This window comes from Miniopterus schreibersii (genome assembly GCF_964146895.1).
Source record: "Miniopterus schreibersii genome assembly, chromosome: 10".
Lineage (NCBI taxonomy): Eukaryota > Metazoa > Chordata > Mammalia > Chiroptera > Miniopteridae > Miniopterus > Miniopterus schreibersii.
The window spans coordinates 9,367,899-9,480,343 of record NC_138110.1 but is presented as its reverse complement, the minus strand read 5'-3'; the positions used below and the strand labels follow the sequence as shown (position 1 = coordinate 9,480,343).

General features: G+C 44.3%; 2 protein-coding genes across 4 annotated transcripts; one reads left to right on the top strand and one right to left on the bottom strand.

The window, feature by feature from the left end:
• The first annotated feature begins 18,767 nt into the window (after nt 1-18,767).
• On the top strand, nt 18,768-79,780 carry SLC9A8 (solute carrier family 9 member A8). 2 transcript variants are annotated; one of them, XM_081150213.1, is made up of 16 exons: nt 18,768-18,851; nt 20,714-20,892; nt 27,081-27,161; nt 37,414-37,472; nt 42,292-42,375; nt 46,292-46,393; nt 47,493-47,527; nt 52,399-52,542; nt 57,998-58,136; nt 59,828-59,933; nt 66,928-67,044; nt 70,008-70,090; nt 72,944-73,055; nt 73,727-73,947; nt 76,506-76,652; nt 77,617-79,780. In XM_081150213.1, exons 1-16 carry the CDS (start codon nt 18,838-18,840, stop codon nt 77,722-77,724), a joined length of 1,731 nt encoding a protein of 576 aa, XP_081006339.1. In that variant the 5' UTR covers nt 18,768-18,837; the 3' UTR covers nt 77,725-79,780. The 2 variants fall into 2 exon arrangements, with proteins under 2 accessions (XP_081006339.1, XP_081006340.1); XM_081150214.1 differs by lacking the exons at nt 18,768-18,851; nt 37,414-37,472 and having other exon boundaries at nt 77,617-79,778.
• Nucleotides 79,781-92,998: 13,218 nt separating this feature from the next.
• SPATA2 (spermatogenesis associated 2) lies at nt 92,999-101,803 on the bottom strand. Of its 2 annotated transcripts, none has more exons than XM_081150186.1 (3): nt 101,635-101,803; nt 96,046-96,488; nt 92,999-94,986 (listed from the first exon to the last, which is right to left on the bottom strand). In XM_081150186.1, the coding sequence occupies exons 2-3, from the start codon at nt 96,379-96,381 to the stop codon at nt 93,766-93,768; spliced, it is 1,557 nt and encodes a 518-aa protein (XP_081006312.1). In that variant the 5' UTR covers nt 96,382-96,488; nt 101,635-101,803; the 3' UTR covers nt 92,999-93,765. The 2 variants fall into 2 exon arrangements, with proteins under 2 accessions (XP_081006312.1, XP_081006311.1); XM_081150185.1 differs by having other exon boundaries at nt 96,046-96,548; nt 101,635-101,756.
• Between the last annotated feature and the right edge of the window lie 10,642 nt (nt 101,804-112,445).

Genomic DNA, 112,445 nt, shown 5'->3' with positions numbered 1-112,445 from the left:
CCAGGACAATTTGTGGCTCTGATGGGCTAGGAATGGGTGATATGGCTCACCTTGGAGCCAGGGAGTATGATCAGCTCTACCCAGATCACATGGTCTGTAGGAGGGCAAGTGGGTCCCCAAAAGAAAATTTGGATTCTGGCAGGTGTGAGCCACCTGCACTGTGGACCCACTGCCCAGATTTGACTTGCTTCCTCCACATGCCAGTTCTGTGATCTTGGCAAAGTACTTAACCCTTCCATGCCTCAGTGTCTTCATCTGTAAAATGGAGATAGTAATAGTATGTCCTTCAAAGGGTTGCTCTAAGGCTTAAATGAGATACCTCCAGTAAAGGACTTAGAGGGGTGCCCAGCACATAAGAAGCACTCATTTTATTACCTAGTATTATCACACATGTGCTAGAGAGCCATTGGCAGTTACCCAGCCACTTTTGGGACAGACAGCAGGAAAGCAGGCAATAAAAATATCAATTGCTGGTTAGAAAGGCATTTTAGAGGCAACTCAGTGTAAAAGGTGAAAGAAGCCCTGGGACTTCTTGAGTGACTAGATCAGGGTTGTCCCCAGCGGAGCGTCCTTACTGTGTTGTAACTGCTCAGTCCCGTCGGACTTGGAGCTCCCTCTTTGACTCTTGGTGGTTATGGGTTCTGAAGTTCATGCAATTTTATTTATTTTATTTATTTTTTAAAATATATCTTTATTGATTTCAGAGAAAGGAAGGGAGAGGGAGAGAGAGAGAGAAACATCAATGAGAGAGTCGTTGATCGGCCGCCTCCTGCACGCCCCCGACTGGGGATCGAGCCCACAACCCGGGCATGTGCCCTGACTGGGATCTGACCAGTGATCTCCTAGATCGAGGTCGATGCTCAACCGCTGAGCCACGCCAGCCGGGCGAGAAAAAGAATGCAAAATTATAAATGTGAAATAGAAACAAAGAGGGTATTTATTGACAAGGCAAATCGTAACTCACCTCAATTACTGGACACTTGGAAAGTGGGGACCATTTCTTCTGAGGTCTCTTTATGTAATTTACACAGAAATGCTTCCTGGTTGTACCCTGGCTGCCCCTCGGTCACCCCGGAACACTCTAGAACTCCCAACACCTCCCAGGACTGATTAATCTGCCTTTGGGTCCAATAAAGATTTTTAACAGACATCTGTTGGATGACTAATTGGTCAAATAGCTACACCCAGATTAATGTTCACAGTGGACAACCCACACCTACACAGTCAAGAGCCTAGTGTTTAGTTTATCCTTTAAATAATGAAGACAGTTTTGAGAAATCTCTCCTTAAAGGCAAAGATCCTGCCCAATTTATTCTGAGGCCTCTGAAATGAGACTGACCTGGGTTAGTTCTTGGTTCTGGGCTCTGCCTCGGGCAAATCACCTTCCTTTTCCGAGCCTCAGTTTCCTCCTCTGTGCAATGAAATACTTGAGAGAAATAAATGAGAATCACCTCAAACATGTAAGTGGCTTCACGCAGTGCCTAGAGTGTGTGTCTAATTTATGAACTTATGTTATTTTTCACTTTTTACTTATTTATTTGACTAGGTGGTGCTTCCAAAAAGGATGAAAGGTGAGTCTCTCTTCCTTTCTTTCCTCACCCACTTCCCCAATCCAGAGGCAACCACAATTACAGGTTGCAAAATAGTTTTAAATTTATAAAACGTTGCAAGAATAATTCCAAGAATTCCAGTATACCCTTTACCCAGATTCACCGATTTTTATTATTTTACCATGTTTATCATCTTCTCTTTGCTCATGTGAATATATTTATTCATCATTATTAATATTTATTTTTCTGAATCATTTGAGAATAGATTGCACACATCATGCCCCTTGATATTTCAGCATATATTTCCTAAGAACAGGATATTATATTATGTAGCTACTCCAGTTACCAAATGCAGGAAGCTTACAATGCGTTAATCTACGATCCATATTCTTATTTTGCCAGCTGTTGCAACAATGTCCTTTACACACTTTTCCCTCTAGTACAGGATCCAGTTCAAGGTCATGTCTTGCATTCAGTTACTACGTCTCTTTAGTTTTCTTTAACCTGGAATGATTCCTCGCCTTTCTTTGTTTTTATGACATTAACATTGCAGGGATCTGGTTCCCTGCAACTTCTCCGACCTCAGCGCCCCACTCTCTTCTTCTGGCTGGAATGTTCTTTCCTCCTGTCCTCACACGGTCCTCTCCCCCCTCTTCTTCAAGTCTTTGCTTAAATGTCACCTTCTCAGGGAGGCGTTCCCTGAACACCGCTAAAAAGTGCAAACTCCTGACATGTCTTACACTCCATATCCCTGTCTCGGCTTAATCTTTCCCCATGGCACACGTCGCCATCTAATATACTGTATATTTACTTATTTATTTGTTTTCCATCACCCTCCAGTAACAAGTCAGCTCCAGGAGAGCAGGGGCCATGTCTGTTTCCTGCATAGAGGCATCCCCAGTACCATGCCTGCTAGGTGCTCAATTAATACTGAATGAATGAATGAATGAATAAATGAATGAAGCATCTTTGTACCGACCACGACCCTGCCCTGGAGCTACCTACACAGTGGGTGCCAAAAAGTGTTTGAATTAATGAAATAAGGAATGAACCGCACCAACCCCACTTGTGAGATCAAGAATATGAAGCTGCTGTTCATGGGGACTTAGTGACATTTCCTGTCCGGGAACTGATTAGCCAGACTGGACCCAGATGTGGCCATCAGACCGTATCACCGGGGAAGGGGAGCCGGGCAGCACCAGAGTAAAGCCGGATGTGGTCATTAGTCTGCATCACAAGGGGAAGGGGAATTTTGTGGGTGCCAACCGGAGCATTTGGAGGGGGAGCTGAAACCCGTACCTTGAGCTGAAACAGAAACTGTGGTGGCTGGCAAGGAAAGAGGCCCCATCTGTGTGTCCCCCAACCTTCAGCCACTGCTGGCTTCTAAGAGACCACAGATGCTTTTGGAAGGAAACTTTCTATTGAAGTGTAACGTGCACACAAAAAAGTGCGCACATAAATGACGGGGAGATAAATTTTCACAAAGGCGGCGCACCAGGGTGACCAGACCCCAGACCAGACGCCCAGCAGCCCCAGTCTCTACCACCACCCTCGGTGGGAACCATTATGCTGAATCCCAGCACCAATGACTATTTTCCTGCTTGCAGACTTCGTGTAATGGCATCACACAGCACTAATTCTTTCATGTATGACTTCTTTACACAACATTATGTTTGTAGCAACAGCCTTTTTTCCCTGCTTCTTCCTCCACAAACTCAAAGTGGGAATGGGAGCCTAATAATAACTCACTTTGCTTGGCTGGTTTCAATGTGCCAGCCGTTCCTTAGAGCCTCAAAATCACTTAGTAAGCTGGGCCTGTTATTGCTCCCATTTCACAGATGAGGGGACTGAGGTGCAGAGAGGTGAAATAATTTGCCCTGCTAAGAAGTAGAAGATTCTATATTTGACCCCAGGTCTGTCTGATTTCTGAGTTCATGTTCTTACCCACCATACACATTTCTTATCAATAAAATTACCATTTATTGAGCATCCCTTTGGGCTGGACATTGTGCTTGAGCTTTATGTTCATTGTCTTATTTGATTTTCCCAGTCCTTGCATGAGTAATGTACCTTTATCCCTGCTTGACAGATGACTCAGAGAGGTTAAGTAATTTGTCCAAGGTCACACAACCTAGGAAGGCATGAAAATAAAGATTTAAATCCTACTACATTGATTCCAAAGTCCAATGTAGGGTGATATGAGTACCCAGCATTTACGTTCATCTTTCAAATATATCTACAGAGATTTTCAAAGAAGAGGTAACAACAATAGCAGTTATCTTTTGTAGAGCTATTTTGAGTCACATGCTTTGGTCAAAGATTACAAATGATTCCCCACAATATCTGTTCCTGCCTTTTCTCTCCTAGTAAGAGAACACCTGATTTTTCACAGGACACACGGCTTCCCATAGCTTTACCACATATCCCAGGCTTCTTTGCAGCCATCTGGAGCCACATGACTAAGTTATAGGCAATGGAAAGCTCTCCTCCTACGTATCCACAGGTCCCACTTCTGGGTCCTGCCTTTCACAGGAATGGGCAATGCTCTTCCTTTCACTGTTCCCTTCCTGTTGGCTGAAATAACAGGCATGGTGTTGGGGAGCCATCTTAGACCATGTGGACAAGGATGTCTCTGTAGTGATGGAAGAGCCAAGATGGCATGGCTCCACAAGGTGGGGGCCCAGGCTCCTTCCACACTGTTACTCCTCCATCCCTAGAGAATACTAAGGAGGGAGGATTCACCCTCCTGTAGGAATAGCCCTTAACCAATGACTAACAGAAATCAGTGGATAAATAACCCTACTTCCTTGCCCTTTGGGTGGACAATTCTGAGGTGTGTTTTACTCTATGTCCTGCAGTTCCATGGTGGGGTTGAACCTCAGTTGCCCAGAGTGATAACCTGCTTGGCTTCTTTCCCTTCCTTGTCTCACTTCCAGACCCCCCCACCAGTGCTTCCTGGCAAGCATTCTTTGAAAATATTTGCTTCATAATTATATTTACCCCAACCTACTATTCAGGTGGTAAGGAGTGCAAGCACTGACCTACTAGTGTGCACAGCAGAAAGGGTCCCAATGAGAGAAACCCCCTGATTGGCCCTGGGACTGCTCAGGGATCCACCTCCTTGCTTCCTCTTTCTCATACATCAATTTTCCCCCAAACCCATTTATTCTAAGGCTCCAGTCAGCTCCCCTGCCCACCCCAGGAGTTAGCCCTGGTTCCTTCCTCAGCGTCTGTTTCATCTGTAAGGCTTCCGTGTTCTGTCCTACCAGTGATAAGACATTCCAAATCATCTTTCTGTCCTTGAACTTTAAAAGAATAGTACCCATCTGGGGCCTCTTATCTTGGGGATAAGAGCAGTGGAAACAGAAAAATAGAGAAATGGAGGCATGGAAAGGTGAAGTAACTAGCTTCAGATCACCCAGGAATGGCAGAGCATGGTACGAACTCAGAGAGGCTGTTTCCAGAGCCTGAGCTCTGAACCACTCTTCTATACTTTTGTATTTTCTGATTTTCAAATTGTTGTCAGTCCATGGCTGTGAAACATCTCTAAGTGTACGAACTTAAATTGTCTGCTTTGGAGAGACCTTGAGGATCTTTCCATCCATTTGTTGGCGAGGCAGGTGTCCTTTGGAAAAAAATGCCTTTTTATAGCCTTGGTTGCCCCTGAATTTCTGATCTTCAAAGCAAATGCTCTGGAGGCCAGAACTCCGGGCAGGGCCTGGCACAGAGTGGGTGTTTAGTGAAAATATACCAGACTGAATTGGCAGTGTCTCTCACTCTGTCTTCCTCCCAGAAGCCTGATGCTGATTAATAAACTTGCTTATATAACTGGCCCATCACCTGTGTGCTGGGCCCATGAGCAGTTCCCTGGCTTCGAACCATTTCCTACTCTGTGATCTGACTCGAATCTATCTCCCTGACCTTAACTCCTTCGACTCCCCACTCCCTTGTTTCTCATGAACCCACTGGCCATTCTCCTGTCCCTTCACTCAGTCAATTTCACTCCCAGCTCAGGGTCTTTGCATGTGCTGTTTCCTCTGCCTGTAACTCTTTTCTGATGATAGCTCCATCTCATCCTTCAGGCCTCAACTCGAACGTCACCTCCTCAGAGAGGCTTTCCTGACTACCTTGTTTAGAGGAAACAGAGGCACAAAAACATTGAGCTTAATTGTCAATAATTATACAGCTGAAGTATTGGTAAGATTTCTGAATTGTGTTGTCTTATTACATGCCTATATTTCCAACTTTTTTCTAAAATGGTAATGTATTTCCTACATGAATTTTTTCTTAGTCAAATTTAAAATTAATTAAGAGCAAATCCTTAGAGAGGAAAAATAAGTTTCTGGGGCTCTATTTGCCAATCTTCCTGGCTCAACACTTCAGCAGGATTGAAAGAAGATCCTGGCCTTTCGTAACCTCCAAGAATTCCTTACTCCCCTCGACCCCCCCCTTGTCTGCCCTTGGCTATGTATGAATCATAAACCTGTCAGCAATCCTCAGATCCAAAAGCCTCTCTGCTGAACAGTCTCCCCTCCACCATGGATGTTTGTGACCTACAAAGTGGGGATAGTAAAAGCACTTACTTTGCAGTGTAGTTAGAAGGATTCAACTTTACTTGCTTAAAAAGCACCTAGCAGAAGGAAGGTTACTACTGTGTGAGAACCATACTGTGTGATGAGTTTGGAATCAGACAAACCCTGGATCAAAGTTCTGCTCACTGTGTGACCTTAGGCAACTCGCTTGATCTCCTTGAGCCTCAGTTTCCCCTTCTGTGAAATGAAGATTTAAAAAATCCATACTAAGTCCATTAGAATTTGCCTTTTACTAGAAAGAAGCTAATAAAACCCAAACTGGCTTAACTGGAATAGACTATCCTGCCTCCCCTTGGGGCAGTGGTAGATATAGCAGCCTTATGACATCATCAAGGCCCCATGTCCTTTCCATCTCTGTTCTGCCGCCCACAGTGTTGGTTTCATCCTGACGCTGGTTGTCCTCGTGATCATAGGATGACTGCCAAGAGCTATCAGGACTACAGGCATCCTCTTTCATGTCCAGTAGGCAAATAGGGTCACTTCCCGACCCCCTCCTGGAAGAGTGAGGAACGATCCTGGCAACCATCTCCTCACTTCTCATTGGCTAGATGTGGGTCACATGCCCATTCCTGAACAAATCTCTAGCAAGGGGATGCAATTCCTATGATTGGCTTAGACTAATTGGGTCCCAGGCCTGTGGCTGGGCTGGAATGGATGTCTAGGAGTCAACTGTACTGTCCACTGTACCTGCCTCAAAGGCTGCAGGGGAAATGAAATGAGATCATGCTTACAAAGCTTAGCACACAGTAGGTGCTCAATAGATAGTCGTTCTTATTACTGTAATTATCAACATTATCATCATCATTTGGGAGCTTTGACATCAGACAGACTTCAATGAACAGTTTCTCTACTTCATAGCTTTCTGGCCTTCCAAAAGTTGCTGACCTTCAATTCTACTCTGTAAAATGGAAGTAAGTGTTCCTATCCCATGTCATTAATGTGTGGCAAATAGTTAATGTTCAATCTGTGCTGATCATGCCTTTTTCTTTTTTTAGCCTTCTGGTGGGATTTGATGGTCTCTCTCCCTCTTCAGTAGATGTGGTTCAAGTGGGGAGGCTCCCTTCTGGCTCCAGGAGTGGATACATTATCCTCACCTGAATTTCTGCATCCCTCAGGCCAATGTGATTGGTTCAGTTCAGGAAAAGCATGTGATCCAAACTTTGCTGGTCTTCCCAGGAAAAGGGGTGCTCTTTTCTCTCTAAGATTGCTGAGCTGGAAGGACAGAAGCTAGGAGCTGCTGGGACCATCATGGTCATCACATGGGAAGAGCCTGCCTAAGAGTGAGGCCAACAAGAAGGGAAAGCAGAAATGGGAGAGGCAGAGGAGCAGAGGCCTGTTGACACTGTTGAGCTCCTAGATCCAGCCATGCCTGAACCAGTTATACCACTAGGCTTTTCCTTACATGACCAGATTTTCCTTCAGATTACTTTGAGTTTCTGTTACTTGCAATGGAGAGTTCAGAGTCCAGCCTAGCCTGACTCGGTGTAGAATCAGAGCAGGAGATAGTCCTCTGAGGGCAGGACCATGCCTACCCAAATCAGCTTGGTGTCCCAAGAATTTTGCCCAGGCCAATGCATAGAAGAGAACTCCAGAAGTATCTTGAGTTAAAAGAGCAAACAGTCTAGTGAGGATTCCTTTTTCTCTAGTTTATAATAAAGAAACACACACACACAGAAATATTTTTACAAAACCGGAATCATACTGTACATCTTCAAATGCCACTTCCTCGAGAGGCTTTTTATGACCACCCCATCTATATAGCTCTGCCTCCATCCCATCTCTTGCACCATAGCATTTTTTGGTCACAGTTCAATGCCTACTTTTTGAATAAATATTGTTCTATATATAGTTTTTTTGTTTGTTTTAACTGAGTGTTGTGACCACAAACATTTTTCCAGGGTAATAGATGCGAATCTGCCTCTAACTTTGAGATGAATGCATGGATTTCTACTGTTTGGATAGGCCATGTTTGTTTCCCACACCTTGTTGAATGACTGTGTGTGAAATAAACAGCCAAATGAACCAGGGGATGGGTGGGTCAGTACCTCCTTTCCTGCAACACAGAGTAGGGCAGGGGGAAGGAGAACCCACCCAGCCTTTAACAGGCTCATCCCGATTCACAGGGAGAGGTCTTAGTGCTCTAGCAAGAATTTCCCAGGCAAAAACAGTCCTTAAACACAAAGATGAGGACAGGCAAAAAATTCACTGAGGACAGAGTTGCTTATTAAGCTCCCACCCCCAAATGGAATTAACTTAAATTTTTTTTCTAATTACAAAAGTAGTATTGGCTTATTATTATCAAAAAAAATTTCAGACAATACAGAAGAACATGAAGAAGAGTGTGAAAAAGTCATAGTTTTAGAGCATTTTGTAAGTTATCTTATAGATTTTTTTCATTGCACAGACATATATTTAAACCCTAAAGCATATTTGTGCTTATTTTTTTAATTCAACAGTAATAGCTACCGTTTATTAGGTACTTATAATCATATGCTAGTTGCTCTCTGTTTATTAATTTTATCCTAGCAATAGTTCTGTGTGATAAGTTATATCATTAAAGCCGTTTTACAGATAGGGAAACTGAGACACAGAGAGATTAAGTGATTTAGCCAAGGTCACACAGTTATAGGTGGCTAAGCTGGGATTCAGACATAGATAGTCTGGCTTCAAGGTCCATGACCTTAACCACTACACTACATTGCCAAGGCAGAGCACAGGCTCTTTCCTAAGACAACATCCCTAGAGAAGAATTATCATTTTTAGTGTCTATTACTCTTCTATTAATGGATAATTGGGATTTTTGTAATTGTCCCCTATTTGTAAACAGAGGGGAGTTTCCCTTTTGGTCTTTAAATGAGGTAAGAACACTGGTTAGAGGCTACCACAGCCAGTATTTCTAACCCAGGAGAATCACTAAAGGGGCTCAGCACCACTTGGGAATGGTCGCTCCATTACGCACACATATATAGTCGGGGGGAGTTACTTTTAATTTGAGAAACATCCATAAAGTACTTATTATGTGCTTATCATGCTTCTAAGACTTCGTGAATATTAGTTCAATCCAAAAATAATACTCCGAAATACTTACTGGGAGAACTGAGGCACAGGGAGGGTAACTTGCCCAAGATGACAGAGGTAGTAAGTGGCAGTGCTGGGATTCAAACCCTGAACATTTGGCTACAGTGTCTGATTTCTTAACTCCTATTCTGTCTGTCCCGTGGTCGAATTAAGCTGAACAGCCCTCCAGGCCTCAAAGCAAGCCTCCTTTCAGCTGGGGACTGGAAGCAGCAAAGTGAGTATCTTTTTTTCTCTCCTTTTAAACTACTTCCAGCTCAGGGTTCTTAGGTCCTATGTCCATACAGGCTCTGCTGTGTTCTGTGCTCAGGGTCTTACAGGCTGTAGTCAAGATGGGAGCCTGTCTGTGTCATCTGGAGGCACTGGGAAGAATCCACTTCCAGGCTCATTCAGGCTGTTGGCAGAATTCAGTTCATTGCAGCCGTAGGACTGAGGCCCCTAGCTCCTTGCTTGTTGGCGGTAGAGGTTATTCTCTCTCCCACTAGAGGCCTCCCGCATTCCTTGTCCCATGGCCCCTTCCACTTTTTATTTAAGATAATTATCTGAACTGTCCCACAGGTTTGTCTTGAATGAGAACCAAAGGAACCGGGAAATCCCTTAGAAACAGATGCTCCCCAGGATTTTTCTTTTGTTTCAGTTTGTTTGGGGCCCATGTGCTGGTGTGTGGTGTCCCTTTCTTTTTAAAAAAAATTTTTTTACTCCTCACTCGAGGATATTTTTTCCATTGCTTTTCAGAGAGCGTGGAAGGGAGAAAGAGAGAGACAAACATTGACATGAGAGAGATACATCGATTGGTTGCCTCCAGCAGGGGCTCCGACCCAGGGCTGGGGATCTAGCCTGCAACCGAGGTACATGCCCTTGGCTGCAATCAAAACCAGGCCCCTTCAGTCTGCGAGCCTATAATCTAACCACTGAGTAAAACCGGCCAGGGCTGTGAGGTGTCCCTTTCTAGAGAGTTGGAGCATGTCTGCTGGGCCAGAAAAAGGGAGACTTCCCCAAACCAGCCCTTAGCCCATCACCACCTTGGGGGTGTACAAGGGGAGCCTTGGAGATCACTGAGGAGAAAATGAAGATCAGAGAGAGTTTCTTTGGGGAGGGTTTTTGTGTTACTGTACATGTAGCACATAATAGGTGCTTAATCCATATTTCATGACTTATGCTGGACACTATTATAGGTATTAAAATCTCCTGTGAGTCTAAAGGGGATGACAGATAATAAAGAGGTAAATTTTTAAAAGAAACAGAATATTTTGCTATGTGAAAGAAGCCAGACACAAAGTGCCACATACATGATTCCATTCATATGAAATATTCAGAATAGGCAAATCCACAGAGACATAAAGTAGATTAGGGTTGACAGGAGATGGGAGAGGAGAGATTGATTGACTGCTAACAGATACAGCGGGTTTCTTGTTGGGGTGATGGAGATGTTTAGAACTCAGATAGTGGTGATGGTTGTACAACGTAATAAAAGCCATTGAATTGGACACTTTTAAATGGTAAGGTTTATGTTATATGAATTACATCTCAATAATAATTTTTAAAACATTTTAAAAAGAGACCGGATAATTTCACATGATGATATGCACAGTGAGGACAAGAAAGTAAAGTGTTGGAAGAGGTAGTAGCTAGTTGGGGCAAGCGAATAGGGTGGTTCCCGAAGGCCCCACTGAAGAAGTGACATTTATAATGAGAGCTGAATTATGACTAGGAGGCAGCTATGTAAATATCTAGAAGAAGGCAGATGAAAGATCAGTATGTGCACGGGTCCTGAGGTGGGGCCTTTTTCAGAGCGCTTCTATGTCGGGGAACCAGAATGCTTCTAAGTGCCCACCATGCCGCGCCCCAAGCTCCACAAGGACAGAGCTCCTTTGTTTGGGGCCTCGCCCTTACGTATCTCTTCACTGGGCTGTTGATCCGCAAGAGGGAGAATGCTAGCCCTGTAATTCAGATATGCCAAAGAGAAGCCATAAAATGCTTCCTTTAAATGAAAAGAACATTTAAAACGACATCCGGGGCTTACTTTGTATTTTTATAGGACAGCCCTGCTAGGGCCTCTCCAGGGTTAAGCGTCCAGGAAGAATTTATTTATGGAAAACAAAAGACACACCCAGATACTGATGTCAGTGTGCTTAGCCTGTTCCTGGTACAGCCTGGTGCACGGTGCCTCCCTGGACGCCAGACAGACGTGATGTCTATTTACTGTCCAAGGGAGGTGCTGGCAGAACAAGGGTGTCACGCTCATACCTATGACTTTTAAGCATTCACAGATCCACGTAAGGACTGGTTCAATGAAATTATTGACTAAAATGTGAAAAAACAAAAAAAACAAAGGTTCTGAGCTGGAGACAAGCTTGGCACGTTCAAGAAGCAGATAACGTAGCGAAGCCTGGACCTCACTGAATTGGGGTGCAGGGGAAAAGGTACAAGAGAAGGTCAGAGACCCCTGGAGAGCAGGAAGCGGACCGAAGAGAGCCCGCAGAGTACTCAGAGGAGTTTGGTTTTTGTTCACAATAAGATGGGGAGCCACGGGATGCTTTGGAGCAAGAGAATAACATGATGTGACGAATGCTTAAAAAGCAAGTAAGAGTAGAAGTGGCAGAGAATGTAAGTAAAGCCCTTTGACACTCTGCCTGTCATGAGGAGCACTCAGTAGCTGCCAGTCACCTGTCACAAACTAGAAATATGCCAGCTTGTCATACAGGAGGTCAAGGCCACGGTCATTTAATATTTTCATCTTCGACCGGGCCTCACCTTCGTATTCTATGAGTCACCAAGCTCTGTCAAGTCCTTCCCCCCCCCCCCCCCCCCCCCCGCCCCATGTCCCCACCCTTCACCTTTGTATCCTTCCCACTGTCCCCGTCTTGAGACCTGCTGACAGATGCAAACACTAGTTTCCAGGCTGGCTCTGGGCATACCTTTTTTCTTTCTCCCTTTAAAAATATCCTATTTATTTTTCATTTCTTGTTGTATATCATTTTCAGGAAAAAAAATTTAAAAACAAACATATCTTTATTGGTTTCAGAGAGAGGAAAGGAGAGGGAGAGAGAGAGATAGAAACAGCAATGATGAGAGTCATTGATCGGCTGCCTGCTGCACACTCCCGAATGGGGATCGAGCCTGCAACCTGGGCATGTGCCCTGACCAGGAATCGAACCCTGATCATCTGGATCCTAGGCTGCCGCTCAACCGCTGAGCCACGCCCAGCCAAGCAGGGGAAAAATTTAAATAACAATAAAAAGAAAAAAAATACCCATGATCCACAATTCAGAGACAACCATTATCAAAATAACATATTCCTGTCCTCTTTTATTTATTTTTTTGGGTTTTAGATTTTATTTGTATCAAGATAATGATACACATAAATTGAAGAGTCATTTTTTTCTAAAAACAGAAATATCTACTTCACTCCCTCCTCCCCCCTCCCAAAGAAAACCACTTTGACCTCTTTTAACTGATTTTTGATATTTAATTCCATGTTTCTAAAAAAACATGTTCCTATTTCTATCTCTAAATTTTTCAGTTTTCAGTATAATCTTCTTTCCTACTATAGGATATGAGGATTCTGCTTTCTTTCCTTCCCTACGTGTGACCCCAGCACATATGCACACCCTTCCCTGGCCCCCCAACCTCTCAAGATAGTTACAATTCTGGTGAGAACAGTATTTACTATTTACATAATTGTGACTGTGTAAATGCCATTCACAGCTGAGCTCCATGGTAAACTATGGTGTCCTCTGCTCTCCTGCACAGCTTTACAGTTTTCCTTGAGTTAATAATTACCTTGTGCCCTTCCCCCACCCCAAGCAGACCTAATTTTCTCAGTATTTGTTTTCAGTTCAACTTCAAACTTTTTGCCAGTGGTCCAAGTGGCCTCCCAACATCTTCCAAAGCATCAGAAATGGTATTCATTTACCTTTTTGAAGGGATCTCCCTGGGGCATTCAGGCCTGCTGGAAGCTTGACTGGTTACCCCCTCTGGTGCACAGCTGTGAGCCTGGGATCTCCCTTCACCATCACCTGGGAATTCCATTTGCTTCTATCCTGTGCTGGGTTCCTGTTTCCTATATGCGGTGTCAAGTGGGTCACCACTGTGGGCAACTGGAACTCTGGGACACTGTTTAGAACATGCACCTCAGGGTTGTCCCAACCAAGGGGCAAGGGAGTGGAGGTAGTAATCCTCCAACACCTGTCAGTCATTGTTTGAAGGCTGTTTTGGGAGCATCAACACGTCCAGCATGGCTGGCTGGTCCTGTGCTGAGAGGAAGCACTTAGGCATCGGTAAGACTCTCCTAGGGGTTATGAACAGTCACCAACAGAGTCGGCTTTGGGAGTGGAGAACCCGAAGGAAATTCAGATTCTCAGGCCCCACACTGGAGATCCAGTAGGTCTGTGATAGGACTGGAATCTGCATTTTTTCCCAATCTCTCTCAGATATCTTTTGCACCTGGCCCCACTGAACTCTACAAGCCCAGATTTTTCATTTCTGCCCAGTAATTTTAGTGCCTGTTATCTGCCAAGTGGCCAGGACCAGATTAAAACATTAAAGTCTACAGGCATTACAAAAATTATGCCCAACTCTTCCCCATATGTAAATCCATGTGAAACAATATTAAATGGTAAAAATAAATGAAGAGGAGCCAACACAGAATTTATTTTCCCCCAGTGTGGTAGGCAGAGAAATGGTCCCCCAAAGATGTACACGTGCTAATCCCTGAACCTTGTGAATATGTTCTTTTACATGACAAGGGGGAATTAAGGTTGCTTATCAGTTCACCTTTAGATGGGGAAATCATTCTAGAACCTCAGGATGGGCTCAATGTAATCACAAAGCCAGTCAGAGAAGATGTGATAATGAAAGCAAAGGTTGAAGTAATGCCTTTATTGGCTTTGGAGAGAGGAGATGGGGCTACAAGCCATGGGATGTGTGTGCCTCTGGAAACTGGAAAAGGCAAGAAAACAGATTCTTCCCTAGAGCTTCCAGGAGGAACACATGCAGCCCTACTGACACCTTGATTTTAACTCCACGACATTGCTAACCTATAAAACTGTAAGATAATAATTCACACTGTTTTAGGCCAGTTCCTTGCAATAAATCTCTCTATCTTTTTTTAAACCTCACCTAAGAATATTTTTTCCATTTCTTTTCAGAGAGAATAGAAGGGAGAGGAGGGGGAGAGAGAAAGAGAAACATCGATGTGAGAGAGACACATTGATTGGTTGCCTCCCACAAGTATCCTGACCAGGATTGGGGAGCAAACCCGCAACCAAGGTACATGCCCTTGACCGGAAATTGAACTTGAGACCCTTTGGTGAGCAGGCCAATGCTCTAACCACTGAGCACACTGGCCAGGGTGCAATAAATCTCTTAATATATTTCTCCTCCTGGCTCTGCTTCTCTGATTGAACCTTGACTGGTACACATGGTAACCACTTTGATTCCCTTTAAAAACATATTTAAAATATCAAATCCATTAAAATGTTTTTGTTGGTGCCCCTCTTTTGCTGAAAGCCTCAGCATTTTCCAAGCTCTGGGGAAAAGAGTAATGAACAAGCATTGAGTTTCCACATCTGTAAAACTGGGCTAATCAGAGTGCTTCACAGGGTTTCTACAAAACTTAAATAAATTACTGAGCATAATGTGCTTCAAATAATGTCTGGTACTGAGTAAGTGTTCAAGAAACATTAAAAGAGATAAAGAACTGCCCAGCCGGGCGTGGCTCAGCGGTTGAGTGTCGACCTAGGATCCAGGCGATCGGGGTTTGATTCCCAGTCAGGGCACATGCCTGGGTTGAGGCTCAACCAATGACTCTCTTCGTTGATGTTTCTGTCTCTCTCTCTCTCTTCTTCTCCTTTCCTCTCTCTGAAATCAATAAAGATACATTTTTAAAAAATAAAAAATAAAAAACAGAATAAAAACAAGAGTATGACAAGCTCTCTGCTTTCAGGGACTTGTATCCTAGAGGGAAACATGGATGATAAACATAGGAAAGAAGGCAAGGAGGGAGGGATGCAAGGAAGAAAAGAAAAAATGTCTGATAATGGTAAGTACCTCAGAAACACTTATTTTAGGACTAGACTAAGGGTCGGCTGCCATGATGGGCCAATCCAGCCTGCCACCTGCTTTCATATGCCCCTAGCTAAGAATGGTTTCCATATTTTTAAATAGTTGAAAAAAATCAAAAGACTATTTTGTGACATGTAAAAATGATAAGAGATTCAAATTTCAATATCCATAAAGTTTTACTGGCACACAGTCACGCCTATTTAAATCATCTGTCCTTCCCACTGTAAGAGCAGAGTGGAGTTGAGACAGAGACCAGACTAAAATATTTACTGTCTGGATTTTTACAGAAAAAGTTTGCCAACCCCTGCTTTAGACTGAGTGGTCAGGGGAGACCTCCCTGAGGAGGTGACATTTAAGCTGAGATCTGAATGGCAAGATTGGAGGTAAGAAGGCAGAGAGAACAGAGAACAAAGGTAGAGCTTTCTCTAATCCTGTAGCGTCTTCCAAAGGCTTCTGTCACAATAATGATGGGGCCTTGAGGTTCTGCAGGTGCTGTAGGGTCCCAGGGTTACAAAGTCCATAGGTACCAAGTTGGGGTAGGGATCCAGGACTGTCTGGCACCAAAGCCTGCCATGCCCTGTGCCAGTCCCCTTTCAGCCTGACCGGGCACAGGAGCTCGGGAACTGCAGGTCAAATGGCTTTATTTGCCTTCCTCGGGGCAATGACTGGGGATTTTAGATTTGTTCCCAGGAATGGGTGAGAAGGGACTGGGATTTGCCCTTAGGCCTGAGAACAGGTGTTCTTCTGCCTCCTGGCTGGCAGCAGATCCATGACTGCCGCAAAGCCCGGATCTGGACCTTATTACAGGATCTGTGGCAAGAGCAGTGGGTGGAATGGCAGATAAAATGGGGCATCCGGCAGTGAATTCAGGGCCCTGCTTTCATCCTGACTGACCCACAGCCTGCAGTCTGATGTAAGGGGCCTACCCCTGGCCCATGGGGGCTCGACTTCAGCTAGTCCAGGCTGGAAGGAAAGTGACAGCCTCAAGCCCTCAGTCACTAAGTACGGCTAGGAGAGAACCCAGCTCTCAATCCCTAAGGGCCAGTTCATTTTCACCAGGCTCTGTCTGTGATAAGGGAGGAAAAGACGCTGTTAGCCCCATTTTAGAGCCAGAGAAATTGAAGGCAGTGGAGAGCAACAGGGGTTACTGATCAAAAGCACAGACTTCGCCAGAATCACAGCCTCAGCATTTGCCAGCTGCGTGACTTCAGGCAAGTGGTTGACTTCTCTGGGCTTCAGTTTACAGATTATGTTAGTATCTGCCTCAAAGAAATGTAAGGAATTAAGGAAACAATAGCCCAGCACCACACCCACAGGAAGGACTCAATAAACCTTGGCTGATGCTAAACACATTCTCTCAGTTAGCTTTGACAACAGTCCTAAAAAAACCTTGGAGGGGCTGCGGTCTCTGGGTTTGAGCACACAAATCTCTTCTCTGCCCCACCCAGGGCCAAAAGCTTGAAGTCATCCTTGACTTCTCTTTCTTTCTTTTTTTATTTTTTGTTTAATCCCCATCCAAGGATATTTTTCCCATTGCTTTTCAGAGAGAGTGGAAGGGAGAGAAAGAGAGAAAAGCGTCGATGTGAGAGAGACACATCGATTGGTTGCCTCCCGCATGGCCCCAGCTGGGGATTGAGCCTGCAACCGAGGCATATGCCCTTGACCCAAATCAAACCCAAGGCGCTTCAGTCCTCAGGCCGACACTCTAACCACTGAGCAAACGGGCTAGGGCCTCTCTTTTACGTGCCACAGTCTATCAGCAAATCTTGCTCTCAGTATGCACCCAGAGTCCAACCATTCCTAACATCTCCATGGTATCACCTCAATTCAAACTATAATCAGCTTAGATTATTGCAAAGGCCTCCCAGCAGGTCTGAGGGCTTCCATCCTTGCCCCCGTGCACCCCTGCCCCACCCAACTCTCTATAATCAAAGGGGTCCTAATAAAAGTCAGGTCATAACACTCCTCTTTCCGAAACCCTTCTGTTTCCTAACACATCTAGAATTAACTAATGTCTTTATTTATTCAGTGATCATTTATTATTGAGTACCTACTATGTGCCAGGTACTGTTCTAGGCATTGGACATAAAACAGAGAACAAAACAGACAAAAACCTCTGCATTCGGGAAGTTGACATGCTTATGGAGGGAGGACAACAAATATATAAGTAAAAATAATATGTTCGGGGTTGTGGAGAAAAATAACTCAGGGAAAGGAAGGGGCCTTGGGTTTTAAACAGGATGGTCAGGGAAGGTAGAATGGACAAGGTAAGAATTAAACAAAAAGCCCAAGAGTGGGAAAGATGGAAGCCAATGGGCAATGGAGTACAGCCATGTGCTGCTTAACAACAGGGATTGGTTCTGAGAAATGCATCATTAGGCGATGTCATCCTTGTAAAAACATCATAGAGTGCACTTACACAAACCTAGATGGTATAGCCTACCGCATACCTAACCTACCACGGTCGTATATGAGGTCCATTGTTGACTGAAAGGCCATTATGCAGGGCATGACTGTATTCTAGACAAAAAGATCTGCCGGTGCAGAGGTGGCAGTTTTCTCGGTGTGTTTCAGGCACACTGAGAAAGCCACTGCGGCCACAGTGGATAGTGTGCAGAAAGGGGAGAAGGGATCCACCTTAGAGGGGAAAGGGATAGGGTTGAGTCCTGTAAGTATTCCAAGTTTTCTTCTCTGATCAAGATTGGAAGCCAGTGGAGGTTTTGAGTAGAGGAGTGACCAGAGTTTTAAAAGATCACTGGGGCCGCTATGTGGAAGACCACAGGAACAAAGGCAGGGTCAGAGAGGCGGTTTAGGCAGCTTTGCAGATGTTATGAGATACGATGGCTTGGACCAGGAAGGAGGTAGCAGCAGAGGTGGTGCCAAATCCACAAGCTTTATAATATAGTCCAGCCCTCCAGCTGGGGTCCCTCTTTATTCCTCCAACCTCACCTTGTTCCTCCCAGTATCCCCAACCCCACGGACCACTGCTGGGCACATCCAGGCATCAATGAATCAAATTAATCAATGATCCATCCCTAGATCATCACCACCTATTTTTATGATAGGCATACAGTCAGAACTCAATAAACGTTTTCAGAGAGAATACTGCACACTTCTGCAAAACCCAGGTTGCTAGTCCCCTTTATAGCTGAGAAAATCTGAGGCTCAGACTGGGGAAGTTTATCCCTGGGGTCCCTCTGCCCAGCCCAGGCTAGAAGCTTCCTTCCCAAAATTCAGCTAGGGTGACTCACAGTGACTTCACAGGAGTTTCCCTTAAAAGGTCCCTCCCTATAGCGAGGAAAAGTTGAAACCACGTGGGGCCAGAAGGTCACGAAGTGTTGGAAGTGACCGTGAAAGTCCTCCCATAGGCCCCCTCCCACCCTCGGGCTATAGAGACAATAGGATAGATGGGCTGCCCTGGCGCTGCCGAAGCCCCGCCCCCGACCCGTCGGCCGGCAGGCGCCTTCAGCGGAAGCCGGAAGCAAAAGCGGGCCCTGCTAGCCCCGCGGCTCCGAACTTGGTGGTCTTGGAGGCTCCGCAGGATTGGGGAGAAGATGGCGGAAGAAGAGTGAGTGGGCTTTTCCGGGGCGGCGGAGGCGACAGGGCTGGGCCCCAGCGGGTGACAGCAAGCGCCTCAGGCCGCCCCCGTTCCCGGAAGGCGGAGCACCTTGTGCTGGTTGGCCAGAACTGACCTTACCGACCCACGCGAGGAGGGCGGGAGGGACGGGCCTGGGCCCAGCCCGGCCTTGCAGCGTCCTCGAGGTCGGACTCTCGGGTTGGGGATCGTTCGCCCAACGCAGGCTTCGAAAGCCCTCTTGCAGCTACGCAACCCAAACTTCCCTTTCTCAGTTTTCGGTCATCTGATGATTACGGAGCGCTCAGCCTCCTCCAGGAAGTCCCTCACCCCCATCCCCTAGTTAGCCTCTTTCACTGTAACGATCATTTTTCGCATCTATCTCCATTGAGTTTCATTCATTCATTAACTTTTGTCCATCTACTGTGTTTCAGGCCCTGGGCACATAGTAGCGAAGGAGGCAGCCTAGGAGCCGCCCTCTGGGAACTTCCTTTCTTGTAAGAAAAGACCATAAACAGACAAGATTTCAGTGCTCTGAAGGAAGTGGAACAGTGCTAGGTTGGAGGAGTCCACTCAGGAAGGAGTGACAGTGCCAGCTGAAACTTGAATGAGCAGAAGGAGGGATAGGAGAGGGTACAGCAAGTGCAAGAGACCAGAAGCAAGAAAAGCTTTAGTGCCTTTGAGGGACAGAAAGGCAGACAGGGTGGCTGGAGTGTAGAGAGCATGGAGGAGAAGCCATAAATGATGAGATGGGGCCACCCCTGTGCCTGTCCTCCAGGTACTTCTGGGGAAGGACCACTCTTAGTCCATCTCCATGCCTGCTGAGCACAGTGTATTGCATATTATAGATGCCCTATCTATGTTTGTGGAATGGATATGTAAAAATTCACGGGGCATCCCATGGTTGAAATATGACTACCTCACCTGACAACTTCTCAGATATGTTTCTTGGCTGGGTGGTCATTTCATTTAGTCACGTTATTTATTAAGCATCTGCTTTGTCCCAGACACTAAGCTGTTCCTCAGCAGCACAAAGCAAAAGAGGTGTATGGACCAGTGATTTCAAGTTTAGTCTCAAAGCTCAGTCTGCTACTGACTAACTGAGACATTGGCCAAGTTATGCAACCTCTCTGAGTCTCTGTTGTTCATGGGTATAAAAGGGAAAGTAAGAGTATCCACCTCAGGCATGTTATGCTTATTAAATGAGAGGTTGTATGCTACCTAGTCCCTGGAATGAAGCAGGCCTCAATAAACATGAGCTGTTATCACAATTACAATGACTATTTTATCAATATTGCACTAGTGTACAACCCCAACACATGTAAGAGCTGTGGGGAACATACGCGGTGGAGTGGAGTGGGGTCTTACAGGGGAGGTTGCACTGAACCTTTTGAAATCTGAGAAAGATTTTGTAAAGTAGGGTAGGGCATTCCAACCAGATCACCAATTGCGCAAAGTCAGGTGGCTTTGGGTATAATCCGAGGAAAAGAATGTAAACTGGAGAGTTAAAGGTGCCAAGTAAATAATGTTGGATTTTGTAAGTGATGAGACTCCAGTTTGCCTCTGTTTAAATCCCCTGTTACAGCCAAAGAGCAGGCGGCATGTGGTTTCTACACTGGCTCTGATTGCCCCTTGTTCCTGTCCTCTATGTGGCTGCATTCAGAAGCTCCTGAGGGCATGTACCATCCTGTGGCAACAGGCAGGACTTTTCTTAATCAGTTTCTCTCCAAGGCTTGCCTGTTGGTTGCAAGACTTATTCCTGTCGAGCTCTGTGCCAAGTTCTCTCTGGCTTTGTGTGTTGATACTTTGGGGCCCTTTTTCCTTTATCTAATTCTGCTTTTTGTGTCCTCCAACAGGTTCCCCAACACAACTCACGAAAGTTTCAATGTCACCCTCCACACTGCCCTGGTTGTCACTACAAAATTGGTGCTCCCGACCCCTGCCAAACCCATCCTCCCGGTGCAGACAGGGGAGCAGGCTCAGCAGGAGGAACAGTCAAGTGGCATGACTATTTTCTTCAGTCTCCTCGTCCTAGGTGAATGCACTCACCATTGTCTGCCATCTTGGTGTCTGTATGTGCTGTGTGGTTAGCCCTATTTAAACCGCTGTTTACTTTGTCAAGTCCTCCATTTGGTTTTCACTTTAGACATTGAGGGACAGTGATCAGTGTATAACATTATAACAGGGTACCTCTTTTTCTTTGTAAAATCATAGAGCTTAGCAATTCTGAAAAGCCCTATATGAAATATCTTAGATGCCCTTTGGAAGAGAGAATTAAAGAATTTTTGACCTAGAGAGAGCCTTGAACATCTAGTATAGTGGATTTCAAACTCTGCTCATGGGAGTGTCTGTGTGTTTTTGTGTGTATGTATGTTTTTGTGTGGGGGTAGCTGGTGGTGGTGGTGGCAGGTGTAGGGGGAGTCAAATGGTAGGGCATCTGGCTGACCAGAGCAGAATTTTGTCTCATATCTATTAAGCGTTCATGTAAAATTTTATTTAAAGGTTTTGCTGTTGAGGAAAAGATCAGATGCCTTTGCCCTAGCACACTGTTGTCCTTAACCTCTGTCATTCCATTAACCATGGTTATTACTTTCACCATATCTGTATACCACCTGTGTTGTTATTTACTTAATGTAATATTTTTCTTTAAACAGGTTCACTCTCTCAAACTTAAAATCTCATTTTATTCAACCTCCTCCTTTAACGGGTGAGGAAATTTAGGCCCAGAGAGGTTAATCACTTGACATACCTGGGATTTGGGAGACTAGAGACTAATATCCAGGTTACCAGATATCAGTCAAGAAGTTTAGATAAAAGGCATTAATTAAGTTCAGAGCCTCTCAGAGTGTAGACAGTAGACAACTGTGTTTAACAAACATGGAAAATCCCATTGAAACTGCACAACCAGTTTGTTTTTTTGGTTTTCTAAAAATACATTTTATTGATTTCAGAGAGAGGAGGGGAGAGATAGAAACAGCTGTGATGAGAGAGTCATTGATCGGCTGCCTCCAGCATGCCCCCTGCTGGGGATCAAGCCCACAACCTGGGCCTGTGCCCTGACTGGGAATTGAACCTTGATTTCTTAGATCCTAGGTCAACACTCCACTGCTGAGCCATGCCGGCCGGGCATAACCACTTTGGATTAGCTGACTACAGAAGAAATAGTTAGAATTTGACCCAAGTCCAAACTCTCATCTGAAAAGTGAAGTTGGCACATTTACATTTTCCTCTCTTCTTTAATGATAGTCATATTTCCAATTAGATATTTTCAGAAAAGTGAAAGGATTTAGCTGTAAAGTGAACTGGATTTAAAGGTGCAGAGTATTTCTCTGATGTCTATTAAGAGTGTTTTTTGAGAGGAAGTGTCACTTTCACACTTATATTCAGACTCTTTTATAGTCCATTTTATTAATACAGTAATTTTATTTAAGGTTCTAGGGCTTATCCTTATCTCTCATAGATTAAAAAAAAAAAATACAACAAAACTGTTACACCTGGCCTCTTAGCGTCATGTCTTCAAGGTTCACTCATGTTGTAGCATGTGTTAGAATTGTATTTCTTTGTATGGCTGAATAATATTCCATTGTAAGGATACCCAATTGTGTTTATCCATTCATCAGTTGATGCGCATTTGTGTTGTTTCTACCTTTTGACTATTGTAAATAGGACTGCCATGAACATTTGTGTACACATTTTTGTGTGGACATAAGTTTTTATTTCTCTTGTATAAACAGTGATATATACCCAGGAGTGGTTACTCTCTGTGTAACTTTCTCAGGTACTGCCAGACTTTTCCACAGAGGCTGCACCATTTTACATTCCCACCAGCAGTGCTCAAGTGTACAATGTCCCATATAGATTTAATATGCCCAGGTAATTTTTACCCTGTAAATGTAGTTAAATTCTCTTTCTAGGGGTTTATTTTTCTTTTTCTTTTGTTATAGTAGCCAAATACAAAGAAGAAAAGCAGTTCTTTTCTTGATGAAGAACTCTTTGGTTCCTTAAATCCTGAAGTATTATTAATCTATTTACATTGTTGTCAGCTTGATAAATTAGAGAATATAAAAGGCTGGCCTGGAAAAAAAACTTGTGTTTTGTAATCACTTTTTTCACAGGAGGGTGAAAAGCATAAGTAAAACTTTCAAAGTAATTTTCAGGGTGTGTAGCATTTAAGGTTATTTTGTGCCAAAGACCACAAAACAGGTTTTTATAATGTGTTTTTTCATCTAGGCAAAATTCTACCCAGTGTTAATACATGTTTGGGGCCAGCAGGGACTGAACTGTATTTAATAGTGCTGCATATTTCTCTTGGATTGTCTTCTCTTCAAACAGATCATAAACCTGGACTCTGAAGTCCCACTAATGTCGTACTAATGTCACGTGGGTCCCATTTTCACCTAATCAGATTCTTGGCAGTTTATGAGTTGGTATCTTCACTTTTTATGTGTAGGTCAACATGCGTTAGCAGAACAGAATGCTTCTTTGTAAGTAAATTTGAAGGCATTTTTCCTCTAATCTTATATATTATGAAGATAATACATATCTTATATATTCCTGATTAGATTTGTCTGATAAAGTTTAAAAAAATACTGTTAATAGGTAACTTGTTAACTCACTGAATGCATGAACTCTGTTGAATTGAGGCAAGTCATCAGTCCATAGTTCATTCTAGACTTCAGGAACTACTAACCTGGAACACATTTGCCACTTTTGTTTACTATGTTAGTCAAATCAAATGAAATTGTAATGTTTGAGCCCCATAAGGATGTGAAAGGATTACATTGTGTTCCCCTGTATTGAGAATAGGCGCCAAAACTCTTGACTTTTAGAAGTTTGGAATCAGTTGACTTATATATGCTTAACCCTTGCTGACCTTTGACTCTGCAGAAACAGGGGTACGTCACTGCTACTGACTTGCACTAGAGTTAGCAATTAGCGTCATTTGACACATACATTTTATAGCCATTAAATTTATTGGAGTTATTAAAATTGGCATGTCTATGTTTTAATATAGTTACATAATTATTGCTTCAGGCATGAAACGTTGGAAGCGCATTAACTTGTGGTATGCATACCCTCCATGCCACATAGAAGTTTTTGGACCTTCTTGCTTCCCCTCCCCCAAGTGTACTTGGAAACATGTACTTACATTTGTGTATATACTTTTGTACATTCATGAGTACATTCACACGTACAAGCACATATAGCTTGGAGTGTAGTTTATTTCAGTGTAAATGGGGTCCTATAGCTTGCTTTTTCATCTCACAGGATGTCTTGGAGGTCTATGTTAGTGTTTTTTATATACCTCATCCTTTTTTTTCTTTTTAAAGGATATGTATGTGCTAAAAATAAACATAACATAAAATTTACCACTTTAAAGTGTACAATTCAGTGGCATTTACTACATTCACGATATTGTGCAACCATCACCACTATTTAGTTACAGAACATTTTTATCACCCCAAAAGGAAACCCAATACCCATTAAAAGCATTCACTCCCCATTTGCCCCACCCCCCAAGTCTCTGGTAAACATAATTCTGCCTTCCGTCTCTAAGAATTTACCTACTCAAACTATTTTATATGATCTTTTATGTCTGTCTTTTTTCACTTAGCATCATGTCTTCAAGGCTCACCCATGTTGTAGCATGTGTTAGAATTGTATTTATTTGTATGGCTGAATAAAATTCCATTGTTAGGATACCCAACTGTGTTTACCCATTCAGTTGATGGGCATTTGTGTTGTTTCTACCTTTTGACTATTGTAAATAGTCCTGCTATGAACATTTGTGTACACATTTTTGTGTGGACATAAGTTTTTATTTCTCTTGTATAAATAGTGATATATACCCAGAAGTGGTTACTCTCTGTGTAACTTTCACAGGTACTACCAGACTTTTCCACAGAGGCTGCACCGTTTTACATTCCCACCAGCAAGGCCCAAGGCTTCCAATTTCTTTACATTCCTATCAACACTTTTATTTTTCACTTTGTTTTGTTTTCTAATTATAGCCATCCTAGCAGATGGGAAGTAGTATCTCATTGTAGCTTTGGTTTGCATTTTGCTAATGACTAATGATGTTAAGCATTTTTTCATGTGCTTATTAGTCACTTATAACTCTTTGAAGGAAAGTCTGTTCAGGTCCTGTGTTCGTTTTTACTGTTATTTGTTAATCCTCACCCGAGGATATTTTTCCATTGATTTTTTTAGAGAGAGTGGAAGGGAGGGAGGGGGAGAGAGGGAAAGAGACACATCAATTGGTTGCCTCCTGCATGTGCTCCAACCAAGGCTGGGGAACGAACCTGCAACCCAGGTACGTGCCCTTGACCGGGAATCAAACCTGAGACCCTTGGTTTGTGGGTCAACCCTCTACCACTGAGCTACACCAGCCAGGGCCCTTTGCTTATTTTAAAATTGTGTTGTTTTTCTTCTTGTTGAGTTGTAAGAGCTCTTTTTTAAAAATGTAATAATAGCAATTATTGAGTACTTAAAAGTTTGTTTTCCATCTCCTTTATCCACCCTATACCCACCCTATACCCTCCCCACCTCTACCCACCCCCTCCCAAGAGTTCTTTATATATTCTGGATGCCAGACCTTTATCAGATATCTGATTGGCAGATATTTTCTCTCATTCTGTGGTATCGTTTTTTCAGACCTCATTCTTTTTAATGGCTGAAGACCTTCCTTGAGTCCTATATTTAGCTCTCTGTTGATAGTTTCCCCCTTTGCTCTGAAAGGTGCAAGTGGTTGTTTGATTTATGAGAATAAATGTTTTAAATTAATTTTTTCATCTAGCTTGGTACAAAGAAAGAGCAGAAACTGATTCAACTCCCTAATTTATTATCATCTACGTAGGTGCCTGCCTTTTTAGATAGTAGCATGCTTCTGTCACATGTTATAATTATGCATTAGGACTTTTTTCTTGCTCTTAGTATTTAATGTAGGATTTTTCTAACTAGGTTAAATATTTATAATAACACCACAGATTGATAGTTGAGAGCATAGAATGAAAGGGAGACAGAATTTCTGTATTTATAACTGTTTCTCTGGCCACCTGGTGCTTTTTTGGTGGAACTAAAGATAACTAATTTGTCAATGTGGGTTCTGAGAGTGGCCACTTAACAGCCATGCAGATTATTTAAACATTTATTTTTACATAAAAACAACAAAATTATTTTTAGTATTAAGATGATACTGTGATTGATGACATGGTATCACCTATATGCCTAACAGAAACATGCATATTAACGTTTGGGCCATGAAATTACATTTAGGAATTGTTTATGTAAAAGTATGCTTTTTGGGGGGGAGGGGGGGAGTCCAGAAATACTTAGTCCTGTCAAATACTTTTATATTTTGTTTCCTTTTCTGTCATGATAACCCCTCTGTGAAGAAAGTCAGACGTTTTTCGAGTTTTAGCTACTGAGGAATGAAGGCAGCCAGGAGGGAGGTGGGGGGTGCCTAAGGGTAAGGGCACAGGATTGGAATCTAGCTCCACCCTGCAGCACCCACCAGTGAACTGATCTCTGAACCTCAGTTTTCTCATCTAGAATCAAATAGATAATGGTAATAATAGCTAGTTAAAAGGGGCATTGGGGGGGGGGGTGTCAAGTGAGACAGCATTTGGAAGTGCTCAGTACAGTGCCTGGTTCATGGGGAGCCCTCAGCCAGTGGGAGCTCCAGTACCCAGCTGGAGAGCAGGTGCCCCATCTCTAGGTCTCTGATGTTCTTATTACCAAACAAAGTATTTACTTTGTTCTGTTTATAAAATACCCTCACTTCTATGTTAAGAGAGAACCAGTCACGGGATGGCAAAATACTTTTGTGTCAGCATATTCTGCTGTAGTTACGTAAAAGTGATTGATTTTGTTGACATGCTCCTCAGTATTTAGAGTTTTCTAGTTGATGACTACTTAAAAAAAGTTGAGGCCCATTTCTTAGAATCAGGGAAGTTTGAATAATTTTAAATGGTTGTATAAGGTTTAACAGCTTAGGAAAAAAGTAGGAGTCTGATGCTCTTAGATGTAAGGAAGTATAGAGAAAATGTTATAAACACTGCGAATCCAGTTTAAGAAAAGAGATTAAAAAAAAACGCTGAAGTTTAAGGTGTCATTGACAGTTGTCCATTTCCCTGGCAGCCCTCTAAAAGTAACTATTGCCTTGAACTTGGTGTTTATCATTTTAAAATGGGCTCTTTTAACCATGTCTTGTTTTTCCCACAGCTATCTGCATCATATTGGTGCATTTACTGATTCGATACCGATTACATTTCTTGCCAGAGAGTGTTGCTGTTGTTTCTTTAGGTAAGTGCTTATTGGTGGGTCTATAATAAAAGCAGTAGCAATAACTGTCATTTTTTTAGTGCCTCCCACTCCTGGGAACCACAAAAGATGTGGTACATACCTGATCTCATTTAATCTTCACTGCAACCTACCATGAGGTGTTAGGATCCCATTTTACAGGTGAGGACACTGGCTCAGAGAGGGTTGATGACCTCATGAAGGTCACATAGAAACTCCTCTGTACAGCTTGAATGCCTTTTCTACTTCTAGAACACATTTGGGCACATTGACCTCTGCTGCTAGGCTATGCTGACATCCAGCTGAACCTAAGGCAAGTAATTGACACTTTAACTCATAGTGTCACTGAATTTTACAGCCAAAAGGGGCTTTCACTTTATAGTTTAGGAAAGAGAAATGGCTCACTTTAATGTCAGAGTCAGATCTAAAGTCTTCAGAGAGCATTTCATTCTACCTCGAATTTCTCTCTTTTGTTTCCTGTGGCAATTAACTCTTAAGATAATTAGCTTCTATTTAGAGTGAGTGAATTGGCCTAATAATAGGTGTGAGCTCACATGCATGTTCATTGAAGTGGTTAGTGGGGGAAGAGGGAGAGACCTTATTTTCAGTAAGTATTAAGATCAAGAGGAAAATGCGGTTGGGATGCTTAAGGCATAGTAAATAAGGTCTCACTAAGTTCAGCTAAAGCTCTCATCAGATTATATTGTAGCCTACTGATGATATTTAATTTTTTCATATTACCACTGATGCTGTAAATTAATTTTCTTTGCCTTGTAGATCTTGTTTAATATATTTAGTAATTCTTTCACAATATAGCTGTGGTTTAGGTTAGCTTTGGAAATGAACTCTCAGACTCTGTTCATTCTCCTTCCCCCTGTCACCACCTTTGTTCCTATTGCCCTGGTTCAGCCCCTTTTATATTTTCTCTGGACTTCACAGTACTACTAAGTGCCAAGTTCTGACCTAGGAACTTTCACATTGCCATCTCCTTTAAGTCTCATGACTCCCAGTGATGCCATATTTGAAGGAAGAAGCACCACTGTATAGAGATGATCTTCAGTAAAGAGTTGGAAACCAATTTTGCTCAAAAGAGTTTCTGTTCTCCATTTAGTAGGCTCTTTAGCTGTACTTCCTGGCAGATTCTGACAACCTTAGCTAAGAAGATAGCCTTAGAGCTCTAAGAATGGGAGGATCGCTCGTTAACATTCCTTTCGCAATATTAGGCATGTTGAAAATAACCTTCATAGCTGATACCTGTTATTCTGGGGGTATTTCAGTAAAGACTTAAAAAAAAACATTCCAAGGAATTTACAGTTTTGCAGTCAGTTTTCATAGTTTCTTAAGAGTAATATCATTGGTGTGTACTTAGCTGTGTGCACATGGAAACTAAAATGGTTCTTATCACTTGGTTTGGAATGTCAGATTCTCCACTGTCTCTTGAATGTTTGGGTAACTGCAGGTCAGTCACCAGCAGTGCTTGTATTAGGACTTACAGCATATGTTGTTGGTTGCCTACCCAAGAGCCATTTCTGACTTCTTGAAAATAGAGCCCTTATTTTGATCAGGTGTCTTTCCACACTGTGCTCAAGTCGAGATTGGTCTTTGCTATCACAGTAATTTCATTCTATGCCAAAGAGGGTGGAGGCAGCAGGGTGGTGTGAAATCCAATTCTAGCCAGTGAGCCCAATGGGAAAGATGCTCAGTAGTGGGTTGGAAAAATCTTTTCTTCTCTGATAAAAAATGTAATTCTCCCTTTCTTCAGTGCTCTTGTGTGAGGATGTGATGTCTGGAGCACTGGCAGCCACCTTGCTGTCCCTGTGGCTCAAAGACAAAAGCCAGAATGCTAAGGATTGCCAGGGGGACAGATGGGAAGTCTAGTCTTGACTGCATTTTTGTTTTGTTGAATTGATAGCTACCTATCTCAGAGCTGCCTGTTATATGAGATGATAAACACCTATTGTTTAAACCATTTTTAATCAGGTGTTCTTTTACTTGCAGCCAAAAACAACTGATATGGGATAGGACTCTTTCCATTCAAAGGGCAAAATCAATTCAATTTGATTCAAAGAAAATAAATTGGTGGGGGTGGAGTTACACACCCATTGGCTCATAGAACCAAAAAAACCACAGGTGGTGCTAGCTTCAGACTTAGCTGGATCAAGTCTCCTGCACTCAGTTTTTCTCCATTTTTCAACAGTGCTTCCCTTCGTTTTGGCTTCACTCTTGGGCAGGCTCTCTCCATGTGAGCCATCATAGCTTCAGGCTTACTATCTTTACAGTAGCAAGCAGAGTGGGAAAGGTGGCCTTCTCTTCTCCCTGGTTCCACCAGAAGTTGTAGATGAACTCTGACCACATGGCCACCCCAGAACTGGGCATGCAGGGGGATGGTGTTGGGGGTCAGCCAAGGCTCTCCATCCACAAGATTCATTTCTTTACTGATAATGCAGAAATAACTGTAGCCTGTACAGCCAGGTCTTGGGAGGGATGGTGGAAAGTAAGTCTTGCTTTCAATAATTATTTGCTAACTCAGGTGATTGGAACACTAGGAGCACTTCCAGGGAGAGTGCTGGGGTCAGAAAGTAGTTTTTATTATATTAGAGGACATTTGGTTAGAAGTTAGAAAAGCTGACAAAGCTATCAAAATCATTCTGCATTTCATAAAGCTATGTAAAGTGAAGGAGAGCTTTTGTACTGCTGGAGCAAAATGTAACAAAATATTGAAATAGCCACCATTTCAAGAATTTCCAACTTTTCTGCCAAGAAAGAATCCAGATGAAGCTGCCAGAGAAAATGGGGTTTTTATTCTTTCAGGGATAAATTTCCCAGCTTACCTCTTCTAGCCAGAAGTTGCAGAAGCCCACAGCCATTTAGAGACATCATTGGCCTTTTGTGAGATAGCTGAGCTTTCAGAGTGCCTAAGACATTGTTGGTACAGAAGAGGATCTATCTGCACTGTAAAAGCACGTCTTCTCCCTTTTATTGTATTTTTAAAGGAATCTCGAGACTTTTTCATTCTTTATAAAACAAAAAATAGTATCAATGTGAAGTTCTAAAGATACTTCCTTGGCCCTTTTTTAGAGCTCTCAGATACTTTCTATACTTCATGAAATTCTGTAGTTTGGGCCTCTTTTTAAAAAATAAATGTTTTGCACAGTTAAACAGCTGTATAGAAAAAGAGAAATCCTTGTCATAAACAATTTCAACTGTTTTTTATCATGCTTCCAAACCATTTGTAGACATATATCGATTAGATAACTTGACTTGGTTTTAGTTTATGTCATTTTTTGTGTTCTTTCTTTTTACTAGTCTTTCCACATATTACTTAAGTTCACATATTTATTTCCATTGGCTATGTAGTGCTGATTCACTGTTTATAGATTTGGGGCTGAAGTTTATAAGGAAAGAAAATGAAATAATTGTATTGCCCACTATCCTCTGTTGTATACAGCAAAAACAGGAGTAGATTTTTTTCACAATCATACTTTATTTTAGAACACGGAAAGGGGTTAAGTAAGGGCTGGAAATTTGATGGGGTTAAGTAAGGACTGGAAATTTGACTTTCCAATGCCAAGGTTTAGCCTGAATACCGCTGATAGTTAGAAAACCAAACCAGTTTCACCTTATAACTAGATTTGATTGGATCACTGAGTGGATAGGATACACAGAAGTGCTCCGGTCATGACCTTCTTAACTCTGTTTGTGCTTTTATAGTAATTCCTCCTTCTTTTGACTAAAGGATTGTAATTTTTTTTTTTTTTTAATATATATATCTTTATTGATTTCAGAGAGAGGAAAGCAGAGGGAGAGAGAGAGATAGAAATATCAATGATGAGAGAGTCATTGATCGAGCCCACAACCCGGGCATGTGCCCTGACCAGGAATCGAACCTCGATCGCCTGGATCCTAGGTCAACGCTCAACCGCTGAGCCATGCCTGGCCAGGCTGTAATTTTTTTTAAGATTAGTGCTCTTTTTGTCAATGTGGTTTTGAGTGGAAGATAATGAAAAATCACTCAGTTCCTGAGTTATTAACTAAAGGCAATTCTGGAAAAAAGCAAATACAGTAATTCTATTCACGTTGTACTTAAGTTATTTTTTTTTTAATGTTTTTAAATGAAACTTAGAGGGAGGCTAACTGTAACAGCTTTCATTACTTTTTAGACTCTTAGAGCCTGACACTGATGCAGCTTAAGATGTCCCACGGGTAACTCTCCCTGAATCTTACTTAGGTGCTTTGATTTATTAGAAAAGAAACAGACAGTCATGTGTTGGTATTAGAGTAACTGTCTTACAGGTCAAAACTGGTTGTCAGATTGACAAAATGATCGCTTTAGACAGGATTCTCCAGGCTGTCAAATTCTACGGAAGAGTTCTAGCACAGACTTTTCGCCTCCATGTTTCTGGAAGCACTGATCAGAGGTGATAATTTATTCTTGGAAGGTCGTATTGCTGTTTTGCTGCCATTAGCTAAATGTGTGCTCCTCCCTGCTTTTGCCTGGAACCTTGCTTTGACTTTCCTAGTTTTATGGTCATTTTCTCTTGTCTCAGCATTTTATCATCTTTAAGCTGTATTTTATACTTAAATCTTCCAGATATGCCAGAATAGTGAGGTAAATTTTAAAAGAAAAAAGGTTGTTGAAGAATTGCATTCTGAAACTGGCTGTATTAGGGCTGATTTCTATAAATTCCCTCTTTCACCATATGAGTGTTCTCTGTGGATTAGTAAGGTATACCATTCCTTTGAAGAAGTAAGCTACTTTAAAAACAAAACATTCAAACAGCCTTTCCTCCAGAAAACAGACAGACAATCCAGAGGTACTGATTCCCAGCTTATTGGTAGGTCTTCTGTCTTTTAAAGTATCTTTGGAGTAGTATCTACTTTTAATATAAGTAGCAGAATCAAGGACTGGGTTTTCAAAATTACCATATTGTAGTACAACTTGAGTCTATAATTAGAGCTGACAAAGCATGCTAACAATATTTTAAAGTGTTTTCAATAAATCATTTATGGTTGAAAGCATTACCTAAGTAATTATATTCCATTTTGCCCCATTATGTAGTAGGAGGTCTATGTCCTCATGATGATCAGGGTCAATCATCCCTGCCAGTATGGTAGCCTGTTTCTAGGCCGCCTAGTCTACTGGCACAAAGGGCCCAAAGTGAATGGGCAGCAGCCATTGTAGCTTATTATGTGAACCCTGTTGAAAATGTCCTTTCGACCCACTGAGCCTAAAGTTTCAGGCTAAAGGAGCAGAAATTCCCCAAGTAGGAATCCCTACTCCCACATGAGCCCCTAAGAGTGATGTTGAGTGGGGCCACTCCTACCCATTATGTGCTGTCCACATGCTTACCTGTTGGGGACGTACCACCTTATAATGGCCATAGGTTTAAGGAGTATACTGCATCCTAGAGGAGAGCTCTATTCCTCACAGAATGTCAGCTCTAAGCTGGTGCCTCAGCTCCGTCTTTAAGAGGCCATCTTACCACTTGGGCTGGCTGGCAGCTTCTGGATGGTGTGGTATATGGTGTAGGACCATGTGGAGTCCACCATCATATTAAATTTTGTACTATATGCATCTGTTACATAATCAAATAAAAATAAAATAACTTGTTTTTAAAACAATTTCAAATCTGCTGTTTACTAGCTAAGTGAGGTTGGGCCTTAGCCTTAGTTTCCTTATCTGTAAAATGCGGGTGATAATGCCTTCACTTCATGGGATTGCAGATACTAAACAGGGTAATACATGGAATTCCTTAGTATGCTGCCTACCTGCTAAGTAATCAACAACTGTTAGCTGCTGTCATTAATATTATCATCTTTATTATTATGGTTGGTTACCTTATAGGCTAATTGTGGGAATGAACTAAGTATATTTTATACATTGGCATAGTGCCTGGCACTGTGTGTCTGTGTGTTTATTTTTAACACAGTGCAGATAAATATGTGTATATATATATACTTTAAGGGAACTAGGATCATGTTCTACATGCTGTTTTGTAACCTGATTATAACACTGAATGCATTTTAAGCATTTTTCCTGTAATGTTAATTATCAGGAAAACTAATATTTTACAATGTCATGGTAGACCAGCATCATGAGGTGGCAGAATGTACCCAGGAGCCAGTAGTCAATTAGTGTCACTTGCTGGCCCTCAACTGTCAGACAAGCTTCTTAAACTCTCTGAGCCTTCCTACGTGCAACATTCTCTTGAGGATTAGAAATAAGTTAAAGTGACAAATCCTGGGAAAAGAGGCTCAACAAATAATTATTAATTGCTCCCAATGTTTGGTTTAATCCAGTAGTGTCCATAATGAGGTGTGTGTACAAAAATCCATTGGGAGGCAACAGAAAATAGTAGTAGGATTTATGTTTCTATTTCATTTTAATCTCACTGTTTTATAATTTCTATTTTTTGTGTATATTTTAAAATACATTAATATAGTAACACTGTTTTATAATAATTAGCATTTGTAACTTGAAAATGCATGCTCAATTCTTTTTACTGATAGGAATATACAAAATTGTATCTAGGGCATTATTTCCACCTGGTGGCCAGTTGTGTGGCATAAATTAATTTCTCCTAACATTGGACCTCAATCTCAAAATGTAAAGGAATAGTTTGCCAATTTAATACTGCACCATAGTTTAGTCCTAGGACTTCTCAAAAGGATTATTTACTCAAGTAATAATAATAATATTAATAGTAGTAATAATAATATATTTTACAAAGCTTTCTAGTGCCTCATAAATAATAATATAAAAACAAGCTTAGGCAATAGAATTATTACTGATTTTCAGATGTTACTGCTTCATATGTAATATGTGTTAATCATGGTATTAAAGTTTGGTGTACATTTACAAGGGAAAATGAAAGTTGAGGTTTTAGTAGAGCAGAAAAATGCTAGCTTTAAAAGTGAAATCTGAAACCATAAAAAGAGGTTCAGCTTTCCTGGTATTCAGGAATGATTACTGCAGGCAGATTGACTGCAAATGCAAATTGAAACCTTAAAGTACAACTTCTTGCCCACCATATTAGCAGAAATATTTAAAGTCTGATGATTATCCAGGGTTGGTGAGGATGTGGGGATTGCTCTAGTGGAAAGTGGTACTGCCACTTTGGAGGACAATTTGGCAGCATTTTCAGAGATTTAAAAAAGCTCATGCCATTCATTGTCTCTTGATCCACCTTAGGGCAGCACTGTTACACAAGAGGCATGCACAAGCATGTTCATTGCAGTACCACTGTTAATAGCAAACAGTTGGAGACAGCCATCATTAGGGGGATAGTTTTTAAAATGTGACTTTTTGCCCTGACCAACGTGGCTCAGTTGATTGAGCGTCTTTCCGTGCATCGAAAGGTTGCCAGTTAGATTCCTGGTCAGGGCACATACCCAAGTTGTGGGTTACCCCGGTCAGGGTGCAGGAGGCAACTGATTGATGTTTCTCTCTCACATTGATGTCCCTCTCTCCCTCCCTCTCCGTTCCTCTCTCTCTAAAATCAGTAAAAACTTTTTTTTTAATGTGACTTTTAAATAAATTAAAATGTAATTCACATACCATAAACTTCACAATTTCCAAGTGTGCAATTCACTGCTTTTTTGTATAGTCACAGGGCTGTGCAATCACTACCACCATGTAACTCCAGAACATTTTCATTACTCCAAAAAGAAACCCTCTACCCATTTGCAGTCACTCCCCACTTCCCCCTTTCCCCTTCAGCAACTGCTAACCAGCTTTCTGTCTCTGTACATTTGCCTGTTCTGGACATGTCACATAAGTGGAATCATACAATCTGTGGTCATTTTTTATAACAGTTTTATTCAGATATAATTCACATAGCATACAAGTTACCCATTTAAAATGTACAACTCAGTTATTTTTAGTATAGTCACAGAATTGACAATCAACTGTAGAACATTTCATCATCCCAAAAAGAAACCCCATGCCCTTCAGCTATTGCCCCCAAAGCCCCACTCCTCAGTCCTAGGCAATCATTTCTGTCTCTATAGATTTGTCTATTCTGGATATTTCATATAAATGGATCATAAAATATGCCTTTTGTGTCTAGCTTCTTTCACTTGGCAAGTTTTCAAGATTCATTCACATTACAGCATGAATTAGTGCTTCATTCCTTTTTATTCCCAGATAATATTCCATTGTGTGGATAGCCCACATTTTTTTATCCGTTAATCAGTTGATAGACATTTGGGCTGTATCCACCTTTGGGCTGTTATGAACAATGCTGTTGACTAACATCCACGTACAAGTTTCTGTAGGAAAGTTTGTTTTCAGTTGTCTTGGTGGAACTCCTGAGTCCTGTGGTAACTCAGTTTAACTTTTCAAGGAACTGCCAAACTGTTTGCCCACAGCAGTTGCACCATTTTACATTCCCACCAGCAATATATGAGGGTTCCAATTTCTCTATAGCCTTGACAACACTTGTTTTCCACATTTTTAAAATTATAGCTATCCTAGTGGATATGAAGAGGTATCTCATTGTGGTTTTGATTTGCATTTCCCTGATGACTAATGTTAAGCATGTTTTCGTGTGCTTGTTGGCCATTTGTATATCTCCTTTGCAGGAGTATCTATTCAACCTGTGGCATTTTTATGTTATGCTATAGAGCTCTTAAAAGGAATGAGGCAGATCTGCATGTAATAATCCCTGATATATTATTACATATAGATCAAGACTTAACACTGAGCAAAATAGCAAATAGAAAGATACATTACAGCACTGTAAATTTTATATAAATACACACGGGTGTGCCTTGTGTGTACACGCACACACAAACACACTAGGACTGTATGGTTAAATATAAATGTAAGGGAGTAGAGAAGGGTCTGGTAGAATATTCCCCAAACCTATCAAGATGGTTGGTTACCTTGGGGCAGGAAGACAGTTAAGATGAGAGTGGAGGGTGGGATCTCATCAAAAGGGATTTTTGTCTTTTTCATAACATTTTACAAAGTATTAATGAACTATTTGCTTAATAAAAATGTGTATAAAACTCCTTAAAATGTATGTGCAATTTGAAGAGGTAAGGAAAAAGGAGCAGTTGGGGAGCTCTGGCTGGAGAGGAGTTAGAATCAGCACTTTCCTGCCATCTGGCAAGAAGTGAATGTACATCTTACAGCTCCTATTCTGCAAATATGGTCATTGACTCCCTTTATAGCTCAGATCTCTTTTGTCTTGGTCTCTTTTTCAAAGTAATTTTATTACTCTTTTAATAATATATAACAATTCAAATAGTATAGAGGTTTATAAATTTAAAATTGCTCATCTCCTCTCTTCACCTCAAGTCCCTCCTTCCCCATGGCAATTCATGTTAGTGTGGCTCCTTTTCCCAATAAATTTCTATGTTCAAGTATTTTCTCCTAACCCCTCCCAATAAGGTGTGTTTCTTCAGCTTTCCATAGTTGAGGGGGGAATGCTCCTTCCTCTGTAGGGGAAAGGGGAGTCTTTGTCGTTAAGTGTCTATGACAGTGGTCTTCAGGCTTGCTTTGTGTCACCCCGCCCAGAGATCGTGATTCAGTAGGCCTGGTGTTCTGCTCTGGTGTCTTTAATTTATAAAAAGCTCCCATGGTGATTCTGATGAGCCAACAGGGTTAAGAATCATTTACCTAGTGAGTAACACAGCAGTCATAAATTGTACCCGTGATGCTTGTTTGAGAATCACTTTATGAGAGAAGAATGAGGCTGTCAGTTTTATGGAAGCATGCCTGAACTTAGATGGTCTGATTTGTTCCAGGAATTTCACAGAATTTTTACTTTAGGTTATTTTCAGCATTGGGACCTTATCTCTAACTAAATACTCTACATTGAGCTGCCATCTGAGCCTGAGAAAGTGATCTTAGGTTCATTCTTGAAAATGGCAGGACTAAGGGGCAAACTTAGCTCATAAGATTCCTCCTGTTTCACATTGAAAATGGGTGGATGTAGAAAAAAACGAAAGATGTTATATCTTCTGTGTCACACAGACCGCCCTTAGGTCCTATTTTGTAAAGCTTTTTCTCCCCCCCAGGTTTTTGTAGACTTCATTATAGTATGTTTGCCTGAGATGCAAGGGAGAAAGTAATGTAACTCATAAAACTTCACACTAATTTCCATTCTTGTGTTTTCAGACATGAAACTTGCAGAAATCCATAAAAGTCATTTAGAGGCATAATAATATTCAGTTTCTCTAGAATAATAAACCTGAGTAATCTTTCGCATACCTTAAATTTATATTAAACTTACATTTTCTCTTCTAGGTATTCTCATGGGAGCAGTTATAAAAATTATAGAGTTTAAAAAACTGGCAAATTGGAAGGTAGGTTAGCCCAACTGTTCATTTTTTAACATAATTACAATTTTTATTGGTGGTTCTTAATTATAGTAACACTGATGGTTATGGTGCCTTTCTTATCAGTAAAGTTTACATTATCACATTAATTTATTTAACATTCTATTAGATTAGGATTGATACCTTTTATCTGAGGATTTTTTTTAAAGCATATATCTTTTTGGTTGACATGGGAATGCTCAATGTTGTGTTATTTATGCACATTTTTATAATCTTAGGGAAAGGCTCTAATTAGCATTCTTTTATTTTTAATTAATTAATTAATTAACTTGAGAGAGCGATAGAAACGATGATTGGTTGCCTCCCTCATTTGCCCCGACCAGGGACCGAACACGCAACCTGGGCATGTGCCCTGACCGGGAATTAAACCCGTCACCTTTTGGTGTATGAGACGACACTCCAACCAACTGAGCCACACCAGCCAGGGCTCAAATTAGCATTAAATATTAAACAATGTTTATTGCTCCCGATTCCACTCTCACAGCTGAGAATAATAAAGCATGCTTTGTCTAGCCTGTAGAACTTACAGAATGCTTTACAAACTATAGCTCATATTGTCCTCAAGATATCCATGGGAGTAGATTGAGTATTATCACCACCCTGTGTTTACAGATGAGGAAAGTAATGCCCAGAGAAGTCAGGACATATCTAACATCACAGAACTAGAAAGTGGCTGAGTTGAGTTGTGTGTCCACTCCCTCTGACCCTGTGTATTCTATATTTTCTCCACTGTACTATGCTGTCCTCAGTTTGTGGATGTCCATACCTTTGTGTTTATACAATGGTCATTAGAAAGTGAGCATCATCTTTAACATTCTATTAGATTAGGGTTGATACCTTTACATCTGAGGATTTTTTTAAAGCATATATCTGTTTTAATTGAAACCTGAATTTCAACTTAAACTTGAGCATCCATATTGAGTAGCGAGATTAACAGGTATGTTACAAAATTGAATTTGTGAATGGAAATAAGGTCCATTTCAAAATATTAAAGAATTAGATGGTTAAAATTGTATCACATTTGAGCCCCACCTAAGATTAATTTGCCTGTTAAGCTGTAGAGTGAACTTTGTAAAACAAGCCATATAGTCTGACCTAAAACACAATTTGAAACTGTTATAAATAATATTCAGGAAATATTTATGTATTAAATAAATCATCAAGTGTATATTCAACTCCTAATATTACAGAACTCCTCTCAGCTGGCTGCAGCTGGGCAGGCCCCACTGGAGCACATTGTGAATACTGTCTCTGCCTTCCTACCACTTGTTAAATTTCACCATCCCCTCTGTGGCTCTTCTGAGGCCATGGGGTACAGACTAGAACCTTTCTCTCCTCCTAGGCTTGTTAGAGCCTGATATGTAGAGAATTGTACCTAACACATTTTGTTTCATTTTATCAAAATTGGAATTGATTTAAAAACAATTGAAAGTTGTTTGATTTTAAAATATTATTAATCTACATAAAATTCTGGAACTTTCATGTAAAAATCTGAACTTCTAGCTTCTCTTGAAAAAGCAGCTCTCTTAACACCAGCCCACATTCTGCCCAGCAGAGATCCTAGGCACCACGATGAAGCTGCTCCCCTGGTAACACTGTGTGGCCCCCCAGAAGCCTTTGACTTGGTGACCCCAGCACTAGTAGCAGGAGGAGGGGAGGGGAGGTTATCTCTCACTTTTAGTTTTATATGCTTCGGTGTTAATTGAATTTATTTTTCAAGATGTTTCTTTTCAAGTTAAAATAATAGTAATACATTTAATAGTACAGACAGGTGATCCAAAGCCAGGTGATAAATTAAGTGCTTACAGAGCCATCCAGGCAACCAGTGCTTGACCTCAGAGAAGGGCAAAGTTTCTAGTGGGGATGGTTGGAGCAGGCTTCCTGGAAGAACAGGTGTTTGTGTAAAGCCGAAGCGGGAAGCAGGACACCTGTTTGGAACCTGGGTGCTTTAGGGAGCAATTGAAGATAAGAAAAACAAGGAGTTGGTGTTTTTTCTCCAAGAAGTTCTATTTTCAGACTATCTCACTGGGCCTGCCTTCTACCTATATTGTCATATGCTTAATATATTTCTTTAAATCAACTTGCTTTTTTATTTATATACATTTTTATAGCAGTTTTTTTAAACTTTATTGTGGTAAAATATACATAAAATTTACCATTTTAGCCATTTTTAAGTATACAATTCAGTAGCATTAAATTCACCCACAATGTTATATAATCATCACCACTCTGTTTCCAGAACTTTCCATCATCCCAAGTAGAAACTTTGCCCATTAAACAACCCCCATTTCTCCCTTGCTACTTCCTATTCTTTTTTTATAGCCCTATTCTACTCTCTTTCTTTATGAATTTACCTATCCTAGGTACCTCATGTAAGTGAAATCATACAGTATTTAGCCTGTTGTATCTGGCTTATTCTACTTACCATGTGGTTTTTAAGGCTCTTCCATGTTTTCGCATGTATCAGAATTGCCTTTCTTTTTACGGCTGAATGATACTCCGTGTATGTCTGTACCACGCTTTGTGTATCCATTCATTTGTTGATGGATCCTTGGGTTGTTTCCACCTTTTGGCTGTTGTAAATAATGCTGCTATGAACACTGGTATACTATATATATATATATGTATTTTAAAGGGAACATCATAATAGAGTTTTAAGAGGAAAACCAATATCGTTTTTATAGATAAACAAAGGAGTACATGTGCCTGCCAAAGCCTCTAAGGTCAAGCCTGTTCTCTTTGGCAAAAAGAAAGGCCAGCCCGGCCGGGCGTGGCTCAGCGGTTGAGCGTCGACCTGGGATCCAGGCGATTGGGGCTCGATTCCTGGTCAGGGCATATGCCCGAGTTGTGGGCTTGATCAATACCTCTCTCATCATTGATATTTCTGTCTCTCTTTCTCCCTCTACTTTCCTCTCTCTGAAATCAATAAAGATATAGTAAAAAAAAAAAGAGAGAGAGAGGTCAGCACACTGGAGAGAGGCTGTACTCACCGTAGCTCCAGACTGAGGTGGCTTTGACTTAATTGCGATTGAAAAGAATCCAAAGGGGCTGACTTTCTCAGTCTGCAGGGTCAGAGGTGTCTGACACACACTTCTCAAGTGCAACCAAAAATCACCTCAGACTATTGAGGGGGAGATGTTGCCAGAAGGAACCGGGGAGCTTTCCATAACACTATTCATCTTACGGTGGTGGATGCATTTCCTGTGGCTGTAACAAATTACCACAAACTGGGTGACTTAGAACAACTGAGATTATTCTCTCATAGATCTGGAGGTTAGAGATCTGAAATCAAGGTGTTGGCAGAGCCACACTCCCTCTAGGGAGTGAGTCCAGGCTCGCGGCAGGGAATCCTTCATTGCCTCTTCTAGCTCCTACTGGTCCCAGGCGTTCCTTGGCTGTGTCTCTGCCTCAGTCCATCTTCACAGGGCCTTCTCTGTGTCTGTGTGTCCTTTTCTATCCCTAGTGAGGGTATTCTCAGTGGGTTTGGGGCCCACCCTAATCCAGTATGATCTTATCTGGATTCTTTGCTTAATTACATCTGCAAAGACCCATTTTCCAAACCAAGGTCACATTCTGAGGTTCCAGGTGGACATGAATTGGGGATGGAGGACAGACACTACACAATCCATTATAGGTGGGTTTTCCTTTTTCCCAGGGGAGGTTTAGTTTTTGAAACTCCAAAAGAATCTATACAGTAACCCCACTGCACAGATCCTCAGAATTGGTTGCCCCACAAAACAGAGATCAGCCCATTTCTTTTCACATGGTCGCAGTCTGAGTCATGAGCTTGTTGTACAGGCAGTTATTTTAAGACTTAATCAGAAGTCATCATTTGCTTCTATTTTGAGCCTTTTTTAAATGTTATTTTAGTCTTTATGGTAACAGCTGTACATTTGTAAGAATACATTTAGTGATTCTTTTCAATAGGGATTTTTGACAAGAAACCAGACTGCCAAGATTCTGACATAGAAATTTTCATATGAAAAAGGGCCTGATTCTGCAGTGTTTAATAGACTGTCCATTACATATATTCATTTTGAGCTTGAGGACAAATATGTATTTTCCCCAGTCCACCAACAATTAGAGAAATGGATTAATATAGAAAATCCAAGTGTTATTTCATCCTGCCAAAGATGGCTATATCTAGAATACTTTTAATAATTCGGACTTAATATTTCAATCTGAAAGTGTGGTGAGGGACTGGCTTGATAGCCATGTCCCAAGTCGTGAGGGCATCTGGTGGGTACTCTTTTATCACAGGCAGATTTAGGAAAATGGCAGAGTTGTCAGTGACAGGTGGAGAAAAGGCGGGGCTTAGACGTGGGGAGGGTTTCCTTGTCCTCTAAGTGGATTGTTTTAGGGCTTGCCATTACCTTTATCCTGGAGGGGGCCAATGTGTGGACTTGTTTTTGAAAATGTTCTATTTGAATTGAAATGTTTTCTATATTAAAATTAATTTTCTTTCCTTAGTAAAGGCTAAAAAGCATATGACTGTGTATTTGGAAGCACTTCATTCTGATTTTTCTTTCGCTGGTCACCTGTTAAACTCCCTTGTCCTACATTTTTAAATGCACTTGTATGGAGGGGGGTAGGGGAGCATGTGTTTTCTTTTTTTTTGCCTGTCTTCCTGTTTGGTGTTTTTATTTAAACATGGTAGTTATTTAAACACAATATGTTTCCAATGGGCCAGGCCTGCGAGAAGAATTACTTTGGCTCTTCATTGATGGATTTATTTCTTAATTATACAAATCCCATGCCTCTGAATGTACCCATTTTATATTTATAGGAAGAAGAAATGTTTCGTCCAAATATGTTTTTCCTTCTGCTGCTTCCACCCATTATATTTGAGTCAGGATATTCGTTACACAAGGTAAGGCTCAGGCACACATTAGTGGTTTGGTCTGGATCACTTCCTGTGTTGATAAGGCAAGTTCTGTAAAAGCCTGGGTATTAATTTAGCAGTGGTGTCTGGGTGCGCATCCTGGGTGTGCATGGTGGAAGCTGGACCGAACTGCCTGACTTGTGGACAGGAGCAGACATGTCAATGGGCTGCTTTCATGGTTTCAGGCAGCGTGACTTATTCAACTAGTGTTTGCCATAGAAGGGTGCTTTTCGTAGGAAGATGGCCAAGGTGAATTTGAGTTGTACACGGACAAGAGACATTGACTCTTCTTGTCAGACAGAGACAGACACATGTTAAAAGGATAGATTGTGTCGTAGGTGGTCAGGGACATGTGCCCTGGGCCTTTTGACTCTCTCAGCTCACCATGTTGGACCTTTCTCCCTCCTTAGGCCACTTGTCCTTCAGCGTCTCCCCTCTCAGTACCCTGCTCTGGGCCTCAACCCCCAGCTGATATTCCCCTTCTCCACTGGCCTCTGCACAGTTCCCTGCTTTGCCTTGTCATTTCTGGTCTCTGTCCTCTAACTTTCAGTGGGACTCTTTCTGCCTGGGCAGGAGCTTCACACTTTTAAGCCAGTCTAGTTTTGTGTGTGTGCATGGGTTTTTTTTCTTTGTCTATGAGCTTTCTTTGAATATAAATGTATTTAAGTTTTAAAATAGATGATGCAACTTAAAATGTTAGTGATACAGAAGTTATTTTGTGAGTATGATAAAAAATTGTGACGGTTGAAAGGACTAAGGTTTGGCCTATCCTTGGAGAGAGGAAAGAGCCTGGACTTGAGAGCCAGAGACCTAGATCTAATCATGTGCTGCCCCCTATGGATTCCTTTTGGACACAGTAGAAATTAAAAACAAAAAACGAAAGACCGAAAAACAACAACCCCAAACTCTCCTCTCAGGTTGCTTTGAAATTTACACTAGATGAAAGAATATATGCAAAGCACCACCCACCACAGTAAATAAATGGTAGTGCTTCTTGTTATTAATAATAATATCTATTATTACTAATATTAATATTATTAGTAGTATTGTGAACAATAACATAATAAACTTGAGAGTTAAATTTGTCAAGAGAGTTTTGGTTAAAACATTCAAATTAATCTTTAATTTTTCACCTGAGTACCAAAGCAAAAATATTCTAAAATGTTCAGTCCAGATTTTTTTTTTTAAATGTTATTTTATTGTACATCTAGCCACGTAAAATGTGAAAGGAAGTTTAATGTTAAAAAAAAAAAATTCCCATCCTGGCCTGCATGGCTAAGTGGTTAGAGCGTGTTCACTCACAGCCGCCCCCCCACATGGATATTTTCTCCTGTCTTCCCCCCACACACGCACTCTCTCTGAAAAGCAATGGAACAAATATCCTCAGGTGAGGATTAACCAAAAAATTTCCCAAGTCTTACAAACTCTTACTGACATCAGGTAATTGTTAAAGAGAAAACAAGAAGGAATTAAAGGTCATGTCTTTTACTCTTTAATTTCTTTCATTTTGTAAATAACTCTTAAAAGAACTATCAGCCGATTATGAAAATATTTCAAAACAATGTTGAGGAAATGGATTTGATTTTGACTTAAAAACACACCTTGATTAGTGTGTTAGAGCATGGAAAGTTTTCTAATTTTTTGGAGGGAAGGGAAATAAACTTGTTCAGAATTTGTGGAAAATAATAGTTTCTTTAAAAATAATTTCTTGACTTGGGGTGGTGAACACATAATACAGTATACAGATGATGTATTAGAGAACTGTACACCTGAAACCCATATAATTTTTTAACCAATGTCACCCCAATAGATTCAATTTAAAAAAATAATTTCTTTGACGATGGCTTTCCAGCAGAAAACGTGGTGATTTATGTGAAAGGGACTAATGTGATTTAGAAATGCAAATTCAGAGACTGTCTACTTCTTACCCTCCCCCAAAGAAGATAGTAGACTGTCCACTTCTTACCCTCCCCCAAAGAAGATAGGAAGTCAACTCTGAATGTTTTCCTTTAATATTGCTGTATTTGCTAATTTAAATTTGGATTTAGAATAAAAAATTCAGTAAGACTATTCTAAGTTGATATGCATTAGGTAGGCAGGTATTGGCTCTTTAAATTATAAATATCATACAAAGAATAGGACATTAATTTTGTCAGAAACAGGTAAATTCACTTTGTATAGCAAAGGGAAGTTCTTATAGTGTGGTAACTTGTATTTGGGTAAATTTCAATATCCAGATTAATATTAACCAACTATATATATTTTATCAGAATTAGCGCCCTATAAACAGACCAAGACTTAGTTTAATCTTTTTTAAAATAACAAAATACAGCAGCTTTTTGCAAAGAAGAACTCATAGATGAAAGCCTTTTGTTTAGAAAAAACAAATTATTGTTTGCCTTGAGTTATTTGAAAGTTCTTTGTGCGCTGAGAATTGATATGCCAAACAGAGTAATTGAATGTCAGATTATGGGCAGCCAAATCAAAATTGCAGCAAATGAAGCAAAGAAACTCCCTGAAGGAGATAGGATTAGTGGGTGTCAGTGTTGAGCTGAGTACATCCTTTTGAAATCAGCTTTAAAATGTCAGTCGCTGTTGTTTGTGACTTCACTGTTCTTGAGTGAAGAAAAGATGGGATGTCTTGTCCATGCCCACAGTCAAGGGGTCATCAAGGTTCCCTGGTATTGCTCCTAAGTGGGTCCACAGGATTCTAAATAAATAGCTAATTTTCTTAATGTTATGGAAATGTGAAAGATGTGACCATGCTACTTGGACTCAAATATTTTCTCTTAAATGCCATAGAGTATAGATGGAAATATATTTTATCTGTCATATTTATATTTAATGATGATACTAATAAAGTGAAATAAAATTGTTTAAAAGACATGGAAAGCAAAAAGGAGTTTATGATAGTATGACCTACTATCTTGACATTCTTTGTAGTAACGCACCTTTTCTTAATTAAATGAAAAATTATAATTGTATAAACTTTGGGCTTTGATCAGACATGAAACGTGATTAATTCCTTTGGTACCTATTTATTGGGCATCTTGCATCTGACAGGCATTATGATAGTGACTCTATACAAAAGCAGGTGTGGTGTTTGCCCCCCTTGAGCCTGCAGCTAGTGGGAAAGACAGACATCAGTCAAATAGTTACATAAATAAATGTAAATTTTCAGCCATATCAAGTGCTGCCAGGAGAGGGTCGTTGTGTGTTGAGAGCCTAGAACAGAATCTGGCCTTGCTGAGGGATCAGAGAAGGCTTCCCTCAGGAAGAGTGAAAATGTCCTGAGAGCTTAGGATGATTAAAGTTCACCAAGCAAAGAGGAAGGAAGAGTGGTCCAAATCCAGGGAGCACAGTGTGTTTGAAGAACAAAAAGCCACCAGTGTGACTGGCCCCCAGAAAACAAAGGGGGAGGTTAGAGGCCCTCACAGGGATGGAACCATCCAGGCTTTGGTTGGGTTTTAGCTGCACATCAAGTGGAAGTAGGGGGGAGGTCAAAGTGAAGGCAGCAGAATCAGATTTGTCTTTTGCAAAGATCATTCTGGAAGCCCTTGGAGAGTGGAGGGCAAGGAGCCAGGAATAGTTGAGACCTGTTAGAAGTTATTGCAGTGGTCCTGAGGAGAGATGATGATGTCTTGGGCAAGGGCAATGGAGATGGTGATGGAGAGAAGCAGGGAGATGTGAGTGACGTGGGGAAGGTAAAAGCCACAGGACTAGGCTCTACATTGGATGTGGGTGTGAGGGAAGACTCCCAGGTCCCCAGCTTGCCAGATAAGGTGGGCGACGATGCCCTTCACAGAGAACCAAGAGGGTGAGGAGAGACAGGTGTGGGGGCCATGCCTCTGTTGACTAGACCAGCTTTTCTAACCATTTCTCTCATTTCTCCTCTTTCAAACAGGGTAACTTCTTTCAAAATATTGGTTCCATCACCTTGTTTTCTGTTTTTGGTACAGCAATTTCTGCTTTTGTAGTAGGTGGAGGAATTTATTTTCTGGGTCAGGTAAGAAAAACGTCTTTGAAAAACTTAAGAGCTAGTGCAGGGAGGTGGGGTCAGGGACACCCCATGGGGCCTGGGTTTCACATTCAAGGTAAATGCTCCCCTGGAAGGAAATACAGACTCATGAGGCCCAGTAAAGTCATGCTAAGCTTGTTTCTCAATGTCCTCAGAGAGCTTTGATATCTGGAATTGAGTGAATGCTCCCCATAATCCTCAAAAATATTTGTTTGCTGTTACTTGCAAATCAACATGTCTTAAGTTGGAATACCTAAAAATAAAGCAGACTAGATGCCATCAGGATCTTCAGATTATAACAATATCAGTTGTGTTGTTAGGCACACTGAATCAGGGTTAAATGCTCTTTTTCAAATTAAAATTTGCATTTAAAAAATCATGATTCTGAATGTGTTCACTCAATTCTAACTCATTCATCTGTAGACTTATATACTCTGGATTTTCCACCATTGCTAAACCAGTTCCCAGTGTTACCAATTGGCTGTTCTGTACTTAGGGTTCAGATTATTTGAATTCCTTTAAATCAGACCCACCTGCAAAGGTAGCACCTGTGCTTTGCATTATGCGCACCTATGCATATCGGTCCTTATCCTTCATGGTCAATAGCAGGAAGTCTTCCTGCCCCAGCTCTGTAAAGTGAGTTTGAGGTTCAGGCAGCTGGGTGACGGGCAGATATCTCTTATGTGTGTCAGATGTGCTTGCTTCTTTTGATGGCTGTAGGCTAACACCCATTCCATCTGAATTTCACCTTTACTGGCTGCCTCAGTGGCACCATAATAAATCTGTCTGTCCTGTAACCTTCATTGCCCAGCTTCTAGTACCAAATGGGAAGAAACTTTAGAGAAGAACACAGTAGATAATTTGGCTTGAAAAATGTAGCATTCTTTGCCATACTTCTGTTGTATGATGATCAGATGCATGTTTAAACTAAAACTTGGGAGTTTTTTAAAATTTTCAAGTGGTTTGAGGACTGAAGATGAATGTCCCTATCCGTTTGTGATAAAGCACTAACGGACATTTTAATCTTCTTGGCTGTTCTCCAGGGGATTTTTTTTGTGTCTGTATGTTTGTGTGTTTTATTTTGCAGGCTGATGTAATCTCTAAACTCAACATGACAGACAGGTAAATCTTTCATACTCTTAACACCCATGGGACTGCTTTAGAGCCAGAGAAAGTGTTCTCCACATTAATCCTTGGACTTGGTTCCTCTCTGTTCTTTTTCTTGTTTTGTTTTGCTGATGATTTCTCTGTAGAATATTCTGAATTAATTTGGGTCTCTGAAATGAATCAAATCTAACTGAGGAAAATTTGAAGATCTCTAGTCAGAGCATTGCTGATTGAAATGATTAATTTAGTTTAATTTTTGAAAGGAATTACTCATGAGTTAACTGCCCCTTGCATACAATCCTCTTCAACTGATTTATGTCTTTTCAATGGCCACAATGAAAAGTTGTCTTCTTGGTGGGTTAGGAAAGGAGGGGGAGATGAGGTGTGAATCTTTACTCTGGAATTTCACCAAGTTTGGGGTGGGGGTGCTGTAGAGGAAGTTCTGTTGTGCATGTCTTCCTTGGCCTGAAGCTGCTCCAGTGAGCCCTCAGAGCTGCTTGCTGTCTAGGAGTCCAGTCCAGGAATTTCCATAATTGGCTTAGCAAGGCCACCTAGGCAGCTGTCTCTCAGAAGGTACCAGATCTAGTGCTGAAAAAGTGCATACGCAGAGTTCAGTCTGTTTTCCCTCTCTGAAAAGTTCAGCAAGGATGCAGCCCTGCTCTGTGTTTCTGCATCCACAGCCCTTGGTTCTGTCCTGAGGCTGGGGAGCGAGGAAGCAGGGTGAGCGCTCAGCCCCAGGTCCCTCCCATCCGGCCAGCCAGAGCTTTCAGCCTTTAGCTGCACCTTGGGGACTAGACTCTTAGAGCCCTTTTCATGGGAAATGTGCCTCTGATAACGTTAAGTCCAATCTTTTTTCTCCCAGGGACATAAATTTCACAGCTTTGGTTGTGAGATAGTTTTGATATATAAACAAGTAGCAAAAGTCACATTCCTGTTCCATAAGGAGCTGGAAATAAAACAGAGCTGATGCCCTGCATTTTGTAGGTATTTTACCAATGAAAATAAATGTCCCAAGCCCAGTCCAAGTAAAGGAAGAGGTCACAGCATTCATTCCTTCAACCTGTTTGGGGACAGCTGTTAAGAGATACAGGAAATGCTTGATAAATTCTTATAAAATTGAATTGGACCAATGGGTGGGATGTTCAGGGGAGAGGAGTAAGAGAATTGTTCTTTGGACAAGCAGAATAGCAACCAGGTAGAGTTTAATTCTCCATGTGCAGACACTTCATTTTCTGTGGAAAGTAACTGTCCCATAGATGGGTAGTGTTCTGGGAAAATTAGCCAGCAGTTGCAAACCCACATAGCTACGGGGCCTGGCAGGGCACATCACAGGGGAAGCTGGCCAGGTGGTGAAAGTGAACCAGAGAGCATGCCCTTTCTGAAAGGGACAGCCACTCTAGCTCCACCTAGAAATTACCTTTATGGGCCCAGAATTACTAGATATTTTTTAAAAAAATTTTTTTCAAAAGAGACCAGGTCTTTAGATATTAATAGGAAATTTTCCAGTTTTCAAATGTTGACAATATATTCAGTTTTTCAAAACACCGTGTAGGTCAAACATGGGACGCACAGACCTCTGCACTAGAGAAAACATTAAAAAACAACAGAAAACTAAAACTTTGTTGCATTTTATTTTAGTGATATTTCTTCTGGAGAGAGATTTTACTCATTGGTACACCCTGAATTATTTTACCATCCTAGACTGTTTCCTTTTTGTTTTCTTGATGTTGTTATCCTTTGAGATAATGGAATCAAGAAAACACACTTTAAGTTGAACTTGTAGCTTCTGGCCTTTTAAAAAACTGGGCCATGAAATTATGAAATGGAGCAATTGATGGCAAGGTCAAATGACCCCTTAGGTTCAGGCCTCTTGATGACTCAGGCAGGTTCATAGTTCAGACTTTTCATAGACACTGTCAGAAAAGCTCTGTCCCAATTTAGATTTCCAACTAAAGCTAAATGTGTTATTTAATTTATGCAAAGCATTTCCCTCCAACCTTTTATTATGAAAATCTCAAACATGCAGCAAAGGTGGACCTTGTACAGTGGATACCCACGTGACCACCCAGAGTCTATAACCACTGGTTCACCGTATTTGCTTTAACACAGATCTTTCCATCCCTCCATCCCTCTACCCATTCATCAGTCCATCTTCTGGTTCCTGCTCTGATTTCCAGTCCAGGATGCCACAGGACTGTGACAAAGAACATCAGGCAGGCCTCTTCCAGTGCAACTGCAACCTAGCACAAAGTAGCTTTAGCAGAGAAAAAGCAAATTTGTTGGTTCATAGAACTGAAGTGTCCCCGGAATGATGGCATATGTCATGACAGCCTCCAGGGGCCCACAATGTCAGGAATCTCTCCTCTGTTGTCTCAGCTCAGCTCTTCCCTGATTGACTTTATTCTTGGGCACACTCACTCCATGTGGCAGCATCGATGACCCTGAGCTTACGTCACTGTTCCACCTAATTCCCCATGACCTGGTAAAATGCCTGGTGATGGTCCTCATTCACCAAGCTTGGGTCCCCTGCCCATTCCCAGAGTCCCATGCAATTACATGGATGGAGAGAAAGTAGGGGAGGTGGCTCCCCAAAGGAAAATTTGGGTGCTTTTACCAAAACCAGGGTCCCTGGGTGTTGAGCAGGGAGAAATGTGGCTGTCTGCTGCATGGCACCGGGGGGTGGGGAGGAGTTAGCTGAGCCAGCAAAGCCAGCATACAGCACACAGACCAGCAGAGACTCCCAGGGCTGTCCCCCACACCCCCGACTCCCGCTACTTCACAATACACTTTTTAGACATTCCTCTTCCCTTGAGGCCCCTGCAATGTTGCCTTGAGTGATGAGAGTGAGACTAAAAGAGAGAAAAGAAGGTTTGTGCCTAGTTGCAGCACAAGGGCCTCAAGGCCAGCTGCCAAACAGGGCCTCCCAGGTTTGCAGTCCTTTGGTGGCATTACCTGTTCTTCCCTCCATTCCTCTCTCCCTTCCTCCCTCCTGCCTGCTCTCCACTAATCTCTCTGGGCCATGTTCAGTATGAGTCCTGGGAATATACCCATGACTAAAACACAGTGCCCACACCCCTGGGACTCACAGTGAAGGCAAGAGGCAGGTGAAGTCACAGCTCATAACACATGTGACAACTTCTGTGAGGACAAAGTCTGGAAACTGGAGTCTGAGCTGAGACCATCTTTTGGGCCTGGTCCTCAGCTTGAGATCCAGAGACTTTCCTTAAGGTGAGCAGACTCTCCTGCTTGAATTCACTCAGTCAAACTCGCGGGGAGCTACCCAGGAAATCAGAACCCCAGGTTATTGATTTCTGAAGAGAACTGAGCCCAGAGTCCAGTGGCCATCGGGGGCTCTGGTGAAGGCATAGTGGACAGAGCACACTCTGTCCCTAGGCCAAGTGGCTCCCTCTTCCCTCGCAGACTGCAAGCTGGTGAGGGTGGGAAGCAGAGGTGGACAGTCTCTGGCTTACGTCTCATGTAGGGCTGTCTCCCTGGGGCTCCATGTTTTGCCTTGTGTTGGAGAAGGGGGCAGACTAACCATTCTGCTGATGTAGAAAGAAGGCAGTGCCAGGCATAGCAATTGGAGGGAATAGAAGGCTTGCAGAACACTGAGGTAGAAAAAAGACAAATGGGCTCAGAGAACAAGTCATCCAGACTCCTCAGGTGCCCTACCAGGCCCCATGGGGTGATCTGGCGCTGACTCTCTTGCACCCTCTACCGTCTCCTACCACTCACCCTCACCCTCACCATGTAGCTGCCATAGTCGCCTTTTTATTTCTCACGCAGCCAAGCTGACTCCCACCTCAGAGGTAGCTTGCTGTTGCCACTGCCCCCAGACCTTGGCCTGGCCACCTGCTTCTTGTTCAGGTCCTTGTTCAGACAAGTCTCATTTCTTCAGAGAGGCCGTTCCTGACCACCCAGTCTAAGTGCCTCCCACCTCCATCCCCTGCCAGGTTACCCTCTCGTTCATCACCCTGATTTCCTGTGTAAAACATGCCATTTTCTGAATTAGTCTCAGTCTCGATATTGCTATATCTAGGGGCATGGTCAGGGGCACCAACTCTGAGCCAGGTGACCCGTGTTTGAATCCTGGTGCTGCCACTTGTTAGCTGTCCAACCTTGGACAAGTTCCTTAACATCGTTGACCCTCAGTTTTCTCCTATGTAATCAGGGCAGTAATAGTACCATCTTAGAAAGTGGGTTATTGAGTTACTATATGTAAAGTGCTGAAGTGCCTGGGGCATGGTAAGTGCCACATAAGTGTTTGCTGTTATTATTAGCTTCAGTGCCTGAAACACATTAGGCGATGAATACATATTTGTTGGAGATAATGAGACCTTCGTGGGCACTGTTGATGAGAGCCGCTGGCCTGGTGAGAGGCAGCACTGGGCTTGGTGTCTGCCAGCCAAGCTGCCAATCCTCTGAAGCATGCTGGAGTTGCTGCTGGCTCTTCGCACTTTCTTAGGTGCTACAAATATGAGTGGAGGCTGGGGTTAGTCACAGATGGTGGCAAGAGACAAAGCAGATGTCAGACCCAGGAGCCCATGGGTCATTTGTGGGAGGCCCCTGAGCCATCATGGTTCCAACTGTTCTGACCAAAAAAGGCTGAGAAGTCTAATGCATTTAAGCTAAAGTCTTCCATCCATCACTGGGCAAAGTCTTGATACTTAAAGTGGGAAACTAGGCCATTCCTAACAACTCTTACCCTACAATGTCAGTTCACAGATATCATAAGAGGAAAAAATATACCATCTTCTGTCATTACTTCAGCTACAGTGTGTGTACTATTATGTTATGTCAAATATAGTTCCCGGCTTTAATGCTTTAATATGTGGCCCAAGCAATGAGCTTCACAGAATTTCCCCTTACTATTCCCTTCTTTACAGTTTTGCATTTGGTTCCTTAATTTCTGCTGTGGATCCAGTGGCTACTATTGCTATTTTCAACGCACTTCATGTGGACCCAGTGCTCAACATGCTGGTTTTTGGAGAGAGTATTCTCAACGACGCAGTCTCCATCGTCTTGACCAAGTAAGTGTGCTCTCTTCAAGGGACGGAACTAACGGTCCTTGTAACAGAGGGACAGCTGCTTCCATGCAGCTTCATGTGCAGTTACTTGTCCTCTGGATGATCAGTTCACCTGCTTCTCCGTCTTTCTGTCCTGACAAGCCTTGATATGCCCCAGGGCTGCTGTCAAGGTCCAGGGTGATCCGCCTTTTATGACCTACCTCTTAGCAATAGTTTTGAGGCAGCTTCTCATCTGTATCCTGGAGGTACTTATTAAATGTAGCATCCCCAGGCCTCACCCTCAGAGCTTCTAAGTCAGTGACTAGTCTGGGATGGGTCCTAAGAATTTAGGTTTTTAATCATTTCCCCAGAGGATGATGGAACAGCCCATTGAGGGATTAGAGTTTGGACTGCATTGTTGCAGACAACAATAGACAGAGGCCTTACTCTCCCACTTAGCAGCTGTTGCCGGTCACCTTCCTTTTCACAGCTATAAAAGAAGGTAGTAATACTAATAGGCGTCCCTCCTTAAGATGCTGTTGGGTGGAAGCCACTTTGGAAACCACAAATCTCTTTCAAATGTTCATTGGTATTGCTGCCCTTGTTGATAGGATCTGAGAAATTAAAGGTGAATCATCAAATGTCATTGGGAAAAGGAAATGAATTTAAGATAATTTCAGAGTGTTTATCTGCTACAGGGCTATTTCCTTGAACTCTGCCTTTTGCAGTGTTCATTAGCATGTGTGGGCAGGAGACCCAAACAGTTTTGTCAGAAAACAGAAAAGGCGCCTGTCAAAGCAATTGGAGGGAAGAACCCTGTACAGTGTATCAGACATGAGCCAAGAGAATTTTAGGAGCCAGTCAGTGTTGTTAGAGAATAGAATTTCCACTAACTGAATTCTGACTTGTTTCCTTTATTGCAAGGTTCCTTGCTAAGCATAACACTGTGGTCGTTAGCATTTTCTTAAAAGCTTAATTTTAGACTACATTAGAAATTCTTATATTAGACTAAAGGGATGTTTTATAGTGGAAAGAGCCCAGATTTTGGAGTCGGGCTGACCTGGGTTCAAGTCCTGGTGCTGCCACTTCATAGCTGTGTGATCCTGGGTCAGCTCCTTCACCTCTCTGAGCCACAGGCTTCTCAGTAGTCAGTGAGGGTGGTAATGCCTCGCCCAGGATTGGATTTGATGATTGAATGGTTAAATACAGTGCTAGTGAAAAGCATCTGACATCAATTGATGTGAGACCCTTGCCTCTTCTCTTCCTGCCCCATTGCTGTTTCACTGTTTGCCCTACTTTTAGCCTACTTTCCTAGGAAGAAATTACCAAAGGTTGCATAATTGCAAGAGGTAATCACCAGGCCTAAATTAAACAAACTTTACACTAGTTTTGTTATTCTAAAAGTGGTACATCTATTCCTCATATGAAATTTAGAACACACACAGCAAAGAAAAAAGAAAAATTACACGCATTGTTACCCAGAGATAATTACAGTTAACAATTTGGTAGAAGTATACATATATTTTATTTAGATGGGCTTATATCCTGAATACTGTACAGTAGCTTTTCCATTGAACAGAGTTGATAAAATCATCTCTTATAACATCATTTAACTGGTTACTGAGTACTCCTTTCTATGGATTTACTATGACCTATTTAACCAATTCCCTATTGGCTTTTTCACATTTCTCTTAGTAAAAGTTTCTGTAGCTTCATTAGGAAATTCTCATACATCTGCTATAAGACCTTTAAGAAATCTCATGGCAATATTTTTTTCTTATTTGAGATCTAGCCTGAAAGCTTCTTAGCTTTCTGGTTTTGACTTTTATCTCATATCCTGGCTGCATATATTGAACATTTGTTATAAAGAATTTTGCCCAAATTGGAGTTGACATCATGAGTTATTTTTATACATTAGGAGCTAAACTCAACAGCTTTATCTCTATTTTGTTTTTTAAAATCTGTCAGAAGTAGGACCTTTTCTGAGCTTTTCCATGTCTCTTTGCCACAAAAAGGCCAAAGATTAGGAAATATTGTCTTTTTAAAATGGGAAATGATGGAGTCATTCATTATAAGTAGCCAAAGATTCTTCCTGGAAAAAAGTGCTTTTGAAGGCCAAGATTAGCTATGATGACAGTTCCCCAAACTGGATCTGTGAACCCCATGCATATATAGTTTCCAGCCTCCACTTCCAGCGCTACCGGGACACAGGCTGGGGTAGGAGTCACTCACCTAAGCCACGTCCAGCCTCACTGACTCTACAGACATGCTACAGGCTGATCATTTACCATCAGCATTTGGTGAGGGCCCTCTGTGTTCCAGACACTATTCAGACACCAGTTGGACTTGACCAATTCAATCAAAGGTGAGATGCTCACAGACAAGTGAACACAGTGGTGCAGGGGGAAACAATCACTGAAGAATTTGAGGGAGGCTTCTCGGGTGAACAGTCTTTTGAGCCATTTTCAGATAGAAGAGGGAGGTAGAGGAGAAAGGGGCATGCTGGGCCTGTCCTTTTTTCTGCATTATAGGAGGGACCTGCTGTCATGTCTTGTTTTTAAGGGTATACTTCATAAACTATCGTTTTCAAAGTGACCGATACATTTATCGTTACAACTGAATATAGGAATGAATTACCCCTTTTTTAATGTTTTCACTTTCATAAGTGCCAGAAAGCTAAGTATATTCTGTTTCTTCATTAACTTTAAATTATTTTTAGCTTTGATTTTGTTACTATGACAATTTATTCTTAAAATAATTGCTGTAGAGGGAACCTCTTGTTCTCTCCAGGTACAGCTTAAGCTCATGAAATGGATCCTGAAGCAGCATTGTCTTATATGCTTAAGGTGTGAGAAACATGATCTGAAAAAATAAAATGTAGAAAATCACCAGACCAGAAAAACCCAAATTCTACTTTCATTTATCTTGAGTTCAGAAACCATTGGCCTAAGCCTTCTTTGCATAAAAAGAAAGCAGTGACATTAGCTGGTTTACCAGCTGAGGGAGCCATATGTGGTGGGGGCTAGACACTGTATGCATGTAGCCCGCAGGTCATTTGGGAACTGGAGGTGATCTTCGCCTTCAAATGCACTTTCCCAGTAAGAATCCTTGTTGGATCCCAGCACTCCCCAAGTGACCTTCTAGGAAAGAAAAGGAATGGGGGAGATTGTGCATATAGGTGAGTTTGGAAAACATTTGTGTGAAAAAAGATTTCTTTTTTGCAGAACTTTCAGAACCCTTATGTTATATTGTGCCGTGAATCTCCATGAAAGGCTTCCTGAGATTATTTGATCAAGCTACTGTTTTGCCAGAGATTATCCTGCTTTATAATTATACTAATTCATGAAATGCAGAATAATGAAGCTGAATACTACTATTGACAATTCTTCGCTTTGTTTACTGATTCAGCAAAAATTTGAGTGTCTTTTGTGTGCTAGGCTCTGCCTTAGGCCCTGGACATATGGCAGTTGAACAGGATTGAGCCTCATGGAATGATTAGTTCTCACATGCTGTGGAAAAGGCAGACAGCAGGAGAGCCTGTAAATGGCTGACTTGTGCAAAGGGGTCAGGGCAGGTGACCGTGAGGAAGTAACACTGACCCTGTGTTCTGAGAAACAAACTGGGAAGTTAGCTGGGGCCAGGGAGGAGTGAAAGGTGACTACAAGGAGGTGCCAGTAACAGTGGAGCCTGCCCTGAATGAGGAGGAGATGGGATCAAGAAGTATGGCAGGGAGAGGAAGCAGGTTGAAACAGTATAGGGATTGGGCTGGGAATAGAAAATACCAGTGGCCAGGAAACCAAGTTAAGACCAGGTAACTAGAAGGAACCCCAAAATGTTGCCACCCTTCCACTCTCTACTCAGAAACAGAGGTAGCTGACTTTATCTCCCTTCTAACTGCCTGCTTAAACTACCCACCCGCATACACAGTTGATCAAGGTTTGACTGCTATACGACCTTCCCCGGGTGGCGGTAACAAGCAGTCTGCCACCTTGCCCCAACAGTGCAGGCGTGAATGTAGTTACCAGGCAGCGCAGCAGGAAAAGGAAGTCACCCCACCCTGAAATGAAAAATTGTGCAAGCCTGGCCTTATCAAAAAGCCTGCCTTATCGTGCAAGCCCACTCTGTCCCCAGCTTATAAAAGCAGCCAAGCAGAGCCAGCCCGAGGGCCAGTTTAGAAGAACATCCTTTTCTCTGTGCTGCCTCCCTTGTGCTCAAGCATAAGCTTAATAAAATCTGTCTGGAAATTTCTCTGGGGTTTCCTCTTGATTTCTGTCTTGGGGAGCCTAAGAACCTCAGCGCCATTAACTAGGTTATGCTGCGAATGCTAGGCTTCCTCCTACAAAGCAGCAGGAAACTATTGATGGGTTTTGAACAGACCAGTAACCTGAACAGATGTGAATTTTATGAGGATCATTCATCCTTGAACAAAGCAGGTGAATGGAGAGTGGCATGGTCCCTAGGAAGACAAGGAGGTATATAGAGAGCAATGAGGCATAAATCTAGGGACAGCAGATAGTAGGGCAGGAAGGGAGAGAAGTAGATGGATTTAAGAGACAGTCTGAAGGTAGAATCAGACTGCAAGAGAAGGATATTTAATGAGAATAACTCCATTTAAATGGTAAATGGTTTTCCCTTTGAGGATAAAATCAACAATGGAATTTAATGGCTTCTGACAGTTTTACTTTGTTCTGTTACTTTGTTCTCTTTCAATTCTTCTCCCCAATGCCTCCTAAATCCACCCTCTCTGTACCCAATGCCTGTGCCCAATGGCAGTTCTTCAGGTGGCTCCATTCTAATCTGACTTCATGCCATAGCCTCAGTTTCAGGTTTTATTACAGGATCCCCCCATATTGGAAACACTCCCCAGGTGTTCATACTGAAGGTTGAAATAGCAGCTCTTAGCCTGGTTCATCAGAAGCCTTTCACAGGTCCTCACTGCCTGCTGCTCTGGCCTTACCTCTTGCCACAGTCCTCCCCAATGCACCGCCCCCCTCCCCACCAGTTCTGCTTTTGTGTTTTATCCATACTAACCTATGTAATTGAATGCTCCCAGGTTGTGTTTGTATTCTTGGGCTCTCTGCCTGTGCACATGCTGTTCCCTCTGCCCGGGGTACTTTCCCTCACTGTCCTGTATCCCAGATCTAAACCCAGCCCATATGTCATGAAGAACCTCCTTGAGGTTAGCTGCCCTCTTTGTGTTTCTGCATCCCTTTGCCCTTACCCCAGATCGTCATTAGTTCCCATCTCACTAGACTTGGGGAGATCCTCAAGGGCAGGGCCTTTGCTCTCATTTCTGAACCCCTAGAAATTGACACAGTTCCTTGAACAAAGCAGGTGAACAAATAAATGTGTGACTCACTGAACAATGGAATAGATGAATGAGAGAAAAATCAAGAAATAAGTTTTGAGTTCTAAGTTAACTTCTAATAACTTTGTCTATAACATTTTAACTTCTTTCTGTTTTTCTTTTATTTCCTAGCACAGCTGAAGGTTTAACGAGAAAAAATATGTCAGATGTCAGTGGGTGGCAAACATTTTTACAAGCCCTTGGCTACTTTCTCAAAATGTTCTTTGGCTCGGCAGCACTCGGCACTCTCACTGGCTTAATCTCTGCATTAATATCCTTTCACTGCGATGAACAGGTGTGGCTGAGATTGTTCTTAATTCCATCCTTCTTTAGCCATTTTCTCCAGCTCCGTAAGGGACCAATTTTAGTCTAAGGTTGTGTTTGATGGAGGATTTTTATATAGTTGTGATTTGAGGAGCACTTTAAAGGATTTTTAAATTTAACATGTGAAATTTAGGGTGTCACTTTTTAAAGCTTAAAAAACATGTACACTGTTGGATATCAGATCTGATTTGGGAGGTTTCTTAGTTCCTAGAGTATGATAACCACATTCAGATGATTTTCATTTTGTGCTGTCTCACTTTTCACATTCAAAAAATTGGAAATTAATTTCCTTTGAAAGTGTCAAATTGAGAAAATCTGGAAGTGTTTATCTAGAAGGACCCTAAAAGAGACTTTCAAAGTGAGCTCATCTAAGTTATTTGCACTGATTTTCTAGCTTAACAACCCGTAAGTTTTTCCAGCCAGAGAAGGAAAGAGACTCGTGAAGGCCAATGACACCTTTATTGCTATAGAAAATTCATCATGTTCATAACAGGAATAGGCACCAGACCACTTCTGTGTGAGCCTAAGCCTGCGTCTCAGAGATGGCCACCTGGCCCTCCCCCACGAACAGTTTGTCTCACAGATGGCCGGAAAAGCCTCCTTTTGCCTGTGACAGGCATGTTTGTCTGCCATCCTGTTGAATTTTCCCTTCGATTCCTTTGTCCAGAAGTCTAAAGGCTCTATTGAGTTGGTTGACAGCTTCTCATATTGTACCAATAAACAGTATGGAAAAGAAAAATTTTTCCAGCTCAGTACTTTTCTCCATATTTATCTTTTTCTTAAAAGGGGTGGGGGGAGCATCTACTGTAATGAAGCCAGGTGAATGGATGCTTTGATCTCCAGCATGGGCATGTGAACAATATTGGAATATATAGAAGGCTCTCCTTTTACAGGAGCATGATTTTGAAAATCTCCAGCAATACGAAAGATAGCCCCTTCGATGGGGCATTGAACCCCAGAGTTCTGGAAACCCCCTTAGTTCATGTCATCTGACGGAGGAGGGGGAGATGAAAGAGCAGCAAGGCCCTGGAAGGGACCCGGCAGGGTGGGCTATCCTCAGTCCGTCTGCAGCCCCAGTTTTGCCCCCCACAGCCCTGGCACATTCCCAGCCTTCCAAGTCAGCATTTTTAAAAAGAGTTTTTTATTGGTTTTGAGAGAGAGAGGAAGGGAGAAGGAGAGAGAGAAAAAAACATCAATGTGAGAGTGAAACACCAATCAACTGCCTCCTGCACAGCCACTCCTGGGGATCAAGCCCATAGCCTGGGAATGTGCCCTGATCAGAAATCAACCTGGCAACCCTTTGGTGCACAGGACACAACCCAACTAACTGAGCCACACCAGCCAAGACCCAAGTCAGCATTTTTAAATGATCTAACTTAGGTTGATTTTAAATCCCCCCCCCACCATTTGTCTCAGGAATTTACATTTCTTAGTTTTGTCAGATTCCCTTTCTTAAAACTACAGTCACCCTGCAAAGAAAAAAAATCCATGATGACAGGTTTTCAGTTGTTACCTTGGAATGTTCCAAAATCTTTTGTATCCATTGTTTAACTTATATTTGGAAGGCAGCAGTTTTGTGACTTCATTAGATTTCCCATCAACTGTCCCAATTCTTTTTCTTTGACAACTGTCATTTACGTGCTAAAGCATATTGACTTGAGGAAAACGCCTTCCTTGGAGTTCGGCATGATGATCATTTTTGCGTATCTTCCTTATGGGCTCGCGGAAGGAATCTCACTCTCTGGTAAGTGAACGAGAGCGTTGAACTGCTAGGTGATGGCGTGTTGTCCTGCCTGGTGAGAGGGGTCATGTCAGCTGGGTCACTTTCAATCACGAGATAGTCATAACTCAGAAGAGCTTAAGCAACAAAGAGATTCTGCTGGCCCCCTAGGGATACATCTGGATTTAGACCTGGCTGGATCCGGGGCTTCAGTGTTGTCACAGTCACATTTTCTCTTTACCAACCATCCTGTAGCAGAAATCAAAACATCACTTCCAGTTTTGCCTCTTTCCCAGGACTAGGGCTCTGAAGGGCCTTCCCTCCAAGGATGGGATCGGACTGCCTAGGGCAGTCATTCCCCGACCCATCCCTAGGCCCTGGCAGTCACTGAGCTGCGTTCTATCACTATAGTTTTCTTTTGCCAGAATGTCATATAAATGAAGTCATATGGTATGCAGTCGTTTGTGTCTTATTTCTTTCAGTTATAACGTTCTTGAGCCCCATCATGGTTTTGCATGTATCACATTCATGGTTGTTTACATTCTTGAGCACATGGAACATATTTATAACAGCTATTTTAATGTCCTTGTTTGCTAATTCCATCATCTGTCAATTCTGCGTCTGTTTCTGTTGATTAATTTTCTTCTGTTTATAAGTTATATATTGCTGCTCTTTGCTTACCTATTAATTTTTGGGATGCCAGTCATTGTGAACTTGATTATGGTATTGATTATTAGATTTTAGTGTATTCTTCATAGAGTTTTGGATTTTCTTCTGCCTTATATCTAAGTTTCCTGGAATGAGTTTAATCCTTTTGAGGTTTACTTTTAAACTGTCAGGGCAGGCCCAGAGTAGCACTGGGAACTAATGCACTACCCTTCTGAGGACTCTAGCTCATGTCCCATGTATTATGAGGTCACTCTACTCTGGCCTGTGGGAACGCAAACTGTTCCCAGCCTTGTGTGTGCTTGGGGAATTGCTCAACCTATTCCTTCTTAGTGATTCTCTCCCAGCCTCTTGGAATCTCACCCCATGCACGTACAGATCAGTATCAGTCCAAGATTCAAGGGGACTCAATTATAGCTCTCAGAAGCTCTCTTTCTATGTAGCTTCTCTCCTCTGTATTCTAGCTGCTTTGGCCTCCCCCAGCTCTCATCTCTCTTCCCTTCTCAGCAAGACTGAGACTGTTGGGCTCACCTTGGGGTTCCCTTCCCCAAGCCTCAGCGTGAAAACTATGTCCAGGCTGTAAGCTGGGCCGGAGTGTGGAATAGGAGGAGCTACCTTATTTGTTTCTCTTCTATCAGGAATCACAGTCCTACCTGGTCGGCACCCAATTTCAGAAGACAGTTTTATTTCATGTATTTGGTCAAGTTTTCTAGTTGTTTATGGCAGGACAGCAATTTGCTTAGCAATTATTTCTTCATGGGCAAAGTGGAAGTCCCCAGTGATTTTTAATGACTTCGCTGAACAGAATTCTTTCCACAGATCACTTTATGGACTCACACATGGGTACTCTGTGAGCAGATCTTGCCAAGGAGGAAGCAGAGAGGACTCTGGTCATTTTCACTGGAGAACTCGTTATAAACAACATAGGGGTTTGTTGTTTTTTTAATCCCAAGCCAGTTCTCTTGGATAATTTCATCCTGGCATCTGCCATCCAGTGTCCTCTCTTACCTTTCCTGAATTTTGGCACTTACATAAACATTACCTGTGAGCCATTTGGCTCTAGCCTAGCTATTTTTACCTCTGTGTTTTTTTTAATTGTTTCCTATCCCTTGAGCTGAACACTGAGTATCTGATGGCAAAGATATATTTCATACATCCATTGGAATTTGTGATTAAAACAAGGGAGTATTTTTCTTTTCTTCCGAGAGGCAGTGTTTTCTGTGTGTAGGGCTCTCATTTCCTTAAGGATTTCTGCTGTTCACACTGCTGGGTCCAAAGACAGCACATGCCCAGCCAAGAACACATGATCTGCCTCTGCAGGACCTTTGGGATCTTTGTCACACAGGGTTTTCAGAGAAGGGGAGGATGGCCCCGGTGTGTTGTGAGGACCCTCTGGGTCCCACTATTAGAGCATATTTTTGCTCTCTCCTCTTTCCCTTTTGTGCTCCACTTTTCCTGACCATCACAAAGGACTGATAGTGAGTGGTTCCCATGACCACCAAGCAGGACATTTTCTCCCTACAAATCATTTACCCAAACCATGTGTTTAGAACACACTGGTTAAGGACACCAGACTGACCTGAGTTTGAATCCCAGCTCTACCTCTCATCATTAGCTGTGTGACCTCAGTCAGCAGGCTTAACTACTCTGAGCATTCACTTCCTCATATAATAAAAGTGCCACCCTCAGGCTTGTGAGGCTTCAAGGGAATGATGTAAGTGATAGAGGCATCAATGTGTGTAATTACTAGGGCGACCGTATAAGTTTCCCCTTTTGTCTCAACACGGTAAATTAACAACACCCCCTTTCACTCACACAAGTGTCCTGGCTTCAACAGCTAATTAACTAGTTTCCCTAATTATTACTCAGAAGCATTAGCTATTCTCAGAATCTTTGTTCTAATTCTATCTATATCTATTTCTTTCTTTTTTTAAATTTGTTTTTATTGATTTCAGAGAGAGGAAGAGAGAGAGAGAGAAGCATCAGTGATGAGAGTCATTGATTGGCTGCCTCCTGCACGCCCCCTGCTGGAGATCGAGCCCGCAACCTGGGCATGTGCCCTGACCAGCAATCAAACCATGACTTCCTGGTTCATGGGTCGACGCTCAGCCACTGAGTCACACTGGCCAGGCTATATCTAACTATTTCTGTTTTTCATTCGAACCAGTTTTGAGGGCTGCTTTGCCCTCTGGCTCTGAAGAGCCAAAAACAGAGAGCCCCCTCCCCTTGCCATGTGAGCCAACTCTGGGTTGCAGGAGGGGAATTGGGGCAGAGCCACACTCGGTGGAGGTGAGTCACAGAGGATGAAACTTTCAGGGCTGAAGGATGAGTTTGCAAAATTGATCAGGACATAACTCTATAAAATGGGAAGGAACATGTTGGCCCAAGATGGACTGTATTGTACAGCACCCTTGTGCACAGGTGTCCATTCCAGGAATTCCTTTGCACCACCGCCTGTGAGAGGAAAACTGGAGGCAACTAAATGTTCATCAGTAATGGGAACAATTAAGTAAGTCTGGTTCCATTCTCACTATGACTTACTATGTAGACACTTTAAAAATGAATTTGATCTATCTGTACTGCCACTCCAAGATATATTGTTAAATTTTAAGAAAGAAAGTTGGCCCTGGCTGGTGTGGCTCAGTGGTTAGAGCATCAGCCCGCACACCGAAGAGTTGTGGGTTCAGTTCCTGGTCTAGGGCACATACCTGGGTTGCAGGTTTGCTCCCTGCCCCCGGTTGGAACGCATGCAGGAGGCAACCAGTCAATGTGTCTCTCTCACATTGATGTTTCTCTTTCTTTCCCCAATCCCCCCCTCCCTTCCACTCTCTCTGAAAAGCAGTGTAAAAAAATATCCTCAGGTGAGGATTAACAAAACAAAAAAGGGAAGACAGGAAGTTGAAAAACACTCGTTCATCCATTCATTGAATATTTATTAAATACCTACCCTGTGCTGAGAACTGTCCTTGGTATCGGGGCTATAGTTGTAAAGAAGACAAGATCAAGTTCCTGTCTCAGAAGAAAGACAGTAAGCAAATGAGCAGACACATAGCATAATCTCAGGCAGTGAGAAATGATATGAAAAAATGAGAGTAATGTGATAGACAGTGGCAAGGGGGCAGAAGCATCATGGGATAGGGGTCAGAAGGTCTCCTTGAAGAAGTGGCCCTGAAGCTAAGACATGTGAGAGGAAGCTAGCCATGGGAGGATCTGGGGAAGGGTGTCCAGCAGCAGGAAGAGTAGGTGCTAAGGGTCCCAGGTAGGTATGAGGGAGCTAGGCACACTCCAGAAGAGCAAGAAGACTGTGTGGGTGGGGTAGAGGGGCAAGGACTACATCCCACAGAGTTCTATAGGCCTGGGAAGGTGCTGGGATTCTGCTAATCATGCAAAGACAAATGTTGGAGGCCTTTGAAAGAAATTACTGTGCTAGCAATACATGGCATATATCTAATAGGATTCTGTTTGTTATATTTTAAAGATAAACTTCATTATGGCATTAGTAAGAGAACTGGCAATCTGCATATTGAACTGTTAATGATAGTTAACCTCTGGGCAGGCGGTGTGAATAGAGACTCTTGTTTTACTCTGTTCCTCCAAGTCTGGATGTCTTTAGCAAAATATGTTATTGGTTAATTAACAAAGAAAACTGTGGTTTGACTCAGCTTTTAAGTAGTACATTGTATTTCACCCACAGTAAGATTCAATACGGTGGAAATAGTACCATGATACCCTTTCAACGTCTGCCTTTTGGACTTGATTCCTTTACTCTGTTCCTTATTACATTTGAAACGATGGATTTAACTGAGACTAGAAATGAATTTCCTCCCTCCTCCCTTTTTTCCTTCCTGGAGGCTGACCGTTTTGCTACATTCTTATCTGCTTACTTCTAAAAGAAGTAAATGTGTCAGGAATTCTTCCTTACAGGGCATTTTTATCTCTAGAAGTGGGCCTGTTTGCACATTTAACCCGTTAGTGTTTGTACAGCCTGTGCTGGTGGCAGCGACAGTGGATGAAGGTGGTCTGGGTGGTGGGGGAGTCACCTTTGCTTAGGGAGTGCACAGAGGGCAGACACTTGAGCTGTCCCTCTGGCTTTTGCACCCCATGCTGACCTTGATTCTTTCCTTTAACCCCTCAAACTTGAGAGATGCCCTGATCCCACTCTAGCTTAGGGTCAGGGTGGCGGCTGGCTCTTCACTCTGTATTGGCCAGAGGCCCATTTTCATCTTGTCTAAATTCAACCCCCAGGTAGAGCTTGTTATCTATACCAAAAAATTTAAACATTTGAATTAGTTGCTGTCATTAAGTTCAGCCCTCAGATGGGGATTATCTATGCAGAAAAATGTTAAACACCTGAATTAGTTACATCATTAAGTGAAGAGATTTCCCATAAGAAACAGATTTCTGACATCTCTCAGAAAACCCAAAGGAAGACTAGTCAGCACGAGGCCCCATGCACAGGGCTGCCGTCAGCCCTTTGGAAATGGGCTTGTCTTGCCTCCTTCACCCATGGGCACTCATCCATTCTTTATTTTTATTTTCATTATCTGGCCCCCGAGGAGTCTGAGTTTCCTACCCCTGGCCTAGTGCACCGGACTAAGCCAGCCAGCCAAACCCCTTCTGTGTTGAGCCTGTCTCCTTGGTGCGGAGCCTGAGGCAGGATGGGCCTGGGGGCCTGGCAGTGGACTCTAAGGTTCAGTCCACAGGGGACTTCCACGTTCCTATGCCAGCTGACTTCCCGGAGCCTTTGGCTTTCTGGAGTGGTGGTTCGATGTCAGGACTCCCATGGGCTGCGACAACTTGTCTTTATGGGCAGGACAAAGATGTGGGTGTCACCACTTAAACGGGCTCAAGCTCCTCTGGAGTGACTTTTATTTCAAGGTAAGAACCCCAAAGCCTCAGCTTTGCCAATGAATTGTTAACCCTTCTTGAAACAAGCTGGAGAAACAAAGCCCTTTGAAATCCCAGCAGCCAGCACCATTCTGCATTGGCCTGCAGTGCTAAAGCCAATTCCATAAAAACAAGCGTGTCTTGCCCTGTTCTCTTCCGTTCTCCACTGAGTTCCAGACCCAGGTTCTGGTCTTCCCCCCCACCATCTCCCATTGCTTTGCCCTCTGATGGCTCTGCTGCAGGGTCAGGCTGAAAGAACCAGGTTCACAATCTACCCAGCTTCTTAGACTTTGTTGTGTATTTTTCGTCTGGCAGAGCAGTGGTTTAGAACGACTCTTGAGCTGCAGTCTTCTCAGTGCTCTGCAGTAGCAAGTACAGAAGTCTCCCACCCGCTCCTTCCCTTCTCTCATCTTGTCAGATAGTGTCCCCATCTAGCCTCTATTGTACAGGAAAATGAAAGAGCAAAGAATTTGCTATTTCCTAGGAAGACTAGGAGATAAAATGTTTCAGCTGCTACTGTCGATCGGGCCAGCAAATGCCTGCTGGGCAACACAAGGAGTAGGGTTTTCCTATATCTTGTAGGGTATTGTTTATACAGCAAGCTTAGCAGATGAAATGTCTCCCATGGAATTCTATGAATTTCACCCTTTTATAAATGGAAAGTTCACCAGTAATAGGGATTACTGGTGAACAGGGTTTCTACAGAGCTGCAGAGGAGTTGAAATTTTGCTTAGAAAGTCTGACTTACAGTTCATATGTTTTGGCTTATTTAGTGACTTTGTATTTACATGAAATAGAAGCCCTAGACAGGGAGACACTGAGAGGAAACCCACGTAAAGTGCTTCAGGAGTGATTAGGAGCAGTGGCTAAACGGTGAGACTCAAATCCTCAGTAAACAACAAAAATTTTAGACTCTCAGAGAGCTTTAAAGAAAAGATATTACATGTTATAACACATCTCTCTATATTATGATAGTATTTAATGGTGATTATAGGGAAATTCAAAATTAAGAAAAAGTATAAAAAAGTAAATTAAAATCTACAGATTCTTACACTCTGTCCCAATAGTGGCTCATCTACCCTCCTTCTATCTGTGGATGACAGCCTACACCGGTCCTGTGATGGGCACTTGCATGGCTAATCTTCATTACCCTCCTAACAGTTCATGAGTAGGTACTATTAGTTCCACTGGACAGATGAGAAAACTGAGGCTTGGCGTGGGGGGGGACTTGGCCCGAGGTCAGCCAGCCAGTAGTGAAGCTGCCAGACAGAAGGGGCCCTTGGCATTTCTCTGCAGCCTCTGGGAGGCCTCAGGTATTATTTTCTTCTTCTTTTTCTTAAAACACCTAAAACTGTAAGCTCCAGGGACTTGTGGGAAGTGTGACATATTTTATTTGTGGATCACATGATAGGTACTTTTCTGCTCTGTTCATGCCTGGGCGCTTTGCCTCTTTGTCCCTCTCCAGGCATTATGGCCATCCTGTTCTCAGGCATCGTGATGTCCCACTACACGCACCACAACCTGTCCCCAGTCACCCAGATCCTCATGCAGCAGACCCTCCGGACCGTGGCCTTCTTGTGCGGTGAGTTCTGCTTCTCTGTAGTCAGGGGCGGCCTCCCCAGGGCTGATCGTTCTTCTGACCCTGGTTGTGGAGTCAAGATTTTCCCTGGCGGAAGAGGCAGCAGGATCCCTCAGAGCAGAGCTGCACTCCCTTACCTTTTGTTTGTTACTCTGGCTTTCAAATTCCATACAGTAAACCTAATACCTAACAAATGGAACATTTGAATCCTACCATTTAAAACCAAAAATAGTGAGAACTACTAATTATGAACATTTGAGCCTCATGCATTTTAATGTATTAAAGTGACATTTCCAAAAATGTTTTCCTTGAAACTGATATTGTTGAAGGTTAGGTGAATAAAGACTCCGTCTTCAAAAAAGAGTTTTGGAAATCTGGGATAAAGTTTAACAAGTTTCTGAACTGCAGGACTTTTCAGCCAGCGTGCACTGTGAATTTCTGAGAGAGGAATGTAGTTACAGCATTTCCCAAACTTATCCACAGGACTCTTGGTTCAGAGCACCTTGAAAGACATAACTTGGGGAGGTGTCATTGTTGGGCTGGGGTATACCAGGATGGCTGTCTCCCTCCACACACATACCACCTCCCTAGTTTATACCTGACAGTAAAGGGACCCCTCTCACACTGTCCCTTTGCACTGGTGCCCAAGGGGCTGGCCCTAGCCATCACCATCAGCATCTCCCCTGGCATTTCGGTGGGGCTTGTCTCATTTTGAATCGTGAGTTCCACACTGTCACATACTGGGAGGCAGGAACAGGCTGTGTAGACTTTATTCCATGGATAAGGAGTCTCAGGTCACATCAAGTGACTTGCCCACAGTCACATGACTCAGAAGTAACTCTGACACCAGGTCTGTCTGTCTGTTCTGGCCCAGTGGTTATTTTTTTCAACAGCACTCTTCTCAGAAAGTCATGGCTAAAGACTCTGACCCTGACTCTCACAATTAAAGGGGTGTAAAGCAAAACATCCATCATATTCTGTCTTGTACCCATCAGATTAGTATATTAAGTTTGATAATGCCCATTTCCGGCACAGGTTTATGGAAGATAGGCCCTGTTGATGGCATGTATATTGATGCCGTCTCTTTGGAGAGTCATATGTAGTATGTCTGAATTTAAAAGGCACAGGCTCGCCTGGCTGGCGTGACTCAGTGGTTGAGCATCAACCTATGGTTCAGGAGATCGTGGTTCGATTCCCAGTCAGGGCACATGCCCAGGTTTCGGGCTTAATTCCCAGTAGGGGCATGCAGGAGGCAGCCGATCAATGACTCTCTCATCATTGATGTTTCTCTCTCTCCCTTCCTTTCTCTGAAATCAATAAAGATATATTTTTTTAAAAACAAAAACAATAAAAGGCACAGGCTCTTGGACCCACAATTCTACCACTAGGAATTTTGCCTGTGCACAGGGATGTTTGTTGTAGCTTATAATATCAGAAATAGGAACAGTAGCCCTGCCAGGGTGGCTCAGCGGTTGAGCATCTACCTAGGATCCAGGCAATCGGGGTTCGATTCCCAGTCAGGGCACATGCCCGGGTTGTGGGCTCGATCAATGACTCATCATTGATGTTTCTACCTCTCTCTCCCCCTCTCCTTTCCTCTCTCTGAAATCAATAAAGATATATTTAAAAAAAAAAGAAAAGAAATAGGAACAGTAGAATAAGCATGGACAAAGGATTTGTTAAATTAACCATGACATACCCATACAGGGTTGGGCAAGAGTAGACTTACAGTTGTTCGTATGGGAAATAGTACAATAATTAATAAATAATAATACAGTAAACTCTGTGTTTTGCATACTCACAACTGTAAGCTGGCTTTCACCCAACCCTGTATAGTAGAATTTATGCTGCCAGAGAAAAGCATAACGTAGATCTCAATGTGTTCTAAATGAGCTAATTTGGAAAGATCACAAAAAATATTTAATGGATCAGGGAAAAATTCAAGGAGGAGAGGAGTGAATCTACTGTCCAGCTTGTGAATTGTTTTAAAAAGTTACACATTTGAAGGGAAAAACATGGCCGAAATGTTATCGAACAGCCTCACTGTATTACAATGTTCAACTATTTTATTTTATTATTTTTTATATGTTTTTATTGATTTCAGAGAGAGGAAAGGTGAGGGAGAGAGAGAGAAACATCAGTGATGAGAGAGGGTCATTAATTGATGAGCTGCCTCCTGCACGCCCCCGCCGGGGATTGAGCCCGCAACCCTGGCATGTGCCCTGACCAGGAATTGAACCTTAATCTCCGGATCCTAGGTCAGTGCTCAACTGCTGAGCCACGCCGGCCAGGTGATGTTCAACTATTTTAAATACAGTCTTTCTTCCCTGGTTATGAAGCTGTTCTGGGGGGCATCACAGTTTAAGCAGGGAGCCTAGTGCTGTTAATGTATAAGGTGCTTTTCCTTAAAATACCCAGCAACCGCGTGTACAAGGAGCTTAAATGTCGGGCTCTTTTTGACTTGTGGAGTGGAGCCAGAGCTGGAAATGTACCCTTCCTGCAAATCCTGCAGGGTGTGAGTCATCTTCTAAACCTGGGGTGGTATTAAATAAGTGAGGTCAATCATTTAGCTTCATCCGCTCTGGCAAGGAAGGTAACAAAGGGCCCTTTCACACTAGTCAGGTGGCATCTGCAGCCTTTGGCTCTGAATTTTTGCCACTTTGCCGGCAGTTGGGATCCTTGCTAATCACAGCGTTCAGCAAATGGACTGAGTATTTATTTGCATGAGTGTTTGACGGTTGCCTCATTAAATTAGATCCGGAATAGCAAGCACATGTTGCTCCTGGGATAGAAAAGAATGAGAGAATCATAGTACTAGTTTCACCAGGTATTGGTTGCAGGATGTTCCAGAAAATAAGCAAAGTGTTCTATTGGATTGACTTGTGAATGTTTGCTTGCTTAACAATTTAGTACTGTATTGGAAGAAATAGTTGGGGCTGAATAATCCATTCTTTGGTTTGTTTCAGAAACATGTGTGTTTGCATTTCTTGGCCTGTCCATTTTTAGTTTCCCTCACAAGTTTGAAATTTCCTTTGTCGTCTGGTGCATAGTAAGTATTTTCCTTGTTTTTTATTTAATTACTTATTCATAGCTCAACGACCACATGTTCTGGATTCATTTATGTAACTGTTAACTATTCAAAGTCAACAGCTACATTGACTCTCTTATGTTTAAGTTTCTTTTGTTTAAAAAAATCACAAACATACAATAAAGAGATGGAATTAAGTGAATGAATATCCCTAGAAAAGGATTTTTGCTTCTTTTAAAATTTTAAGTGGCCTTGAATGATATGGTCTTCTTTTATAACTACATTTTATGTGTTTTTATCTTAGGTGGTAAAAGCAGATTTCAAAATTGAATATGTAATTGAGCATAACCATGTAAAAAACATGCATAGAAAAAAGAAAATATGTAAAGAAAATTTCACCAAATGTTCCCAGTGCTTGTAGAACTGAGGATGATTCTCTTTCTTTTCTCTGTTTTCTGGATAATTTATAATGCATGCGTTTCTCACTGTGGTTCTCTTCCAATGTGTGCATTCATAAACATGACCTTGGACACTTGTGTAAAGATTTCCAGGCCCTTAGCTCCCCTGAAGATTCATCCAGGGGACTCATCACAGGTGATTCTTACCATCAAGGAGGTTTGAGAAACTGTTATAATTGGACTGGGGGTGGCAGTAGGAGATAAATTAAAATATATCTCTAAAAAAGGAAAGGAGAAGCTTAATCATTTGCAGGAGAATCAAATCCTTGTGGGGGAAAGTAAAAGTTTAGCATTTAAAAGGAAGGTCCAGTCCGGCCCGTGTGGCTGGGCAGTTGAGCATTGACCTGTGATCCAGAAGATTGTGGTTTAATTCCCGGTCAGGGCACATGCCCAGGTTGCGGGCTTAATCCCCAGTGGGAGGCGTGCAGGAGGCAGCCGATCAACGACTCTCTCTCATCATTGATGTTTCTCTCTCTCCCTCTCGCTTCCTCTCTCTGCAATCAATAGAGATATATTAAAAAAAGAAAGAAAGAAAGGTCCAGCTCTCTCAGGCATCTGATCAAAGTGACATGAGTGGCTTCTAACAGTTTGGGCATTTAGCCTGGTGTCCCCAGGTTGCTTGTCTGTGTTCCTCCTTGTGTCTCTGTTCCCTCATAGTGAGTTCATCGCCCTTCAACTCTCCAGCTGATTCATACTCCAATCCCTAATTTGATCTCTTTGTTGTCTTTTTAGATCCTATGTTACTTTAAGGCATTTAAGAAATATATCTTGTTGAATTATCATAACTCCTCCTAACTATTATTACCAACTCCACTTAATAAACACAGCTATTGAGAGGCAAAGTTTTATTTTGCACAGTCATCTACCATGTGCAAACTAGGAAGGCCTACCTGTTTGGCCTATGGGGAAATTGAGACACAGAGAAGTGAAAGGGGCCCTAAAGAAAAAGATGTTTCTCCGTGCAACCTGGGTGCTTTCACCTCTCAGTCAGCAAGAGCGCCTGGCTTTTGTCACTGTTATCTGTCCTCCAAACTCCAGTTTCAGGACAAGAGGACAGCAGCAAGTCTTTTCAAAAAGTATAATAGCCTTTAGTGTGATCACTGGGTGAAAGGGGCCACTCTTGGTGAAACCTGAAATGCAAGTGTCAGAAACCTGAAATGCAAATGGGAGATTGGATTCCAGGGGCTGAAACGGAAGTGACTGTGTTGGCCATGGGCTGGGAGGAGAAAGAATGAGAAGATGCCCTGACATGGAGACTTGGTTTCCCCTGAGCACATGGGCTGGCCCTGCCACTCTGGGGGCAGCCTGTGCTCTTTGGATGGATTACCTTACACTGGCTTAGTGGTCAAGGGCATGGGCTTTGGTACTGAACCAGGTTTGAGATTTGGCTCCACCACTTCCTGCCTGGGACATCTTGGGCCAGTTACTTAACCTCTCTTTGTCTCCATTTCCTTGTCTCCAAAATGGAGACGGTACTACCTCTTTCATAAGACCACTGCAGGGACCTAAATTTAACAAGATAATACATATAAAATGCTTAGCACATTGTCTGGCATATAAATGTTAGATGATTGGGAGCCATTATTAACTTGACTATCCAAGGCACATGCTCCAAAGCACACACTCAGCTCGTGCTGGTTAAAAGGATAAACTTAGAGCCTACAGAATGTATGTGTGGATATTACCCTTTTCAAGATTAAAAAAATAGGTAAATTAATAAGTAGTTCTAATTATCCACTCAGATAAGATTTAAACTACATAAAGCTATATTTTGTTAAGTATCCACATATGATTTAAACTTCACATAAAGCTGTATTTTGTTAAGACCAACATGCCTTTGGCAAGCAGCTGGCTGGGTTGTGTGACCTCCTTTTAGAACCTGCCTGTGCACTCCTCATGCTTGGAGAGCAGTGTTTATGTGGATGGGTCAGCCCTTCTCAGTCTTTCCTCCTTTGCCTGAGGAGTAGGGTCCCCATGGGAGAAGCAGGGACACCTTGTCTGTCCCTCCAGAGCTAGCCCATGGGGAGTGATTAGCACAGCCCTGTCCCATGGTGGAGCACCTTTGGAGGAGTTAGATTGCTCTTAAATTAATTAATCTCTGGGTACTTCTGCGTGGCCTCTTGGCATTCGGTCCTGTTCTGTCATTGCTGCAGCCATCGCTGACACCCTGCTAGTCCTCTCTCTCCCTACTAAGGTGAATGTACAGAGCATTATCCAATCCAGACACACAAACCAGGCAGCGGAAACAACACACCCCAGCCAAGTTTCTAACTAGCATGTGTTACTCACACCCTTTATAACCACAGGGATTGCTGTGTTTATAGTGGGTGTGCTACAAGGCCTGTGGGGGCTTCAACAAGCTTCAACTTGAAGAACCAGAGGTTCTGTCTAAGACTTGGTTTGTTGCTATTAACAGGTGCTTGTACTGTTTGGCAGAGCGGTGAACATTTTCCCTCTTTCCTACCTTCTGAATTTCTTCCGAGATCATAAAATCACACCAAAGATGATGTTCATCATGTGGTTTAGTGGTAAGTCCAGCCTCGAATGAACAGTGAAAGGAAGATACCTCTTACAAAGGCACACACCATGCAGAGGGCACACAGGCTGGAGCCCTTTGAAAACAAGTGTGCCTCACCAGCCCAAAATAATAAAGGTTGCCAAGCTTGTCAGCGGGGGCACTGGACAGATTGCACTCTGTGCTGTTGCCTGTAAAGCTGTATGGCCCTGGGAGGACACTGTTCTGTCTCGATTCCTCATCTGTAGATTGTATAGAATAATAGGACCTGCTGTACAGGGTGTCCTGTGAATATCAAATGAAATTGTGCATGCAGAGCACCTAGCACAGGGCCTGGCCCACACACAGGGAGGAGTTGGTCTGCACTAGCTGTCGTTTTTCTAAAATGTGAGTGTTGGGCTTGATAAGTACACACACACACACACACACACACACTCACACAGAGCTTCATAGCCTGGACAGGTACCTCATTTGATCTGCTCAAGCACCCTGTGAGCCTCCACCTGGGCCCCACTTCTCTGTAGACTGTTTTTCTCACACCTCAGAGCCTCATAGGATGAGTTTGTGCTTTCTGGCAGGGTTTGTTAGGATGTTTTCCTCTCATGCTGGGCTGTCCCCAGAGAACTGGGTCAGGATGCTGCTCCTTCACCTCCCTCCATCTCACTCCCTTCGCTGCCCCTCCAGGCCTGCGGGGCGCCATCCCCTATGCCCTGAGCCTGCACCTGGACCTCGAGCCCATGGAGAAGCGGCAGCTCATCGGCACCACCACGATCATCATCGTGCTCTTCACCATCCTGCTGCTGGGCGGCAGCACCATGCCCCTCATCCGCCTCATGGACATTGAGGACACCAAGGCACGTCGCCGGAACAAGAAGGATGTCAACCTTAGCAAGACGGAGAAGATGGTTAGTGCTTGGTGGGCCTGCGGCGGGGCAGAGGGTTGGTCCCTGCTAACTGCCAGGAAATGGGGAAATGAGAACTATTTGAGGATGCTCAGCACCTCCGCACATGCAGCTGCCTGACCTGATGAGATTGAACTAAGGTTCTGAAGTGTGGCTCTTTGGGGCTGCTTGTCTGCCAGCCTCATTGCCTGGTGCAGCCATGGAGGTCATGGAGGGGGAGCGTGGACCTGTATCAGACTCTCCCAGCAACGTTCCTCCCCTGCCAGTAACCGCTCATCCCATCGGGGCCCAGGACTGGAAGGTTTCAAAATCCCATCATTCCCCGTTACTGAACTCCTCCTTTTGGGGCCTGAGTGGGCGTAGGTGCTTACAGTGGCTTTGAGGACCATGAGAGAGGTGCCCTCCACCGAGACCAGACAAGGACCTGATTTGGGGCTGAGGAGCTCAGGACCCAGAGCCTGAGGCCCCAATACCTCTGCCCACCTCTGTTCCACCAAGCCACCCTCCTGCCCAGCAGCTGCTCCTGCCAGTGGGCACCCCTCCCAAGTCAAATGTAGTCAGGCCTTCGCTGCCCTGTGTCCCCAGCAAGCCCCATGTGCTGAGCTAGACTGACAGGAGCAGAGGCTGCCCTGGCCTCTCATCCCACCCTTCTGCATCCACCTCCCCACACACATGCATTTCCAGAGGTTCATCTTTTCCCAGTTGCCTTATTTGAGGCCATCAGTAACTTTAATTAGTCATGGATGGCACAGAAGTCCTCAACCAGGAGACAGAGAAAGGGGATGTACCCACTTCTCACACTGAAAGTTCAGGTCTGGGCAGATCTTGGCCTCTTGTCTCTGCGCTGCTGGAAAGGAACCTTCGGAGGACCTCATGCTGGGCTGCCTCCACCGTCCAGCTCTCGACCGCCCTTCTCCCCCATCCCTACCAACCAACTTTGTTGTGTTTTTTTAATCCTTACCGGAGGATATGTTTATTGATTTGAGAGAGAGAGGAAGGGAGAGAGAGAAGCATCAGTGTGAGAGAGAAACATCAATCAGTTGGCTCTGTGTGCACCCCAACCCTAGGTTGAACCTGCAACCTAGGTATGCACTGACGAGGAATCGAACCTGCAACCTCTTTTTGGTGTACGGAACAATGCTCCAACCAACTGAGCCACCAGGCTAGGGCCCAACTTTGTTTTTTTGTTGCTGTTGTTAATTCTCACTCGAGGATATATTTTTTCCCCATTGATTTTTTAGAGAGAGTGGGGGGAAGAGAAACATTGATGTGAGAGAGACACATTAGTTGGTTGCCTCCTGCACGCACCCTGACTGGGGCCAGGGATTGAGCCTACAACCGAAGTACATGCCCTCGATAGGGAATCAAATGCAAGACCCTTTAGTCCACGGGCCAGCGCTCTAACCACTGAGTCAGACTGGCCAGGGTCCAACTTTGTTTTTAATAAAAGCTCTAGTATAGGTTCTGAAACCTTTCAGTGGGTATCAGAATCCATGAAGGGCTCCAGAGTCCTACAGGTCTGGGGTGAGACTAGAAAGAATTTGCATTTCTAACAGGCTGTCAGGTGCTGATCCTGCAGCCACACTTGGTGAACCAACCACCCTTGGGCTCTAGTAGAAGCAAGATGTTTGCTTAGAGAAAGCACATGCTGTTCAAGGAATGTCCTGTGGTATAGGTATGCTTGAGTCTCCTTGGACTGTCTCAGGTCGCCTATAACCTGCAGGAGGCAGAGGCTCTCATTATGCCCATTTTGCAGATGACAGCACTGAGGCACACAGAGGCCAAATCACACAGCCAAGGTCACAGACTCCAGAGCCTGCAGTCTTAAGTGCCACAGTCTCCATCAATGGTCCCCTAGGTGGGGCTTCTGGACCAGCAGCATCACTGGGAAATTGTTAGGAATACAAATTCTTGGGCCCCATCCCAGACCTCCTGAATCAGGACATTGCAAGTATGTCCAGCATTTTGTGGATTCACAAGCCCTCCAAACCTGCACTGGCTGCAGGGGCTCCCCCGTGGAGACCCAGTTAGTTAACTATGGCTAGAGAGCAGCTCCTCTAGCAAAGCAGCAAACAGTGTATTTGCATCCCGTATGGTTGGCTCTGCAGAGGCATGGAGTGGAGCTGAGACAATCCAGTGGACCTGAGACCTATGTGCCTTCCAGACCTGCTGCACCACCTGCAGTCAGTCATTCTCTTCATTCCTCTCTGGTTCCCGTGGGGATTGTGTCTCTGTCCCCTCCTTGGTACTGACCTGCACATTAAAATCTGGAATCTTACAAACCAAGCCTAGCCCCCAACCCAGAACTTCTGATTTATTCACAATTCTGATTTATTCCTGGGCATCCATCATGTTTTTACAAACCTTCCTGCCTCCCTACACAGGCTCCCAGGAAGCCCTTTGCTACCCACAGACATACTGCATTGATTTGAAAGTGCAGTTGGGGTTGGGGACACTGGTGTCTAGGGGCGAAGAGCTGCTAGGTAGGCTGGATAGTGTGGGGGCTTCCAGGAAAATGCTGGCTTATCTACTGACCCTCAGCTGCCTTCCTTCCCCCACAGGGCAACACAGTGGAGTCGGAGCACTTGTCAGAGCTCACCGAGGAAGAGTATGAAGCCCACTACATCAGGCGGCAGGACCTCAAAGGCTTCCTGTGGTTGGATGTCAAGTATCTGAACCCCTTCTTCACACGGCGGTTGACCCAGGAGGTGGGACATGGGCCAGTGCCACAAGCCAGGAGTCCCTTGCCTTCCTCTCTTAGAACCTGCAGTGGCCAAGAGTGGTGAGGGGGGCTGCAGGGAAGGGCTACATGCTGTACTGGGGAGAGGCAGCCAGGCTGCCTCCTCCCGCTCGGCTCTCCTTCCCAGGATCGCATCTGCTGTTTTTCCTTTGCTGCCGGATTTAGTGCTAGTTTAATAATAGACATGTTAACACAGTTTGCTTTTCCTGGATGATAAGACTTGGGACATGGATCAGCTACTGAATCTGAGCCAAGGAATTTCAGACATGCCATGGCTGCAGGCAGTGTCCCAAGGCTTAGGCTCTTATTCCATCCTTCCACCACTGCTGGCCTCTGGGTGACAGTCTGTGAGGCAGTCTCATGGGGGCAGCTTGGGCCTGCTTTGCTGAACCAGTCATCCTGCCCCATGCAGCCTTCAGGTGGGGTGGGATTCCTCTGGCTGCTGCCCCTCTTTGTTGCCAAGCCCTCTTTCCCTCCTACGGTAGTCACGATGCTATATGTGAGCTCTTACTACAAGAATGGCATTCACGATTGCTTCAGTTCATTCTCCCAACCCATGCAACAGATGCAGCTGTCATCTCGCTTGACAGCTAGGGAGGCTAAGGCCTACCCAGAGAGGTAAGGTAGCCCCCTGAGGTCACACAGCCAGTGTGAGGCAAAGCTGGGAGTAGAGCCCAAGTGTGTCTGATTCCAGAGCCACTGTTTTCAACATCATGCCACCCTGCCTCCTACTACTCCTGTTCCTGAGTGAGACCTCCTGTTATCTCCACCCCCACAAAGACGAATCCCAGATGAGTTAGTCAGTTAACACTTTGAAATTGCCCGTGGCCATGCACCCTGCCCACCATCCCCTGCACAAGGTACAAAGCAGCTCCTCTCCCTTCCTTGACCCTGACCCTGACCCACTGGCTTGGTTGTGTCTTCTGCTGCAGGACCTCCACCACGGGCGCATCCAGATGAAAACCCTCACCAACAAGTGGTACGAGGAGGTGCGCCAGGGCCCCTCTGGCTCTGAGGACGATGAGCAGGAGCTGCTGTGATGGAGCAGGGCCTTCCCACGGCCCAGGATGCGCGCCCGGCGAGGACCCCAGGAGCATGTGCACTCGGCTGCCTCTTTGGGGAAGATGAAAGTAGGGGGAAGCCAAGGCGCTGCCTCCTTAACCCGAACTGTCCAGGCCAGCTGGCTCCTTTGAAACATGTCATCTCCCCAGTCCTGAGCCGGGCCTCTGCTCGCAGCGTCTCCCAGCCCACAGATTAGAGGGAACACCTGTCCAGGTAAACATTTCCCTTTGCTTCCTCAGCCAAAGCAGTCACCTGTCCAGCCAAGGTGCCTGAGAGGAGCAATCCTACTGTGGAAGCTGCCGTGGCTGGGTGTCTTCAACGGAGCACTGGTTTGCAGTTTCTGCCATTCCCAGCTAATGCCATCATCAATGCCATCATCGTGACCCCAGGGTGGGCAGGGTGAGAAGCCAACTGCCAGTTTCTTTATCGTCATCAAGGTGCCTTGGGTCTCAGCAGCAGCAATTCTGACCTAAGTGGCAGGCCCAGAAGTCTTGAAAACCTCACACTCCCCTTTGTGATGTTGCTTGCACACCCTGAGAAAGAAAAACGCAGTGACCTTTTCTTCTTTACCTCTGATTGGCACCTCACGGGCTGTCTTCCTGGGTGGCAGGTGGCCACTGCCTTCTCTGGGAATACTGTGAATGTTTACACTGGTGACCAGCACACGGGCACAGACGACTCTTTGAGCCCCTTTGGAAGCGGCATCCCTAGATTTTGCGGGGTGAATGAGCCTATTCTGTGGTGTTAGAGCACCCTCTAGAGGAAAAAGGTATAGGTACAGTGCTTAGGTGGGTCAGCAACTGCTGTTTGAATTTCGTTTAAATTCGTGCACTTTAACAAAGTGGTGAGGGCCTAGTAGTTGCCTCCCTCACCTTGATTCCCTACTTGGTGTCCTTGTGTGTCCAAAGGCCCCTTTTCCTGGGCTCCACAGGGTCTGCCCACAATTTACCCGCTGCCACCTTCATTGCTATTCAGCATTTCCTCTTTCCCAATTCTCCACTGTTTTGGGTCCCACTTGTCCCCCATGCCAGGGTCCAAACTCACCCAAGTACAAAGACAGGGGGCCAGAGCCTGCCATCCCTCCCCAGGACTCCGGTGGCCTATAGCTACATGCATCTGATCCTCACCTGCAATCCCCAAGCAGCCACTGTATCCCCAGGACCCATTTGGTTCACAGAGTGCTTGCACTCTCTCACACAGACACCCTGCTGACTCCACAGGCCCAGCCCCTGAGCCATCTGAGGGCAAGGAGCTGCCAATCGTGTCCAGATGAAATAGAGCTACTGACTCACATTCACTCCTCTCCTGCCCTTTAACAAGCCTTGTACCTGCTTGCCTTTGCCCATCTACAGGCTATTTTGGCAATTCCCATGTGTGGTCAGGGTCCCAGCTTGAGCTGGGACTTGGCACCCTCTGGGTGATTCAGTTCATCATGTGCATGTCCTTGGTTCTTTGTGGGGACCCAGTGGACCAGCATGGACCCTGGCTGGCAGCAAATACGTGTCCATCTCTTCTGCCTCAGGCAGCGTGGCTCTGGATGTCAAGAAGGACTGACCTTGGGACCATTTAGGACTTGTGTCCAGCCCACAGAGCCAGTCCCCTCCCTAACCTTTTCCCTTTTCCCAGAAGTGTAAGTGTTAAGGCCAGTCAGGCAGGAAGCACGTGGTTTCCTTTTTATGCATGAAAAGTAAATTTGTACTTGGTAGAGCTAAAATATGATTATTTTTGTTTTTGTAATCTCCCACCTTAACCCAATAATTTGAGCCAAACAGGATTCTTTTACTCCACCTGGTACCCCCACTGGAGGAGTAATGTGTGCATAATTCTGGTCTCATCATTTCCTATTTCCTTTTAGTAGAAAAATATGAGGTCAAAGAGGGAGGAACCTTTGTCCATATGAGGTGAGGGGTAGGCAGATATCTGGGACCAGTTTGTTCTCTCATCCCCAACTCACAAGTAATTTACTTTCTGCCCTAAAACTCAAGGTCTGATCTCAGAGGTGGAAGTTGCATTGCAAACTCAATAGCTTGCCAGAAAGAAAAAAAAATTATTTATTTTTTTAGTTCATAGAGTAAGCAATGAAAACAGGTTCTTTTCAATTCGGACTGCCCCTTGTCACCAGGTCCTGCCTGACCTCCCACTTTTAGCTGAGACCTGAAAATGACACTGTGGTAGAGAAGCATGTGGGGGACTTAGTGGAAGGTCCCCAAGGCTTGGCTGTGGGGCAGGGGGCACCTTTTCTCGCAGGTATCAGCCCTGGCCTGGATCTCCCATGGGCCTCCTCTGCCCCCTGCTGGCCAAGTGAGGGCTTTAGCCTGGGAGAGCATTCCCATGGAAAAGAGTAACCCATGTTCCTGAACAATCTGGCTAATCACCTTTGGGACGGGCAAAAGCCCATAGAGAGGTATTTTTCTGATGGATTTTTTCAAATGTCTGCCTGAGAATCAAAAATTGCTGCTGTTGCCCTGGCCAGTTTTCTCAGTGGTTAGAGCGTTGGCCCAAGGACCTGTTTCGGGTTCAATTCCCAGTCGAGGGTACATACCTGGGTTGCAGGTTCGATCCCCAGCTCCGGTGGGGGCATGTGTAGGAGGCAACCAATCTGTGCATCTCTCTCACATCAATATTTTTCTCTCTCCCCCCCTTCTACTCTCAATGTTGAAAAAGTATCTGCGAGAGAGGATTAAAAAAGAGAGAAAAAATTGCTGCTGTCTACCTTTAGTATAGCTAATAATTCTATCATTTGGAGTAATAAATGTCTAGAAGATTTTTAAAATGCAGCATAACTCTTAAACTTCTCAAATATCTATTTTATTTTAGGTCTAGCCATGGGCAGAAGAGCTATATATAGCACGTAGAGAGGACAATACTTTAGAGGGAGGTGAAGGCTGTGAAGTCAGTGAGTGCCTTTGGGGAAGCTGGCGGTTTAGCCAGGGAACTCATGCCTCTCCTGGGGAGCTGGGGGGCCCTGGCAGCAAGACCCACACCCCAGAATTCAGTTCCTCTGCAGCCCTGTTGTTGCAGGACCCATGGGAGGCTCAGGATGTGAGGCCTTACAGGGAAAGGAGCTGGCTTTTCCTGGGCCTCAGAGATCAAGTTTGGGCTGGCCTGGGCCAGGGCCAGGCAGAAGGTGGCTCAGTTCCATAGTGTGATGCTCAGACACTCAGCCCAGAGGCAGAACTGAGACCCTCCCATCCCCAGGCCAGCCACCTCTTTTCACAGTGGGAATGTTGGCCAGGCTCTTGTTATGAGGCCAAGGAGCAGCCCCTGAGTACCCCAAGTCAGCCCAGACAGGCTGTGATTTGCCTGCAGATTCCTTTGTGAGAGTGGAATGCGGAAAGATTGGTGAATGGGGATCCTTCTCTTCTTAAAACCCACTTCGGAGGTGCCAGCCCCAAGACTTGGCCTCATGAGGTCTCAGTTCCACATTCCCACAGAGGTCCAGACATTTGGCAAAGTTCTCAGCGGGGTGGACACAGATAGGATCCCACTTCTGCTTTGATGGGGAGAGCCAGGGTGGGCAGGGTGGTGGGCAGCTTCTCCTCAGCAAGTCATGGCTGTCAAGTTACGGGCTTGGCTTAGGGTAGATCTGGTCTTAGAAGTGGCCCCTGGTTCAGGTGTGAGAAGGAATCTCAGCAGCAATGCTCTGCCATTGACTGGAGCTTTAAGTGCAAAAAAAGAGAAGAGGTCCCCTTGATCCTTCCCCCATTCCCTCTAGAATGCAGGCATGTGTTTTTCCTGCTGGTTGGGAAATAGGAAACCAAAACTGAAACGTTCCTGATACAGCAGCCAGAATCATTAAGAGGTTGTTTTACTAGGAGCCCAGTCTCCAAGGCCCTAGGCTATATGTTTTCAATGAAAACACCAGTCAGAGTAAAGGCATAAAAGGAAAAAGTAGCCACACTCCCTTCCATTTGGCTCCAGCTATTTCTCACACAAATGGAGTTAGTTTTTTTGAATCCTCATCTGAGGATATGTTTTTTGTTAATTCTAGAGAGAAAGGAAGGGTGAGGGGGAGAGAGAGAATTGAACCTGAAACCCTTTGGTGCACAGGACGACACTCTAGCCAACTGTGCCACACCGGCCAGGACTGGAGTGAGATATTCAGGGACTTCACTGGCCATGTGACAAAAGAAGGCAGACTTTCCAATTTCCCCTGATCCAACCATCCTACTGGCCCACCCTGTTTTTCACCCGTTCCCACCCCTGCCAGCATTATCCCAGAGGGAAAAATACTTAGCCTTTCTTACTGGGAGTTGGTGTCCTCCCAGGCTGCCCTGCAGAACCTGCCTGATGTCAGGGTGAGAGAGCTGCCTGCTCGAATGCAACCTCGGGGACCCTGTGATTGGATGAGGCTATGCCGGTCACCTGTGGGCCGGCAGCCACATGAAGAGCCTATTAGCATGTTCCTGGCACTCACTTCTCACAGCTCCTGCCCTCCTCTGAGGAACAAGGGGCACAAGGGCCATGAAAGTCTCCTTACTTGCTGGACAGCTGTGAGGTTCCTGGCTTACCAAAGGCTTTAATGTTTTCTCCAAATACAGCTCCTGCAAAGCTTGATTTGTCCTCAAGGTGAATCAGAATCTTGTTTTGTCGTTTTTATTGATTTTAAGAGAGAATCGATCTGTTGTTGCATACATTCATGCATCACTGATTGACTCCTGTATGTGCCCTGACCAGGGATCAAACCCACAACTTTGGTATATTGGGTTGATGCTCCAACCGAGCCACCCAGCCAAGGGAGGATCTTGTATTTTTTAAAGTACTTTTCTATGTGAAATGAAGGATTCTTTTAAGTACTGCTTTTTTATTTGTCTGTAGACTGCTGGGAATGTCAGGCTGATTCTTCTGTCCTCCCCCAAGTAAGCTGTGAGAGGCATTTAAGTCCCGGTTCCTGAGAAATGGTTTGCTGCCCTTCTTGATGAGGCTTCAGACTGTGGGGGGAAAGATGGGTCAGCGATGGGAGCATCTGGTCCTGGGGACAGAGGGACTAGGAGCCTTCTGCACACACAGGCAGTTTTCAGATGATGCCCTGATGCAAACAGGGAAGAAAATAAGGCTTTGCTTACCAAAAAAGGGCGACAAAAATGTAGTTGGTTTACAATGTGGCAAAGTGAGCTCCTACTTGTTGTTGGGAGGGCCAGCTGGTTCAGTCTTTTTGGAGGACAATGTGGGGACACCTATCAAAATGCTGGAAGTGTCCCCATGCTTTGACACAGCAGTTTCAAATGGTTTGGGGGGAAAAAATTCAAAGGGATAATATTTCATGACATGACAATTATATGAAATTCAAATTTCAGTGTCCATTAAAAAGTCTTGAATTTTTAAATAAAAATGGAAAATTGTTTTCTCTTATTATATAAGTATGTACTTTTTTTTTGGCCTCTTAGCTCCCAATAAAAAGTTTACCCACCCCTGGCCTGCCCTAGAGAAATTCTTTTTCTTTTTTTTAATTTATTTTAGAGACAGAGGAAAGGATAGGGAGAGAGAGACATTGGTGTGAAAGAGAAGCATCGATCGGTTGCCTCCCATACACACCCAGATCGCAGATTGAACCTGCAAACTGGGTACGTGTCCTGACCAGGAATCAAACTCACCACTGTTCAGTGTGCGGGATGACCTCCAACCAGCTGAGCCACACCAGCCAGGCCTAGAGAAATTCTTACCCACTCGTGCACCAGGAGACACCTAAAAAAATATCTGTAATAACAAGATGTACACAAGCTAAATGACTATCACTAGGAGAATGGATAAACTGACACAGTAATGCAGTGGAATACTATACAGCAGTGAGAATGGATGGATGGATGGACGAAACGAGAACGAACATATCAACATGGATAAATCTTAATGTTGAGGGAAGAGAGTAAAGTGAGCTGCAGACAAATACAGTATAGGAAATACATATAAAACCATGCAGAACAATGCTGTGAAACAGTGGTGCTTAGGGATGTGGACAAGTGTAGGGAAAGCGTGAAGAAAGGCTGGAATATACACCAGGACCCTGGGCCCCTCTAGGGTCAGGGAGGGAAGGTAACTGCATTTAAACGACATTTCTCCCACCCGGGCTTCACCTGTATCCCTGATGTTTCACTTCCTAATAAAGCATTGAGCAACCAGTTCATCATATGTGCGAACTCAGAAACGGTCCGCAATCTCTCTGACCTCATGCCTTCTCTGTAGCTCTGGTGAACAACAGACACTCACCAAGGGCCATCCCAGGCCCAGGACACCGTCACATCAGTCAGGATTAGCTTTAGTCGTGGGTGACAAAATCAAAATCAGTAGTGGCTTCCCTGGAGTCCTTGAGAACCAGGATTCTCAGCATTGAGAGAAAAAAGACAAATGAGGTTAAGTGAAAACTCCATGGTCCTGAATTTTAATTTAAAGTGTAAGTATGAACTTGTAGGTCATTTTTTAAATGTCAAGCTGTTCCTACCTCTGCCCATTGAAAACACCTAGAAACAGTGACAAACCCAGTGGCAATCAGCACCCTGAGTGCTCAGACGAGGGTCTCCAAATGTCATTTCAGTGAAAGGACCCAGGACTCAGAAGAAACATCTGATTCCAGGACTTGGGTAGGATGTGTGCAGGCTGAACCTGTAGCCCCTTGTCATACCAGATAGTGAGGAAGCAATAAAAGATTTCAGGGTCATGTCAGGACTCAGGAGCCAGCTTGGAGAGGTTCCTACTGGCTAAAGATGGGAATAAGATCATTAACAATAATCACTGAATCACAAAATATACTGAAATCAGCCAGTTAATAATGATTAAAAATGTGTCACTCGGGGGATTCAAAGGCATCAACTCATTATTCTAAGTAAGAATAAAGGGAAAGAATTAAGCATTTGTCCTGCGTTTCTCATACCACTGGCAGTCAAATAGTAAATAAGGGAGGTTTCTTTAACGTAAAGGCATAGGTTTACAGGAAGTTGCAAAACAATAGTACAGAAAGCCTCTGGCCTCTGTGGCTCAGTTGGTTGGAGTGTGGCCCCATGCACAGAAAGGTCACAGGTTTGATTCTCGGTCAGGGCATGTACTCAAGTTGTGGGTTCAGTCCCCAGGCAGGAGGCAACTGATCGATGTTTCTCTCAAATCAATTTTTAAAAATAGTACCAAAAGTCCCATGTACCCTGCACTCAGTTTCCCCCAGTGGTAACATCTCGCACAGATACAGAACAATACCATAATCAGGAACTTGACACTGGTACAATCCATAGACCAAACTTGTTCAAACCACACCAGTTTTACATGTACTCCTGTTTGTATGCATGTTTATTTCTATGCAATTTTATCACACCAACACAGGGGAGTTTCTTTTTATAGTATTCCAATTGCCAAAGAAGGAACACAGAATTGGAATATCCCCATTTTGCAACAATGAAGTCATGGATCTAAGCTGTTAATATCCCATAGGGAGAGCATGGGGCATCATGTGCCTCCTGCTGAAATAATACACCATTTAGAAGTATTCTTACCAAAAAGTTCAAACCCAAATCTGAGCACACCTCAAAAGTCAACTACTGCCAGCTGGTGCAGCTCAGTGGTTGAGCGTTGACCCACAAACCCAGAGGTCCCCCATTCAGTTCCCAGTCAGGGCACATGCCCAAGTTTCAGGCTCAATCCCCAGTAAGGGGCATGCAGGAGGCAGCCGATCAATGACTCTCATCATTTATGTTTCTCTCTCTCTATCCTTCTCCCTTCCTCTCTCTCTAAAATCAATAAAAGCATTTTTTTTAAAAACTTCAACCACCATGTGATACACCACATTAATAGAATGAAGAACAAAAACCACATGATCATCTCAACTAATGCAGAAAAACATTTTACAAAATTTAACACACTTTCATGATAAAAACACTCAACAAACTGGGAATAGAAGGAAATTACCTCAACATAATAAAAGCCACATGTGAAAGTATATGTGCCACAGCTAACATCATACTCGATGATGAAAGACTGAAGTCTTTTTTTTTTTTTTTTAATATATCTTTATTGATTTCAGGGAGGAAGGGAGAGGGAGAGAGATAGAAACATCAATGATGAGAGAGTTGTCATTGATCGGCTGCCTCCTGCAAGCCCCCGACTGGGGATCGAGCCCGCAACCCGGGCATGTACCCTGACCGGGAATCGAACCCCAATCACCTGGATCCTAGATCCACGATCAACCGCTGAGCCACGCCCGGCTGGGCAAGACTAAAAGCTTTTAAGATCAGGCCTGCCCTCCCTCCGCCGGGTCCCAAGGTGAAGTAGCATCTGGCTCTTGGAGGATTGGCGCTGTTAGTGCACCAATCTATAATACCCATGAGAAAATGAAAGTGCCTTATGCTTTGTTCTATGACAACATTCAGCACATAACAGTGATGGAAGATATGCTCAAAGACTTTCTTATTGGAGAACATCTATTACTGGTTGGTAACCAGGGCGTAGGAAAAAAGAAGATTGTTGACAGATTCCTTCACCTGCTCAATAAACCCCGAGAATATATCCAGCTGCACAGGGACACCACAGTACAAACCCTTACTCTTCAGCCTTCTGTTAAAGACGGACTTACTGTGAATGAAGACTCACCTTTGGTTAAAGCAATAAAGTTGGGTCATGTTCTGGTAGTAGATGAGGCAGACAAGGCCCCAACAAATGTCACCTGTATTTTTTATTTATTTTAATCCTCACCTCAGGATATTTTTTCCATTGCTTTTCAAAGTGGAAGGGGGACAGAGAGAGAAAGAAACATCGATATGAGAGAGACACATCAATTGGTTGCCTCCTGCACTTGTCCCAACAGGCCAGGGATCAAGCCTGCAACCGAGGTACATGCCCTTGACTAGAATCGAACCCGGGACCCTTCAGTTCATGCGGCAACGCTGTATCCACTGAGCCAAACCGGCTAGGGCTGTCACCTGTATTTTATTTATTTTTATTTATTTATTTTTTAAAATATATCTTTATTGATTTCAGAGAGAGGAAGGGAGAGGGAGAGAGAGAGATAGAAACATCAATGATGAGAGAGTCATTGATCAACTGCAGCCCGCAACCGGGCATGTGCCTTGACCGGGAATCAAACCCTGATCGCCTGGATCCTAGGTGGATGCTCAACCGCTGAGCCACGCCTGGCCGGGCTGTCACCTGTATTTTAAAAACTCTAGTAGAAAATGGAGAAGTGATTCTAGCAGATGGAAGACACATCATTGTAAATTCTGCTAATGTCAACGGGAAGAGAAAATGTTACAGTGATTCATCCTGATTTTAGGATGATTGTTCTGGCCAACGGACCTGATTTCCTTTCCTAGGCAATGATTTCTTTGGTACTTTAGGTGATATTTTTAGCTGCCATGCAGTTGATAATCCCAAGCCCCACTCATAGCTCAAGATGCTTAGGCAATATGGACCAAATGTGCTGAGCCCACCCTTCAGAAGCTCCTGGCTGCCTTTGGAGAGCTGAGGAGTTTAGCTGACCAGGGGGTTATTAACTACCCTTATTCTACCAGAGAAGTTGTCAACACAGTCACGAACTTAAAGAAGCTTCCCACTGAAGGTCTCTTCAGTGTGGCTAGGAATGTGTTTGACTTTGATTCCTACAACAACTACATGAGGGAGATTTTGATTAACACTTTGCACAAGTATGGGATACCTACTGGAGCAAAACCTACCAGTGTGCAGCTGGCGAAGGCATAAGGCAAACTCACTGTTGATAAAACGCTCTTGAGTGTTACTGTTCTGATTCTCAAATGCTGACAATTCTGAATCTACTTTATGCTCAACTAAACTGAGTTGGTGTGGAAATTACTTTCCACAAGTAAACTTTTAGAATAAAAAATAGATGGTAGGTAGGTAGGTAGGTAGGTAGGTAGGTAGATGATTGATAGATGATGATAGATAGATGATTGATAGATAGATAGATGATAGATAGATAGATAGATAGATGATAGATAGATAGATAGATAGATAGATAGATAGATAGATAGATGATAGATAGATCAGGAACAAGGTGAGGATGCCCACTCTAGCCACTTCTATTCAACATAGTACTGGAAGTCCTAGCCAGAGCAATTAAGCAAGAGAAAAAAATAAAAGGCATCCAAGTTGGAAAGAAGTAAAATTACATCTATCAGATGACGTGATTTTATATGTAGAAAACCTGAAAGATTCTACAAAAAAAAACAACAAAAACAACCTGTTAGAATAAATTAATTCAGCCAAGTTGCAGGATTCAAAATCAACACACAAATATCAGTTGCTTTCTAAACACGAACAATGAACAATCTGAAAATTACAAAGACAATTCTATGCCTCAAAGGGATACCCCCCCTCTGCTGCTCAGGCAGCCTCACCCGGACCTCCCAGTCCCTGCCCCACAATGAGAGTCCTCCAGCCAGTTTCCTATCCCTCCACTTGCCTCAGCCTCAGTCAGGGGCTTCCCAAAGTCAGCTAGCTAAAGGCCCCATAGAGTTCTAAACGAGATTTTCCAGGAACAGGGACTTCTCAGAAACCAGTCACTCCCCTGTGACTGAATTCTAGTTTCTCTTACATTCTTGGCACAGGTCCAGGCTCACCTGGCCCCACCCACTCATGACTTCTCAGTTAAACTAGAGATGCCAGTTTCCACTTGCTTTTTCACTTACATCAGTTGGGACTGCCCAGTGAGCCTGGCTAAAAGCAAAGCCATGTGGCCAGGGAAGCACTTAAGATTTGGCCATGGCTACAGCATAGGTCCTGATGCTGGTGACTGGTGCTGGGTAGACCAGAGCAGGCCCTGTCCCCACTTCTCAGTTCACCATAACTAGGAGGGGTTCCAATCTCTGTTACTATGAGAGCTGGAAGTCTTCAAGAAGGCCAAGGACACCTTGGCAGAGTCACTCTAGCTGAGTAACCAGAGCTATAGCTTTTGCCTCTTACCCAGAAGCAGGGACCTGAGGCAGCTGCAGGTGTGGCAGTGCCCCTGTGGCCTTGGGGCTGGGCTAGGCTTGATGTGGAAGGCCCTGTGAACTCTGGCTGACTTGTCACTGGACCAGCCCCTTTGCAGGCTATGCCACAGCTACTCCAAGCTCCAGGTTTGTATCTTGGCTCAGTCTACAGTAAGCCCCAGCCCCTGGGGCCACCTCTGCCACTGGCTTCAGTATCTCCAGAAGGGCCCAAACGAGTCCCAAGGCTGCGTTGAGGCTTCTGTCACTTTCACCCTTTTCTGTCTCCTCACATGGGATCTGAAATGTGTTGCCAGTGAAGATCTGCCCGTCTGAGAACCTGGACCCACCCCCAGCCCATCAGGGGCCCAGATCTTATTTATGCACTAAGCCCCACCTGGGCCTTAAGTTATTTTCTCTCACCCTTTATTTATGAAGCTACAGCCCTGACTCATAAGAAATGTTTATTTTTCTATTTTTGTAAACAGTAAGGGATTGGAAAAGAGGAAGAGCCAACTACCCATTTTCAGGAGATTGAGAGAACATAGAAACAGCAGGGGCTGCAATAAGCAAAATGCAGACTCTGGCAAACTCTAAAGGACATTCTGGTTTCTTCAACAAATACATTTCAAGGAAAAGAGAAACATGGGGCCCCTATACTCTACAGGGGCATTTTATAAAGTAACTGTGATTTAAACAACTATCCACCAATTGCAATGAAGAAAACCTTATTTGGGCCCTGATACAAACTGTTTTTAAAGTATGGATTTATAAGACAACTGGACATGGGGACATTGACTGGATATTCGTCACTATAAAGGAATTGTTATAAAAATTTAGATATAATGGTACTGCATTTCAAAAGTCCTTGTTTTGCCCTAGCTGGTTTGGCTCAGTGGTTACAGCGTCGGCCCTCAGACTGAAGGGTCCTGGGTTTGGTTCTGGCCAAGGGCATGTACCTTGGTTGCAGGCTCCATCCTGGGCCCCGGTCAGGGCTCATGCAGGAAGCAACCAATCGATGTCTCTCACATTGATGTTTCTGTCTCCCTCTCTCTCTCTGTCTCTCTCTCCCTCTTCCACTCTCTCTGAAAAGCAATAGAAAAAATATCCCTCAGGTAATGATTAAAAAATTTAATTAAAAGTCCTTGTCTTTTATTTTTAACTTTTTTTTGTCTGTTCTTGTTTCTTTCTCTTCAAAAATCTTTTTTTTTAAATCCTCACTCAAGGATATTTTTTCCATTGCTTTTTTCAGAAAGTGGAAGGGAGAGAAAGAAACATCGATGTGAGAGAGACACATCAACTGGCTGCCTCCCACACATGCCCTCACCGGGGCTGGGGATAGAGCCTGCAACAGAGGTACACACCCTTGGCCGGAATCAAACTCAAGACCCTTTTGTTCACGGGCTGACACTCTAACTGCTGAGCCACACTGGCCAGGGCAAATGTTCATGTCTTTTAGATACATATACCGAAACAGTCACAAATGAAATAGACATCTGGAATTTGCTTCAAAGGAATTCAGGAATGAGGAAGTGGATGGACAGGTAGAGAGGAAACCAGGTTGGCCACCAGTTGGAAGCTGCTGAACCACTGAAGCTGAGCTCAATGCACATGAAGGTTAATTATACTTCTATGGTAAATGAAAAGGTTTTTTAAATGAGCAAGTGGGACAAATATGGTTTAAGAAAGATAATAGCATCAGGGCCACTCCTTCCAGCTACTGCCCACCCTCTCCTTCACTTGGCTTCCACCCGAGTCTCATGTGGCTGCTCCATTCCAACCAGCACAGCCTCTCCAGCTAGCAAGGAGCATTAGGGTAGGAAGGACATTTTAGAAGCCACACAAAGCACTTTTCCATCCCAGAGACCAGATAGTTATATGACCATGCCTAGCTGCAGGAGAGGCTGGGAAAGGCAGTTTTTATTCTGGATGGCCATGTCTGAAAATCAGGGTTCCCATTACCAAGGGAAAAGGGGTGAGGGTTCGATTTGCAGTGTCTGCCGCAGCTCTCATCCCTCTGACACTGGTACAGGCATGTGGGGCGCCACAGATCGGTGCTCAGAGCTGGCAGCAAAGCTAATGTTGTACAGCTGGTGGGCCTGATAATGTTTAAATATGCTTGTCATTTACATATACAAATTAAGCAATCTGCTCGAAATCTCTGCTCCATTTTGGATGCAGAAGCGAGTGTCTGGCTTCCTTTGCTCTCCCAGGCTGGGTGTTCACCTCTAGGAAGCGGCTGTTCCTGGCAGCCAGCATGGCGGGCGCCATTTCCTATGCTGTAGCTAAAACCAAACCTAGCACCTGAGCCTTGATCTGGCCCAGGGCCTGGATATTTGTTCAGCCAGTGCATGAAATGGAGAAACCTGTTCAGTCTCTACCCCAGCAGCTGAGCCACCTCATGGGGGCCAACCCAGCAGAGTCAGCATAGTGGGCACATAAAGCCAGGACATCCCAAACAACCGCTCCTCTTATACAACCCTTAAGATCTTTGCCATATATTTTGCTTTTGAGTCAATAGTCATTTTTTTAAAAACACCTTAAACTGATTTTTAAAGGAATCTCCTATCATTGCTGTAAATAGAAAACCAGTATGACCTACACTAAAAAGGTAACTGGAGACCTAGCTAAGATTCTGCCAAAGGCTCAGAGCCTGACACCTGCTTTCTCATTGTTAAAGACAAGCTAGCATTACAGTGACTTCCTTCTTGAGGCATTTAAATGGATCGAAAAAACTAAAAATGGAATTTTTTTCATAGCATCCTCCAATGTCATTTAATGCCTCTCAGTTACCACCAACAGTCATTTCTCCTGCGCAACATGGCTGAACTCTATATACCTGTTTCCCCATCTGTAACCTTATAGGAGTGTTGAGAATGCCATATAAGATCATGCATGTAAAGTCTTAGCATATAAAGTGCCTGGCTCAAAGTATAAGCACTCGAATGCTGACTCTTATTATTTGTCAGTTTCATGGAGAAGAAAATGTCATTAAAGAACGAAATATGACTTGAGGAAAAAAACCTCTGAGCAACTCAAACTTCAAAGCAGCAGGGAAGGGGGACATAAAACCCCAAACACTTTAATAATGGAAGACACTTTATTATTATTTTTAATCATCTCTCAACATTTCGACTCTTGGTAGAAATCAAATGCAAAACATCTGCATTTTTAAATTAGCATATATTTAACTTTCTCGCTCACAGCAACCTCATACAGTAAGACACACCAAGGAAGAGCATGGTCAGAGCATTTCCTGTTCCAGTCCATGAACAAAGTAATTCCGTGATGACACAAACACTGGACTTTCTCTCTGAGAATGAGTTAGCCATTCCTGCTTTAGTCCACTGCGTAAGCTATGTGGCGTCACGGCTGGTTAAGAGTTACTGTAGTGCTGGAGTGATCTGGAAATGAAAACTAGAAAACTAGAGCTCTCAGTAGTGGGACAGGCATTGACACTTCTGAAACGTGGAAAGAACATCAAAGATGAATGCCCCAGAATGGCGTAGTATTAGTAATAAAGTTGGTTGAAATTCAGCTTTATATACACATGGAATATCTACAGGTGATCTACTAGATATATAAAAAAGCCATAGAAGATTTGAAAAACCTTAAAATCACTCAACTGAGTTGGAAGAACACCAACAAATTCACAGTGGCCTCAGGATTCAGCCAGATTTAAATTTGTTCAAGAGCTGAATACCTCCTTCCACGAGAAAACCCACTGCATGTAAATTCCTATAACATTCTGTACATCACAAACATTTATGGCTAGGATATATTATTATTTCACAAGGAACCAGTTTTATTTTCAAACTCTTGCCCCACTCCTGCTCTGCACCCCAAAAGGAAAGTCTAGGGGTCAGTCATTCACATGAGGAGTTTAAGGGGCCTTCAGGTTTGGAAGTGCTTAGGCTCAGCTGAGAATCTCAGGAGACACCTGTCTGATGGGCGCATGCCAACCCCTGCCCACTTTTAGTGCAAAAAGATCGCAAATGTTGCAGAGTCCTGGGAACAGGTGAAGAGGACTGGGATGGAAGGGTGATAGGAATTCCAAATGAGTTTCCTTCTGAAGCGAGACTGAAGAAGTTTGGAGTGCAAGGTTCACACTCGGCAAGTGGCAAAGACCAGGCTGCAGATCCGCAGGTGAGGTTCCTGTCTCTGGGTTATCAGTCTGCAGGTGCACAGACCTCCCGGCCCGCACTAACCCCCGAAGTGCACACTGGAGGTAGGTGTATAGAGACTTATTGTAGGGAAGACAGTGGCTCTCCACCAGCTCAGGGACACTGTCCTCGTTCCTCCTCTGCCCCACACTCTCCGCTCTACCTTTAGGCTGGAGCGAGTGGAGGACACAACACGAAAGGGCATGAGACCCTCCCTTGGAAGACTAAAGAACCCGGGTATTTTTATAAATAGCTACATGTTTTCACCACTTTGAAACACACAGCAAGTTGAATATTTATTTAAAAATAAACTTCAAAAATTACCTATTTACAGTATAGTAAGAGGGGCATGTGCAAACAACAGAACGGGAGAAAGTCAGTCCTGCTGTGGAAGATCCACGCTTCAATGCGTTGGAGCAAAGTTCACAAACGCCACAGGCTGAACTGAGCTGCAGTGGCAACAGGATGACATTCAGCTAATACTGTATTTGGGGAGGGGGTGGCAAAGGGATGAGCCATTGGAAGAGGCCCAGTGTGGCAGGAGGGCTCATTTCACAAGCCAACAGGCCTCTAGCTCGCCATTCCAGGTGGGCATTTGGAGGTGACCTGGAAGGCCCTTCCCAGTCCAAGTTGGCTTTGTGGTGGGGAGGGTAGATGTGGCAAGAGTCCCAGAGATAGAAATCCTCTTTTAAAAAAAAAAAAAGGGAGTGGAGAGATTAGCAAAAATGAATCTGAACGGAAGTGCCACCCTCTCCCTTATCAGGCGACAAAGCAGCCATCAGTTGAAATATGTTAGTCACTACAGGAACTCCCACATGGTGCAGCCAACCCACATTCCCGGCACCTGCATGGTTAAGTGCAGGTCTCTGCTTCCTAGATCAATGCATTGACGCTTCTTCCCCATGAAGCCAGGAAGGTCAGTGGTGTAGCCCTTGAGCAGGGAGGTGCAAAGTCCAGTTTATCTATACACGAGATGGGAGAACTGGGTTGACTTGTAGTTCAGCTGGTTGTTGGGCATGAACTTGTGCAGCTCACTCTTTTTGCAGCAGGGGTCGTAATGGTAGGCGTTGAGGCAGGCATCGCAGGAAACTTTTGAACACTGGGTGCAGGTGTTGGTGGCACCTGGGCGATTACAGAAGCCACAGCGGGAGGTGGTTGTGGTGGAGGGCTTGGATTTTGAGTGGAGGTGCGCCAGCTGAGTCTGGCCTGCATACTTCTCCCTCAGAGATGACCCATGAGCCAGGCTGTCATGGGCAGAGGACTTGCTGGGGAAAGCACTGGGCTTAGAGGCTGGGGGACAGGGGAGCAGGCTGTCACAGCGCTGGCAGAGGGAGGAGCTGCAGGACAGGCCGCAGTTTTGGCACTTGGATAGGGCGGACTCTTTGGCGGGGGGCGAGCGCTTGTGGTAAAGGGAGTGGGCATCATTTCTGACCAGCCACACATCCGGTCGCAGGGCGTCCTGCCTCCGGTATGTGGCCCTAGGTTCTGAGTCCGTGTACAGATCCACGTCATCCTGAGCAGAGAAGTATGTGCCACGCAGCAGGCCAAGGCCATTGCTGGGGGAGGAGCATGGAAGGTCATCAGGGCTGCCATGGGGAGAGCTGGACATGGTCAGGAGCGAGGGGGATGGGCGGATGATCTCGTCCTTGAGGTCATCCCCCACATCTACTGCCACCGGCTCCTTGCGCAGGCTAAACGAGGTCTTCAGGGGCGGCTTCCTGCTCTGGCTCTCCCAGTAGCTGTCATAGGCATCCACCGACCTTGAGAGTTTGGTCATGCGGGGCTTGTAGTAGTCCTTGGCTCCCCGCTCACTAGCCGACTTCTGGAGTGCCACTCGGGCCATTGAGGCTGGTAGGTGCTCCCGGACCTCAGCCCGTCGCCGCAGGGCATCCGAGCAGCCCCGCACATCCTCTGCACTGCTCTTGCGCTCGCTTACCACGTCCAGCTCAGAGTAGCCCTTGTCTTTGACTTGTGAATGGATTTCCAGCATCTGCTCACACTCCACCTTGGCCAGAAAGAGTTCAAAAGAGACCATCTTCACCTGGAGGGTCTCCACCAACTCTGTGAGCCTGTACGCAGTCCCCAACTCGGGCACGTAGCCCATGTAGTTCAGGATGGTTCGGATGTCCTCTTCCAGTAATGTGGACTTGACGTAATAAACGAAGGGGCCCGTGTAGGTCTAGAGAAAGAAAGGGGACAAGGAGGCGGACTTTCTCTGAGCCACACAAGGGAGACTGCCTCAAAGCACAGCACATCCAGGGCGGAACTGGAGTGTGGGGAACCGCAGAAAGGGAAGGGAGTGATCCCAATACTTTCTCACTACAGAAGGCAGAGGCTAATGCTTACCAACAACTCAGCGCACTGGTGGGAAGGGAATGACACGCTCCTCGCCTCTCAAGCATAGGGGACAAAGGCATGAATTAGCTTTCTACATGGGGCACAACAGCGCTGCTCCATGAGGAGCAGGGCAAACTTGGTGAAGAAAGAGGATTGGCTCAGGGGCAGGTGCCCAATGAGCAGTGAGAATGTTCCTTTCTGGAATTTCTACATAGGTCAGAAGAATACAGGTGTACAGGTGGGACAAAAGATTCACAGTTGTTCATGTGGAAAAAAATCATTAATAAATAATAATACAAGAATAAACTTTCACATATTCACACCTGTAATCCTACTTTTGCCTCACCTTATATGTCAGACTTTAGACCCTGACTTGGTGGAAACCCTCCTGAGCCATCACTGCCTTCAGAGTGACTCAGAATTCTCTAGATTCATCCTCCCCACCCTCTGCTACTCCTCAACCTCTGTAGCAGCCTAACTGGTCTCCCCATCCTATTCCTGCTCCTCTAGTCTACTGCCCATATACCACCCAGAAGGATTCTCTTCAAATGCAGACTGATCCCAGCACTGCCTTGCTTCCCAGCCCACTTAAGATAAATCCAGGCCCTCTGCCCTGGGCCTCAAGGCCCTACAAACCCGGGTGCTGCCTGCCTTTCCAACCTCCAGCTGCAGATGTGAGCTGCCAGGGACAGGGACCCTGTTAAGAGATGACACTAGACAGACAGGCAAGGTGGGGAGCCATGGGGGCAATTCTGGTTGTTATTTCAAAGGCAGTGGGGAACATAGGAGGGTCTGCAGAGGAGGGATGTGATCAAAGTGGCACAAGCTCTCTCAAGACGGACTGGAAGGGGCGAGAAAGCAGAAGGGAGACCAGTGAGGAGGGCCCTTCCCTAGACCTTACCTTGATGCTTCTGAATTCCTTCTTCCATGGGTAGAGAAAGAGGTTGACACCCACCGTTTCCAGCACACTGAAGGCGCAATGCAAAGCCCGAAGGCTGGAGGAGCTCAGTGCGCGCAAGGAGCTCTCCACCACCTCATAGAACTGGATCAGCCGGAATCGATAGAAGGGATCCACCTTGTGCAGGCTGAGCAAGGTCGAGGCTGCCACCCGTAGATACTCATCACTGCCAGGTCGCTGCTTGCTGGGGGTGGTGTCCACTTTGCCCTCATGGAACTGCACATACTTCCGAAATAAGTCATCCTTATATTTTGTATCCATTGAACTGGGCTTCCCCATCCAATCCAGGGACGAGAGGCTACCTTATCTCCGCCATGGCCTCTGAGTGAGAGGCAGGGGCCCGGCTGGAAGCACTAACATGTTGCCCGCCTGGACCGCGGAGTGCTCTGGAAGGGGAAGAACGAGAAGCACGTCATTCTTCACAGCGGCCCACCAAGTAGCTGTGGCTGGAGCAAAGCAAAGCACAGAACTGGCCTGAGGAACAGCAGGCACCACCAGCCCTGGGCCCATTCTGCTCACTGAGCACATTTACTGAAAATGTACTACATGCTCACAAGTGAGCTCACAGATAAAAAATATGATTAGGGCACCTAACCTGGTTTTGCAGGGAGAAGGAGGAGTGTTAAAAAGTCCTCCTTAGACAGTGACAGTTAGACCTGAAGGATGAGGAGTGTGCCAGGCAAAGAGGTGGGTGACGGATGTAAGAGCAGAGGTGTCAACAGGGAGAAAGGCCCTGGGTTAACACTATCAGTGCTTACTACGTGCCAGGGACCTACCCAGACTAACACATTCCGTCTTCTCAAACAACCCTAGGAGATAGGTACTACTGTTATCCTCATCTTACAGGTGTAAAAACCGAGACATAGACACATTAAGAAACTTGCTGAAGGTTACGAAACTATTCAGAAACAGAGCTGAGATCAGAGCCCTGGCAGTCTGGCTCCAAAGTCCATGCCTTTAACCACCACACCCTGCTTTCCTGAGGCAGGAAGGAAGGAGTTTGACTATGAACAGAAAGCAGCTTACAGTGCGGCTGAAGCAGTGGGAGGAGGAGAGATGAAGCTACAGGCATATGCAGCATCCCATTTCCCAAGTCCTCGAAGAGCACGTTAAGAATTTTACATTTATTCCAAGAGCCATGTAAAGCACCTGCATGAAGAGTCAAAGCAAGGAGAAGAGAGGCATGATCCTATTTGCAATTTTAAAAAGAGACCACGCTGGCAGCTGGCTGCTGACGAGTGCTTATATCTGCCTCTGACAGCCTGCATTCCCCTTTACCTTAAGAGCAGTTTACCATTCTGTTGGGAGAGGGTACAACAGTCTGAGCTGGAACACACCCAATTTATACTCTTGCTGTCTGCTTGGCCACCCGTTAGCAGAACATTTACAGACCCAGAAATACTGATGCCACAATGTTGGGAGCAAATCGGATTTATTGAGGGATATTGCCAGGGCCAGGCAACACAGCATAGGGGTGACAGATTCCAAAGCCAGGATTCCTGGGTGTAAATCCTGGGTCTGCTTCTCTAGGTTACTTCAGCAAATTACTCGACCTCTCTGGGCTTCAGTTTTCTCATCTGAAAAAGGGGGTTGATAATAGTGCCTATAGTCCAGTGTTGGTGGGAGGATTGTATGCAATCAGTATGCCAGCTTAAAAGAAGTCCTGGGTAGACAAGCAGCGATTCCTGGTGTCTGAAGATGCTATACCCCCAAGATGGCATGCTTTCTCAAGAAGGTAAGATCAGAGTGGGACACATTTGACAGGATGATAGATGTGCATTTTCACACTCACCTGTCCCGCTTTCCTGACCACAGCTCCATGGGTGCGGGGATCATGACCCAATTACTCAAGCATGGGGCTGGGAGCAGGGTATGTGCTTTAGAAATACCTGCTGAGTGAAGGAGGCTCCTGCTGGCAGTGGGAAATGGCAAACATAAATCCACTTAAGATAAATTCTACCTCCTGACCAAGGTCAAAGACTCTACGCAGTCAGACCCCTGCTCACTTCTCACAGCAGGGGTCTTCCCTTCCCTCTAAGTTCCTCCCACACAACCTGCCTGTCTATTCCTCAAACGCACATGCTCCTTTCTATCCCAAGACTTTTGCATATGTTCCTTTTACATCTTCTTCCTTGGATGCTTTCCATGGCTGGCTCACTCTCATTCAGGCCTCAGCTCAAGTATCATCCCTCAGCAGCCCTCTCTGACAACCCCAGCTCAGTAACTCCCACCTTCCCAGTCCCTCCTCACCCAGTTATCCTGGGATAATAACCATCTGAAATTATCAACATTATTTATTCATTCACAGCTTCCTCTCTGTCTCCCCACATTACCCAGGAAACTCCACAAAGGCAAGGACCACATCTGTTTTGTTCACCATGATGTCTAACACAGAGCCTGGCACTTAGCAGGTGTTTGATAAAACAGGTGATATGAATGGTGCAAAGGATGTAAGCAATCATGATGCCACCCCTTTAGTTTCTTTAGCTCTCCCAAGAATCTTGGGAGATCCATCTGGAGAGAGAAGGAACAGAAGCTCTGTGACATGACATACTCTAAGTAGCACAGGGTTAGTAAAAGGTGGACCCAAGATTCCGAGCCTGGCCTTCTAACTTGGAACCTGTGTTGCTCCCACCACCCCATGACTCCTGAGTTCAACAAGTATTTACAAAGCATCTACCTCGTGCAAGGCCCTGGGCTGGATGCAGTGGGAGTGGATACAGGGTGATAGGAGCAGTAGGGGACAGCAGTTGAGAAGACATAGCCCTGCTGTCAATTCTACTTGAAAGAATTTACTGTCTAGTATCAAACTATGTATGTCTTCTTGAAAAATAAAACTGTATTGCAACCTGAGAGAAGGCATCACTGTCCTTGCTAATAAAAACTCATATGCATTTACCACTCTATCTAAGAGAAGCTTCCCTACTGCCTCTGGCCCCAAGGACTGTTTGTTGGTATACCTGAGAACAATTTAAACAGAGGGACATGAAGCCTCCTAAACACTGCTGTGAGTTTTCTCCAACAAAGTCAGCCTTGAGCCCTTAAAGGCTGATTTTTCTTTTTTTTTTTTTTACAAAGTCAGCCACTCTCAAGCTCGATGTCTGCTGCTCTGTAATTACACCACAGTCCCCTTGTTTGTTGCTGGCAAAAAATAAATAGCCCAGTTGGTGTTCAAAATCCTCAACTTAAGGATGGGAAAGCCATCTAAGAAGAATCTTGAACCAACTTAGGGAGGTGAGAAAAAAGATGAAGGGAAATAAATGCTAAAAGATAATTAAGGAAAGGAGAAAAGGAAACAATTAGTGAGGTCCTATGTGCTAAGCATTGGGCTTTCCGCTTCAACTACGTCATCCCGTTTAATCCACGTAATAATGCTATAAGGAAACCAAGGCTCAGTCGTTAGACAATCTACCCAACAGAACTTCAAAGGGTCAAAGCTGCAATTTAAACTTGAGTTGGCTGATCCTGAGGCCTGTTTTTCCCCATTTATCTCATTTATTGTTAAAATTAGTACCACTCACCAAGGGATTAGTCCATAAGGGCCCTCTGCTAAAGCACAATGACATTCAATGAAATCCACAGGATAGTTCCAAGGTTAAAGAGGAAACTAAGGCTCAGAGAGGCCAAGTCACTTGTCCTAAGTCACAAGGCTAGAAGAAGTGGATCTGAGGTCTGAACCTTGGTCTGATGCCAAAACCTTGACTCAAGCTCTCTGCTTTTAAGCAAAGCTGTCCGCTACATCTGCTGGACAGCTCTACTTAAAAGGGCTCAGCTAAGCTAGAATGCCCTATGACAAGGAGAGCAGAGTTGAGTTCCAAAAATTCCTGTAGTAGCAAATTCACATCTTCCCACACAGAATGGGGCTGGAAGAGCCACAAAGCTGTATGATGTAAGCTCAAGGGCCAAGAGAAGCGGCTGGCCAGAGACCGGCCAGTGGTGAAGCAGCTGACATCATCTGTCCTGAATACATTTTCTGAGAATACGGGCTGCATTATAGCTGGTCATAGCTGGTGTCTTTTCTGAACATAGAACCAGCAATTTATTCCCTGTACTCTGCAAGAACCAAAAACACTCTCACTGCAAAAACAGTGTGGTTACAGGAGACCAGACAGCGCAGTGACAGAAGCTGTTAATTTCTCCAGGCAACCCAAGGATTGGAAAGCCAAGACGTGCCAGTCTGGCAGGGAAAAAAAATAGGCCCTGAACATCCCTAACAAAATCAGGCAGGTGCCCAGAGACAAAAGGCCTGGTCAGCACTTCCTGCACCCACAATCTGGGCCCCTTTTGAAAAGCAAATCAGTGAAGTGAGAGATATTGCAGTCAGGGAGGTAGTGGCTTTTTAGCTATTATTTTTTAAACATCTCAAAGGAAAACTTATCTGTTTAAAACCTCACTGAACGGAACTGAAATGATTCTGGGTAGCAAAGCATTAGCTGGGCTTTACCTCCGCTGGCCCATTCAAGCAGAAACATTCCCCAAGCTTCATATGAAGGCGCCCCCTCCCTGCACAGGCAGGAGCTATTTTGGTCCCAGCACTGTCCCAGTCCACAGGTTTACAGATCCCTGGTCTAGCTTCAGTGGACTCAGACTTCCCTCAACCTCCTGACAGCAGCAAGGGGAGAGCAGTTCAACCCCTTCCACCTCCGCACCCCACTCCTTTGCATTCATCTGCAAGCCAAGGCTCTGGAGACATATCCAAGACATCTTCCACTAGTTGCTAAACTCCAGAGGGTCCCCACACCCCAACCAGACTCCAGGGAAAAGCAGAAAGAGGCCTTCCAAACCTCTGAAAATAACCTCATTGATGCTGAAATGGGGCTTCCCTAGCGGCAGCTGCCTCTCCGAGGGGCTCTGAAGGAAGCAGTTCCCGTCCCTGCAGGGGACATAAACTGACGGCTGCTATTCCCAGCCGGGTAATTCCTACGGCCTTGGAAGGCCACGTCAGTTGTAAAAAAACACCCTAGACCCAAACTCGGGCCCTCTCCAGGGATCTGGGAATGAATTAACAGCAGCTATCATTTATTGGACACCTGCTGTATGCCAGAGATCGGGCTTCACACGCATTAGCTCATTTCATCCCCACTACGGTTCCATCAGGCAAGTTCACTCCTATTTAACCAATTAATTAGTTAACTGAGGCTCAGCAGATTAAGGGACTTGTCCAAGGTCACACAGTGACTACAAACCCAAGTCAGCCCCAAAAGTTGGGCTGAGGGCCACTGCGCCGTAACTGCCTAACGGTGGAATTGGGGTGTCCTCCTCCTTAGTCAGTCGCCAAAGAGGGGGTGTTCCGCCTGGGCTGCCCTGAGCCACCCATGGCCGGTCCTAGATGTCGACGAGGCAGCCCTTGTGGGAGGAGGTGTCCTGGAGGACAAGCTGGGCCCCCAGGGTGCCGAAAAGGCGAGCCCGCCGGTCGCTTCCGCCGTCCGCGAGGGGACCCCGCTCCCTGGCAGCCGAGCCCCGCCGAATCGGGCGCCCCCTCCGCCCGGGGAAGCCCCAGAGGCCGTTTCCGCCGCGGCCACTCGCACCTACCCCGCCACTGCCGCAGAAGATGCCCGGCCGAAGGAAGCGAAAAGGAGCCGCGGCCGCCGCCGGAGCCGCCCCGGGTGCGCTCTTGCCGCTCCGGCCGGCTGCAGGAGATCAAGACCAGTACCCCCGGGCCAGCGGCGACCCGGAAACAATCGGCCAGGAAGTGACGTCTATCGGAGGCGGGTCCAAAGGGAGGCCGGGCCGCGACTGCGCGCTGGCCGGGGGAAAGGCCGATGCCCACGGGCAGCGGAGGAAGGAGCCGGAGGCAGGGAAGAGAGCACAGAAGCCGCGGCGTTTCACTTTGGAGACTGAAAGGCCACTGCCCAGGCCGGCGTTAGGACCCGGAAATAAACGGACCGGGAAGTGACGCATGCTGTCCGCCTCAGGATGGCAGCTAGCCGTGTTGTCATGGTAACCGGGTCGGAGCCAGGTGGCCGAGTCTCCGAGCTGCCAGCGCAGACTGAGCGACCCTCGGCCTCCGCCTCCCGGACTTGCCCACGATGGAGATGACCCCGGAGCTATGCTCCCGGCTGCGCCTGAGCTGGAGCTGACAGTTGGATCCCTGGCCGCTTCTTTACAGGCGGAGATGTCGAGAGCAAGAGAAGCCCAGGATCACGCGAGACTTAATCCAGCCTAGAGAGGACTGTTGATGTTACAGGCTGTCGTTAAGAATGGGGTTCCCAGCTTTGCCTTTGCAATTTACTAGCTGCCTGACCTTGGGCAAGTTACTTAACCTCTCAGAGCCTCAGTTTTTTCACCTGTAGAATAGAATAGTACCGTCTCCTGGGATTCATGCGGGAATTAAGTGGGTTCATATATGGAAACCGCTTATTGCAAAAGTTGGCATAAAGATCTAAATATATTTTGCTTTTTAAATCTGGTAAAGTTTGCCCCGCCGGGCGTGGCTCAGCGGTTGAGCATCGACCTAGGATCCAGGAGATGGGGTTTTGTTGGCATGCAGGAGGCAGCCGATCAATGACGACTCTCTCATCGTTGATGTTTCTCTTTACCTCTCTCTCTCTCTCTCTCTCTCTCTCTCTCTCTCTCTCTCTCTCTCTCTCTCCCTCCCTCCCTCTCTCTCTCTCTCTGAAATCAGCAAAGATATAAATATATATATATATATATTAATCTGGTAAAGTTAAAAGAAATGACCTTTGTCTGCCCTTGACTTCCTTAAATAGAAGCCAGTGTTGGGAAGACCGAGATACTGCCTCTTGCTTTGTGACTTTTCACACAGGCACCTGTGGTACCTGCGTGGCCTACATTGGCATCAATACTGGTGGCTGTTACTTCACTTCATGGGTTTGTCTTTACTCCCACCCACCACATATTTGTAACAACCATTCATTCTAACTTATCCCAGACATTTATTAAAGATTAGAGCCCACTCAGTGCCAAGTTCTCTTCCTAGAACATGCTCTTGGCTCCCTGCACTTATCATGCCCTTCTACCCTTCTGGCCTCTGTGCCTCTATATGCTGTTCCCTCCCTGTGAATGTCCTTCCCCTCACCTCATCCCTTCCTTGCTTTTTTGGCTTCCAGCCCCAGCTCAGTAGTCACATCCTTTCTGAAGCTGTCTCTGGTTTATCCAGGCAAAGACCAGCCTTCCTCTGGTTCCCCACAGCACTGTCTTTTATAGTTTTATCTCAGCTCTTAACCACAGTGTATTACATATATTTTAAACCCGACTACCTGACAAGACCTGGAGCTCCTTATACATCTGTGTTTTCCCTGAGCTCTGAACAAGTCTGATCATGAGGTGCCCAACAGATGTTCCTTAATTGCAGGATTCTCTCTCTCAGCCTTGGTGTCCCCAGCTAAAGCCGGTGGGTCTTGTCAGGAGTCAATGACATAATTCATGGGGAAGCATTTGGAAAACCAACAACCTGCTATTCAAACAGCAGCAATTACTATATTTATCTGTTACTGTCTGAGCACCACTCAAGGACTTTGTGTACTTCAGCATTTATCAGGTCATGTTTAAGCTTCTCTCTTAATCACCTGCAAGGTGATGGTGTTTACAGGAATTCCAGCCCCATCTAAATTCTCTGCCTTTGCAACAACTCAAAACTGTCCTTTGGAAACTGTTGCAAGACTGCCTGAACCTGCTAATAAGTCCCTGCCAGTACTATGGTTCTGTGACAGACAAAAGGGAAACAGATTTTTAAGAAGGCTTTACCAGTATAGGAAACCCTGGTCATTAAGACTTAGTGACATTTCATATCAGAAAAGACCCAAAGTCGCTGAAGAGAGCCATGTTTCTCATCTTTTAGACAGGATTGAAGGCCTGAGATTTCTCTGCTTGGTGATGTGGAATCACAGGAGCATCTTTTTCAGATTTTATTACATAATGATTGGCAGGTTATATAATAGTCATGTGACAATGATTAGGCACCTCTACTTCCTAAGAGCCAACGACACGAACGATCTACCTACTTAATTCTATTTTATAGGTTTTTTTAAAAATCGCAAATGTAACACATAAATTCCAACAATATAGACTTGTATAGAACCAAAAAAGAAAAGAAAAGCAATCCTCTGACCCAGAAATTTGATTTCCTGGAATCTACCTGAGAAACAAATGTATGTGCACAAGAGACCTGTGGCATCACTGTATGTAATCAAAAAACAAAAAACAAAAACATTCTAAGTGTTCATCAGTAGGAGAATGGTGTAGCCATACTAATTACTACTATGGATCACTTTTAAAGGACTACTGTGGATCACTTTTAAAGGATTATATAACTCTACAAGACATTCGGTGGAATGATAAAAGACATACCCTGAAATAGAAAACAAAACATCAACCAATTCTATATATTTTCTGATATATAGAAATATATTAGTCATGTGACAATGATGTTAGATTTAAAGGACGTAACTGTGAGCAAAACAGACACAGCCCCTGCCCTCAAGGAGTCTCCTTATCAGAAAGAGAATATTAATAAACTAGGAGTAGGAGGAACTAAAAACCTAGAATTCAGAATCAGACATGGTAAATGTTCTGAGAAGGGTATGGAGCTTAGAGAATGGAGAGGAGACCTTTGACAGGGCAAATTGTGGACACCCTCAAGGAGGAGGTGGCATTTGGGCCAGTCTTTGAGTGAGTTGGTCATGTGAAGGTCTCCAGCTTTCCTTCCAGCTGGAGGGAAGAAAGCAATCAAAAAAAAGTACTGGAACCTGGCCGGGCATGGCTCAGTGGTTAAGCATTGACCTAGGATTCAGGAGATCGAGGTTCAGATCGCAGGGCACATGCCTGGATTATGGGCTTGATCCCTGGTGGGGGGGCTTGCAGGGAGGCAGCCAATTGATGATTCTCACCATTGATGTCTCTCTCTCCCCCTCTCTCTTCCTCTCTAAAATCAATAAAAAACATTTTAAAAAGCAGAAGAAAATACTGGAGCCCTGGCCAGTATGGCTCAGTTGGTTGGGCTTCATCCCATGCACCAAAAGGTTGCCAGTTCAATTCCCAATCGGGGCACATGCCCAGGTTTCAGGCTCGATCCCTGGTAGGGGGAGTGCAGGAGGCAGCCAATCCATACTTCGCTCACATCGATGTTTCTCTTTCTCTCTCTCTAAAAATCAATTTTTAAAATCTTTAAAAAGCCCAGCCAGTGTGGCTTAGTGGTTGAGCATCAACCTATGATCCAGGAGATGGCAGTTCGATTCCCAGTCAGGACACATGCCTGGGCTGCAGCTCAATCCCCAGAAGGGGGCATGCAGGAGGCAGCCGATCAGTGTCTCTCATCATTAATGTTTCTATGTCTCTCTCTCCCTCTCCCTTCCTTTCTCTGAAATCAATAAACATATATTTTAAAATATATATATCTTTTTTTTAAAAAGTACTGGAAATTGAAACTCAACTGCCTCCAAACATAGAAGGTGGGTATAACTAGGTACTAGAGTAGGATAGTCTCATACTATATATAGTACCAGACATTAGTATTAATATAGTCTAACATAGTACCTGGCTCACAGGGAGCCTTCAATAAATACTTTAGTGAGAAAACAAATATTGTTGAACTACTATCATGCTCCAGCTGATCATGCCAATTTCCCTGCTAATTGTTATCAGATATTTAGGTTTCTGAAGAGGAGTTAGAATACAGATTTTTAAGTGAAACTTCTCAATTACAATCATCATGTGTAAACATACTTCCTAGTTCCATCTGCTGAGAGAGCCCAAAAGAAATAACACCCCTGTAGCAACAAGCACCCAGATCTTGCTTTCTGAATTCTCCATTAAAGGAACCAAGGCCCCTTGAAGAAGTCATATTCTCAGGGCAGAGGCAAGGAAGTTGCAATATGAGCCTGGAACATCTTACTGAGCCAGAACATAAGGAAATGCAAAAAATAATAATAATAATGGGACATGTCAAAAGGACACAAAAGCCAGTTTGGTGGGGTTCCTATTGGTCAAATATGGGGGGAAATTTTGTTGTTGTTGTTAATCCTCACCTGAGGATATTTTTTCCATTGCTTTTTAGAGAGAGTGAAAGGGGGGAGGGGGGGAGAGAGAGAGAGAGAGAAACATCTATGCGAGAGAGACACATCGATTGGTTGTCTCCCACACGCACCCCAGCCAGGCCAGGGATCAAACCTGCAACCCTTTGGTGCTGGGACCAGTGCTCTAACCACTGAGCAACAAAGCCATAGCCAAATCTGGGACAATTTGAACATCGAAGCAAATAGTGATAGTAACAGACTATAATAGTACCTTAGTGGCAGGGAAAAAGAAACTATGACCTCATACTGATACCGAACATAAAATACTGTGTTTGCCAGAGGAATGTGTCCCAGGGCTGTGTGGCCCTGGATGCCAAGTCTGACCCCTGCATTAAGGGGTTGGAAATATGAGTGCACAAGTCAAGCTGGGAAACTGGGGTGATGGGATATCATCCTAGTCTCTGAGGATCTCAAATGTCAGGCAAAGTTGCTTTGACTCTATGGGCACCTGGGAGCCACTGAAGGTGTATGAGCGAGAAAGATGGTGATCACAGCCCTTGCTCTCCAGACCAGGTGTTTGGTGCTGGGAGGCAACAGGGTATAGTGAATAAGAAATAAGCATGGGCCCTAGCCAGTTTGGCTCAGTGGTTAGAGCTTCAGCCTGCGGGCTGAAGGGTCCCGGGTTCAATTCTGGCCAAGGGCCATGTGCTTTGGTTGCAGGCTGGGTCCCTGGCCCCGGTTGGGCATGTGCTGGAGGCAACCAATCGATGTGTCTCTCTTACATCAGTGTTTCTCCCCCCGCCCCTCGGAAAAAGCAATGGAAAAATATCCTCAGATGAGAATTAAAAGAAAAAAGAAATCAGCATTTAAGGTTCCTAAAAACATGGCACAGTGGAACAGAAATGACCCTACAGTCAGTAGACCTGGGTTCAAGTGCAGCATTTAGTAGCCCCAGTGAGAGAGGCTAGTAAAAGCCAGGATAAGTGGAATCGGGAAACTGAGACAGTTAAACAGCAGTTTGCAGCCACCTAGTAAATCTTACCTTCCATAAACCAAGGACTCTTAACACCTTGCTGACTGGCTATTTCAAGACAGAATTCGCCCATGCAGCTGGCTACTTTTCCACTCTTTTAAAACTCTACATTGTTTTCAGACCTTAAAATTACTTAAATTAATGTAAATGCAGACACAGGTTATCTCAGGACAGGTCAGCAAGGTGTAGAGTAAATGGTTTACACTTCTCCCCAACTAGAGGGTAAGTAGCTTAAATCAACTACTTAGGGAGTCAGCAGAAATCCAATTAGTGCTACTTGCCAACCACACCCAAGGACAGGTGAAGTTAAGGGAATAAATCTCATTTTTGCACATCAGCATAAAACTGATGGATATTCTATTGATTCTCCCCTAAGACCTTCCCTAATCTCCTGAGCCTTTAAGAACCCTCAGAACAGAGGTCCTAGCACCCAGTCTCCCTCCCCCTTCCCCTTTCTTTCCTCCACAGGCTGGCATCTCCTAAACTCAAAGGAACCTCAAGAGGCTTGCAACCAGGACAGCAATGGGGAGCTACAGTTTGTCCCCAAGGCCCCATTTTCTCTGACTCCTTAGTGAGCCAAAGCAGCCCAGCCCAGGCTTATTTCCCCACCTAATTCTGTTACGCTAGGCCCTTCCTTGTTTCACTGTCCCCAGCTTTAATAAACATCCTCTGGGCCTGGCCTGGCGTGGCTCAGCGGTTGGTCATGGACCTGGGATCCAGGAGATCGCAGTTTGTTCCTGGTCAGGGCACATGCCAGGTTTGTGGGATAGATTCCCGGTTGGGGGAGTGCAGGAGGCAGCCAATCAATGACGACTCTCATCATTGATGTTTCTATTTTTCTCTCTCCCTCTCCCTTGAATTCAATAAAGATTTATTTATTTTTATTTATTTATTTAACTTTTCTTTATTGTTGAAAGTATTACAAGTGTCCCATTTTTCCCCCCAATTGACCCCCTCCACCTCGCTCCCACCCCCTCCCCAGGCCTTCTCCCCATCATTGTCTGTGTCCATGGGTTATGCATATGTGCATATAACTTCTTTGGTTAATCTCTTCCCACCCTCCACCCCCCTTCCCTCTTCCCTCTGAGATATGATCGTCTGTTACATGCATCAATGTCTCTGGATCTATTTAGTTCATCAGATTCTTTTGTTCATTAGCTTCTTGTTAAAGAAGACCCTTCAACTTTTCCTGTAGTGCTTGTCTGGTGGTAATGAACTCCTTTAGCTTTTTCTTATCTGTGAAGCTCTTTATCTGACCTTCTATCCTAAATGATAGCTTTGCTGGGTAGAGTCATCTTGGTTGTAGTTCCATGTTTTTCATCACTTTGAATATTTCTTGCCACTCCCTTCTGGCCTGCAAAGTTTCTGTTGAGAAATCAGCTGACAGTCGTATGGGTGCTCCCTTGCATGTAATTAACCGCTTTTCTCTTGCTGCTTTTAAGATTCTCTCTTTAGTTTTAACCTTTGGCATTTTAATTATGATGTGTCTTGCTGTGAGCCTCTTTGGGGTCCTCTTGTTTGGGACCCTCTGTGCTTCCTGGACTTGTAAGTCTATTTCTTTCCCCAGGTAGGGGAAGTTTTCTGTCATTATTTTTTCAAATAGGTTTTCAATTTCTTGCTCTCTTTCCTCTCCTTCTGACACCCCAATAATACGAAGGTTGGGACTCTTGAAGTTGTCCCAGAGGCTCCTTATACTATCTTCATATTCTGGTTTCTTTTTTCTTTTTGCTCTTCTGGTTGGGTGTTTTTTGTTTCTTCATGTTCCAAATTGCTGATTTGATTCTCAGTGTCCTCTACTCTACTGTTGATTCCCTGTAAATTATTCATTTCAGTTCGTGTAGCCTTCATTTCAAATTGGTACTTTATTATGTCGTCAATAATCTCAGTTGTTTCTGTCATACTCTTACTAATATCCTTGAGCATCCTTATAACCATTATTCTGAACTCTGTATCTGTTAGCTTGCTTGGATCTATTTCATTTAGATCCTTTTCTAGAGATTTCTTCTGTTCTTTCCTTTGTGACATGTTTCTTTGCCTCTGCATTTTAGCTACTTCCTGGTGTTTGTTTCTATGTATTAGGTAGAGTGGCTATGTCTCTTGGAATTGGTAGAGTGGCTTTGTGTAGTAGATGTCCTGTAGGGTCCGTGGCTCAGCCTCCCCAGTCACCTGAGCTGGGCCTTCTAGGTGCTCCCCTGTGGGCTGTGTGCACTGTCCTATTGTAGCTGAGCCTTGGTTGCTGTTGGTGTCCCTGCGAGGAACTGACTCCAAGGCCAATCGGCTGTGAGGACCAGCTGCAGCTACAGCCAAAGAGCTGCTGTGCTGGAGACACCCCTATGGAGCAGGATTTACTTCAGTGGAGCTTTTTGGTGTTCACCAAGTGTGGCCCCTGAGTGTGTCACTCGTGGCTGTGGTAGGGTTGTAATCCAGCGTGGTTGAGTCTGACCACCAGGTGCACTGTCTCTGGGGCCTCCTGGGAGGTGCAAAGTAAGCCTCTGCCAGTGCCTTGCCCAGGGCCGCCCAGCATGAGCCACACAGCAAACCGTAGTTGGCTGCTACTTGTGCTGGGCTTGGCGGTGCCCAGGAGAGGCCAAGCCATGAGCCAATGCAGCTGCCGCTAGTGCCAGGCCTGGGGCTGCTTATCAAGCTGTATGGGGCCCACTGCTGCTTGTTGGGGAGATTTTAGGAAAGTCCTAAGCATGAGGCTCAAGAGGCCACTTGCACAGAAAAACCGCTGGAAATGGCCTGGATGAGCTGCAGGTGGGGAGGGGCAGGGCCTCCGGGAATCACGGGGCGGGGCCAAAGGTGTGAGTCCCGCGCTGGGGATTCAAACATGGCGCCTGCCTGCCGGGTCTAGCGGGAGGACTCGCCAAAGGAGCAATGTCCTCTGCCGGCTCTTCTGCCTGGGAGAAAGCTCCCTCTCCAGCTCTCGCCCGGCTCCAGGCAGGTTAGTTCCTCCCCGAGTGTCCCGGGTCCTTTCCGGCTGCTCCCGGCGCTGGGCTCAGAGGGAGCGTCCGAGTGAGTCCGTGTCGGGCCCTTTGAGAGGAGCTGCTGGGGCTCCCGCCGCCTCCGAGACCCTCAGGGACAGTCCCGCTGGTTTCACAGCCCGGAGCTGTGGAGATGTCTCTTCCTGGCCCTGGAGCCCTGGGCTGGGGGCCTGCTGTGGGGCTGGGACCCTTCACTCCTTCAGGAAACCCCCCCGCCGAGATTCCCTCCCGGGTTTACCCTGCGGCACCGAGTGTGGGCCCGCGGCCTTGACTCCGGGATTCAGCCCCGATCCGCCCTCGTCTCCGCCCCTCCTACCGGTCTCGGTGCTGCTTCAGCTCCCTGGTTGTAGGGCTTCTGTTCAGCCAGATTTCAGGAGGCTCTGAGTGATGGTGGGTCTGAATTTTAGTTGTAATTTTGATACGGTTGCGGGAGGCAGTGGGTACAGCTGTTACCTACGCCGCCATCTTGTTTTCTTCAAGATATATATTTTCTATTTATTTATTTATTTTTAAACATATCTTTATTAATTTCAGAGAGAGGAAAGGAGGGGGAGAGACAGAGATAGAAACATCAATGATGAGAGAGTCACTGATTGGCTGCCTAGCCCGCAACCCGGGCATGTGCCCTGACCGGGAATCGAACCCCGATCTCCTGGATCCTAGGTCGATGCTCAACCACTGAGCCACGCCCGGCTGGGGAAGATATATATATATTTTTAATAAAAATAAATAAATAAACATCCTCTAAAATTCACCTGGACTCATGTTGTGGAATTTTTCCTGCATGAAGCCAAGAACCCACACACTACAGGCTGGCCCTAGGCAGACCCCTAGGGCCAGGTCCCCTGTCCTGTAGCACTTTGAGTGGGGAAAGCCCCTCTAAGAGTCTAGACTCAGGAGCGAGAATACCTGGGTTAAACTTTGGTGTTTACTGTGTAAAATGACCTCTTTGTGTCTCACTTTCTTCATCTGTGAGATAAGGAAGGTAACAATAGTACCTGCTTCCATACAGGTTACGGGCTAGTCCAGGTGAGCACTTGGCATTGTAAGTACTCATTAGGCATTAGCTATTATTATCCATTCTTTTTAATTAAATTTGATAATGCATAGAAAGAACACCCAGTTCCTGGAAGGGAGTAGGCCTGCAACTAAGGTTATCTATGATTAGGATCATTGTTGTGCAACGTGGGTTTGCTGGGGACTAAATTCCATCTGGCTCTCAAAGCTCAGAATTCATTCTGACTACCCCCTGGTGCAGGTAGGGCTGGGGGCAGTTAGTAACCCCAAAGAAGACGTCTTAAAATGAAAGGGGGCACAGAGTCAGCCTCTTCAAAGCAGTATGCAAGGCTTTTCCCCGCTTATTCTCTCAATATAAACCCAACTGCCAATCACTTCAAAGTCTTCATGTCTGCTGAAGGAGGCAACCAAAAGTCCAAAGGTAACCCAGCAGGCTAAGGGCTGTTTATTATGGAATCCACCCAGCCCAGCCCAGCTCCAAGGAGACACAATTCATGGGGTTGGAAATATCAAAGACTCAGCCAGCACCTCATCTGGATGATTCTAAATGGCTCCTAAAAACAGTGATCTGGAGGTTATGAGCTCCTGCTGTGTACTGTACTGGTCTCTTAAAATACTGGGTTTCAAATGACTCTTTCTAGAAGCAACCATCTTTCCCCTTCCCTTGAAACAGGCCAGGGAAGACCACAAACAGATTGCCTTTTTAAAAAAATATGTTTTTATTAATTTTTTTTAGAGAGCGGGGAAAGAAGAGATAGAGACATTGATGAGCGAGAAATATCAACATAAGCTGGCTGCCTCCTGCATGCCCCCTGCTGGGGATCAAGCCCAAAATCTGGCCTGTGCCCTGACAGGAAATAGAACCGGCGACCTCAGCCTGGTGCACCGGACAACACTCAGCCACTGAGCCACACCGGCCAGGCAACAGGTTGCCTTTGCTACATAGCAACGTTATTCCATGGCAGGAAGGCAAAGTAGAGTCTGAAGTTAGAAGGCCCGAGTTCAGATCCCATCTCTGCCACTTCCCATTTGTGTGACTTTGGATAAGCTATCTAACCTCTGTGGGCCTTGATTTCCATATCAGTAAAGGATTAATAGGAATAAATACTTCCAAGAATTACTGAGAGAGTAAAAGAGCTAGTACCATTTTATAAGTGTTCAATTTAGCTGTAAGGTTATGCTTATGAATAAATATTGACATGAATTATGAAAGGAAATTATTCTTCAAACTTGGAAAATGTATGTTTTATGAATAATGAGCTGTTCTGGATGAAAATTAAGCCAACCAGTTGAGAATACTCAGATTAAACAGTAATTTCTACGTGTTTCCAAGTA

What these genes read in the sequence shown, in the direction of transcription:
- SLC9A8 (XM_081150213.1), top strand. An exon ending in TGTTGCTGTTGTTTCTTTAG is followed by an intron (nt 27,162 to 37,413) that starts GTAAGTGCTTAT and finishes TTTCTCTTCTAG; the next exon opens with GTATTCTCATGGGAGCAGTT. An exon ending in CCTTTGTCGTCTGGTGCATA is followed by an intron (nt 70,091 to 72,943) that starts GTAAGTATTTTC and finishes TGCTATTAACAG; the next exon opens with GTGCTTGTACTGTTTGGCAG.
- SPATA2 (XM_081150186.1), bottom strand. Translation starts at nt 96,381, where the DNA reads ATGGGGAAGCCCAGTTCAATGGATACAAAATATAAGGATGACTTATTT. An exon ending in AGGAATTCAGAAGCATCAAG is followed by an intron (nt 94,987 to 96,045) that starts GTAAGGTCTAGG and finishes TTCTTTCTCTAG; the next exon opens with ACCTACACGGGCCCCTTCGT.